We start from the raw sequence: 137,803 nt of genomic DNA on the forward strand, positions 1-137,803 counted from the left end.
GGTTTATTCCCTTCCTTGCAAGGAGCATGCATGGCAATGGCAGTCCCTGCCTGGTAAAGCAGCACACTCGTGACACCTTCTTCCACCCCTCCATACCTCAATGTGGTCTTGACTTTACAGCCCCTGTGGATGGGGAGGGAAGATAACACAGCAGGAATAGATTCAGGAGAATTACATGGCTCAGCAGCCTGTGTAAGGGAAGGAGGAAGGGTTCATGAAATTACAAATGTGCAGAAAACAATGGGAGTCTGTGGTTTCCAGCTGTATTTTCTGCTGGCAACCAAAGCAGCCTGATTGTTTTGTTTTTAAAAAGATGAAAACCTAATGTAGAAACATAGTAGCTGCAGAGTTCTAAATAGATGGAGAAAAGGCTTTTATTTCTAAACTGCTCTCATCCCACTCCGAGCAAAAGTGACTGAGTTGTTACCATTTGAGTTGGTTCAACGCTCTAGAGCATGCTGTTTGCTCAGTCCTTCCCCACTTGCCAGTGGGTAGATGTCCCTGCAGCACGATGCACATGTGAACACCCTAACCAGAGGCCTAACCCCCAGACACCTTTGTCACACTGTCCTGCATCTGTGGGTGAAAGCACAGCCTGCGAGGCAATCGGCTCCTGCCAATTAAACTGCCATATGCAGTCCTTTTTAATCGGGAAGGATACTAGCTCTGTGTTCAGGGCAGGGCAGGAGCACACAGCGGGTCCGGTTCCCACCTGTATACATTGACTACCTCTTGGTTGTATGCTGAGGTAAGACCTGTCTGTGCACCCACCCATTCAGCTTCCCTTTAAAAGGAAACCCACAGCACCAGCAAGAAGGGGAGCAAGGGGCTGCCCATGTGAGCATCCCTAGAGGAAAAGGGTGAACTGAGAAGGAGGAAAGGAGAACTGAGGTATGTTAAAAGACATGTCCACCTAAAGAAAGAAGAATTGAAGCAATGACTACCCATTCATAGTTAACAACATTGTCATGGTCATCATCATCATCGCTTCTTAAGAAAAGGGCCTCTTTTCCACTAGCTGTGAAAGGACTAGAAGGGTGCTGAACAGCATGGTTGAAATGCAACCATTAGCAACATTCCGTCTGCCTTCAAGGCCAGAAGTGAGCTGCTGTTCAAAGAGGGCTAGGTCTCTGCTCTGACCTCCCGTGCTGCAACCCACAGTCCAACTGCACTGTAGCTCCTCATGGAGCACAAGAATTTTAATGAAACATATAGGCATTATAAATCATTTTAAAGACATTTTAGATGGACAAAGCCCGACACACTTCCAAACATTAGTAGGTTGCTCCAATTTCAGTCTCTTCTAGTTGTAAGCATATTTTCTAGCCAAAACTAGACCAATTTAAGCTTATAAGCAATGGCAGAACATTTTCATGCACATCTGTCAAAAGCATACTATGCTTTTTGAAAGCTCAGTATTTAATCTCTTCTTCCAGAGCAACATCTTCCAAGCTATCTGGACATGTCCTCTAATGAGCAGCAGACTGGAAGCCAATCAGCACCTAGGGTATTTCCACGGGCAACGATTATAATGCACACAAAGCCAACACTGGAGCTGTAAAGTGCTCATCTCCCACGACAGACTGAGAGGCTCATTACTGTTTTCTGAATGCAAGACTCTGCAAGCTGTCATCTGTGTTCCAGGGTGACCTGTGCATCATCTCATTTCTGTACAGAACGGAGCTGAATTAAGACATAGAAGAAAAAATTACCCTTTTTTTTTCTGGTCCAGTACCCAATCTTTCTTATTCTCCAACATCATGCCAAGTTAGACCTCTACCAGTCAGTGGAACACACGAGGCATTGTATTTAGAGGTACTCTCCGAGGAACATCTCAGATAACGCAGTTTAAATTATGGATCATGTAGATGGATTAAGATCTATGAGATCCTGATTCCTCTTTCATTCCTTGTTAGGCGCATTTCGCTTGGCTGCTGCTGCTCAGATGTCTTTTTGGGTTCATCTTTTATTATTTCAGTAAATGGAAAGAAAAGCAGCACGAAACTGGTGCGGCGCTGGCAGTTGGGTCTGGCTGACTCTTTCACACGGTGCATCCGGAGCTGCAGACTCCACCCTTTGTCTGATTTATTTTAAAAGCCTGCTGTGTCCATTAATGGAAACCTGGACTCCGTTCAGGCTGCGATGGTGACCATGGACAGGAAAACGGAAAGTTTCAGATTAAAGCTGCAGGAGGCCAGGAAGCAAAATATCTGGTGAATTTAATTGATGGTGGCAGCACAATTATTACGGACAAATATTAAAGAAATGGCAGTCTATGACCCAAAGCAGAGCCTCGATTAGAAAGATAAAGGAGTAGCATGAAAGCCTGCAAGGCCACAGGGCTGAGAAATTGAAATATTCCTCACCGGCAGGAAGTTCAGACACTTTGTGAAACAGGTCTTTTGAATGTATATGACAGGACATCTATCACTGTGACGTTAAACTTGCTAACCATTCAGGCCATTCTCTCCTTAATTTCTTAAAGCTCTGACACACACGGGCCTCTTCTCCTCACTTTGGTACTCATCACTAGGCTTGAGAAAGTGGTAGGAGCCTTAGGGACATCCATCTGCGGTTTCATTAAGATTAGAAGCTGAGTAGAGAGAAGCAGCCTTTACTGAAGACCTGATCAGACACTGGAGAAGCCCATCAAGACACATGGAAACACATCTACAGCTGGAATGCTGCTGTCCACAGAGCAAAAGCCAGTAAATCAGTGAACAGACTTTTCAAAGAGCAACTGAGCTTAGGTCCTAGCAATGGAATTCTTAAGGGGGGGAAATAGATACATAAAAAGCTAGAAAAACAAGCAGAATTGCTGCTCTAAAACCTGCTGGTTGATTCAATAACATGTCCTCATGACTTTTTTGCAGTAGAGCAATAAAGTAAAAGTAATATTTATTTTTAGTAACTGTAACTATGATTATTTATATAAGACTACTATAGAACATAGGAGGAGAAGAAACCGGTATGATGACACGGAAACTTAATGGTTTCTATACCAAAAACAGCCCCCAAAACTCCAAATCTTTCAAGAATGTTGAAATCCTATGGCATGGTCTTGCTTTGTTGTTTGTTTTTAAACCATTACATGAAAAACAATGATAGAATTCTATAGCAGGAATATATTTTTGGAGTGCTCAAAAATATTTCAGTGTACTTTGTACCTTCCTATTAAGGCAAGATAGCCGAATCTCCAGCCCAGAAAAGAATTTGTCATGAAGTGAGGTCATGGAGTACCTCAGAGAGACCAACATGAAAGATACTGGCTCTTTAAGAGTATGTTCCCTTCCCTCCTTTCCCTAATAAACATAAAAACCCTTCCAGTCTTTACCTTTGGATTATATGATTGAGTGGACTAGGAGCTTGTGCAATATAACACTCCATTATTTTCCTCCTCCCAGTGGAAGTCACAGCCTAAGACATTCCCATTGGCTCAACCATCTGTTTAAGGGAGCTGTATCTAGCCTGAAACCCATACAAAGTGACTATTAGAGTATCATGACTGATTGATAAGGAGATTTAATTTGCATCAGTTTAAAAGAAGATGCGATTTATTAACTCACAGCACAGAGCATGGCAATAGACCCAAGTTTCCTCTAGCCTAGAAAAATGTCCCTGTTTTCCCATGAGCTGCTGAAGTCCCAGATGCTGGCAGCAAGAGGTTACACAATCATCTCGGCTGTTTTCTGCTGCGCTTGCTGCTTTAAAACTGACTTTCCGTGGTTTCGCAGAGGAGTTCGGACCATACTGGTGCCTTTGTGTCACGTTTTCAGAAGGAAGAAGAGTACAAAACATGAAAGACACTTTGAAGAGAAAGGAGAAGTTATTTTCTAGCTTTTAAACCAATTCCTGCAGCAAGAGGTTAAGTGTTTCTATGCCAAAATTTCCAGAGGCGCTGCCTCTGCAATTCACCATTTGCTGTGGTGAACTACAGGTTTTTTCCCAAGGATTTCTGAATCACAGCAGGTTTGTTCTATGGGTTGGTTTGTTTGTTTGTTTGTTTTAACCCAAAGGAAAACAACATAGTTGAGTTTTTTCCATCTGAGAGGCTGTGGTAAGCAACTTACTCATACAACATGGCTATTCACAACATGAGCCATTCAATTCTTTGCTCAGCGATTTTAATATTCCACTTTGAATACAGCTGAGCCACATGAAATTCTGTTGTGTAAGGCTCTCCTTGAAAGTAGAGATTTATTTTCTTTGGTTACAGCCCATCAAGTCTTGGGGCTACAACCATCTGTGTTAATCTCCACACAGCCAGTTCTTATTCATCGTCAGTAATAAGCCCAAGGAGTGCCCACGCTGAAGACAGTATGAACAGACAAGGATAATAAAGAAATAAAAGCTGCCTGGCTGAGGTTTTTAGCTTCTGTGCCTACCCTACATCCTAATTCTTTCACTATAACTGGAGACTCTCATTAAATGAGAGAACAATTAACTTTGCCCTGAAGACGCATTAATATTGAAAGAAAGTTGAACTCCGTTTTCTGAGCGGCCATCGCTGGACTGATTTGCAGATCTCAGTCTTTATCAGTGGGACAGCCAGAAGCAGGATGGCAAAGAGAAGAACTCGGGTGCTGGTTTCTTCTGCCTACTAAAATTTATTGTGTCTCTTACACTACAGCTATTGGGGTGTTCTCCACTAACTGCTGAAGTATGAGGAGTGGCTGACACACCAGAAGGCTGTTTTGCCATTCAGCGAGACCTGGACAGGCTGGAGAGTTGGGCGGGGAGAAACTTGATGAAATTTAACAAGGGCAAGTGTAGAGTCTTGCATCTGGGGAAGAACAACCCCATGTACCAGTACAGGTTGGGGGTTGACCTGCTGGAAAGTAGTGAACGAGAAAGGGACCTGGGGGTCCTGGTGGATAGGAGGATGACCATGAGCCAGCAATGTGCTCTTGTGGCCAAGAAGGCAAATGGCATCTTAGGGTGCATTAGAAAGGGAGTGGTTAGTAGGTCAAGAGAGGTTCTCCTCCCCCTCTACTCAGCCTTGGTGAGGCTGCATCTGGAATATTGCGTCCAGTTCTGGGCCCCTCTGTTCAAGAAGGACAGGGAATTGCTTGAAGGAGTCCAGCGCAGAGCCACAAAGATGATTAAGGGAGTGGAACATCTCCCTTATGAGGAGAGGCTGAGGGAGCTGGGTCTCTTTAGCTTGGAGAAGAGGAGACTGAGGGGTGACCTCATCAATGTTTACAAATATGTAAAGGGTGGGTGTCAGGATGATGGAGCTAGGCTTTTTTCAGTGATATCCAGTGATAGGACAAGGGGCAATGGGTGTAAACTGGAGCATAGGAAGTTCCACGTTAACATCAGGAAGAACTTCTTTACTGTGAGAGTGACAGAGCACTGGAACAGGTTGCCCAGGGGGGTTGTGGAGTCTCCTACATTGGAGATATTCAAGGCCAGCCTGGACAAGATCCTGTGTGATGCTCTTGCAGGGGGGTTGGACTAGATGATCTTTTGAGGTCCCTTCCAACCCTTGGGATTCTGTGATTCTGGGATTCTGTTACACAAGCAGATTGGGTCATTCAGGGCAGTGCAGAGAGTCACATACAGCTTTACCTCCAGCTTGATCTCCAGTGACACCAGAATGGGGCTGGCACTTCTGTCATTCAGCTTAAATGAATAACATTAACTGCAAGGGCTGATCAGGCTGAGCACCCCTGCCAACAGGCTAATAATCTTTTTACTGGCATTGGGCTGCCCACAGGGTTGCAGACGTTTGGGTTTGAGGGTCTCAATCGAGATTTCTTCTGACTGCTCCAATGTGAATGAACTTCACTTGCTAACTTGTGGAGGTAACTGGCATGGAGGCACAGCAACCCCTTCCCTGAGAAGGCAAAGAACAAACTGATTCCTATGCACCAGTAAGGGAGAGGTGACTTGAGAGAAGTTTTCCATGCCTTGTTTGAAGCCAAAGCTCATCCCTTGGTGTCCCAGAAGATGCGTGACAGAGGAACAGCAAAAATCCCTTCTGGTTCCCATCTCTAGCCAGGACCAGAGGGGGCAATTAGCCAGACTGGCTTAGTCTCTACAGCTTTCAAAAGAAGGTCTAAGAAATATTTGCCTTGTGGTGTTTCTCACCCCTGTCAACAAATGCTTCCTGCTTTTGCAATGTGACTGCTAATTACAGCAGCATAATTCTTACAGCGGGCATTCACAAATCTCCAAAACATTTCTGCTTAACAATAACTTCATGCTTGAAACATAGTCCTCTTAGCGGACATTTTAACCCTCTTGTTAATCTGTCTGGTTTTAGTGATATTCCTTCTGCACTTAGGCATGGCAAATGGCATTCCCAGCTCTCCACCTTTCCTTTCCATCTTTGTTGCCTAGGGACTTAAGGAGCATAACACCAAACTACCAGCTTGTCAATCCGAATATCCATTTCCTCCAAATAACATCAACCTTTCTCCTTACCAGTTTTGAAGGGTTGTGCTGGAGGCTTGTTTTATTCAGGCAGCTTCCCTCAGGCAGGAGTTGTTCTTAAACAGTATTGCAAGGCACTGGATGCCTGCAACTCTGACATAACCAAACTTGCTGGTGTACCAGCTTTCCTCATCAGTAAGGGGAACAGAAATCAGAAGATTACATGTAAACATGGATCAGCCTGAAGAATGCTCAGGAGAGAACTTCTAGCAGCCTTCCAGTACCTAAGAAGATGACAAGAAAGCTGGAGAGGGACTTTTTACAAGGTCATGTAGGGATGGGACAAGAGGAAATGGCTTTAAGATGAAAGAGAGGAGATTTAGATTAGGTGTAAAGAATAAATTCTTTCCTGTAAGGGTGCTGAGGCACTGGCACAGGTTGCCCAGAGAAGCTGTGGCTGCCCCATCCCAGGCAGTGTTCAAGGCCAGGCTGGACGGGGCTTTGAGCAATATGGTCTAGTGGAAGGTGTCCCTGGCCATGGCAGCAGGTTAGAACTAGGTCCCTTCCAACACAAACCATTCTGTGATCCTACGGTTCTATGATTCTATGATCAAAATCCTACAGGAAAACGGGCCTTATATCTGCTTCCCAAGGTGTACTGACCTCAACTACTTGAACCAACATAAGTCTTGGGGCAGAACAACCATGTTTTCACCAGCCTCATTTGCAAGTTTGCCTCTCTCTCAAAATAATGTTTGCGGGGAGTCATGAAAGGCCTGAGACTGCTGATGGCAAACTGCAGAAAGAAAAGCTTGAACACTCTCAGTTCCTGATATTATCTACAGTCATGTCTGTGAATGCAGTTATGGGATTTCATCTACTGCCATGTGTTCAGAGTGGCTCACATTCATTTCACTATATTCTTCTGTATATAGACTTCTCTATACAGGCACCATGCTGACAACTGAACAAGTTCTGAGCTATATGTTTTTAAATCTTGATGACAGAGCATAAGACAAAATATACTAAGCATGATCTCAGTGTGTTCCTCAAAGAGATTTTGTATACCATCAATAATTTAACATGTCAACTGGCTACCCCTACCTGTTCCGAAAGCCAAGACATTTATTAAAATGTAGGAGAACACTGTGTGACTGCTTCCTATCCCAGATAGTAAGGAGAAGGTACACTCCTCACCCTGGTGATCAAGAAGAGGTAGCACAACTATTTCACCAGCATTCTTCCAAGACCAAGTCAATTTTCTAGCAGAAATCAAGGTTTACGCAATGTCACATCCAAAGCATAGTTAGAAAAGGATTAAGCTTCTCAAACAAGGCAATTAATATGGAAATGGTTACACAACCTTCATGGGCTCCTCTAATTCTTTGTTGGGACTAACCAGACATGTATTTGTAACATACCCTAACAAAAAAAAGAAACCCTATGGATAAGCAACACATTTTTCAGAAGCAAATCTCTTCCCATTTTATCTCCTGGTACAAAAGTATTTTGGCCTCAGTTTTTTCCAATCATCTCCTTCAATGCCCCCGTCTCCTTCCCCTCCCACATGCCTTTTTTTTCCCAAACAAAATGAGCCTGTCCCTGTGTCTATCCTCTGGAACAGGATTAAAGTTTCACACTGAGCCTGTTGCCTGGTTCACAGCAGCAGACGAACCATTTGAAAGCTGTCCATTCAGCTTCTGCTCTAAGCAAGACAAATTTGAGTTTTCTTCACCCCACCATCTCCTTTAGCTTACAGGTAGAATAAAGCTGGAGGAAACCTTTCCTCAGCACTCCATATAGCTCCCAGCAAGTAACTTTTGTCGAGTACTTAGTAAAAGCATCCTTTTCAAAACATGTCCTATGTTGACATCACATTTCTTGAATTCTTCGGATCTTTTTGTTTGAAAATAGGAAACAAGAACATAAATAAACATATACACACACTCATCCACCACCACTGTTTAAAAGAGCAATAGTAAACTGGAATTCTGTCTCTTACCAAGCATTTTAATAGGTCCACTGCTTTTTAAAAAACAATTTAAAAAGCTTTTCCTATTGCTTTTTGCTATGATCACTTGCTCTGCAGATTTTCAGCTTCAGTATTGAACTGGTACTGAATGACTGGCATAGATTCTCTTCCAACATGAAGCTCAACAGCCACACAGCAATAAGCAAAAGCAGAACCAATTCAGTGATAAGCATCAGGTTCATTTAATTCATTTCATAGCAGTTTCTGCTGGAAGCTATGTTGTGTCACACACACCAGATCCAGAAGATTGTTTCAAAACAGCATCTCTTTTGCCTGCATTTTAGTAACCCACTCAGTAACTCACATCCAGCACCTTTACTGTTTCAGTCTTCTTTTGATAGCACTTGGCTTTAAGCAGAGACGCTTTATCATGGAGGCCCCCACATGCATGAGTTGTGCCTCTGCAGCAGATAACACAAGTCTTGCCCCAGACCAATTACTTTGGGAGAAAAGCCCCAAAAGAAAATAAAAATTTGGAAAATAAAAGTGTGAGCAAGAGAAGATCAAGAACATGTAACATGGTTCACAACCATCTCTGTCCGAGTGGTTTGCTCAAAACCAGTATGTGATGGGAAAGCCTCCAGGAACCTGCTGCCCCTCAGAAAGACCAGCACACACCAGTTTTGCTCTCTAGTCCCACGAGCCAATAGACCAAGAACTGGGGAGCCTGCAGATGTTAGGCTCCTTAAAGGACAGATACTGATAAAACCAGAGGTTCTTCTACCAGCTGAGCTACAGGTCCATTGCTTTGCATTCAGGTATTAAATGGTGTCACTGCATCTTTGCAAGACAAAGAACTCCTCCTTGCTCAAAGATGGGTGCTTGTCACTTTCTATCTTTGACCAACTGGAAAAAAGGTCAATTAGATATAAATAATCACCCTTGCAAATGCCTTCTCTAAAATACTGACCATAGCTGCTCATTAGTCTTGTAAGAGCCACCTTAAGCTTGAATTTCTGAGGTTTCCTGCTTTGAAGATCATTATTAACAGCCCTGGAGCGTTTATTTTGCCATGCAGTATCCTACTTTCTGAGGCCAGGCTGAGTTAAAGATCAGGCCACTGCTTCCTCAGGAACCACAAAATGTGCTCTGCCTCATCCCCTCCAGTTGCCAGCCTTCACAAATGGTCTGTTCATGCCCGTATTCCCCAGGTTTCCCTTATGCTGTCAGCTCCTCTCTGCCTGGGACTATTGCAGACAGAGAGCCCAACTGGTGCCTGTCTCCTCAGCCCTGGGTGCTGCTGGTGGAAAGGCACCCCTTCCCAAAGGCAGGGGTGGGGAGACAGGGTCTTCCTACAGGTGCCCTCCCACAGCTCATCTTTATGTTTGTATGGCAGGTCTGCTCGCAACCGAGATGACATCATCTCAGGGCTTTCCAACTGCTGCAGCTCATCGTGTCCAGGCTGACATACCAATGGTAGCACATACGCACTGCCAAAGGCACCACTTGTTTCAACAGCCAGAAGCCCTCCGAAGGGCTCTTTCTCCACAATCTCTTGCCCTATAGCAGGGCTAGCCCTCCAACAGCTCACTGCCAGCAATCCTTAAGCAACCCTTTACTCACAGGTAACTCCCCCAAGGGTGGCTGCCACACTGGACCCTGGCTCTGCTATCACCTCCACCACAGCCTGAGGAAGAAGGAAGAGAGCCATGCCTTCAGCACCTTGAGACAATATGCAAAGATGGGGTTTAAAGGCCCTCAAGCTCCCCTCCTACCCTACTCTGAGTTTTCAGCAAAACTGACAAGCCTCATGCTAGTCCACGGCAGTCATCCTCACCTGAAGCACGTCAGGTCAGTTCAGAGGGTACTTTTTCTTCCCAGCCACATTTGACAGAAGAGCTCAACTTCACCGTTAACTCCGCTTCCTTGATTTGCTTATGTGGCACTCAATTTAAACCTGCAGTATTTTGCTTACATCAAACAGTCTTAGAAATGCAAACACATTGTGATAAGGCACAAAAATGAAATCAGAAGCAAACAGCTCAGTGTTGTTTAACATGCATGAAGCTAAAGAAAAAGGTAGCAGACTTACTATGCAGGGAGATGCTAACTGAGCAGCTGCAGAGACTGAATTCCCCCAGAGCCCAGACAACACAATTCCTGTTGCATCCAACTAACCTTCCTAAGCATGCCCTCTGCAATTAAAATACTACAGCAACCATGGCTACTGATTTGACCACTGGCTTTCCACTGAGACCACCAGCAAGAAAGCAAACGGGTGTTCTGGGTTTTGGTACATTGCTATTGGTACAGCACAGATAAGAGAGAGGAAAGAGAGTAATTCAGACCGCAGCCTACCCTTGAAAGTTATGCAAGAAGAGAGGTACACAATGAGCTTTTCCCACAGCAAGTGTTCCAGCTATGATTGCAAAACCTCACTCTTCACGAGGTCTCCCAGGGTCACTAGTCACTTCAAAACCAGCAGGAAGATGGCGTGGCAAGGATCCAATGATATCGCCATAGCTCGCTGGCTGGCAGAGCTAGTTGCCTGGGGAAAGCCAGCGTGCTGCAGCCATCACTCCCAGCACTATCTGAACTTACAGACTGGAAGGCCATGAGGGTCCATGGCTGGCTGTATCTTGGATCACTGGTGGGCATCAGTATCGGCTCAACTCCCTGTGTCATGTGGCTCATGCTGGTTTCAGGAGTAGTGCTCAAGCACGTTTCTTTCATGCACATCCCTCTCTCCCCATTTCTTCCCAAACCTGAGTTTTGCCACCAGGCAAAAAAATGGCTCACTTCAGACTCAAGCCAAAGTGTGACCCAACATACATGGACAATATGCCTCTGCTAACTGTAGTCTTCTAAAAGCCATGTGTCTTGTCTCGGCTAGACACCTTATTTCCATCTACATAGAGATAAGCACTTCCAGAGGGTCTTTCAGTCACATTAACACAGCAATCTAGTTGAGAAGAATCATCTCTGTGCAGGCACCCTTCTCCTTCCATTGACTAAGAAGAAAATTCTGTCAACTTAGATTTAGGGACTACACTTCAGATATCTAATGTCATGTGAGACAGGTTCCTCGCCTCACTGAAGATTTGTTATCAAACTCCTTTTACCATGTAGACCTTCCTCACGATATTACCAACTAGCATTTAGTATTACTATTATGCAGATTGCTTTCCCAGGCACTAATATATCAAGACTGATTTCTAGCACTCATTAAGCAATGAGAAATGAAATTATTATAAGAACTCTTGAGATGAATTGCTTATGCTCTTCATGACATTCATTCAAGGTTCATAATCTTTGTTGCCTCTTGCAATAATTTAAGAGACAAAACACTGCTGGGAAGAATATGTATCCCTCCACCCCTTCTGGCTGACAAAAATCTGTAGTGTTCAAAAGAAAACTTGGAGAATGGGAGAGGGGAAAAAATGCACAAAGAGCAATCACTACAGATACTGAGGTTTATTGCTGATTCCCCAGTCTGCAAAGCTGTCAAACTGCCACAGTTCCAGGAAGGGATTATCTCCAGAAGCCCCATGTCAGTCACTTTGCCAGCTCAGACGACATGACTAGAGACCTGTGTGTGGCAGCTTGCTGCTTACAGAACAGTTGGAGACAAAATCCATCTTTCCTGATCCCGAATTCATGGCAGGATCTGGAGTCTGACGGTACAACCTGCTGTCAGCTTCCAACAAAAGAACTGGAGGAATCCAGTGGGGATGCTGCTTTTCATGAATTCAGTTCCCTCTGCAAGAAGCTGCTACTGAGAGGTTCTCACACAGAGCCACCAGCATGAGACAGTGCAGTTTTTCCTTTACCACATCAATCAGAAATAGTGTGTCTTGTGCTTTGAAACAAAGGCTCCTAACCATCCTGCCAACTATGCTGCTGTCTTACCACCACTAATAATAGCATAGCTTTTCTTTCTTAATAATAAAAAAAAAGGCCTTTTTCCTCGTGTTTGGTTGAACTTCTTCATTTTTGCTGCTGCATTTTATTCATGACAGGATCTCCAGGCTGCAAGTCAGCTCTTTTCCAGCTGGTTAGATCTGGTTCCTCTTTATGTGCCTGTCCTTTCAGTGTAAACAAGCAAAGCTTCTCCAACTCCGCTGGTCACAAGGCTGTAAACAGAATATACCACAAATTTAGCATCATGCAAGTCCTTCTACCGGATACAGTGCCAAGCAGCATAACATTAAGAGAAAGGTATTATTTTTCAACCTAGAGACAGTAACCCAGGTGATTGTTTTCATTAATTTAGGTAAGAAAAGGCTGAAACCAGGAATGTCTTACTTAACTGATCTCATCAGAAACTACCTGTCCTATATTTTAGGGCTGGTGGATTTTCACATGAAAATCCACAGACAGAAATCTAGATAGAGAAGGCTGCACCTAGTTACAATAGCTGCACACCCATACACCAGCAAGAATCAGAAAGGAAGGCAAAAGAGTTTGAACTTCATTAAGTTAATCATTTCCCCTTGCAATTCTGTCCTGAGAACTTGCCACTGATAAAGTCAGGAGGAGCTGTAAAACCAGGAAAGCCTGGGTTTCGGGAGACTGATGATACTGGGAGAAAGAATTTTAGTCTGGGGGGATTCCACTAGTGTAGTGAAGCCGGTATAAATTCCCATGTTTGCTCTTTTTTGTGAGGAATGTGGTGAAAGAACCTGCCCCTGCTGAAACGGCGTATGTGCCCAATCGCTTCCTTCCTGTGCTGCTCACAGCGCAGTGGTGGCACTAACACTTCTCTCCAAGACTCAGGCTAGAAGCAGGGCTCCAAATGAGGATGAAGGTTTTTACAAACAAAACCATTCACTGAAATAAACTATCAACCCACTCAATCTGTGTAATAGTTAATAATCCCCAAATCTCCCCTGATATCTATCACAGCTGACAGGACTATGGTAGGATACTGACTCTTCTCCCCTTTTGTAACAGTGAAAAGCTAAGTGTACTGACCTTTCATCTTAGCTCCACGGTTTAGTTAGCTTATGAAACAGAAAAGCTCCTTAATGAACTTTATAAACAAAACGAACTTCTGTTAGCTCAACTGTAAGAGGGCCTCTTTTTTTTTTCTTGGAAAAAAAGAAGGCATGTAAAGCTGAAGGCTCTCTGTTCTGTAATAGCATTACATTCACTTAAATCTTAGCTTTGGTGAGCTGTTTTAAAAATCACATTAGTGCCCTTGTTCCCAAGAGGAACAAACATTGTATAACAACAGTACAACAGCCCTGGAAAGTAGGTGGTGCAGACAGTCTGTAGACAGTCCACCGTGGAGACAGAATACCGCTGGATATGGAATTACCAACAAGGAGCAAAGGGCTGCAAGGCCTGGAAGCTTTTTGAAAAGATCTGAACAGTGTGAATCTGTTCGCCTGTAATCACTAACACCCTCAGAGTACTTTTCTCTGGAGAGGGTTAACCCTCTCCAGCTCCAATTATAAACATACCCTCTGCATTAATTCTTTTGGAAGCTAAGGTTGGATAATGTATTGTTTATCCTAAAGAAAATAACCCACTGCATAAAGACCTAAACTCAACAGAGCCTCAGAAAGGTCTCATTTATTTTTTTGTGTGTGTTATAGATGCGTTGTTTTCTACAACATTTTTAGCAGAGACTTTGAATAAAAAACCCTATCCCTGATGTACCATTCTAAAGATCAGACTGGCAGTTCCATACAAAAGATAGTAAACTACACAGCCCTGTTTTGTAAATGGTGCCTGCATCTACATTGTTCTTTAATATCTTCAGTCTTCCAGCAGAGAGGAAAAATCCCTTTCTGAAAGATCTTAATCTCAGGTATCCACATGCCCATGCAATCCAGATGACTAGGCCAATAGAAGCCATCATTATAACTTCAAGATGAAGGCAGAGCAAAAAACGTGGCTAAATGCCAGCCCCTGATTTACCTTCAATTTACCATCTGGCAAATCCTTCAGCTTCTGTTTATTGTGGGATGACAGCTAACTGCATTTGTCCATCACTCAGAAATTAACATATGATATTGTCCATGACAACACTGGAGCAACACTAAAAAACTCAGTGATTAATGATCTTGTGAGTGCTTTGCAGCTGCTGTCATCTAACAAACTATTTCCAGAGCTTTGCTGATAAGCCAAGGCACTGCTGATGCACAAGCCGAAACAGAACTCAAATAAATAAATAAATAAAGTGGTTATCTTTTTGAATTACGACAATCAAAGTGCAACAGGGGCCCAAGGGCTAAAGCAAAGTTTCTTTTAAAGATACAGATGTGCTCATCATTTATATTACAGTGCATATAGTGCAGGAAGTATGTGTGCAACTATATGGGTCCATGTGCTCACATTAACAGATACATGTGTTTCTTTAGTACATGTGTCAGTGAATATATATATATATTACAAAAGCCTACCTCTAGCACGCACATGATAGACCTGCACAAACACATGCAAAACATAGTGAAAGCAGCAAGTTAATGGCCTAGATTAGGAATGTTATCAGTGTACTAATACTAGTTTAATTTCTTACACACACAGGCCACATAAATGTATTCCTAGAGCTAAAAAAAATACATTACATATTCTAGTACTTGAGATTACATGTGCCTAACATACGTATGAGGATGCATATTCACACATATGTATATGGGGCTAGTTTAAACTGAGATTCACCTTCCTTTAACTTCTTTATCACACCTGGAAAAAGAATATGCTAATTCCATTCAGTGCAGAGCTGAATCTTTTAGGATGGCAATCAAACTGCAAGGGGGAAAAAGGAAGCTTAAAGCTTTTAAAAATTAAGCAGATTTTTATTTCCAATAACAAATCCATCCTCAGAGATATATGCCTAACCCTGTATTTTGTTGTTATTCGTATGGCAGAAGCATTTAGGAGCATCAGCTATGGGCTGGGATTCCCTTTCACTGGGTGTTCTACACAGACTAAATCCATTGTCTTTGACAAAAGAAGTTTGTACACCAGTCTTACCACCTAAAATATTCAGGTTAGGTGATTCATAACATGTGGCCACACATTACCAAGTACAGATACACCTTTGGAAAATGTTGATTATCATTATTTTTATACCAATTTCATTTTACCCATTCACAATACATGCTGTGTTAAGGAAACCTGAGTGTACTCTATTAGTTAAAAAGATGCTGTCACCAAATCAGGACTCCTGTGTTTTATTTCCAACTCCACCACTAATGTATAGCATGACTCTGAATGGGTCATTTATCTGCCTATTGCATCCATTTGTCTAGCTGTAAAACATGCTGAGTGCATTGTGGTGAGGCCTAATGTCCAAATTGTCCATGTTCTCCAACAGAGGCACAAGAAACTCCCTTCAATTTATATTACCACCACTGCACACCTGGTTCTCCTTACATGCAAAATATTACTGGCAATAACAGAACTTGACATTTAAAAAGCATTTCCACATGAAAAGTATTTCCACACAGTGTGTGGAAATACATTTTTACTCTTAAGAAAAAAGCATATGTAGGCACTTACCAAGAAATTGTTAGCACATTGGCAGTCATGACAAAGAAGAATGGTGATAAGCTAGCAGTGATAACCTGTTAAATTAAAAGTAAAAATAAAAAACACTTTGTGAACTTGCGATATCACAAATGAAAACTGAAATAGTTTTGCTGAAATTATATTCCTGGATGTGCAGTCACATTTTCTTTTCTTTTTTCCTTTGTTTTCTTAAGTGTTAGAAGCATTATGCATAGATAGTCAATAGACAGGAGAAATCCAATGAGTCTATACTAAACAGTCCTGTTCAACCTTCCTCCCTGTGTAAGTAGAGACTACACCTAGGTACCTCCTTTCTCCTCTGGCAAGTGGGAGCAGGCCAGAAACAGCAGAAAAAGAACCACCAGACAACACAACTTCAGTAGGCTTATATTACAAATCTCTCATTACACCAAGGTGTCCTGGGCAGAGAAGCTAGGGGCTTTCTATTCTCTAGTACTGATCCCAGAAACAACTAGATCCCAACGTACAATGGTTTGTAACAGATCCCTGCCTTAGAAGCTATGGAGCTACCACATCTGCAGCCTGCGTGCAGTTTTGGACATCCTGTTGCCAGATGGACAATGTAAAATGGAAAGAGTTCAGAGAACAGTGACAGAGTCATTAGAGGAGGGATTGATTTTCAGTCAACAGTTAGAATAAGCAATGCCTGTGGGAAAGGAAGACTCGGTAGTGATTTACAAATACTGAGGAATGAATGGAACTATTTAGGATAATACAAAATTGCCCGAGGAAGAAGATGAAATTAAGAAACAAAACATTTAAACAATTATCAGCTAAGATTTCCTAATCGTTGTTTGTGTAGTCGACTCCCAGGGGAGAAGCAGAAACCCCATTCCATATTCTATTACTTGTTAAAACACTACTACATGTGCAGTAGGGAAGCAAATGCCATTTTAGAGTAGGCTGTCTGAACCAGAGCTTGCACTAAGAGTTTGTTAGTCAATACCCACTACATTTGTTATGGCTGCTTTTTAAAAGGCAGGGTTCTGAACCTGCCTGGAGTGTTATCAGTGCAGGATCATGAGCAGCAGTGGATGAAGAAGAGATGGTTGGATGCCATTTCCTCAGCTCCACTCTGAGAGTTAGCTGGAGAGGGGACAATAACCTAACGCTAGCAGTGAGACCAGGCGATGGCAGTAAACACCACACAGGAGTTGTGGGTGCTCGACAGGGACTATACGGTGAGTGCCTCCTTTGGCTTGTTTGGGGATGTTCTCTACTTTAGGGAGATTCAGGCATGCAGATTTCTTTTCTCTTCACAGACATTACCATAAATCACACCCTGACTGTTCTCCATTTGCCTACAGCACAGGCACCTTGCAGAGGGAATGATGCAAGACATGGGCTTGATCCAGGAAAGATACCATGAGATTGCAGATCCACTCCATTCCTGCACAGCAATCAAATTGCTGGTATCAATAGAACCACAGACACATAATCTGATGCAAACTTCCTCTGACTTCAGTATTCGCACACTGCTTACCACAGCAGTGTACTACATGGACAATGCTGTAAAGCTTGAAGCTAACAGAAAAAGAGAGCTCCCACTCCAGGGGAAAAACAAAGATACGCATCGGCTCTACTACTACAGCCTTGTATGTATACATACAAACAGGCATATGACTAAAGAGATGCACCCAAAAGAGACTGTGAGAGGAAAAAGACAAGTCATAAACTGTGGGTTATTCTTCAGAACTCAAGCAAATGATACTGCAACTGTCCACATTCAGGCCACACCTTGGCTTGTCTCATAGTCAATTGCAGCCGGAGAAAGCTAACGCCCACGCCAAACAGTGGAATTCAGTGATTCAGGAGCTGACTCTTTCATGCGCTGTACCTAAATACAGCTCCTAGGCTGGATATCAATTAGTTTAAACGTAGTGCTTTAAAGTACATACACATCTTGTTCTTGCAGGCTGGATTCTCCCCTTACACATCCTGCAGCAGCTGCACTGACCTACAAGGAACTAGTTCTTACTTACGTCAGTGTGAACGACTGTAGAATTAACTCCGCTGAGCTTATCTTAGGCTAATGTTAATTTATTACATAAAAATATACAATAGTCATTACCAAGCACATAAACAGGAACTAATAAAGGATGGCACATGTGCTATCTATGGAGCATTCTTTTCTTTAAGCTGTTCTCCCAAAAGAAACTGAAGTGCAGTATTTCAGAAGTGACACAAGTTGAAGTTATATCACCCACTCCCTTGCAGAGTCTTGTTTATTAGAAACTTGAGAAGAGGCCAAGGGCAGAGAAACAGGCATTAAGAACCCTCCAAAACCAGGCCTTATCAAAAACAATACACCATTCTACTGCGATCATCCCAAACCTCTGCAAAAATGCAGGCTGCAGCCTTTTGGGCTATTACAGCAGAACACTGCTGTATTTTTGAAAAATTATGTAAGAGGCTCTCAGTGCCAAAGAGAAACAAAATGCGGGTTGGAGGAGCGCATGAAGTGAGTGTGTGTAAGGAAAAAAACCCACCACAAAATGAAACGAAAGAACACTGCTAAAATGCCCACCTTTAATTGCTTATCTAAAAGAGGAATACATCTTAAAATGGGCAGCACGTTTTCCAGGAAGCTAACCACATAATTTGTTCCAGAGGAAGAATCTAAAGTCTAGGGGCATAGTTCAGAAGGTAATTTTCCTTACTTCCCCAAAAGTACATTTCAGCATTTTCTGAAGTGTTTTTTAAGTGTACGTTTCACTTTAAAACAAACCACCTACACTGATGTTCTGGATGTGCTTTAAAAAATCCCCAACAAAATACAACATGCTAAATGCCATAATCTCTCTTTCTTTACTTCAAAGGTCACAGTTGTCCTCCTAGGCATTCAGATGCCTTAGGAAAAGGAATGAACTTTCAAGACAAAAGAAAGCAAGTAAAAGGACAAACTGAAGTTAATGATTTCCAAATATATTTTGGTGCTGAATCTGTAAAAGTAGGACATGGAAAGGAAAATTTTAACTAGCTATAACCAGCATATTTTGTACAAAGGTCCCCAAGATTTTGAAATACGATCATTAACTCTAGCAAAAGATATGGACTGGATGGTTGGAGCACAACACTTTTAGAAACAGGAACAGCTCCATAGACTCTGCCTATCCACTTGCTTAATGGAACTGTGACCAGCCAGTACTGCAAAAGCTATTTTTAAAGACATTCCTACTGTGAGCATGTCTACAAAACTGATGCAGCTTTTAGTGACCAGGAAATAAAATCCAAGTGTAGCACCATTTAACAAAACCTTTTCATGCGAGCTGAAATGATTCCTGAGATACCATTTCAAACCCTTCCTTGCATGAAAAAAACAAAGGGTAAAAAGATTGTTTCCTAAAACAAATCACTCTGAATGTATTGTGTCACTCCACTGGACAGTGCAAACAAGACCCATTTAAAGGAACACTTTATTAACACCTATTTGCCTCAACTATTCCTGTAGTTCAGATCACTGAGTTATTTACAAGTAATTTTATAAACGAAAATCGTGGCATTTCAGACTGTGCTTGTTATATCAGTCAAATAGTTCTAGCTCTTTACAATGTGTATCAGCATCAAAGGAAGTAAGTGCATCCTTGTGATGGATACTTATCTGGGACAAATAAGTACATAAAGTACAATCTGTCCATAAGAGGAGAGTGGCCTCATCTCCTCCACCCCTAGAGGACACAACTTGTGGAAGTTCTTTAGTCTGGCATGACTTACTCTAGACGAAACGGCTCTATGGTAATGCAAATAGCCTGCCTAAGCTTGGAGCTTCACCAGGAAGGAGAACAAAGATTAGTGCAGCATCACTTCAACCACAGGGAAAACGCTGCAGGACTGCCAGAACAAAGATTGGGCCTGAATAGTTAGATAATGAAATAGAACAGATGGGACTTCTTTACATAAATAGTCTAGGTCAGGGAGTGAACAAGAGCCAGGAGAGAAAACAGAGGGCAAACCAGCCCTGTGGCTGGATTGTGTCACAGAGAAGAGTCTTAAAACAGCAGCCCTTTTACAAGTTTGTACCAGAAGTGGGGTTGGATCCACCTAGAAAGGGTGGGACAGCAAAGAAATAGACTCATTCATCACCTTACAACATGGTCCCTAAAGAGGGAAACAAAGACTGTGAGATTCCCGCTCCAGTTTCTAAATAGGAGCGACATACCAACATATCTGAAGGAGATTCAGTGATAGGAAAGACACGCTGGAACACTGAAACAGAAACAGATGAGGCTGAACTCATTGTGCCTCGTGACCACGGACATGTCAAAGCTCTAGGGTTTGTACATCAGAGAATTCATGACCACCAAAGATAACTAACCAGAGGTAAAAACTTCTGGCATTTCCATCATCTGGGAACCAAAGACGGGCCTGGATGCCATACAACATCCTGAACACTACTTACATTGTCATTTACATTTAACAAACTGCTCTGAAGGATTACACAGTGCCCTATTTCAGTATCCAAAGAGAAGAAGGGAGTACACGTCCAGAGTTTGTTTCTCTACAGGCTGAATTGTCAGCAACAAGAAAAAAAAAAGCCAGTGTTGAAGGGCTGAGTAACAGACTGAGATTCATAAAGAAGAAATATCCTAATACATGGAAGAACTTGTTGGACAGTAGGGACAAATCCAGCATATAAAATCACCCTTGTACAGGCAAATGGGAGGCATAGGAAAGTATATGTTCTCATGCATCTGCATTTTTAAATCTGCTTTAGTGATTCATGAGTGGAGGAAGGCACTGTTACCACTAGCTTTAAAGAGCTCCTGAGGAACTGTGACAGACAGACCACTACACAGCTCCTGACATGAATGATCTCCTTCCTCCTAATCACATTATGGTCAGACAAGAAAAAAACATACATAAGAGAAAGCAAAATTTGTTTCATAAAAGTTGTAGGGCTTTTTTTTTTTAAAAATCACACAAAAAAAAATAGAATTAGAAATTAATTTAGTTTTATAGATAAACAAATAAAAAATAAAGACTGTTTGGAGAATTCTTTGCTGAATGATTTTAAGAACAGTCAAGACTACTGCTGAGCCAGCTTCCCTATTAGACCCATTTCTTTGCCACATAACATGAGAAATTCTGGTAAATCTGACATGTGGCTTGAACAGAGGAGATGAGATCCTAAGGGTTCCTGGTCCTTGACACAGCAGAAACTTTGATCCTGGGAGACACAGATATGCAGGACTCTGCATTCTTTGCTACCTTGCTTTCTCTACTGATCATATTGTGGTTATCCCATAGCCGATATGGTCTCAATTCTTGATCAATTCAAACCAGCCGGCACTGGCTAGATAAATGTGTTATTCTTGACCAAGTTATCATTGATCCCTTCCATCCCTGACTTTATAATTACCTTAGAGAAAGATTTTCCCTTCCATCCCTAACTTTACAATTATGTAGAGAAAGATTTTCAAGCTGCTGAAGCTGGCTGTAGATTTTGAATCTCTAACATTTCTGAGGTGTTCAGGAACATGTTGTTTATACAGCCAAGAACGCAGATGAGGACATTTTCAAAATTTAGATTCTGATTTAATCTTCCTATCTGGAATGGAAAGATATGGAGGATTTAGTCCAGCCATGACCATGATTTGTTAATGCACAACTATACTTGTACATACCATACAAAAAGTACACTTCCTCGGATTCACTGTTAAACTGCTAGAAAGTTAAATGTCAGCTTTTGCTGTAAGGGAATACAGAATACTTTACAGAAGTTTTCCTTAGTTTGTGTACACAGAGCCAATCCTTGTAACCTCGCTTCCCCAAACTGCCAAAACCTCTGTCCTTACAAAAACGCGTATTTTTTCCAAAGCCAGTGTTTTGAAATGGCTCATCGAGTTCACTCACTGTTCAAAATAGATCATTCTATTTATCATCGGGTCATCTTCTCAAAACATCAGGAAAAAGCTTCTGATGTACGTAACCTTTGTTTTCATTCTACTGGTGGAATTAAAGCAATGTCAAGCTTTTTATAGACATAATATTTGTTTTGTCCCTCTTCTGCATGTTTCAACCAGCTGCTAAGACAATCACCAAAAATTGCCAGGGAAATGGATCACTGTTAGTGCCACTGAAAACAGCTACATCAAGATAATCCAGTAGTACCAAAAAGGCAAAAATTAGAGCAGACAAACATCAGTAACAACACACACTCTTTAATTTCTTGAGGGAGAGCCACTGGAATAATCTCCCAGATTACAGAGTTGCATCTCTCTTGTATGTTTACTTAAGAGTAAGCACTTGCACATATGTGCACGCAAATGTAATACTAGGTATGGAGATCTAGCAAAAATCCTATTTAGAATAGGAAGAAAGGAATAGTTAATCTTTCAATGCCACCTTCAGTATTTGTAAATTCACGTGCATTTTCTAAGCTATTAACACCATTTCTCCTTGTTTACATACATTTTTCATCTCAGCTGAAGCACAGGCCATTTCTATCTAGTTCTCTTCTGCTTTGCTACATCCAAATTTAAGGCACCCAATGATGCCGGAAGGGTAAATTCTCTGCACCTTAATAACAATACTAAGATTCAGAAAGGTCCAGCAACTAGAGAAATAGATGATCAAAGCATTGACTGGAACAGCCAAATACATGGAAGCACACCAAGGACTTGGATCTCCCATGTCTAAACCCTGACTAAAGTGGTTCAGCATATACTGACGAGACTTTCTGAAATATTCCATCCTTAGAATGGTAGAGTAGGTGCTGACTGTGAAGTTTCACAAACTGCAGAAAGTCAGCAATGAACAAGAAGCACCAATGACCACCAGTAACTCACCAGTTGTGGAAGGTTGGTGCAGTCACTGGAAACCTGCCACAAATCACCAGCAAAAATCCCTTTTAAAGATGACAAATGTGGTACACATCCTCCCTCACAAGAAAAGGTGGGATGGGACTAGAACTAAAGTACTAAGTACAACCAGATTGCTTATAAATAGGGCAGGAGAAAATGAATATAAAGAAAAAGTGAAAAAAACCCCTATTTTTCTCCCATGGTCATCAATCAAAATAAAGCACCATTAACAGCTGCAGATACTGTGCCCAGGAGACCTCCTCCATCCTGCACAGTATCTGAATGAATCTTGCATGCAGAACCAGACCAAAGTCAAACTAGCATTAAGTGTTTAACTTCAAGTCAGCTTTGGGGATGATCTGCTATGGAAATAAAAACTTCCCTGGAAGCTTTAGCACATACTGCCCATTGCAATGAGAAGGTTTTCTGTGTAATCTGGGTCATTTCTAGAAGCTTAAAGTGCCAAAGCCAATCTCTGGTTAAAAGAAATACAGGAAATACAGGCAAAATTTCTCTACCCAACTCTTCTGTAAAACCTCGTTCCCCTAGATATTGATTCAGCTGTATCAATCAACACATTGAAATGACTTGTGGAAGCTTTCAACTTTGTTCTGAGTATCTGATGTTACCAATCAAAAGGCAAGACAAAATATGCTGTTTAACCTAATGCCTTCAGGTGATAATGCAGTCCTCTGAAGGAGCACTACTCAAAAATCTACCAACAAGGAAGGATTTTAAGCAGAGACACAGATTTTTACAAGTTAAAAATAAAGCTTTAGCCTTGAACCACCAAAATAATGGCTCTTCACAAAGGAAACAGCAATGCCATGATCCTGCCTGAAAAGCTGAGCCTAAACAGGAGAAACAATCCAAAGTGAAATACATTGGAGGAAGGGGAAAACAAAACAGGTTTCGCTCTCAATTCTGCTCATTAGTTTAAAGCTAACTTGAGCACGTCTACTTCATTGCACTAACAGCCTAACCAAAGTGCAGACGTGCCCTAAGGGTTTTCATTCCCTGACAGACTTACTGGAGACTTGTCAGTCTACAAAATCAGTAGACAGTGCAATGAGTTTGCTCATGTGAGCATACTTACATGCACATTGCTCATAGGTGGACTCTGCTCAAGTCTCCTGAAGGAAGAAAACCCTTTAACCCTCTGAGAGATAAACATGTTGTTATGTAAAGGACAGCCTGGCGATGCTGGCACCATGGCAACGGTGGCACCATGGCAACAGTGCCAGAGTCAGCAACTTCATGATCCGCACAGCTCATATCCAGCCACACAGGAGTTTTACCAGCTGCTGTAAATTTCTTTGAGATCCTTCATTTTGTATTTGCCTAAATGTCTGCACAGATCTCCAGCTTCCTTAAAGCACATTTTTCTCAGATGTTGTTTTGGTCACTCTCTTCTGCTCTTATATTTTATTCCTCTTTATTTTTCTGAGCATTATTCAAACAAGGACGGTAAATTCCAGGGGGTCTTTAAGAACACAATTAGCTCCCTGTATTGACTCAAAAGCAGCCAGTGTTTAAACATGCCTGAGCAGTCAAATGCCTAATGATAATGATAAAAAATAGTGTAAATCAATCTACTTATTTTTCATAACAATTAACTTCTGACCCACCTTAAAATCATCTACATGTTGCATTTAAAACATACTAAACAAAAAGGGAGGGGGCAGATCAAATGACAGACATAATCAGCAACTTGCCCTCTAAAATGCTTTCAGGATAGAAGCAGTATGAATGCTTATCTTTAGCAAAATCATCAGGTATTTTAAAGTGGTGTTTTGTTTTGGTTTTTTATCTTATCAATACCTAAACCAATAATTTCTGTATCACAGAGGAGTGTTTCTCTATTCATCTTTTCAATTGCTGTAAGAAAATAGATTTGTTAGTTATCCCAAGTATGCATTTAGAGGGCAGATAATCCTCTGCATTTCTATGGCTAGATATTTGTATGCTGTTCCAGTATTTACAGAATTAGATATTCATACTCTACTTTCTGTTGCATTTATGAAGACTTTTCTCAGGGCTGTTTTTCTTCTTGTTTTCAGGATCTGAAGACTGATACAACCAAGACACCGATCCTGCAAGTGCAAGGCTGAAGCAGTGTTGTATCATTCACTGAGCATCTTGTCTTATCAGACTAATACGCTGTTAAGGATTAACATATAATCCTTTCAGATTAATATGATACAGTAACTATTTTTTAACCCCGAACATCATGTGAATGCCAAAAGATCTGTTGAATTGTTGTCCAACTTCTGAATTGTTGAATTCTTTTATTCCTTATAAGACAAATGTGGCCAAGTCATTGTTCTTGCACTGTATGCATCTCGTTAGCAGTTTGGCTGTGGGAGAATAAACTGTGGTTACTAGGTCATTCTGGAACGCAGCTGCGTGCTCAGCCCCATCCTACTATGCAGAAAGGGCTCAGAAAAGCCCATCTCTCTCTTGCCTCTGAATGACTTCTACAGAATCCTCTGCCTACACCTTTTTAAGGTATGTGGCACCTGTCTTACAGCTCTCAGACATACAAAGGTTTCATGTATAGCTAATGAATAGCCTTCCTGATTCTTGGCAGTACCTTAATTTCCTTGGTTCTGCACTGTCTCTTTCTTAATTTAAACCTTACAAGAGCCACTACTGAGGAAGATACGGCAATTATTTCATGTTGCAGAGACACCTTATAATAGTTAAGTACAGAAACTAAAGAAGGATATGTGGGTTACTGAGTGCAATTGATAGAATTAGCGTAAGAAAATGCTCTTATGAGAAACAGAGTATTATGGTTATATTTAAAATGATCAGACACGAACAAGACAAGACTCTTCAAAAACGCCTACACCTATCAATGTATAAACATATATCTATATACGCATTCATATATAAACACATACTATATATAGCGTAGAAATATATAAACATACATCACTGATGAGATAGGACCTAACTATTATGAACACATTATAACTTATTTTGCTTTCCTACAAAAAGTAAAAGATACCCTGAGACTTTTCAAGAAAACCAAAACTCTTTGCCTCTTGTAAAATACTAGACTGGGTTGAAAATTATGGTAGGTATTTCTTTTTCGACTATCAAGTAGCCACTCCACCCTACCTTCACTCAAACACAAACAGACTTTCTGTCATAACAAAGAGAAAGCCAAAACAAGAAGCATTTGCCCTCTGCTACTGGAGATAATGGCCAAAACATACATTTCCCCTTCCTATGACTAATGAGATAGCTGGTGAAGTGCCACCGGTCTTCAGCCTATAAACTGTAGAGTGGTTATACTACAGAGCTCAATTTTAACAGTACCTCTGTTCTTATTCAAGTATTTCTCTTAAATGTGACCACTGAAAATGTAATCCAGATACTGTTATTATTCTCAATGTTCTGGTTCTGTATTAAGGAGACAAAGTGAAAACTTTCCACAATTCATTTACATTTTCCCTGAGGCATGCTTTGCTGATATGGAAATACTATCAATCATGATTCAAACAGGTGTGTGTACATACATACAGCAGATTAATAGCATCTGTTCAAGTCAGTTCTGCAAATGAGAGGCACCATCCATGCAGCTGAAGCTCTGTCAAGCAAGGACAACAAAAGTCATTTAACAAGGGATATGAGAAGGCTTCTTTAAGCCAAATACCTTTGGTTTTCTTTGACTTTGCCAAGCAGGGCTTTGTCCACTCTCGCTGTTACAAGATTGACTGTTGATGCTTATATCATGATGTATATTTGTCCAAAAGCTGAAATTATTTGTAATTCCAAGTTATGCCAAACTTAAAACCCAGCGCCTCCTGCTTCCTGTAAATGCTTCATGCATTACAATGCTTAACTTTTCCTCTGTTGTTGCAGACTGTCGAGGAACTTCCTTTCCTTATATACTGCCCTATAACTGCAAAGACCTTAAACTGCTCCTGCCATTTAGTCTCTCTCCTGAAATCTCTGAGCTCATAAGCTGAGAGGGCAACATGATTCATCATCTTGTTCTTATTTTATGAATTATTAAGTATTTGTATAATGGACTAAGTATTGCAACAGCAACGGTGTTCTACCTATTAGGATCACAGACTCCAACTGGAGTGGACTGAGGGTTTGTTTAATCAAGTATTAGTTGGCGGTAGAGAATTCAGACGAATATATGATCCCCCTCTAATGCAGCATGTCTGCAGTTGATATGCTCATCAGAGAAAAGGACGGATTTTCATCTTGACCTTAGTTGATATAAAACTTACATCCCATGGCATGAAGTTTATTAATCTTTGCACATCTGTCCTAGAAGGATAATACCTGCTTTTGCTGAAATTACTAGTGACCCAGACTAAAATCTTTTGAGCAGATCTGGCCCTGTAAAAAATACACACTTCTCTTTACTTTCACTCGGACAATTGTCTCAGTATTACCTTCTGTTTGATGCCCTGCATTTTACTGGTCAGTAATATGGCATACAGTGTTAAAGAATTATTTTTTCTATCTGATTTGAGAAGTATTGTTTTTCAATTCTGGGGAGCAGTCAGCTGTTCTAAAACTCTGCCGCTGTAAAATACCACGATAAAATACACTTCATCTTACGTTAAGCTCAGCAAGAGCTAGCCTTCCGGTATTCCAAGTTATTCTTCAGCTCATGGGATCATGAAATAGAAGTTACTGTAAAGAGACAGAGAAGACACATAATTCCTATAAGATGACCCTGCTTTTTATTGTCACACTTCAGTGGTGAATTTAACAGGCCAAACTGACAGTTTGCTACATGGATCTGGCACAAAAGGAGCTGGCTCCTTGGGACGGACCGAGCTCAGCCATCTGCCTATGTCTATCTTCCTCCCAAGTGCTAGATGCCATTGGGTGGGCCAGTAGCCAGATCAGGCAGGAACTGTTACTATAACTGCCTTGCAGTATCAGAACCTCTGACTAAGGGCAGAAGAGGATGCAATTCCAAACTCTTCACAGGTGGACCATGACCTCCCACAGCAGTGGCTCAGTGATGGCTCCACTGGCATCCACGAGAATAAAAAAGCTGGTTCCAGCAGGCAAAGTGTAAAATTCCTGGCAGCTGGGGCCCATGAACACAAGGAAAATGGACTTGAGTTTCCTAGACGCAGAATACATTGGCAGTGCAGTAGAAAACAATGTTTTTAAGAATAGACCACTTTGTGGCTGTGATAGCTTTCTTCAGCGACTAGCTACTTTATGTGCACCGTTTCATAATTATTACCAAAGTCCAAATTAACCACACTGGTGCTTTCAGCCCCGGTCACTTTGTTCTCTCTCAAATGGCAAAAGAACATTGTTCATGGGAACATGACTTCTGAAAGAGAACATCAACAGTGAGGCAACTAAGGCAAAAAATGGAACCAAAGGCAGATACGTTACAGGCTACATCAATGTGTTTCCATGTGTCACAAGAACTGAATGTCTTTTTGAAAGTCAGTTGGACACTCAGTCCCAAGCCAGGAGCTTAGGTGCTTAGCTGTTGCCCTATAATACCTTCCCAAAGCAGACCAGAAGATTGACAGCAGAAATAGGGACTGTAGTGATAGGACAAGAAGTAATGGGTTTAAACTGTTACAGGGGAGATTTAGGTTGGATATAAGGAAAAAGTTCCTTACTGTGAGAGTGGTTAAGCATGGGAAGAGGCTGCTTAAGGAAGCTGTGGCTGACCCATCCCTGGTGGTGTTCAAGGCCAGGTTGGGTGGGGCATTGAGCAACATGGTCTAGTGTGAGGTGTCCCTGCCCATGGCAGGGGGGCTGGAACTGGATGAGCTTAAGGTCCTTTCAACCCAAACCATTCTGTGATTCTATATCCCCTCAGCAACCTGAGAAGCCAACAGTGAACTTTTCCTTTCCACACAGACATCAGGCAGGTGAACACCCAGCTACCTGTGTACTCTTGAGGCCATCTCTACAAGTGGCACAAATGACCCAGATGGGGACTGGCCCACTGTGCCAAGACTGACTGTATCTGGAGTACCTTGCTGCAGAGGTGTGGTGCTGAACAGGATAGTGCACACATTCTCAGTGACTCTTCTTTCCATGCGAGATTACCCAAAGTTCTCAGGTTGAACACTGCAGATTGAGGCCATTGTCAGTCAAGAACTGTGTGGTTTTTTGAGCGTGTCTTCAAACCTCTTTTTGCACTGAGTATAACTACTATAAGAGAACAAATCCTACACATACATGCTGCTTTACTTATACATGAAAAGCACAAATGTTGCTGAAAGGGTTCAAGACATTGTGAGAACTAATGAGTATGCCTAGTTTAAGGGGAATATTTTAGTGAAAAGCAGTAAGATGCATTTTCCCATTGTTAAAATCTATAGAAACACCTGAAGTGCTTATGTTCCTTGTCAGCATTATCAGATTAAAACATTTTTCTGCCATGACTAACTCAGAACTCTGTGGAGGATATTACTAGTATCACAATGGCATAGGAAACTTCAGGATGCATAATCAAGTATTTTTTAAAAATCTGTTAACAAAAATAGCAAGTTTCCATCAACCTCTCTCCCCAGTGACACAGTTTTGGTATTTCTGTGCATGTATAAAGTCCATTTCCTATTGTATTTCCCATCTCAGGACTCCTTTGGGAAAACTTAATTCATAAACAAACAATTCCCAGCCCAGATAACTAAATCTCCCTGCTGACCCCTTTCCATACAACCCGACAATAATAACAGAGACACAGTCCTTGCATTGCCATTCTTGTGTGTTTATGCTGTTTTAGCAATGATGTAATGGAAAGAAACTGACATGCTATTATTATGCTAAGGACTGCAAGGAAGAATTGGTATTCTTTAAGGTTTTATTTTTCCATTCAAAAACAAAAGTCTTTCCAGGGCTGTCTAACCATTCACTGTTACAAAAGGTCAAAATATTCCATCAGAAATCTTACAAAACATGATACTTGAAAAAAATCTGTTTTAAAGCATTAACACAACTAATCCATTTTGAATGATGGCTTTTATGAGCAATGTCATGAGGTTACACACTGTGGGCCTCAGTGGCCCCTGCACTGGAAGACAGTGACAGAGTGACTACAGCTGACTAGTCTTTGGCATCCCATTTTCTCAGATAGCGTGGGGAAGCCTCTGCAAGAAGACTCATTCCCTTCTGTGCCCTTAGGACAATCACCCGTAGAAACATGCATGGAGAGAAAAGCTGGACTCTGCCCTCTTCCTCTCTGTGCTGGCCATGGATAGGACAAAAACAGCTCACAGTCATCTCCTGAGGTTGTTGGAAGCCTAAGTGATTTCCCCGAGCACCACGTATTTCAGGGACAGGCCATTAGCCACCCAGTTTGCCTCCCCCAGAGCACTAAGGCTGTTTGCTGACTTTTGTTGAAAGTCAAATCTAATCCTTGAACGGGTGTACAGAGTGGGGTTAAGAAATGAGAGCTCTTGAGATTTTGTAAAGATCGGTTCCGAGTTGGGGAGAGAAAGGAAAAGAAAGACAGGGAGACCCATTTCAGACATCAGCAGTTCACTAACATGAGAAAGAAAGTAACGTGGAGTGTGACACCAAGCGCCTATCAGAGAGGTAAATGACGAAGCTCAAGATTTGTGAGGCAGTCTGGAGAAATTTCACCCATGGAGGATTTTAAGAATCAAAAGGCAGCTAGCGATCCCAAACCTGAGAGGAAAAGGGAACCAGTATGGGAGAAGAATGTGGCTATTTCTGCTCATTTTTGGAAGCCTAGCACTAGCTAGCTTTGAAACCTTCTACATTAGTGTGTTATATAGTGCACTATTCTTCCATATAATTCTGGCATTTACACCTGTATGTTAGCGATGCGATTTCCAAAACAGTTCTCGTTCTTTTGTCTTCTCTTTGTCATACTTAAGATTCACCTCCCAGCCCCTCCACCATATGTAAGCAACCCCATGAGACCAAATAAAAACATAGGAGACTAGGAATTCATTTTGCAGAGGAACCAATGAACCTGCATCTTCTGCAATTCAAAATTCTGTTAGACTTGACAGACTTGTTAGATTTTTAAACTCATTTTTCTATTGTCAAGTATATAGAGACTGTTTGCCAAGGGTAAGGGAGAAAAAGTACCTTCCAAATTCCAAAGGTTAGTGAAGTTAGCTTTATGTTCAAGAGAACGACAATATCAAATGTACATGATAGACTTCATGTGGATATCATGATGGAAAAAAGGAAACAAACTAATTCAGAGCATCTTAGGGCTCAATCTATCAATATCTGTTAGACATTGCCGAGACTGGATTTACTGTATCAAGCACAGATGAAAACTGTGCTGTTACACTACCCCCAAAGTCACAACACATAACTTTATGTACTTACTTGTGTAACCATGTCATGCTCAAAAGCTGTGTAGCTGCCATTTTCAATGGATACACAACTGCAACTCTATATAATGCCTCTTAATGCACGTATTAATTTTTTCCATTACCTGGAGATTCAAAATCTCCAACAAGTCTCAGCTATTCTTACAAAATAGCTTCCTCAAATTGCATTAGTGGCTCGGGGAGCCTGTGCCACTTAAGCTCAGTGGTCATGTTGCCCATAATGGAGTTGTTATGGAGACTGATGTCTTCCCAACAATTATATGGTATAATTAGTGTTGGATGCTACAAAGTAACTATCTAGCTGTCTCCATGGAAACTACCCAAATACCTATACTTTAAAGGTTTCAGCAGCTGGTCTTTTTTCTAGACCCTTAAGATGCAGTTAAGGGCACACTGATTGCCTTATCTGCTTGTCAAGCTGAGCTAAGAAACACATTTTATTTTCCAAGTTATCAATATATTGTCCCCATGGTGACTCCCAGGAATCAAGACTAAACGTACATATTTCATACAGTGATGACCAACCACAAATTGATAAGGATTTTTTACCATTTTTAATTGTCTTTATGCATATGTGTGTACCCATTACATGCATAAGAGTACACAAGGTGTGTAGATGGAAGAAGCTCACTTCTACTCTTATGAACTCCCCCTTCTTGGCATAATTGGAAGCTTTAGGGTCATGGAAACACCCTCTCTCAGATGCACTTCAAACCACAGTAGTGCCACAGAGAGCACCTACCAGCAGAGTCCACCCAGGTCTAGCATGCAGTTTTCCCTCTCCCGCAGGGGCTGAGCTTGCAGCTGCAGCTTAGCCGGGTCGGGTGAGCAGTCCTGAGACAGCCTTGCACACAGTGCAGGATCTTTGCCGAATGAAAACACACTGTGTTTATGGAACTCCAGTGGGAGTTTATGACATTTCTGCATAAAGCTTTATGAGGTTCAAGCCAAGAAAGCAATGTCATTTTCAGCCAAGAATCTCACTGTTACTTTTGCCTGAGCACAGCATAGCAGCATGCAAAGATGACGCTACTTCAGTCTACAATATAACCAAGTGAGCAAATGCCAGATAACCAAACACATTCTTTTTCTGGTTATGATATACCAATTTTAAACAGATTTTTTAAAACCCAGAACCCTTTCCCATCAGGGCAGATGTGAACAAGGAGAGCCATTTGCTTCAGAAGATACCAATGGGAGGACTCTTTTTAGAGTAGCACTTATTTCTGCAAGTAAATAACCCTCAGCAGAAATAATGAACTGACATTCTGGACTAAAACATTTTATAGTACTTACATGCTAAGCAGCAGTGACAGAGGAATTAAGAGGTATACAAATGGGAGCACATGCTCTAGCAGAAGCTTTAAGACTGCAAAAATGTGTAAAAGCATACATTTCTCCTGCTTGGTTTGCCCCTGGAATTAAAGCAGATAAAATTCTCATGTGAACTGCTATCTGTGAAGAGAGATGCAGTGAGCATAACCAGGCTAGGAGCCCCAGAAGACTCGTAGTTGTGGCCTCTCCATTTTATGAGAAGCAGGAAAAAGATAATTTCCGCTTTAATAAAAAACATCAGTACTTTTCCAGTCTTTAAGAAGGGTATCATCCATTTTCTGTGCTGACATGAAGATGGATCTAGTCTATCCATACTTTTCAAGACACCATGGGGACTAAAGAAGCAGATACACAGACACAAAATACAAAATCAAAGACTACTGGAGGCATTCTGAATAGCCATTATATATTTTGGGAAAAGACTAAAACCGCTGGGGTGTACGTGCAGTGGGCTACAGTTAGGTACACCGGACTTCTTATTTATTCTTTCTTTTCATAACAAGCTATCTCAATAGGTTCGTATTGAAAACAAGCTGAATTCCCTATGACAAAGTTTATTGGGGTAACACTAAACATGATACAGGAAAATTAATTCATAAGTAACTAGTACGTTGCTGAGGAAAAGTTACGAAATACCATTTTTCCCTCCTATTCATGATTTAAATTATTTCTGCTGCTTAACTTCTAGAGACCCTAGCAAGTTTCATCACCGGATACAGATTGGCAGCCTTAATCTAAACAAATTCCCTGACAGCACTGTTAGAACTCATTAGCATTCTCACCAGATGCTTCTATCTGTATATATGAGCATCTCCAGTTTTTCTTTCCAGTACATGACCCATGATACTAGCATAGCGTTCAAATTAAAACAAGAAATCTCAGCACAGCTTCAAATCCTTGCTCTTCTGGGGATTAAGTATGTGCTATGACAAAATATTCCATATTTCTTGGGCTTCTTAAAAGCATTTTTGTTGTTGTTGTTTTAGAGATTACTTTACTGATTTTTTGGCAATTCTCATGAATCTATACAGTTATGACTACCACACACAATATTTGCTTTCACAGCAAAAGTGCAGAGAGCATTTGTCACTATAAATATCACACAGGACTATATACACAGATGAAACCTGTGTTTTGTCTGTCTCTGCACAAAGCAAAGCTTTGACATGAAAGCTGTCAGAAATCATTACAGGGAAGAATTAAATACCTCATACATTGATTAAGTTGCCACAGCCAAAGTATCATAAAAACAAGTTACGACCCAGCTCCAGTTTTTAAATGAATGAAAAATTAGAGGGCAAGAAGGCCAAATACGTGGGCTTCAGAAAGAATGTCTTTCTGAATCTGCAAAGCAGGCCCGATCAGATCTCATGCTTAGTTTATTGGTCTGTTGGCACTTAACAAGAATGAAGTGGTGGCAACAATCTCAACCCCAGCTCATCAGTCACATAGGTACAAAGCATCCAAATGGAAAATAGATTTTCTAATTCTCTGCACCTCCCCAGAGGCCTAGCACTGCTGTCTGAGGACTACAGCATTCTCCTTTCTTGGCTCATTTGCAAGATAAACATATTCTGGCCTCAAATGCTGCTCCTTTCCAACTGCTGGTGAAAACTCCAGTCAGTCTGAGATATTAAGAGAATGATCTAGGGCACTACTCAATCCAAGAAAAATGCTCATGTGGGAACGCAAAGCCATTGTTGTGACCGGAGGTTTTTTTTTTTCCACTGGATCTCATTCTGCAAGTCCAGATTCAAATACTTTCTATCTTTATTCTTTATCCACATTAACTTCCTTCCTTTTTTTTAAAGGGAGTCACAGACTTGGATTCAAACAGACTGTTAAAGTGCTAGTTAAATACTGCTTTTCTGCACGTATGTTGATTTAAGATGTGACTGAGACAGCCCTCATACTCTGGCAACGTTGAGCTGGATTAGTATGTAGTTTTAACACTTACGAACACCAGCGGGAAGCAGCATTACTGATGAGATAGATAGGACTCTTCTTAACTACTCCATACCAAGATTTATAGCTCCCTACAGTTACAAGATAGCTTGTGACAATTTTGCAGGAGCTGGTAAATCAGCACCACACCCTTGGAGGCAAGCTCCAGTTCAGCTCCTTCTCTCTGCCTCTCCATGTCTGTCTCTGCAGTCTCTTTTGATTCCTCTTCTAAAACCAATCTACAGTGTTTCAGATTTTTGCAAGAATTTGCTGACTTCTAACCCCAAATCAGCTGCATTTCAGCACTCACAGCAGCAGTTCCTCTGTGCTCCTCATGCTGTCTCAGATGGGTGTGAGTGAGCCCTAAAATCACTCTTATAGCAAGCTTTAAAACTCTGGTGAAAGACATCAGGGAAACTGCTAGTTCTGCTAAAATTGTAAGGGCTACAGACAGATCCCATGTCCTTATTACTTATTCCCCTCTTTGAACTCAAGACAAGACATATAATTTGAGCACTGGGTTAGAAGCAACAACAGGAAAAGGCCTAATTTGTCCTGTTAAGAAAAACCTTCCCAAGCAAGATAATTAAACCACACTCATTAACAAACACAGACTTTCAAGGCTGAAGAGCAGATTAAATTATCACAGTGGCACAGGGACAAATTTTTAGTTGCTATAAAGGCACGTAATTTCATTGATAGCAGTGGCTAGAACAAACTTTGTCTAACTTACGTCTAGAGTTGGCTAAAACCGTACAAATCTAGAAACTTTGGGAAAGCTTTGATCCAGTCCAGACTTTGTGGCTCTGATCCACTTCACCTGGGAAGGACCAAATCTGCTTAAAATATATTTCACAACACATCTTTGACGGCATTTTTTTCATACAGGTTATGAATACCACATGTAGAACAATTTCTCCTCATGCACAACACCTACCAGCAGAGCCAGCTATTCCCATCTCCAACCCAGAATGCTAAAAAGGAAAAACAAAATAAATGCAAAAGCAAGCTCTAGATCAGTTGACTTGCTACCAAGGAGCAAGAAGAAAGCCATGGAACTAAAATCTGCACAGTCAGAATGCTTGGAAGAAATTCAAAGTGGTAAGAAAATCTATGAGACTCGTACAGTGTGGAACAGCTTGCAAAGTCCCATCATTCTCTTCTTGTTATCCCCAGGAAAACCAAACATTCATTTGATTCCAGTTTCTAAACAAGCATATTGTTATGCAATCCTACTTTCTTTTTTTTTCCTGGTAAGGTAAGAGCTTCACTGCAGTAAAAAAGCTATGATCACGAACTACATAGGAAGGTTGTGGCTTTCAGATGACCTAGCTGAGAGTGGTGAAACTGGGTAAAATTTAACCAGAGAAAAGGAGTAAATCTAACCAGGCAAAAGAAGTCTGACAAGCTCTTCTAACTGCCTTTACCACTGATAATTTAACAAATCATCTATTAATAACTGAAACCAAATCAGCTATTAATAACTGAAACCAAAGTACAGCCAGACCCCAAATCCACAGATCACAGGATAATTCCTGGTTGGCTGAGGGTTTTGTCCAGTTGGGTCTTGAAAACTTTTGAAGACAGAAGCCTCCCTGGGAAACCTCTGCCCTCCCTGACTTGTCGTCAGGTTGAAGAAGCTTTTCCTTATGCCCAGGTTTGAGCCTCTCTTGTTATAACTTATGCTTGTTATCTTACACACCCCATCCCACAAGGCACTGTGAATAGCCTGGATCTGTCTTGGTAATTTCTCCGTAGCTACTGGGTGGCTGTTGTTTGTTAGGTGCTCCCAAAACTGTCTCTCTTCCAGACCGAACAAGCCTAGTCTGGCAGCCACTCCTCATAAGGCAAATGCTTCAGCCCCCTGACTTTCTTGGCAGCCCTCTGCCTTTCTTGGCAGCCCTCTGCTGAATTTGCTTCAGTTTATTCATCTCTTCCCTGTATCGACGTGCCTAAAACAAGGCTCCCTACTCCAGATGTGGTCTAACAAGTGCTGAGTAGAGCAGCATGATTACTTCCATGAATTTACTGCCTATGTACTGCCTATGCAGTACAACTAAGCAAACTTAGTATAACCCAGGATACTTTTGGCCTTCTTAGCTGCCAGGGCACACTGCTGGCTCATGTTTGGGTTGCTGTCTACCAAAATCCCCAATCTTTTCTGCACAACTCTTTCTCAGCCATCCAATCCCCAGCCTGCATTATTGCCAGGCGCTCTTCCTAGCCTGTATTATTGCTCTTCCTTCCCATGTACAGGGCTTCGCATCCGTCCATTTTGATTTTGGTAAGGTTTCTGTTGGTCCATTCCTCCAGCCTGTCCAGGTCCCTCTGAAACGCAGCCCTCTCCTTCAGCACTATTGACTGGTCCTCCCAGTTTGGTGTCCCTTCCAAACGTGAGCACACTCTATCACCTCTGATTCTTCAATGAAGATGTTAAACAAGACAGGTTGCAGGACAGATCCCTGTGCTACTCTAATTGTCACAAGCCTCCAATTAGAGTAAGAATCATTAACCTCCACCTCCTAAGCCTGATCATCCAACCACATTTTTTACCCATCTAACTGTTTGTAACAGTCAAATTTGGATATAAGATCATTGTGAGAGATACTGCCAAAAGCCTTGTTAATGTCATGGCAAATGACAGCCACCACTCTCCTCTGCAATGGTAACAGTGAGAGTTCTGGTACTGAACTTCTGGGAACTAGTTTTAATTCTTGGCTCTGGGAAGACACACTGGAAGCAATGGCTGGTGCACACACTCTTAGAAGGAGTATTCTTCTCCAAAACACTTTTGGAAAGTATAGATTTGTATTACTGCAATTCAGTAGGCCAGAACATTAGCTGCAGTAACCAGCCCAGTTCCATTAAACCTCAGCCTATGTACAGTAGTTCATTTCAGCTAACAATCCTGGCTTACGTTTGTTACCTCAAGTCTACTTGTAAGTTGCACAGACAGGCACTAGGAGTGTCAAACAGGAATAGCAACAGAGATGCAGAAATTCCTCAGCTCTCCTGGGAGAAGCACAGATCCACTGTGCTCCTGTGACAGTCTTTCTCTTACCTTTGCAAGGAAACTCCATGCTGCATATTGCCCTGAGGTTGTGCTGCTTTTTAGCTTCACTGTGTGCAACATCAGAAAGAATCCCAACAGACCACTGCAAGGGACGGGGAAAGCTTGTTAATAATGTCTCTTAATTTCAACTAAGCAACCTTTTACAGGCATCTTGGCTTTCCTAATGCAGAACTGCAGTGTTAAATCCATTTGGAGAAAGCAAGCTGGTGGACAAAGAGCTTACTTGATGTCCAGTACACACCAGGTTTTGTTCAGTCAGTGACTAGAATCTGAGTAAAGCAAGTCTGATGCTCTTATGGCTGGTCTCTAACGCACTTGCATAATCAGAAAAGTAGAGATTATTGGAAACATGAGGTGAAATATTAACTTCAGGCATTGAAATAGCTCTGAATAAACGCAATGCTAATTTCAACAGGAGCCACACATTTGGCAACTAACTCACTTCAGCCTCCACAGAGCCTTGAACTGAAAAAAACATAACCACTGGAAAGTTTCTGCCTGAAGCTTTCAAGCTGTTTAAACTTCATGAAGCCTAACTCCAATTAGGAAGTCAAATACATCTCTACTGTATAACAAATAGATAGATGACTCAGTAGTGCTGGGAAAAGAATACCCCAAAGCTCTCTGCTGACGATTAAGGGAATTTTGATTCTCAAGCCATGTAGGACAGTAGTCCCCAGTGCTCCTGAAGCCAAGACTACTCTCAAGGAAAAGGTTCCACATCTCACTGAACCTTATAAAGATTACAAGATTTGGCTCTGGATTTCGTTTCACTTGTGATATACAATCCACTGGTTGTGAACCAGTGAAAAAGTGTAAACCAGCAAGCAGGGAACAAAAAAGGACTTCAAATATGTAAGGCACAAAATACTGTGTGGCTGGTTGAGAGGAATGGGATTACAAAGTATTGTGGGAAGCTGCATGAGGAAGGAGATAGGATCAATCCAGCATACCAGTTGTGGGATAAAAAGTGCCTTGGTATTCGAAGAGGCTACACTGTTCTGGATAGTTACTCAATGCAGTTGGTCCCCTCTCTGCAACAGCAGGAAGGGTGGAAGATGGTGGCTCGTCATGTCAGAAGTTCCATGCTGGGCTCCAGCACCTCAGCCAAGTGCTATTCCCTGCTCAGTACCTGTGGCAGAGTTGCGTCTCAACCATGTCAGTAGAGTAGGGTAAGGTAACTGCCCTGAAGTAGGAGGTACTAGGGTTTCTTACACCAAGACATAATGTGAACCCCCAAAGGACTACCTACTGTGCCTGAAGCCCAGAAAGCAAATGCTGCTTTGATGATAAAAGACAGTCTCAAACTCAAACCCTCCTAGTTGCAGAGGATGAAGTAGTGAGCCGTAGAGCATTCTACTCAAAAATCCGTGCATTTAATGAAGCAGCATTGCCCAAACTTCTGAAAGTCCAGTAGCTGGCTGAAGTTTGTTCCACATCTTCTGCCCTGCTGAGAAGGGTTTTTAATCAAGAGTGATGTGAAGCTGTTTTGTGTAATTCCAAAATAAAAAGTGAAACAGCTAATTGTAATACCTCAAATACTGATGTCACACTTAAAACCAGTTTATTTCATTAAATAAATGGAGCACTTTGCACCTTACTACTGCTTCAGACATCCTGCACAGGTAGCAGATTTAGCTACATCAGTTACACTTACTGATGTGTAAGTTTTCCTCCAAATCCTTTATGTCTGTGAAGACACTACATTGCAAGATGTAGGAGAGCAACCGAGGTGTTTGTTTCTCCATCTAACTATTCCTTTCTACTTGCTGTAGTGTACAGTGCTATCTACTATACATGTACCGAAGCCAGGGCAATGGAAACAGAAGTGGGAGGCTACAACAGTGGTAAAATTCTAATGAACTGAAAAAGAAAAACATCTGGGCTAGACAGATGCCCATTAGTGCCTGCAGTTAGACCTTACCCTCAAGAGGAAATACATTTCACCTACCTACCATGGAACTATTTTATTCATTAATAACTAACTGCAAGTTACTTGTAGTGTGGATAGTCCACCCTTGAAAAAAGCCACTTTCATACAAAAAAATATATGTACATAGGGAAATTACTTAACAATCATTTTTAATATCCACTGCTAATGAAAAATCCAGAGACTAAGAAAGAAAATCCCTAACAACCAGGAAATATTTTTGCCATGAGTTTGCATGAAAATATTTTTCCCTTCTAAAAAGAAAATACTTTCATTTGGCAAAAGACTGGAATAATTTTTTTCTTTTCATAATTAAGACCTACAGGAATCATATTTACATTGTCCTGTGAGAATTACACTACTGGTCAGTGAACTTTTGCTACTCAAAATAAAGGAACACTTGTTAAAGCTTTTCCCTTTTACCCCAAAAAAGCATTCTGCCAAATAACAAGATGTACAGGCAAAGAAATCCATGTACACCCATATACTACTAAAGACTAATACTTTGTAATCTCTGCAAACAGCAAGTTTTACAAGGGCTAATCTGACTTGAGAAGCATTTAAGAGAAGCTCTGCTACATTAGGTAAAAATTATTTCATTGATGACTGGAAATTTCCTTGATCAGAACGTAGTCACTCAAATAAACACATATACTTCCAGCACATTTGCATCTCAGGCCTTCAAATGCATATCCACTGATATGCACAGATACATGTTCTCTGCAGTTTCACTGGCTTATGCCAGCAGAAGCTAGTATAACTAAGGTTTTGCATGCTCTGAAATTTTTAACTGAGAGTCAAGGCTGGAAGTCAATAGGATCTCTTATTCTGAAAACATTCACGTCCTGTTACAGAGAATTTACCTGGCACAGCAGCTGCTATGAAACCTGTAGAAGTACAAGAATGGGAAGTCCAAGGCACTGAAGAGATCACCTGAGGGACAAAGCAATATACTCAGTGGAACACAGGGGGGAAAAATTACTCACTGTTACAAGCAGGGGAACAGCAATTACATGAGCATTACTAGTTTAACATTCCTTTAAGCCTTTACAGCTGGCTGGCTTTTCATTTAGGATACTTTCCACATTTCTAGTGTGTTTAATGATTTCTCTCTGACCTTGATTCTGGTCAGTTCCTGCCTTTGGTTGAAAAAGGGAAAGGGATACGTTAGAGTATTCTTTGCTCATATACAGAGGATCCTGCTTATCCAACAGTTGCCAGTGGATAGACATGCATCATAACCACTTCTTTTATTACAGAGCTCATGATAGTCAGGAAACAGAGACATATGCTGGCTGCTTCCCCTTCTGGCATTTGAACTCTGTCACACAGAGCTAGTTGGGAGGTTTAAAAAAGTTCTCCCAGATCCAAGTAGAACTCTCGAGTACTTGTATTTCCAGGAACCTGGGCCCTGGTTGCTCTTAGTAGCAACGATTCCCAGGAATTTTCCAGCCTTCAGGCTCTACAGATTTGGAGGAAGCTCCATCTTTCCTTTTTTGAAATGCAGGACATTTTTGCTTAATGTGTCTGTCTACCCTGGTGGGGAAGTGCCTACATGCACCACCACCAAGCAAAAGGGCGAACTTTTATTTAAATGCTTCTTTGTTTGTTTTTCTGACTGAGCAAATGTCTAGTGAAAGCAACAAATTATCATCTTTAACCTTCTAACTCTTAAACCACCAGTATGATAGGAATATTAGCCACCATCAAATATTCAGTTTCTCCATTGCTACCCTTTTGATCTTTTGCTACTTCAAATCCTGCCATGGGCTCAAGTGATGTGATTGATGGCTTGGCTTCGCAAATGAAGATTTGGGAAGGGTTTACCCATGCTTACTACAAGCATGATGAGGACTAAAAAGGGCCATGTGGGATAGGCAAATCTGGCTGGAAAAAAGGCTGCTTGGTCATTCAGGATGTTACAACTTCTGAAAACAATGAAGTTAAATCTCTGCATAGCATTGAGGGCAGTACAGAGAAGGAAACTATGGACTGCTGAGACACTGCTCTGAAAAGGACATGTTCACCTAGGGAATCCTTGTTCCATGCACCACCTCAAAACCCATTCTTTGTTGTCAGTCCCATGTTGCTTCTTTGCAAATGGCAGCTAAGGTATTAGTAAATATGCAAATTACAGAGTGTTATATACCCTCCGCTTCCTACAGGATATCCTATTATTGGTCATATTCCTGTTGAATTGCAGGGCTCTAGAGTCTGGCCTCTAAAAACATGCAGGGAAAGGAAAGGCAATATGGAAACCTAAAAAAGGAACAACTCTATGCACTTTACCTGCTGGATGGGATGCAGAGGCCAACAGCACCACACTAAAAAAATAGAATAAAATAAAATAAAAATTAATTGGCTACTACAGAATTTATGACATGGCCTGAACATTATAAACAGAAGTTTTGTGCATGTTTGTTGATCGTGAAACTTATTCCAGGTAAGTAGAATAACTAAGGCATACGTATCAAGTATAAAAGAAAAAATTGGTTGGGAAAGAATCTCTGGAGTCACCCCATACAATCTCTCACCTGAGGAAGGACTACTACCAATATTTAGTCAAATCCTCTGTGGCTCTGTCTCAAAAATACAGGTCTCCGAAACCTCTAGCATGGAGGCTCCACACCTCTCTAGGTAACTTGTCCCAGGGCCACTCTACTCTTCTAGCAAAGAAGTTTTTCCTGGTGTCCCATTTTTAAACCACCAAAGCTGCAATTTATGGTTCGTGCAATTTATGTTCCATACCATCTGCTACTTAGAAAAGGTTGGTTCTGTCATCATTGTAACTCCCTTTCAAGAAGGTGCAGACAGTGCTTAGGTTGTACCCTGGCCTCCACTTTGCCAGTCTCAACAAGACCAGCTCCTTCAAACTCTCTTTGGAGCACACCATGTACTCTCGCTCCCTAACAATGTCACTAGGCCTCTGCAAGATTTTCAGTTTCTCAGCATCTTTCTCCAACTGGGAGGCCCAAAACTGAATAGAGTATTCCAGCTACAGCTTCAGCAGTGCTCGTAATAACTTCTCTCGATCTGATGGCCAAGAACCTTCTAACATAGCCAAATACATAGTTTGTCTGAATTTGCTACGATCATATACTACTGCCCTATATAGACCTCAGTACTGACACCCAAGTCCTTTTCAACAGACCTGCTGTTAAGCCAGACAGTGGCACCACTAAGACAGAATCTATAGAGAACTGCCCCAAATCCTCTCTGTGCAAAGATTCACAACAAACAGTTCCAACTCCTCAGTTTCCTTGTAAAGAGAGAAAAAGAAGGTCTATTGCTTTTGACTGAACAAAAAAAAAAGGGAGGAAAAAGGAGACTGGCAGGGCAAGTGGAACTGTATCAACAGTGATGAGAGTTATGACTAAGACGTGTTTCTCCACTTTTGCTTTTTGCATTATTAGTTTTTAAACAACAACAACAAAACCCCAGAACAGTGAGATTGGGAAATGCTCAGAGAGAAACTTCCTTCTTTAGCCAAGAGGAACTGATAACCCTTCCAGACATCCCAGGCTTCAATCCAAAAATAACACAGGACGAGAACAAAACCTTCTTTGTGAAGTATAGAGCAGGTTAAAGCGAATAGGTTAGACGGCATTAAAGTTGTACTCCAGCTCTGCTCCAAACAGAACATAAGTAGAAAAGACACAATGATGTTGTAAAACCATGTTAGAGATTTAGAGGTTTCCAGCAGGACAGTCTGGAAAACAGGCTGCAGCAAAACCAGTATCCCTGTGCTTGATTTCTCTGCTCCTGTTTTTTCCCCTGTACTCAATACTGAAGGCTGGGTCACCTGTGGTTTTCTTTCTGGCTAAAAAGAGATTTTGTCAGCAAGAACAGCAATTTATGCCTGCAAAGCTGCCCTTCCCTATTGCAGGAAATCTACTGCAGCTTTTTAATTTACAAAAGTGACAGATTAAAAGCATTTCCAGAAGCCACATGGAGTTTAGCTGCATAGAACAGAGCCTTCACCTCACATCTTCGTCAGTGCCATTAATTCACGCTTTGAAACTCTCCTGCTATACATTTTTCTTTTCTCCTCACCATGCCTTTCTGAACAAGTATCAGACAGTGACAGATAGGGGGACGTAGAATCATAGAATAGTTAGGATTGGAAAGGACCTTAAGACCATCTAGTTCCAACCCCCCTGCCATGGGCAGGGACACCTCACACTAAACCATCTCACTTAAGGCTCTGTCCAACCTGGCCTTGAACACTGCCAGGGATGGAGCATTCACAACTTCCTTGGGCAACCCATTCCAGTGCCTCACCACACTTACAGTAAAGAACTTCTTCCTTACATCCAATCTAAACTTCCCCTGTTTAAGTTTTACCCTGTTACCCCTTGTCCTATCACTATAGTCCCTAATGAAGAGTCCCTCCCCAGCATCCCTATAGGCCCCCTTCAGGTACTGGAAGGCTGCTATGAGGTCTCCACGCAGCCTTCTCTTCTCCAGGCTGAACAGCCCCAACTTTCTCAGCCTGTCCTGAAATTTTCTTCTAGGTTTCTACAAGAAGTAACATATCTCTACCTGCCTTAGGACAGGAAAAAGCCCAAGATGAGTTGTGACCCACTTCTAAGACACATTATGTATCCCTCAACATGCCAGGTAAAATTACTATTCCTTCCCCTCATGCTTCCCTTGCCAGCTAGCTAGGGGGAAGAAATCTGGTTTCCTTGATAAAAGTGGGGATCTTCAAAGGAATAAAAGAAAATGCAAGATTACTGGAAAACCCACTAGGAAGCAGAACACTAATGCAGAAGGTGGAGTACAGGGAAATGCAATACTGCAGTAAAAAAAAGGTGGTGGGAATAAGACCAGAGGATTATAGAGAGGCTCTTGAAGTACATTTGACCTCTTCCTCACCCTCCCTGCCCCACGTGTTTAAACAGATGAACAGCATGGGGTTGGGCACTGAGAAGCAACATCATCACCCCTCCCTTCCCTGTATAGCACAGCTCTGCTTTCCCTCCTATACTTGCTCCTGGTCTGGCTTCCTTTTTAAAAGCTATTGAATAATCATGCTATAGGTGATGAAGTGAGAAGAACGCCACACTTTCAACATAAGCAAATACTTCTTCAGATCTGTTTGGTTCTGGAAAGTTCCTATTCATGTACATTGCTTATAACACTCTACCCTCCCAAACTGTTCCAGATGTGAAAACAAGAAACAGTATATGGCATGTAGGGACAGCAAATGTTAGGAGACTTACCTATTTTCAGCTGCATTGGCTCCAACAGAGGCAATACAGTTAATGTTTCTTTTCAATCTGAATATATATTTTTTTTAACTAACATATTGGTACATTCTAACATCCAGTAGCTTGGGGCAGAACTTTTAATCTGCTCTAGCCAGGCAGTCTCTACACACAGAGTGTAACTGTGCTTTCATACCGAACAGAAACGCTTTGAACAGATGCTATTATAACAAACCTATATATTTTCCTGTATTCTCCTCTTTATTAGGAAAAACTTTGTTCACCAAAAGGGCTGTCAAGCATGGGAACAGGCTGCTCAGAGCAGTGGTTGAGTCACCACCCCTGGACGTATTTAAAAGACATGGAGATGTGGTGCTTAGGGACATGGTTTAGTGGTGGACTTGGCAGTGCTGGGTTAATGGTTAGACTTGATCTTAAGGGTCTTTTCCAATCTAACTGATTCTATAATTCTACAATTCTAAACACTATCTGGCTTCTTTCTTTCCCCTGTACATTTCAGCTGTCTGATCTAGGTTAGAAATAAGGAGATATAAAGGCCATTGGTAATAGTATCAAGGGGACAAAGTTGCAGAAACCACACTATCAAGTTCCTTCATAAATCATAGTATCATGCTTGTACAGACAAGGCCATCAGTACACACTAGACTGTCCTGTTCTGGAGGTGGAACTGGGATCCTCTCATGGCCAATACAGCCCTTGAAAAGCCCCGAGTAGAGGAAGCAGCACATACCTGCCTGCTAAGTCACAAAATTTAGTGCTGGGCACCCTCCAATGGATAAGCACATGTTTACAGTAATTCTGACCCAGAACTGCCCACAAGGAGTTAGCACTCATTCAGAGAACGTTCAGGGTAAAATACCCTCTATTCAGTGTGATTTAAAAATACTTTTGACTGTTTTTCACAGAAATTAAGCTTGTGCAATAAAGCTGGGTATACACATACATTCATAGCTCTGCATAGCTCCCAAACACGCTGACCAGCTTCATCCAAATTTGGGAAGCGGCAGTATTTCCAAGCTAACCACATGCCCAGAGGTCTCACAAAGGGACAAACCCTGCCAGTGCTTTCTGCAGCAGAAAGATTTCAGGCCCGTTAGACACTGGAGGACCTTCACAGCAGTGGCACATCGTGGAGGTTGCAAACAACAGAGACAACTTCTGCCAAATTTCACACCCTCTCAAACATCATCAGCTATTACAACAAAACAAAACTCTAAAAGAAATCAGATGTCACTTATTCCATTGACCGTGGCACTGTTTGTTTTCCCTAGACAAGATCCAAATGCTATGGACTATGAGCATTTCTAACACACATAAATACATACATAAATACATATATAAATACATACACATACAGAAATACACTGACCCAAGCCAAACAAATAAATATCCTACCTTCTACTTCCTCTAAGCCATGTTTTCCAGCTATTGCTTTGTACCATCATCTTAGAAGCTACACTGACCTTCAAGCCCTTTAATGATGAAAATCTCTGCAAGCTTTGATTACACATTTTTGCTTTTAAGCAGATGCTAAAAATAGCCACCTTCCAATCTGCACAATTCCACTGTTGTTTTTTTGTTTTTAAAATACATATTCCTGAGCTTCACAGCTCCTTAACGAGAAATTTCTCTCTTTCAAAAGCCTCTAAATCAATAACCTCACTTATGGAACTCCTGCTCTCTGCTGGACACAACTTCACAGGCAAGGGCTACTATCAATTAACAGAGCAGGAACTCAACCCTAACTTTTCTATCAAAGCTGTGAAATTTAGTGAAAAATCTGAATTTAAAGGTTCAGGCCCTCTTTTTATACTAAAATGACCACTGACAGCCATAGCCAGGCAGGTGCCAAACAAAAAAATCAATTTTACTGCTTGTTTCATGACTCAACATGAAACAAATAGCTACAGCTCATTCAAAACTTCAGGAGTTAGTTTTGCACACAGCAATATTTTTGCAAGTTCCCTGACTAATTCTTCAAAACAGTTTCAACAAACGCAACTACCTTCTTTGAGTAATATTTATTTGCTCCCACTTCATAGTAGATGGAAAACAACTGACTTAAACAAGAGTCTACTTCAAGCAAACTGGTATTCAGATATTGTTAATGCATGGGACCCTGCTGAATAGACACTAGAATCATACAAATGCAAAATCAGAGGCCTGCATGACTTATGGAAATACAAGATATGACTGAACTAAGATAAAAGGAAACACACAGTATTATCATGTTGATGCTCACAAGATAAATGGGAACTGAATTAACTGTCCTACATTTGTGTCCCTGCTGTGTTCCTATCAAGGATCTTTAATGGGATAAACAAGAGCATACATCCATCCAATCAAATGGCAAACACAAATTCACCTTTGTTATGCTTATTCCTAACCTCTGTTCTCTCATTCTTTTTGACTATCCTCTCTTACAACTTAGTATCTGTACTCTATAGTATTCCCCCATACAACTTTAGCTACCATTCCAAGAAAATAAGTCAACATATACAAGGTATGATTATGGATGGAGGAGACTCTAATAAAGCCTCACAAAAATCTAGCAGAAGCAAATGCACACCAAATGTTTTGGCTTATATGGCTCTTTGAGGAAAGCCTAACTCTTTTTTATATATAAAAAAACCCACAGGGAAGTCTGGTCAGTGATTCAGGCTCTTTCACTAACTACAAAATAACAAGCCACTTTTATATCTCCAAATCAGAAAAACAACTGAAAGTCTGAATTACTCAATCCCACTAACAGCACTCTGAACAATCACTTACGCTCATGTTCTTTGCACGTCATACTTTTGTAATCACTGCCTCTCCTTCTGGCAATTTTGTTCAGGTTTTATTTTTTGAAGCAGGGTATTGCCAGGGAGTTGCTCTGTAAATATTATTACTGGAAACGACAAATTTTTTGTGCACATGGTGATTTAAAAATTCATAATTAACACCTTACCTGCCCAGGTGTATATTGGCATGTACACCTATAACCTGAGCCAAAAAAATTCAGCTGCTAAACTGTTCAGCTTAGCACTTTCTTTCAGTGAATGTCCTGCTAAATACATACATTTAAGTAGTGGTAGCTACGTGTTTTCTAAACAAGCCATGGCTGAAAATAAAAACACATACCACATAAAGACAGCTATGGTGTATCAAAGACTTATTCATTTTACCTGAATACATAGTTGATGTACTGTTGGTCCAGATCACTGGGAGAGGAGGGAAAGAAAGAAAGGTGTTCTTTTAGTACCAAAGTTCACTTGGTGTGAGAGATCAGTATATTAAATAGTATTAAAACATTTGTAATATTACATAATATTATATATGACACATTATAATCAGGTAATACTAACATTATATTATAATTAGATACATTCTAACAATAAGCTATTTACATTATCAATATATGAATCACACAAATTTACACATATTAATTACATATTAATTAACACATCATTTGCACATTATTTCTGTTGTTCCTATGTCAGTGAGAGTCTCATTTAAAGTGAAGATAAAGTAAGACTGACTAAAATTTACACCTTTTAAGAAGAGCTGGAAAATGGTTTTGAAATAAATTAGCTTAGTCATATTTTATACACGTGTGTATTATGTACATATACATAATATGCAGTGGTAACATATCTATCTCCTTTGACACAGAGAACTGCAGATGACAGACACTGTAAACATGTAATGCCACCTGCTTTCAATACAACTATTGCCTGGCATGTTTATCTAACATGCACATGGGATTACTGTAAGGTTTTTAAGGTACTCAGCCATCCCAGTCCTGTGGGAAGTCACCAGCTGCTAAATGCTTTTGAGACTGTGTCTCAAAGGGAGATACTGACAGATTCAAACCATGCAGCTTTCAAGGATAACACAAACATTTCCTTTTAATGCCTGTGCCAGTAACTAGAGGATCTTCTTTCAGAACTGAGTCATCACCCTTTGATAATACACTGTTTAATTCAGTGTTTGAGTTAGGCATATGACTATCAATAACCACATGCTATTGTTACCAACAATAAATAAGGCTCCTCTTCCAAGAGAAGTCATTAATGATTAACCAGGAATGGCTCAGTTCACACTGATAACACAGAAATACCTACAGTTTACTGGACTGCTACACAGATGTGTCTCTAACCCTCTTTGATAACAATCTCTTTCTTTTTAAAAGAATATGAAAACACATTACCTTAAAGAGTTAGGTTTCCACAACTTGTGAAATACTTTGTAAGCCCCTGTAATTGAAATTACATGTGTAATTGCTGTAACATGCAATCACTCTGACAAACCATGCTTGTTTGGCCGTGATACTGGCACATATGGAACCCCTCTGAATTACAGTCTAGCAACATGGCACAAAGGATAACTAAACCATGAGTAAAATGAACCTATTGCTTTATATTGATGGTTTTCAAAACATTATAATCTCACAGTACTGTCATGCTATGTGCTTCTTCTAGTTCTGAAGAAAACTCTTAGCTCTGTGCGTGTATGTGAATACATACAGAAAAGTGTCACAGAATGGTTTCTTCAACCCACCACAATTTTTTGGTACCTTCTATGATGTGTTTACCTATGTAGACCCCTACAGCTGTTGGCTCTGAGCCATCTTTCCTGTTCAGAGTTCTCTCAGCTCTAGGGTCTCCACGTTCTTTACATACTTGACCTACCCACCTCTTGGCTCCCATTTCTATCCCGGGAAAAGCTTTAAGCACTCAAAAAAGGAACAATACAGCTTCAAGCTCTGTTTTTTTTAGACCCCTTCTTCAAGGCTTTGGTTGTTTTGGTTTTTTTACTCACAAAGAGAAACAGAAAATGAAAGAAAATTCAGTAGAACACTATGTAATAGATGTCCACAATTCTGTCTCCACTACACAAGCCGAAGGGTGGAACACATGTCCTTTCTCTAATGCTGTCTTGATTAACTGTGCAACAAGTTAATTCATCTGTTTGCCCTTCCTTGTAGCATCTTTATTCTGTGTCGGTTGATACGAAATCTAATTACACAACCCCCCCAACGGGTGTATCAACAACATTCTCTCCAAAACAAGAGAAATGGAAATAAGTTATATTTTGAGCATAAACATTATGTTGGCACTTCCTACATGTTTCAAACACACAGAAGGGACCTCCTGAAGACTCTCTAAGTAGTTTTCCACCTCCATGGCCTAGCACTGTTTTACAAATGAGACCTCTTGGCTTTAAGAAAGCAACAACATCACTCGTTACAGCAAACAAGTATGTGAAGTGAAAAATCCTTAGCTTTTTGTTTTCTCTAAGAGCAACTGTTTACTATTGAATGTTTCCTAAAGGAAAAAAAACCAAAACCAAAAAACCTATTTCTTATTTGTATATTAACAACATTTTGGAATGAGATCTCTAGACCTCCCTAGACACAAATACATATAAACATATTACCTCTGCCCTGAAAAATTTACAGTATGGATAGACAGAATAAAGAAGGAATCTTCCCTTATTTGCAGACAAGACTTAACATACGAATGAGTCACTCACTATCAGACGGCTAAGAAACAAACAGAAGCCCCTTATTATCCAGCCTAATGCTCCAAAAGACACAGATCTCCTAGTTAAAAAGTACTACTCTCTCTTTCTTCAGATTTTCGGGGTCTGTTTCTAGCTTTTCAGAGAATAATTGTGATTTATCCAAGTCAATGTTTAGTCTGAAACAGACAAAAGAAAACCTGACAGGTTATGCAACTAATTGTTAAAGTTCTTTTTTAAATGCATATGATTGCATAAAAAATCCCAACATTTCAACATCCTTCCTTTGGGAGCACATTCCATGGTATTTTAGAATATTTCTGTCAGTTTTTAAATAAAATCAGTGTGTGCAATAAAGCTCCAGCTACAAGTTCTTGCTTGGAGTTTGGTTTTTTCCATGTTTCTTTTCCCCTCAGAAAGAAGCATCTCTTAGTAGGCAACCATCAAAAACTCCCAGAAAAGCTTAGTGCTGATTAAAATTGTATGTGCATTTTCTCATTCACTGTTAACTGACTGCAGTATCTAGCTTATTCTGTTGTTGTTTTCAATGTAAGAGATACGAAAGGAATGCATTTCTTATATTTACTGAACTTCTTCATTCTTTCCAAGTGTTTTTTACAGCAAGAACTTTAAATATCAGTCACTTCATAATAAAGCTGATTTCTTCAACACATTCAGTCTTTCTAATTCCGTTTCTGAAAGAAATTACTTACCAACACAGATCAAGTGAATTAGAGCCCAAATATAACCATTTGGATCAAACTGCAATAAAGAACATCTACATAAATAAAAGCACATTCATGTAAACATACTTATTGCTATTTCCCTGCCTCTAGCTTCAAAAAGCAAGTACAGTGAGTAGGAGCTATGCTACAAAGAAAGAGAAGATAATGAAAGAAGACTAGGAAGACCAAAGTTTTTCCTGTCCCAGTTAGAGACTTGGCATATGCCCATAACCCAGGCTCTCAGCTAGTCTTGGCAAGAACAGCTCTATTTCTTTCAGATATGTACACCATCTTAAACAATCTGAGCATATGAGACCTCACCTGGAGTATTGTGTACAGGTCTGGTGTCCTCAACATAAAAAGGACATGGAACTGTTGAAACGAGTCCAGAGGAGGGCCACGAGGATGATCAGGGGACTGGAGCACCTCCCGTATGAAGACAGGCTGAGAAAGTTGAGGCTGTTCAGCCTGGAGAAGAGAAGGCTGCATGGAGACCTCAGAGCAGCCTTCCAGTATCTGAAGGGGAGCTATAGGGATGCTCAGGATGGACTGTTCATTAGGGACTGTAGTGACAGGACAAGGGATAATGGGATAAAACTTAAACAGTGGAAGTTTAGATTGGATATAAGGAGGAAATTCTTTCCTGTTAGGGTGGTGAGGCACTGGAATGGGGTGCCCAGGGAGGTTGTGAGTGCTCCATCCCTGGCAGTGTTCAAGGCCACGTTGGATGAAGCCTTGTGTGGGATGGTTTAGTGTGAGGTGTCCCTGCCCATGGCAGGGGGGTTGGAACTAGATGATCTTAAGGTCCTTTCCAACCTTAACTATTCTGATTCTATATAGACCCCAGTCTGCTTAGTCTTGTCTTGGCAGTCAAGGAGGGGCAAGAAGCTCAGAGGACATCACTAAGGTTTTTCTTCCCTTTGTCTCCTTTTCCCTCTCAGCCCCTGCACCAGCTTAACAGGATCTCTCCCCAATGCTCCAGCTAACCACAGAGTATCCAAAAGAGTGCTTTACACAGACATCTGTCTCTGAGCAAGGTAGGCTCTCTTCATCAATGGGGAAAAATAAACATTTTTTAAAGGAATTCACCTGACATATTTTAGGTGTCTGCTTTCTGAGGAGATGAATGGTACACCAGAAACTCCTGCTCTGCACCACAGACTACAAGGGGAGCTAGTGCAGGTGCAACAATTCTGATGACTACATTTGATCAGATGCATCCAGACAAGTTCCCAGATTCATCCTACCTGACTTCACACATTACCTAAAGTATCTAAAACAAGGAATCAGCCTTCCTAAGACTCCAGAAGAGAAAAGCACCTCCAAGGAATAGATCTTTGCTGGACTAAGTGCTCTCTGGAGGTACCTCCTTTCTTTCTCCAGTAGCTACAGAGTTATTATAAAGCTAATTCAGGTACCTCCTGAAAGTATGTGCAATTAATCCAAACCTAAGTCATTAGCTCTAAGCCCTATAAGAAGTTAAACGATGGTTTCCCCAGCAATCATCTTCACTGATGAGCTGTATGTCTGTTCAGTGGTTTCATCATGATACAAACACATTAACATCAGCAAGACTACAACACAGCAATAGACAACATTTTTGGTTCCTTCACAGGAATCCCACCCTAGCTTACAAGTAAAAGCTACATCCCTCATATACTGACAAGATGTCAAACATCAAGATCTAACTTGAGCTACTTTACAAAGCAGAGCTCACCTGTGTGTCACATAAAGGAAGGCACACTGCTGCTACCAGGAGGCACAGCACACTGTGGAGAAGAGAAAAACCAAACAGGACTAAACCCTTATAACCTGGATTTGTACTCTCAGCAAAGTATAGGCAATTCCACTCAATTTTACACTGACATTTAATTTGTTTAATTTTTATTCCATATTTAAGAAGTAATTTTTGCCACCAAAGTTTTTACATCATGTACTCTTCTAACTCATACACAGCAAATTTATATAAAAAGCAGCACAAAACACCTCAGCAGTGATGAAAACAAGCTTTTTGGTAAGGAATATTATTCTTCACTTGCCATCTGGCTTCCCTAGGTTGCTTCAGAAAGCCAAAATCAACACATTTCTGGCCGTGAATGGCTACCAAAGTTCTTTCATTAAGATGAATTGCCTATTACAACAATTCCAGCAAAGGCGACTCCATTGAAAGTTATGATTCAACTCCAGAACACAGAGCAAAGTGGTAGTGAGTGGTATTACTTAGGAAGATGGTGCCTCTAATCACACTGAATAATAACCAAACTATCTACTCTAAGTACTGCTAAAAGATTACAGAACGTGAAGGACAGCAAATATGCATTCTTCAAGGGGATGGTGAGAGGGTAGAATAAAACTTTTAACACATGACTGGCTGACTTCTCTTTTTCCCTTTCTATCTCCTTTTTGGAACCAAACTAAGTAGGGCCAGCCAGGGCTGGTAGGTTGTGTAGCTTAATACGACTGATTCTAGCAGAACAGGGTATCACTTACTCTTCGTTTTTTTCTTAGGAAAGGCACTTTTAGCTATTTTATATCACATTAATTATCTTTCTCTTACTGTTTAAGATTACATTTAAGATTAATGGAACATCAAACCTGGCTTCCATCTCGTTTCCGAAAACATTCCTACAAGCACTGCTTTGTTATTCAGGAAGACCGGCCTTTTTTATTTTTATAAGGAGAAAAAAAGGTATCTATTTAAGCAGTGGTTTGAAAAAAAAAGAAAAAGGAAAATACGTTTTAAAACTATTTCATTATTCCAATGTTGCAATTTAGGCTCACCGCCCACGGGAATGTGCCTTTCATTCTTCATTGTTTTGGTGTGCCATTATCTGAAGCAAATACAGAAGCTGGAGCCAAAACAAGTCTGAATCTGAATGTGAGCACTTTTAAGAGCTTACCTACAGACTTTCAGATGAGAGGTCTGCTGTAAAAATGAAAGTATGAACAAAACATTAAAATTTAAGAATAAAAAGGGTGAAATAGTGCTTTCTCCTTCCAAAACCAGGAAAATGATGACAGCTGACCTTACTGTACCAAACACATTAAAAATCCTATGAGCAGCACTCAACAGTGCATTATGTTTGAGCACTGCTTAGCAAATTTAATTTGAAAAGAAGAACCAGGATTACAGATTAGCCTACTTCAACTTGATTTATATTTTCAGATTTCTTACCAGCATATATACCTAAAACTAGACATGACTTTACACTTGGTCCTTAAACTTAAGTTGAACTATACCAAAACTGTGTATTTTATGTACTCAAATAGAGTATCCTCAATTTATTAGGTACAACCAGAGGTCTAAATTCCTGAGAGTTTCCCAATCCTTTCGTCCAAAATTATTCCCCAGAAGCTTCCTAGCAAGACCTGTGTTTGCATTATCCTTGTCCATAGTGCTTTTGTTTTTAAAAAGAGGAGTCATAACCAGGAATATATGAAACACTTTGTCGGGGACAATAAGCAGAGGACAACGACATTGCAACATGCCACGGTACACACTGCTATGTCCCTTAGGCATAGCCTTAGTGACCTCTTCAGTTTGTTAGGAGTAGCAAACTTGGGCCATTTATTTGTCTTCTACATACACAAGAGATGTAACAATTGGAAAATCCCTTCCACAGCAAGCCACAGGCACTGTAGAAATGACTTTGTGATAAATGATTTCTCAGAGCTACCTCACAGCAGCTCTCTGGTCAATTAGAAAAGCATTTCATAGCCTAAAAAAAGAGAAGGATTCCCAATGAGTCTGTGAGAAAGAAACCCATCTCTTACTACAGGGTGCAGGAATTATCCTCTTAACTTTAAGACAGATTTAAGACTTGGGACAGATTCTGAAGCATTCAAAACAAATCCAGAAATGCACTGTTATTCCTGCATTTCATGTAGAGGTGTGATCTATCTATAATCATACAATACACTTAGATATACTGGTTAGATCTAGAGACCCAGGCCTCCTCCCTCTCAGCTCAATGATAATCTTACATGGGGCATGAGAGAGGGTGGATATTCATTTTCAAAAGGGAAAAACAAGCAGGACCAAGCCAGTCTTAAAAATGCAGATCAAACTGGTGATACACATTTGCAAAGTTTCATCAACAGAAGGGGAAAACAAAATGCCAACAGAAACACTTGTTAAGAGAAAAGCTCTCTCGGTCTCATTAATGACTAGCTGTCACTGCAAGATCAGAAAAGCACATGGCACTAATGCCCATATTAAAAGAAATCAGGTGGTTTGTTATGGGGCAGTTATATCACAGGGGATACCTTGAATATGTCAATTAATAGATCAGTTACCTCTTTCTGCACAAACTTCTGGAACCCACAGGTTATAACTTCTGACGCGTTGTGCACGGTGAGGAACACTGGGATTGGCTGCCATTGGGAGAGAAGAAAAATGCCCAAATCAAACCACAACAGTCACACACACGGGAAGAGGCACTCCTCTAAGGGACAGCTGTCCCACATGCTTGTGGTTTTGGGGTTTGTTTCAGTTTTTTGAGCTGTAAACCCACACCACATCTCCTAAAAGTGACTTAGACCCATTCCAATCACTATTACATGGCACAGGCATCTTTAAACACAGACCCTGCTTGCTTCTTCTCCCACTTCTGAGTGCTCAGTCAGTTTGCTTATATGCAGCTACCTCACAGTGAGATTTGCTGCAGGTTTCTGCCTCTAGTTTTGCCTCTCTGTTCAAACATCTGCAGCCTCCACAGTAAACGGTTCTCATTAGTTTTCCCATCTCTGTCTACTGCTCCTAAGAATACAGTCTGACTCCTAGCAACAGAATTGTGGGCAAGATGATTTTAGGTGATTGTTTTCAGTTACTGCTAGGAAGAGCTGCCCAAAATTAGAGTAGAAATATAATAGTTCATACAAAAGTGATGGCAAAATTCTACCCACTGAGGTCTCTGGACACCATCCCAACATGAAATCATTAAGAAACAAACCTCAGTGATAACAATAATGAATCAACCACCCCATTGCCCTAGGCAAACCCAACCAGAATTACTGGTTCATACTACTTCCTCCAAATCAGACCCATGGTCTCTCAAACAGTTGAAACAAGCAATTCTCTGCTCCGATTAAGATAATCTAAAGACTATGGCAGTTTTAGGAAGCACTATTTCCCCGCTTCTGTACAGTATTTAAATTATGTGAGTAGAGAATGAGTTAATTTCTCAGTAATGTCCATGCCTTTTCAGGTGGAACAAACAGCAAATACCTCTTAAATTTGGCTATGCATTCTGAAATCTGTATTTTCTGGATATTTCCTTTCTTTCCCATAGAGCCAGATAAGCATCACTAATTAAACATTTCAAGTTTAATGACAACTGGGGTGGATCCATAAACACAACAGTTGCACCAAGATAACTTTTAACACCTCTAAATTAGCAAGGAAATCACACAAATACAGCTGGCATGAAGCTGTCAGCCCCAGCTTCACTGGTTCTGAAAACCAATTCCCAGCCCTGTTGCTGGATGACTAAGAACATAAACCCAGAAGTATCTAACATAAGCATCCTGTGCCTGATACAATAATAGGAAATACAAGAAATAACCATACCCAAGGAAAGTTGACAGCACAATTTACATTCTTCCTTTTGTGAAGCCAATCTGTTGGGTTTTATTTTCCTCCCCCTTGCTTTTGGCTCATCCAAATGTGTTTCGGAGCCAACAATGGCTCCAGTTTGCGCAGCCCAGTTAACCTTCTCCATATGTCTGTTGCCTTTGATGTGAGTATTTCTTAAATTTGCGAGTGGGCTTAATGCTTACAAAAAGAAAGGTTTACTGGCTGGGCAGGTAGGGAGAATAGACTCTGTACAAACCTCCCACCACAGCTCTGCATACTTTTGCTAGTGCATCAGAGTCCGGAGCTAAGCACTCCTCCTCCAGTTCCAGCCCTGAACTCCTGGGCAGGGGAGACTGCCAGCACCTCTAGGGAGAGGCACAAACAGAGATTAAGATTGTAACCCTGCCAGTGTACAGGAATGTCTGAAGGTGGGCCTCCCTGGATTTGATCAAAAAAGTATACATAATTTCTGCTTTAGCAATAAACCCACTTAATTCAAAAATATGCTGCTGAGGTGAACCTATTCAGCTGCAAAATTGGGAGAGTCCATTTTCCTTCTCACTCTGTCACAAAATTGTTGTACACAAAGTTACTGTAATTAAAGCTTATCTGCAAAATTGAATTTAGCCCCAGCACAAGGCATTACTTAACTATGGCCTAAGATGACTTGTGTTTTTGTCTTTCCTCCTAAAATGGCCACAGAATTAGGCCTCTAAATCCCTATTTACATATAACAAAAAGCCAGTCAGAAATGGGAGATGCTCCTTAAAAAAGGTTTGGGATATAACCTCCTTAAGAAAGGTTTGGGATATAAGTCAAAACCATTCACAGCCCCTCTGCCACTTCAGTACATCTCACTCTTGAATGACCTGAGCAGGGACAGGAGGGAGACAGGTAACTTAAGGGATGACTAGGAAATAAGAAGAAATAACAGAGAAGATGTGATTCATCCCTCCCCCACCTCCCAGGTAAGCAGGCAGAAAAGACGCTGCTGCCAAGGCTTTACTGCTGTTTCCCGGCAGGGCTCTCTTTAGGGATCTTTGCTCAGTTTACACCAGAGAAGCCCAATAGAACTTGCTTTGACAAAGAACCAAGAGGAAGTACATGCAATCACCCTGAAGCACAGCTCATCTGGAGGCACGGGGCTTCTGAGCATATGCCTCTGATTTCTGAAGATCACTTGGGTCCAAGATGAGGCCCCCAGACTTGTTTGTGAGGACAAAGACCTCCTGTCCTTTTCTGCCCTATATCTCCACTGGGAAGTTCAAGGAATCACTACAAGCAAAATATTGGCAAAAATTCCCTTTTGATCCTCCTTCAGGTTTAGGAGCTGGTAAGAGCAAGCTAGCTCTGGTTAGATTAAGATGCACTGACAGAACGCAGAAGGGAACTAGTGCAGAATCTGGCCTTGCAGACTGCGTAACAGCAGTAAAAAAATTGCTCGTTTTCAAAAATTCATGTCACCATTTTTTTTTCCCCACAGAAGACGATATAATTTAAGTAAAAAGCATTCAACTTCAATGAAAGCAGATCTGATATCCATTGAACACTTAGTAGGTTACTGTGATTCAAATGGATCATAAACTTGATTAATCTGTTTCCATAATACCTTTTGAACTTTCAATTTATTTTTTCAAATCCTGTAAAGCATCAAGATCACTGAAACGGTCTTCATCCTTCTGGAAGGATTTCCTATAGATCCCACAGCCCCAGTCCCTCTCTTGAAAACTTACAGCTAGTAACTTCTTCAGCTTCTTCCCCACTTGCACAATTCATACGACTGATGATCTACTCTGCAAAACACCAAGCACTCTGGAGAGATGCTGAGTGCTATGGACCATCACAGAGGTGTTTTTTGATACTGCTCTGCACTTTGTAGGATGGGATCACTGCTCTAGCACCGTTAACAATGTATGTATTACTTAAACCCCTCCTTCCTTCTTTCCCCCCAACAGAGGAACAGCATTAAACACCTTGTATGAAGGGAATATTCTTTGCTCATAAATTAGATGTAGTAAAGAACTGACTTTTACTTGTGTGCTTCTTACCAATCTAGACAGTGCCCTAGAGCCAGCATAAATAATGCCCACAAAAAGTACTGAAGCAGGAAGCCACGACAGGATTTCAGACCTGTGGAAACAATTAAAATCCCATTACTTCACCACATTCTGTTTACATACAGCCAGCAACAGTTGTTTGCAAGGAATATAATAATACATACATATGTACATGAATTTAAAAGATGTGCATATTAAATTCGTCTGAGTGTTCAGTATTCCTCCCATTTACTAAAGAATCCTGAGACAGAAATGAATCGCTTCATCTAACACTGGATAAGAGCTATTTACAGATATATTTTCTTTTACTCTTTCCCTGGCTTCTCTCCCTGTGAAATTGTTTGTTTCATAGCAATTATTCCTACTGGTTTTAAGGGACACAAATTTCAACTAATGTCCTTGATGTGCTGTAAAAGGAAGAAAAACTGACAAATGAAGGCATAAAATGGTGCACTCGCACAGACAGCACACATTTTCACTATGTAGAAATACACTTGCCCACCCACACGTTCATTTTTCAGCCAGATTTAAAAAGAGATTCTTCCTAAAGATCAGATTGTCTCTGTGGAAGCATATCTCTTGAGATTTCTTAATGATGCTCCCTCAACTAAGCCAAACTCCTAGAGGCAGTTTGACAGCTAATGGAGGGATGAAGTCATCAGATTGATCTGATTATTATTGTTATTTTTTTAATCCATGGTTACTGCAGCAGGGCCAGCTTTCCGTTCTGAGAAGGAGCTTCAGAATTTGCACTTTTTGGTTTTTGATCTTGTTACTTAAGGGGAAAAAGGGATCAGGTAGGTGGTAAATTTCAGACAGAATAATGTAAGATTTTGAGCAAGGGAGGAAAGGAGTAGCAATGATCTAAAGGCCTGATCCAAACGCTTCTCAGGACTGAAGACAATGCTACCCCTATTCAGTCTTCCCAAGCTTTAAACTAAAGTCAAGAAAACATTAGTGAATAATACTGGTTCTCAGAATGAAACCAAACTGCTTTGTAATTCCTTAATTTGGATTATACTTCAAACTAGTGTAAGACTTAAAATGTAAATATAGGTACTGCTACACTACCACACTTCATGAATACAAGAAAAATAGATGACTAAACAATGAAATCAGAACAGTCTGGATGAAGATAAAATATGCCCAAAAATGAATGTAAACACAGACAAGAAAAAAAACTAAATACCACATTTCTTTTTTTCTTTTTAATAAATAATTTTCTAAGATACTTGATAAAAATACCCAGGGTCACAAAAATAGAGTAATCTTTAGATACTTTTACTGGCATAGATATTGGTTCTGGGGTTTTTTTTGGGTAGCCACCGTAATTTTTTATAAAAACACTGTTCATTTAAGGTTATTGACTTCAACTGGAATTTCACTAAAACCAGGATCTAAAACTGTCATACCTCATTACCAGCAAGTTCACATAAGACACCAACAGAATACTCACACCTTATTGGAACTTCCACAAATGGAAGAAAGGAGAATAGAAGAAAAGAAAGAAGGGCTGGGAAGATGAAAGGAACACACACTGAAAACCGAATTTTCATTAAGAACATAAAAATATCACTCTTTCATGTTCCCAACCACTAAATTCTAGGAATCCCAAACATGTCTTCATTTCCAATGCAATACTGTGAAGAGTCATGGAAAAAGATTTCAGATGTTTTTTTCCATGACGTAAGGGTAGAATTTTATGCTGCCAAGTGGGAATTTAGGGACTGACAAAGAATGCATGGATGTTTGATGTAATGTGTCAGCACCAACAATCTGTCTTTGTATGTAAACCAATTAGTAGCTTTTTATGTTGGCAATACAGCAATGTACATGTAAAACAAAAAAGCTCAGTGACATAAAAGAACTGATGAGCTGTGGTTGTAGGGTTAGATTCAAATGCCACTAAAGTCAGTGGATAGGTTCCCCTAAAACACACTTTAGAGCTTTGGTTCAAGCAAGGCTCTGAGCTGCTGCTTAGCCAGGGGGGAAATTCAGCACTACAAGAAATGCCAACCAGAACACATAAGACTAACGTGCCTTACAAGGATGAGTGCAGCAGATTGTGGCACTGGGAGCATTATGCAGATGCTACACGTACTCCTCTAAGCTCCACAGAGCCCTTGTTTTGGATACAAGTTTTGCAGATGGTCACCATTCAGCCTTTAGAAGCAACAATGATGGTGACAGTCCCTTACAGCTGGGAGGACCAGGGGAAAACAGATGAAAACCAGGATATCCACAAGACCTAAGAGAAATTACTCTAAGCAGTATGTTTTAATTTTTTAATTTAATTCCAGACTTCAGAAAAAAGGGTGATGATCTCTAGGTGATAAAATAATTCTGCCGAGACACTGACATAACCTGAACTGGCTCAAAAAGCATGAGATCAGTCCACATGACAAAAATGCTGACACTTCGTGGAAATTAATAAATGGGTGACAGACTGGGGACCAGATGTCATTAAGTATCCTTCACATACACAAAAACCCCCTACAAAACCCAAATGAACAGAGATTCAGAGACCAATATTCACTAAGGGGGGAATGTCCTTATCCCAGTGGTAGTACTAAGAAAAATCACCTTTGGAAGGGGAAGGAGTTGAGAGGGAGTGATAAACAGAAGCTTTGAGACATTATGTTTGCTTGTTTGTTGGGAATGTTACTGTTTAGTTGTTTTTTAGGGGGTTTGGTTGTTGAGTTTTGGTGGTTGTTTTTTTCTTTTTAAACCACATATACATGCTACAAGTCCAGCTCAGCAAATCATTAACACATGATCCTAATTCTTCTGAATAAAGACGGGTTTAAACTCATGCTTAAGTATTTGGCTGAATTATAGCCAAAACATGTCAATTAATTCTGGTAATTTCATTCACTCTGTTCTAGAACAAGAATTCTGTATTGGCTAAACTAATAAAGCGGTTTCTCAAGATGTACTTAAATCACTTTTCCTACAGTGTGCTGACATCTAGTGGCCTGAAATCGCCACTGTCAAAACACGAACTAATTTTTCACAAAAGCTTTTCTTAAATAAAAACATCCTCCTCAAGAGTAAAAAAATTTTTCTTGTCCACTGTTTTCTTCAATGTCCTCCAAGTTTTGAAAAAAAAAAATAAAAATCTTCTGAATCTGAAAAAAGATTTAACTTCTAACTTTTTTAATTTCATAGTTTAAAGCAAAAATAGTGATGAAAAGTTGAACTAGAAAAGACATTACTGACGGCTGTATTCTTTTAGACTGTTATGACAACGCCACAATCTGCATAAATAATATGCATTTGATAACAATATGTATCGCAGTAACTGCCACTAAAGCAAGGGTTGGACCCTAATCCTGAACTCTACCAATACCACTGGCAGCTTTTACACCAACATCCTCATTTTATCTGCACTAAAGGTAAGATAAGAAGCAAAATTCTGTTTCTATTTACAACTTCACTTAAGTTTCAGTAGTGATGTAGTCACTTGCATGGACATGAAAACAGAACATAGCCTGGTTCTTCTGAAATACATGTAGATTTCATCACAAATCAGGAGACTGAGGTTTGCAAGCCAACCATCTGAATCCCAAACAGAAAATCCATCAGCTGCTAACACAGAATCACTGAAAAAAGTTACTCAGAAGGCAACTCTGGCAGCCATCTAGTCCAATCACCACCCCAGCTTCAGAATCAAGTCACATTACTCAGGTCATTGTCTAGTAAAGTTCTTAGTATCCCCAGAGATGGCGATTCAAAATCTGCTGTGGGTATACATCTTCTAAATTATACTATTTCTGCAAAACTAAAAAGATACACCACATTCTGTACCACGGAATGGATCCACCCAAGCAGATTACAGTATGCTGGAACACTCTTCTGAGTTGTCATCACAGTCCAAGCAGACGATCTTTGCTATAAAGCACCTTTTAATTTGGAGTTTGATTATTATATCAATCCTGTACTGCAGCAGCTGCTTTTGATGAGCGGTAATAAATGCTAGAGTTAGGCAAGAGTGAATGATACCCATTTATGGGACACAGCTCTTACAGAAAAAGGCAGACCACATTTATGGACCTCACTGCACTGAAGTTTTGGGAAAGGGTATGCTCTCAACCAAGGTTTCTTTTAAAATACTATAAATAATCCAGGGGAGACATGTGGACAGATGGTTGGATAAGCTACCTTTATAGTTTTCACTAATGTCTGTGATTTTTTGACCAAGGCTTTGTCTTACCAAGGCTAAACTGAATCCACTTTACAGTAGTAATCAGCTGAGGTGTGTGTCATTGAACATTTACTAGACTAAAACACAAGATCTCTCCTATGCCTGTGAAGCAGAACACATACACACCTCCCAACTTATATTTTACCAAGTTAGTAACTTCCACAACCAACTTAACTATGTCATAACCCAGCTACAGAAAATAAGTATTTAGCAGATACTGAAAACCCCACAGTACCTTGAACACAAGTTTATCTCCACCCAGCCCAGCTTCCAGGAGACATGAAGCAAAAGTCCACCCACTAATGTCTGCCACCTGAAATAAAAACAACACAGCACTTCTGAATTATTTGCTTTTTTAATCCACATAGAGCATGAGTTTAGAATCCACAGAATTTCCCACAGCACACCATGACCCCAGTTATTTTGTGTTTCTCTAGGTTGCCAGGGATGTCAAAATTCCCCTTTGAATCTTCCATTTTTGTGGGCCTTCATTTCCTCCAAATTTTATAATACTCAGGTGCTTCCACTTCCTGTTTCAAATGTTTTGTAAATTTACCACAATTACCTTAGTCATGTTACTGAATTTATCATCTCTTCCCACACACGGTTTACAATAATAATAGTGATGTTAGAGCCATGATCTTGATCTGAAGATGTGTGACAAAAGATGACTATCTTTTAGACATAAACTCTTATTGTCAGAGCAAATAAACATGATTTCAGGATTCAAAGACTCGCTTCAGCTGAAATAATAAGCCTCAAGGATGACAGGTATAGTCCTAGTAGTTTCAAACATTAGCTCTATGACTTCACATGGTCTTAGAGTACAAAATCCCTCCAACTCGGCCTGCTTTCCCTCCACAGACACATCTTGTGTAGCAAGCACCAAGTCAAGTGTCATCAACAATAACATCACTATGCTGCATGAGCCTCTGATTCAGAACCTCTAGAGAAAACTTCGCAGCCAGAAAACCTTGCATGTAAACCACAATACTGAGGTGTTATCACTGGGAAGGTATAAAACAATTGCGTACATTCTGCATTGACTTATCTATATGATTTATCCTACCATAAAGGTGTTCCTTAGTCTATTACGGAAATATTTGAGGCCTTAGAAATGCTTGCAGACAACGTAAAATGACTCATGATGAATACTGATTATTTTTTTTTTTTAATCTTTAAAATAAGTTATTAGCTTGCTTCCCTTAAGCCAGTGGTTTTCAGAGAGGTGTTTCAAGCTTCTCAGGTAAAAATCCTTAAACATCTAGCATCGTTCAAACACAGATACTGTATTACGCTATTAAATCACATCAATATTTGTGATAGGTGTAGAAGTGGGTTTATTTATTATTCCCATTCATTGCAATGTACTTAAGCAATTATTCAAAATCTCACACATATGCAAATAAACAAACATTCACTCTATGTTGTATTGCATACAGTTGGACAGTGTCACAGAAGAGCGAGCTCACTGTCCACATGGGTATGATGAATACTCAATGCTACTATCACAGCTCACCTCACCTTTTTAGATGAGGAGCATACAAGAGCTTAAAAGTCAGGTGTCTTTGAAGTTTGCTGCAGGCTTGACTATGCTCTAAACAAAGCCAGTGATGAATTCCCATCCACTCTACTGTGAAGGATTTCCTCTTGTCTCAAGTTTTAAGGACAGAAGTTGAAGTTCCAGATGCTTAGCACTATGCAATATACTCTTAGATCACACAGGGAACAAAAACAATGGCAATGAACAGTAACAGCATGAACTAAGAAAAACATCCTTTTCCTCCTTTGTTCATCTGTCATAGCTCTAAATGAAAGTGCAGCTGAGACAATTATTAAGGAAAAATCACTTTTAAAAGCCAGAACGCGTGGAAAAATACTAAGATGATGAGAAGCATTTCCAAATAACAGAAAAAGGAAGTAACTGTGGCAACACAGATACCATAAAGAAGTTGCTTGCCACTGAAGTATGCTTTTTTGCTGTTGATTTACAACATGTGTAGTTTACACACATTACTCAAAACCCTCTCCCCATATGATAAAAGCCTTGTCCAAGAGACAGTCTCTGTGTGGGTGTGTCAAAGCATTCATTGACACACAGCTCTATATTTAATAGAGCTGAGTACATTCAAAGAATATGGAGATTCCTCAGGCAATTATTCCTAGAGCTGACTGAAGTCCTGATGCTGCAAGTCAGACAAAAATATAAGCCATGTTAAGCATCAGTAAAGGAATTAAAGATATCCAGTGTCTGCAGATTTGTACCGTTATCTCAAAAGAACAAATGGGGGAAGTCTTAAATCTAAGAGGCCAGACTTTCAGTAAATGTCTCACAAATTATTAACAGCACTGATGGATACTTAGCAAACTGTTACATTTCTCACTATGAACATTAAGATACGACAGCAAATTGTAATGCAGAGTTACAAAGGCTAAGTGTGAAAATAAGCAACATGGTATGTGTATGCCTAAATATGGGTTTAAGCCTGGTTTTCATTAACATAGCAAACTGCATGTTATCCATGAGTACCATCTCCAAAGAAGACAGGCAGTACTATAATTGTGACTGTTCTACGCCGAAACATAAGACTTTCAGAAAAACGGGAAATGAGAAAGTCTATCTTAATTACATCACCATTGTGGTGTTTAAAAACTAACCAGGACACATTAATGAATGCTTTACTAAGGCTTCATGAAGTATGTTCTCTAGACAGCAAAAGCCAGTAATGACAAGAGGTAATAAAGTTAGCTTCAGCACGGAACAGCAAGATCTTTACTAATTGAAGTAATTTTCCAAACAACTGTATTCTTAAAACAATACTTACCCTTGAAAAAGGGTAGGGTAGGTAAACTGCAGGACAGACAGGACATACTGGAAAACAAATACTAAATTAATGGACATCAAACACCTCCAGCTTCTAACATCAACAATCAGAAGAGCAACAAAACAAACAGTTTTTACTAAAATAAAAAGACAAAACAAAAAATCAGTTATTTGTCTTCCAAAGCCAGAACTGCTCCATGCTGCCCCAGTCACTGTGGAAAGCAGCAGACACCAAAGAACATGGGGTATAGAGTAGACACACTGAATGACAGAGAGAAGGCTATCTTCTGAAATGCTCTTTCTGAGCACACTCCATGCATCACACTGAATGGGAAAACGATTAACAAGAACAAAAAGACACAAGCAGTTTCCAACTAAAATCGTATCATACCACAGAGGCAACCTTTGGCAGAATTAATCTTAACATATTTGTCTCCTTCTGATTAATTTATCTTACAAACCTGACACTCTGTTCACACACTATTTTGTGTAAAATACTAAGAGTCCAAAAAGTCCTTTGGAGACGTAATATATGGGAGGAAAGAAGTAAAGCCTCTCTGTCATTGCTTTAGCATGCTTTCTCAGGGTCTGTGCATATGGGTACTAGTGTATTTTCCCACAACATATGTATATATGCAAATATGAGGCAGAAATACATATGCCTTTCAATATGTGTATCAGGATCTAACAACTTCTCATAATGAAGTATATACTTTTTTTTTGCAAAGGAGAAGAATGACTCAAGCTTCTTCAGAGGAAAGGAAAGGTACCTGCCATCCCTTCCAGGAGCCAGCACAAGCTGTCAACAGTGAAAGGAAAAGCTGAAAGCTTTCAACAGAGAAGAAACTGTGCTGAGCACCTTGCAAGATCCAGCTTTTAGGTGTGGGGAGTGTCACTAAAAAGCTAGCATCAATATAAAGAGATAAGGGTTGCTGGTTCACCATAGACCATACTACACATACATTTGGCAGAACTGCCACCTGGGTTTTAAATCAGGACAATACATCTGCGCATGTTCATACTCGTTCTTGTGTTTACAAACCACCTGCAACAACTGCACGGTCTACATTCTGGCTATTTTTAACTTTATTACAGTACAACCTCCATTCAGGTTTGAAAATGGAGGCCCTATGTCAAAGTCCTTCCAATTTCAAGTGTAGTTAAACCTTCTCCAATGTACAATGCACTCTGGCAGCTTTTCTAGCCTCCCTCTGTTTAACTAATCACTGCTCCTAACAGTCTGACAAGTCAAGTGTGCGACGTCTCCCTAGAAACTCTGCTTCATGTCTGGACTTCAGCCTACCTCTGGGTGTCCTTAATGGCAAGCATACCTTGGTACAGAAACCAGTGGCCAGTGCTCATGTAATATTTTATTTTCACCTCTGAAACACTACTGTTTTCTAACTCTCCCTCAGAAAATCCATACCCTGCTTCAAAAACATCTTTTCTTTCAGAAATCTGTACCAGAAACACAGGCACACTCTCTGATAAATAGGACAGCAAGCAGTGGTTATTACTTTATCTCTTCCTCCCAGAGTGAAAAAACTACTTCACTCTATGGGTACCTTTAAACCATGCAACTTTATCCACAATGTGGCCATCTTCAGCCTACTTCTCCTACTTGGATGTTTCATCAATACCAGTGGGCAAGTAAATGGCACGGTGGAAAACAAAATTTCTTGTCCTTAATTTGCAGGTTAATTAAACTGCAAAAGAGTCTGTCGAAGTTAACATTTGTTTCACTGCTGCTATAACACTTCGAGTATTTCACATTTTTCCTTTGTATACTTGGTATTACTGTTAATAGATCTCTTGGGGAATGGCTGTGCTTTCAGTAGCTGCAGAAACTATACAGCCTCAACAGCGCTTTCAAAGCAGAGTAATTTCAGGCTCTACAGCCAACATTTCATTCGCTTGAATGATATATTACCCCCTTTTCTCCCCTAAACATGCTACTTCTTAACTTGGAGCGCACACTGGGGTGCGCATTTGGTCTAAGGTGCCAGGGGGAAGGCTTCACTAGGGGGTAGCCCTCCCCCGCCGGCTCTCCCTGAGGAGGGCAGGGCAAGAAGAGAATACTGTCCCTCCTCCTCCTCCTGTGTGCCAGCACCGACCTCAGACGCAGCCCCCTACTACCGCTACAGCGGAGAGACTGCCCAGCGCCCTGCATCCCCTCCGCCTCGCCCTGCCCTGGTCCCTCCGATGCTGGAGAAGAAGGGGGCAGCTCCCCGCCCTCCCTCACCTTGTTGGTGAAGCAGGACGCCAGGTAGAAGAGGCAGAAGGCGAGGCCACCCGCCGGCCTCTTCAGATACATCTGTCACCGCCCGCCCCGCCGCGAACGCCCGGGTACACAGGCCCGGCTGGCGGCAACCATCGCAGCGACACGTAGCACCAACGGGAATCGGGACCCCGCCGGCCGGCACCGCCTCCTTAAAGGGCCGGCGCTGCCGCCTGGCAGCGGCCCCTCGGGGAAGGACTTGGGATACTGGGCATGGAAAGTTGGACATGAGCCGGCAGTGTGCGGTAGCAGCCCAGAAACCAGCCGTGTCCTGGGCTGCATCAAAAGGAGCGTGACCAGCAGGTCGGAGGAGGTGATTCTCCCAATCTGCTCCACTCACATGAGACCCCACCTGCAGTACTGCCTCCAGCGCTGCGATCCCCAAGATCCACAAGATGGGTGTGGAGCAAGTCCAGGGCGGGGCCAACAAGAGGATCAGAGGGCCGGAGCACCTTTGCTATGAAAACTGTCTGGGAGAATTGGGCTTATTCGGCTTGGAGAAGAGAAGGCTCCAAATGACACTTCAGAGAAGCTCCCAGTATCTAAAGAGGGGCTACAGGAAATCTGGAGAAGGACTTCTTAAAAGGTAATGTAGGAACAGGACAAGGAGGAATGGCTTTAAACTGAAAGGGGGGTGATTTAGAGTAGATATAAGGAAGAAATTCTTCCCTGTGAGGGTGCTGAGTCCCTGGCACAGGTTGCCCAGAGAAGCTGTGGCTGCCCCATCCCTGGCAGCGTTCAAGGCCAGGTTGGATGGGGCTTGGAGCAACCTAGTCTAGTGGAAGGTGTCTCTGCCCATGGTAGGGGTTGGAACTGGATGAGTTTTAAGGTCCCTTCCAACCCAAACCATTTTGTGATTCATCAGTGATGAGTAAGCAATAAATATCCCAGGGAAGTGGAGAAGCAGTGAAAGATGTGCCCTACCTAGGGACGGTTACTGGGTGTTCTTTTATTATGGCTTAGGTAAGCCTCATTCTTCCCAGATCTGGTATTAGCCAGGCCCTATCTCTGCTGTTCTCACCTTGGCTTTGCTCAGGTAATGAAAAGCACAGGGCTCTCTCTGTACAGATACACCCCATTTTTAGAGGATGGAGCAAAGCAGCATGAACAAGTAGCTGAACAATGCCTAAACTGGGGAGTCAGAGGGGCCCTAACTAGTAGACCAGAGGCCAAATCCAGTCCATAAAGTGAGCCTGTCTAACCTGCTACATTAGAGCATTGACAGCTCAGTGGTCTCTGCTGTACCAAAACAAATTCCAAGTGTTTTGGTCCATCACAGAATCGAAAAAATCATACAATAATTGAGGTTGAAAAAGACCCTTAACACTACCAAAAACAACAGTTAACATAGCACTGCCAAGTCCACCACTGAACCATGTCCCTGAGAACCATACTTACATGTCTTTTAGATACGTCCAGGGGTGGTGACTCCACCATTTCCCTAGGTACATTGTTCCAATGCTTGACAACCCTTTCCGTGAATAAATTTTTCCTAATATCCAATCTAGATTTCCCCAGGCACAGATACAATCCCATATGGACTGGAAGGAGATGGCCCAAAACAGACATCAGATTTCCAGTGCTGAGAAGTTTGGTCCATTGAGGTCTACAGAGATCAGTGGCACTGATGTGCCACTGTAATGGACAAAGATGGTGTGGTGGATGATACAGAATTTCCACTTTGCAGAGCATGTGTTTATGTAAGCATGTCGAGAGTGTTTTTTGCAAACAAGGGAATACTTTGCATTGTGCCAAACATTCAGCCTGTAAAGCTTTATAAAAGAATAAGAAAACTTTACAGATATCTACAGAGTATCTACAAAGTAAGCATGTGATAAGAATACGTTAAGACTTTTTATTTTAGTGACATGTCATTTTAATTGAAAATATTACAGTGATTTCTCTCTTTGTGCTTCTTCCAGCATTTCTTGTTAAAATTGTGAGACTCGGGCAAAGATGATGGATCTTCCTACAGCAAACTGCAGAGGCAGGTTTGCATTTTTGTAAGCAACTTACAGTTAGAGATTATAAATTTCTGCCAATATTGTTTATCATGACTAATTTGAATTACATATTAAGTAATTGCTATACAGCTTTGGAATTATTTTGAGTAATATGAATTTAAGTTTCTCCTCTATCTAGATTTTTAACTATTTTTATTAGGAGATGAATTATTAGGTGAATGTGTGGCAAATTACTTTGTTTAGCTGTAATTTTACAGAACATTTCATTGGGCTGATGCCAACGTTATGAAGTTCAACCATGCCAAGTGCAAGGTCCTACACATGGGTTGGAGCAATCCCAGGCACAGCTGCAGGTTGAGCAGAGAAGAGATTCAGAGCGGCCCTGCGGAGAAGGACTTGGGGGTGCTGGTCAATGAGAAAATGAACATGAGCCGGCTGCAGTGTGCACTGGCAGCCCAGAAAGCCAACTGTATCCTGGGTTGCATCAAAAGAAGTTTGACCAGCAGGTCGAAGGAGGTGATCCTGCCCCTCTACTCTGCTCTCGTGAGACCTCACCTGGAGTATTGTGTGCAGTTCTGGTGTCCTCAACATAAAAAGGACATGGAACTGTTGGAACAAGTCCAGAGGAGGGCCACGAGGATGATCAGGGGACTGGAGCACCTCGCGTATGAAGACAGGCTGAGGAAGCTGGGGCTGTTCAGCCTGGAGGAGAGAAGGCTGCGTGGAGACCTCATAGCAGCCTTCCCGTACCTGAAGGGGGCCTATAGGGATGCTGGGGAGGGACTCTTCGTCAGGGACTGTAGTGACAGGACAAGGGGTAACGGGTTAAAACTTAAACAGGGGAAGTTTAGATTGGATCTAAGGAAGAAGTTCTTTACTGTAAGGGTGGTGTGGCACTGGAATAGGTTGCCCAGGGAGGTTGTGAGTGCTCCATCCCTGGCGGTGTTCAAGGCCAGGTTGGACAGAGCCCTCTGTGGGATGGTTTAGTGTGGGGGTTGGAACTAGATGATCTTGAGGTCCTTTCCAACCCTAACTATTCTGTGATTGTAAACGCGAACGTCACGCTGTAACTTGGCGCTGTGTGCCCTGCCGTCAGCACCGCTCCGCGGGCAGATGCCGTTGCACTCCGACCCATGTTCCCGCTCCAAGGTGCCAGGTCTACCCCCGTTCCGCCCCCCGCCGGCAGAGGCCAGCTCCAGCGCCCACCGGTAAACCTCCGGGCTGCCCCCCTGACATCACCGGAAAGGTGGGTGAGGCGTCGAGCCGCCGGCCAATGGGCAGCCTGACGGCAGGTGACGTGAGAGGCAACCGGGGAGAACCCAGAAGGTCTGGCATTCGGAGTGTCGTTGAGCACGGAGAGCTCCCTGCTGTTCCCCCAGCCCACCCTTGTTTGTGCAGATGGACTCGGTCGGAGTTGCCGCCGATGCCGGGCCGGGCTCTGCTTGGCGGAGCAAGGTGAGGGCCGGCCTTGGCCGGACTATAGGGAGGGGAGAGGAGGGCGCAGGCCCGACCGGGCCTTAATGGTGGCGGCGGTGGCGGCTGCCCGCGTGGCTGCGTCCGGCACCTCGCCTCCGGCACCTCACATCCGCCCCGTGGCACCTCGACTCTTCGGGGCCGTGGAGGTGCCGTCGCCGCTGGCCCGGTTCCTGGGAGGCGGGTCGGGAGAACAAAGGCAAGCTGCGGCACGGGGCGTCGTCTCTGGCCCGCGCAGGGAGACGGCATGCAGGTCGCTCTGGTTCGCGGCCGCACTTCTGCCTCCCGCCTCCCTTGGAGCGGCTGAGGCCGCGGAGAGGACGCGCAGCGGTGTCAGTGAAGACAGGGCTGTAGTTATTTGGGAAAGTGAAGGTTTGGCTCCGCTGTCCAAGAGAGTAATGAGCCGCGCTGGGCAAGATATGGCGTGGTTCGCTGCGGCTAGCGATTATGTCCTTGGTGGAGAGAGCTGCTGTTAAAACCCGATAAATGTGCGTCTTGCCAAACTCTGATGGTAAACCAGGGAACTGGATCCCAGTGAATGTGGTTATCAAGGCGGTAGGCAGTGAGTCACAACTTGGAGTCCTTATTCCTCAACCCTGCCTCTCCAAGCAAAGTTGTGTGCATGCTCCTGTGATTTTGAGGGGATGTTAATGATGGCTGTCCTTTCACGGCAGAGGAAGCTGTGCATGAGCCATTATGGTTGTGGTATTCCAAGAGAAGTTCTGTATAGAGTCTGTAAGCAGATTTTATGGAAAGGCTTTGCCACTGTCTTCAAAGGGTACTGATGTACTGACTTCCTCCCCCACCCCTCATTAGTAAGTGACCATGAACATGCTTTCAATCACAGTTCTCCCTCTTGACTTTATGAAACTACTCTTTCAGGTATTTTGTGTAGTTTAGTTCATTATACTTCCCTAAGTACCTGAGGCAGGCACGCCTTTATAAGATAACATGAGCTTATTTTAGACCCAGAGATAGCTAATTATCCTGATTACTGTATTTCTTGCTTACTTGAGGAAAATGTTTGTTCATTCACAGTGTCCATGGGGAGCCCCTAACACAACATCAATATCATGTTCATTTGCTGATGTAATGAGTGAACAGCTGGCAAAAGAGCTGCAACTGGAAGAAGAAAATGCTGCTTTTCCTGAAGTGGTTGCGTAAGTTTTAAGTCCTGGATTAGTGATTTCTGTAGTTATGAAGCCGTCTTCTATCTCTTGTGCTTTTTCCTACCACGTGTTTAATGTGTTGTGATACAGTAAATTCTTTGCCTGTTAACTCTACTTCTTCAGGTCGTCTTCAGGGAAGTTGGCTTCCCCAGTTAAAACTCTTCCTTAGATTCTCTTCTCTGTCACACTTCCTTCTTTCCGGATGTTTTCTTTGTATTGTTTTGGGTGCTTTACACCAGTCTCTATAAGCTTATTTTGAGAAATGTTGTCAGGAATGTTGTTGCTTGAAGGTTTTTTTCTTCCATTTCAGAGACTTGTTAACAGTGTACAAAACTGCTTTGGGGAACTGTCAGGTGCATCACCTATATCCCCCTAATACCTGGATGTTCTAAACATACAGGCCAAGCTCTTACTAATTTTAAACACATATGTGTTTTGTTTATGGTCTTTTCCGTGAAACTAAGCAAAGCAACAGTTTGTTTATTTTTAAATTTGCTTTTATATGTTTGTTAATGAAATATGCACACACACATATATATACCTGTATGCCTTCTTTCAATTTCATGGAGGGCATCTTAAAATAGAGCCTAAGGCTTCATATAGAATGGTAAACAACTAGAAGTTTAAGTTCTATTTGCATTGTAAGGGAGTAGCAAAGTGAAATTAAGTCATGCTATGTTACCATTTAGTGTTGGCTTGGAGGGGGAGCAGACAGTTGAGATCTATTAATTTCTGTGCAGCTCTGCATGAAGTCTTTGGTATGAAAATGGTATAAAATGGTCTTTGAAAGGGTATAAAGCAGTGTGTCTGTTTAGATTATTGTGTCTAACTTTTAAAATTTCCGCTTAATTTTACATAGTGTTGCTGAAGGACCATTTATTACAGGAGAAAATACTGACACTTCTAGCGACCTAATGCTAGCTCAGATGCTGCAGATGGAATTTGACAGGGAATATGATGCACAGCTTCGGCGTGAAGAGAAGAAGATCAATGGAGATAGCAAAGGTACCCTCATTAGAAGAAATATTTTTGCTTTGGAGATATTCTTGGCATTCTGCTTAAGTTGACAGAGCTGTGAGGAAGTAGCAGACCCCTGATAACCATGGACATGGTTATTTCTTTTGTTTCTCAAGTCTCCATATCCTTTGAAAACTATCGAAAGGTGCATCCCTATGACAGTGACAGCTCAGAGGATGAGGTTGATTGGCAGGATACTCGTCATGATCCTTACAGAGCAGGTATGTGGTGGCTTTTAAGACCATGCTTTCTTCAGTTAATAGACCTAAGAATATGACATAATTAAATACTTTTTTTTTTTTTTGAATGTAAGGAGACATTCCAGTTTCATGTAAAATCGGGTCACCTAATTGGGAAGTGTTATGCAGGAAGTTAGGCAGGTAACTTCAGGTTTCTGTCTGCCAGTATACTGGCTTCGGTGGCTGAATCTGGCAAAACAACTATTGCATGTGGCAAATGCTACTGGATACGCATATCTGTCATGTACGTTTGGCTGGGGTTTCTGCACATATTGAGTATTGCTGTCTTTAACACGTGTGTCTGACACCCCAGAGAAGACAGAAGTAAGTCATTACATAGCAAAAGCAGCTGTCATGCTTAGGATAAGAGAAGTCTGCATTAAAATCATACAATTGAAGTCTTTTATTCCATCTAATAAATAAAACTGTTACCTTTGTGGGCATTGTGGAACCTTTATGAGCATTGATTAATGTTTTTTTTATATGTAAAGTTTGATTTATTTTTCTTCCTGCTGCCAGATAAACCTACTACTACACCTAGAAGGGGCTTCATAGGAAAAGGAAAAGACATTACTACTAAACATGATGAAGTGGTATGTGGAAGAAAGAACACTGCTCGCATGGAAAATGTAAGCAAAAACTTGGGGAAACTTACTCTATGTGTGAGAATGCTGTAATTCAACCAAAGAACTAATGCTTGGATTAGTTATTCAAATATGCAGTTCGAGTTGTGCAGGAGATGTCATAGACTCATAGAATAGTTAGGGTTGGAAAGGACCTCAAGATCATCTAGTTCCAACCCCCCTGCCATGGGCAGGGACACCTCACACTAAACCATCCCACACAAGGCTTCATGCAACCTGGCCTTAAACACCACCAGGGATGGAGCACTCACAGCCTCCCTGGGCAACCCATTCCAGTGTTTCACCACCCTAACAGGAAAGAACTTCTTCCTTATATCCAATCTAAACTTCCCCTGTTTAAGTTTTAACCCGTTACCCCTTTGTCCTGTCACTACAGTCCCTGATGAAGAGCCGCTTTGTTTAATAATAGTTTGTAAATGACCGTGATTCAAGAACTTGCACAGAACTGTTTTGGCAAAACAACTATCAGCAATTTTGGTATTGGCAAATAAAACACCAAGGCTATTTTTGAAAAGTATAACTGTTGCAAGTTTTACACCTTTTAAAATTCATTTTGCCTGATGAGCCAAGGAACTAATTTTCAGTCAGTTGTTCAGCTTGCAGCTTTTCATAGTGTAAACATTTCGTTTTCTTTAATGTAACTGGTGCAACTTCTGCAAATAAGGAAATACCGCAAGTGCTATTTTTACAGGATGTTAGGTCATCTTGTATCAATTTAGGCAGAACTTCAGGTTCTGAGTTCAGAGCAGTATGGTTTTTAATGGAGTGACAGCATTACACAAAGTGGGTTTCGTAGGGTCCTAATCTACCGTAGGTTTTTTTCCAAATTAGAATAAGAAATTTATCCTTGTGGCAGCTTTTGGTGTCTGCTAGTAACAGTGCTTAAATTTCTATTATTTCTACTTGTAGTTTGCACCTGAATTCCAAGTCGGGGATGGAATTGGGATGGACTTAAAGCTGTCAAATCAAGTCTTCAATGCCTTAAAGCAACATGCATACTCTGAGGAGCGTCGAAGTGCAAGACTCCATGAAAAGAAGGAGCATTCCACTGCTGTATGTTTTTAATCAAGTCTTTTTCTATACTTTTTATGTGGTGTAATAGCTGAACACAGTTTGAGTAATTTCTTGAAACATTCAATTTTTAGTAAACAGTTAAACATTACTGGAGGAATTGTATTAGCCAGCTCCTACCAGTAAAAGGCTGTCTTTATTTAAGCTGCATTACTGTGAGAACCAGCTCAAAGTAAGATTAAGCCGCTTCCATTTTTTTTCTTTGTTTTTCTAAACTTGTCTCTTAATAGCTACAATGAATAAACTGCCTAGAAATTACTTATAGAAACCATCCAGAGGGTTAATCCTCTGCAGCTGAACCATGTGGATCCAAATATGTCTTCATAGCAAATCTCAAGAAGATGAGGTGTCCAAATAAACTCTGACTTAATAATTTAGAAAGTCAGTTGATATGCTTTATGGGTGAGTTTAGAGCAGGGCCTCTGGTAATGCCTGCTGTGGACTTTGAATCTGGGTGTTTTTGCTTTATAGTTTTTGATATATGAAGAATATAATATTTGGGATATTTTGATTTATGATTTCTAAAGACTTCTTGAAAACACTGTAGAAAGAGCTCTTGAGCTACAATCTGTACTTTATGTTGAATTGCTAAAATACTGTATATGAAACACAACTGATAAGGTACCTGAGAGTACTGAATCTTAAGATAACAGTGCTGGAGCAGTTTTGCTTTGTTTCATCTGCTTGGTTTGGTTTTGTTGTTGTGGTTTGGTTGGTTGGTTGGTTTTTTTCCCCTCTCTGTCAATTGAAAGAATGCTCTTAATACATTATTCTTTCCACCTAGTTGAACACTCGCAGTGTATAAATACTCTAAATCCACTGTAAAGCAAAGAATTATGTTAATGAATATATATTTCTTTGTCTGTAGGAGAAAGCAGTGGATCCTAAAACACGTTTACTTATGTACAAGATGATCAATTCTGGAATGCTGGAGACCATCACAGGCTGCATCAGCACAGGAAAAGAATCTGTTGTTTTTCATGCATATGGAGGAGAGTAAGTATATTATTTGTTACTAACAGTAGCTTTAAATACCAGAGATGGTTTTAAAAGAAGAAACCACAAAAATATTTAAAAGTTTGTATTAATGTACTTGCAAATAATAATATAAGAATCTGAAAACCAAATGGTACCAACAGTAAAGTAAAAAAAATCCCACTTTAGAGGCTGGAGACCATTTAATGAGCAGGGACAAATCCACTGTAACTTTCTGTGGAAAAATACACACTTCTTTTGTAAGAAAGAAGTCTTGAAATTCTGAGGAACTCTTTCACTGACCTGCCCCAGACTACAGAGCTGTCATTATCATCTTAGGCTGCCTGAAGATTGTCTTTCCACACAAACTGCTGAATTACCAGCTCCATCTGTGCAGTTCAGTGGTGGTGCTGTTTTTACTTTTGGGTTACCTTGAGAACAGTGTTGGGATGCTGTTCACTTTGCAAGTCATGCAAGAGTCCTGTTTTAAAGACTACCATGCTGGAAGGACTGTGGTATGTTGGTAGTGATGGCACTGCATTTAAGTCACTTCAAAATAGTGGTGCTTCAGAAATAACTAATAAAATACAGGTAATCAAGGGATGTCAAGATGGGGGTAAGTTGGGGGTGGGGGGAAAATATGCACCATGTTTTTGTGGTGCTTAACAAACATTGTGGTACTTCCATTATTTTTCTTAATACAAAATTTTTTTTTTCACTCATAATTTCTTGAAGCAAGTACATCCATTAATAGAGCTCTTCTTACCTATGACATTTAAATAAAATATTAACAGATTAGGAGATGCAACCTATTTGATAAGCAACATATAATCAAAATGCTAAAACCCAAATGGGTATATAAGCTTAATTATAGAACTCTTAGAAACTTCAGTAGAATTGGCTTCCAAATTTGATAGGAAAGCAGATTTTGTATTAAATATTGCTTTATCTTGAAATCTTTAAAAAATAAGAAACCCTTGCATTAGCTTGTGAAGATGTAAATAGTTAACTTTGTTGTATATTGGACTTTTTCCACAAGAAGTGCAACTGAAGATAAAGTTATACCTCCAGAATGTGCTATCAAAGTGTTTAAAACAACTCTTAATGAATTCAAGAACCGTGACAAGTACATTAAGGATGACTACAGATTTAAAGACCGCTTTGGTAGATTGAATCCACGAAAGATTATTCGTATGTGGGCTGAGAAAGAAATGCATAACTTAACAAGGTAAGGAAAAAAATGGCGTAGCTGTCAAATACCTGTTGGTTTCCCATTTTCTGTTTTAAGGAAAATATGTCTGGGTAGAAGGTTTGATTTGATTTTAGGCTAAATAATGTACAACCTGGCACAGATTGAATAAACTGTTGGTTTCTTACAGTTTAATGAATTGGCAGCATTTCCAGTGATTTAGTAGCAGAATGTACAAGCCCATGAAGTTAGGCTGTAGCTATAGAAATGACTTGTTTTTTTAGACCTACTTGGGACTTTAAGATTCAAAATTTCCTATGTGAAATACTGTGAAATATATATATATTTATTCGGGTTTCAATTGGCCTGTCTCAGTGGCTTTTTGAGTCTGGATCAAGTTTCTCACTTGTGTCTCTTAATGACTGATAATAAGCAGGAACTAGAACTGTAGGGTTTGGGGGGTTTCGTATTGTTTTTCTTAATCAGTATCAATTTTCTGATCCACAGAATGCAAAATGCAGGAATTCCTTGTCCTAAAGTGGTTCTCCTTAAGAAACACGTCTTGGTTATGTCTTTCATTGGCCAGGATCAAGTCCCAGCTCCTAAACTAAAGGATGTAACACTTAGTAGTGAAGATATGAAAAAGGCCTACCATCAGACTCTTAATGTAAGACAATGCTGATTTCTTTTCCAGTTCTGGGTTGTGTTTTCTTTTAGGGGAATAACTTTAAAGGACAAATCAGCATTTATTTATTTTTCAGGATGCTTGCACCACTTCCAAGATACGGAGTCCAAAGGCTTATTTTGCTGCTGTTTAATGTGTGACTCAAAATAAATAAGAAATTATGCCCTTAAACCAAATAAATTTAATCTTAATCCCAGTGGAAGATGGGCTGGAACTTGATGACAAACAAATACTTAGCAGCAGAGGAATTATGAGCAAGTAGTCCTCCTTTTATAGAAGCAATATGTGGTTTACAAGGTTCTCTGAAGTCTGTCAGGGCATACCAAACACTTAATTTACAATGTTTAAGCACTCTCCAGTGGATAGCCCCTCCCCAGCCTGCTTTCTAGCAAATCTAGAAATCAGAGAATGAATCAGAACATTGTATGGTAGATACTTTAATTTCCTATTACCTGCTGTAATTGTTTCAGACATGTACTTGCTCACTGTCCACTTGCTATTACTTTATAGACCAAATCAAACTGACTAAACAAACCAGCCATCCATCCCAGCAGCTTGATAATACAGATGGTCTGTGCCTCAAATCTTTGGACCCGTAATGCAACATGGCCATGTTCTAAGTGAATATGCATACTAGTTAGGATTCAGTATCTAAAACTGTGATACTCCTTTCCTGTGTGATAGGGGTGAGAAGGACAGGTATATTTTGAAAACGTGTTTATCTGTCTCATGCATATGCACTGGTTGGCAGAGCTGACTTGAGTTTAGCAGACTGATTCTTCTGACTTGCCAAAGCTAAGCTTGGTGATAAAAGCTTAAAAAGTTTGCTGGCAGTTTGCCAAATCTATGGTTCCCTGTATGGAACTTTACTGAAGACTTAGAGGAAAAAAAATCCAAGATATAAATTGGGTGGTGATTGGGGAAATAGTCATGCACAATATATTTGTTTGGAGTGTAGCATACTTCATTCATTAATTTGATTCCTTGCAGATGATGCAGCAGTTGTATAAGGAGTGCAACCTGGTCCATGCCGATCTGAGTGAATACAACATGCTTTGGCATGATGGGAAGGTGAGCTTATCCTCAATGTGGGAAGGAAAGGTTTCATGTAATGTGAAATGTTAATACCAAGTGAATTGCTATCTCTCTGTGACTACAGGTGTGGCTAATTGATGTCAGCCAGTCTGTGGAGCCAACCCATCCTCATGGACTTGAGTTTCTGTTCAGAGACTGTAGGAATGTTTCACAGGTAGGATCTCTTCAACTGACTGTCTTCTCTTACGCAGAATGGTTTCCAAGATAAAATCAATTCTGAGCTAACTAACAAACAACTAATACAACTCCATTAAAAAATGGTCACCATATATATTTATATATATATATATATATATATATGAGATAATATGACCATATGTATATATATATGGTCACGGTGACCATATATATATATATATGTGGTGACCATATATATGGTATAATCATATGTATATATGATTACTCATGTATTTTTTGTATTGATTGTTCTCCGAAAGGAGAAAAAAGTGTGCAAGAATGAAATGGTACCACTAGAACTTAAAACTTTCAGTTATTTCTGTCTTCAGTTCAACCAAAGCAGAAGTGTCATTTTGACTACATAGTGTAATTGTGATGTCAGGAAGGAAATTAATGTTTTGTTTAGTGTAGTAAAGTGTTTAATGTGTCTTTTTATATTGCCTAGTTCTTCCAGAGAGGAGGTGTGGCAGAAGCACTTAATGAACGTGAACTCTTCAATGCTGTCTCAGGTTTAAATATTACAGCTGACAACGAAGTAGACTTCCAAGAAGAGGTATGTCTTTCTGCATCTTAACATTTCAGTTTGGTTAGCTCATAGCAGCTGTTCTGATACCTTAACTTTCCACATGTAGTTTGTATGATTAGTGTGTGTGAGTATAATTTCAGCAATCATTCTGCATCTCTTTTTCAAAGTTTCTTTCAACCTAGCTCAAATCTTTTCAGAAGATCAGACAGACCTCTCCACCCCCTTTCCTGTTTCCCCTGCTCCCAAGTATAAAAGGCTTTATGTTGCATACAACTGTTGCTTTCAGTGTTAAGAAAAATTTAGTGATCTGTTTTAGTTGAAAAGCTAGCTTTGCTGTCTTCCCTTACGTATGTTAAAGGCTGTGCAGAGAAAGGAAAGCTGGGTTAAAATAATAATTCTACTGCTTAGTTTTCATAGTTTAGATTTTGACTGACTTGCATTCAAATTTTTCCATAAGAAGTTTTCTGTAATGTAACTGGTTTTCAATATTTTCATTGAAAACACTGCTAACGTTTTCAATTTTTAAGCCTGGAATCATGCTAACATAAATATGGGCTAGGAATCTTTGGTCACCTTTGGCTTTTAACTTTCAGATTTTGGCTGTAGCTCAACAAGGCATGTTTCCGACTATCAGACATTTAAAAAATAAGTGATCAAACATTCTATATTTATTCATTAAAGTAAGGGCAACATGGCAGTTCTGCTCAGTTCCTAATGACAGTGTAGGTTCCAGCATGTAGTAGGTGGGAGTGTGGAACTAGTTAACTCCTGCGGTGGATCCCCAAAGTGAGGAAAAGATAAAGGGAACACAGTGTCACTGTTGGGCAGAGAAGAGATTCAGAGTGGCCCTGCAGAGAAGGACTTGGGGGTGCTGGTCGATGAGAAACTGAACATGAGCCAGCAGTGTGCGCTTGCAGCCCAGAAAGCCAGCCGTATCCTGGGCCACATCAAAAGGAGCGTGACCAGCAGGCCGAAGGAGGTGATCCTGCCCCTCTGCTCTTGTGAGACCTCACCTGGAGTATTGTGTGCAGTTCTGGTGTCCTCAACATCAAAAGGACATGGAACTGCTGGAACAAGTCCAGAGGAAGGCCACAAGGATGATCAGGGGACTGGAGCACCTCGCGTATGAAGACAGGCTGAGGAAGCTGGGGCTGTTCAGCCTGGAGAAGAGAAGGCTGCGTGGGGACCTAATAGCAGCCTTCCAGTATCTGAAGGGGACCTGTAGGGATGCTAGGGAGGGACTCTTCGTCAGGGACTGTAGTGACAGGACAAGGGGTAACAGGTTAAAACTTAAACAGGGGAAATTTAGATTGGATATAAGGAGGAAATTCTTTCCTGTGAGGGTGGTGAGGCACTGGAATGGGTTGCCCAGGGAGGTTGTGAGTGCTCCATCCCTGGCGGTGTTCAAGGCCAGGTTGGACAGAGCCCTGTGTGGGATGGTTTAGTGTGAGGTGTCCCTGTCCATGGCAGGGGGGTTGGAACTAGATGATCTTTAGGTCCTTTCCAACCCTAACTATTCTATGATTCTGTGATTCCACAGTCCTTATGTATCAGCAAAACCCAGTTCCCTCACTGACTGTGTCATGAGCACTTGGGTGTGGGGTGTGGTTTTTTTGTTGTTGTTTTGTGTCATCTTTTGTACATGTAAGTTTTATGGGAAAGACTTATGCTGGTGTTTACATAAAGGTGAATTTGAGCTGCCCAGCCTTAAACTTCAGACTTTGACTTTAGCTGTGAGTAACTAAAATTATCTCCCCTGGAGTATGAGGAAGTAATCCAAACATAACAAGATCAAAATAAGCTACTGTACTGTGTTACTTTGACTGTACAAAACATAGGAGTATAACTCCCTTCAGCTTTCACCACTAAAAATGACTGCAGTGGATCTGTAACATTGGTATTACTTCAAATTTCTCCAGTGCTGATGGATTGGCTGAGTTACAGTAGAAGTGTTCAGAGTTGAAAAAACTGTGGGGAATACAGCTGAAGTAAGAATCATTCAGTCCTCCTTGCAACTGGCAGTGTTCAAGGCTGGATGTGGCTTTGAGCAATGGGTCTAGTGGTTACCCATGGCAGGGGTTGGAACTGGATGATCTTTAAGGTCCCTTCCAACCCAAACCATTCTATGATTCTAATTTCAGTTACATAGCATGAGAAACTATAAAGGAGTGCTACTGGTTTTAGGAACTTGTTGAAAACAGATGTTTCCAGCTGTACTTCCAAATCATGTTGCTTCCTCCACGTGACTAAGTTTTTGACATAGCAGTACTGTCTATACCTGATCAGTCACCTCAAGCTACGCTTTAACATAATTTAGAACGATTCTGGTGCAGGCATGGCTCTATGATTTCAGCATGGATTTATTTTTGTCTCTCTAGATTGAAGCCTTGGAGAAGAGGAATGAAGATCATGTGCAAAATCATGGAAAGAAACTGTCGAGGTTTTCAAACAGTGGAGACCCACCTATATATGATGAATAGCACTGACTGTATAGCTGCTACTGTAACAAAACACAAGTTTACTGCTTCTGTGTTGGTGCACTGGTAAATGCCAACTACCCATGTCAAGAGAGAGTGTGGTTGACTGCGAATGCCAAAACGGAAAACACAGCGAGTGTATGGTGATGCCTCTGGTTTTATGTTTTAACTTAGCCCACATGTCAGGCTGGCACTGTGAGAATGGATTCTCACTACCTCTTCAGACGGTCTGACAACTTCACCAACTGCCCAGTTTCATTAGGTGAATGTAGCCAAGGTGGTCATATTTTGCATGATTGAGAGTTTATATCTTTTAGTTTAAAAAAAGAAAACAAACCCACAAAAAAACTCCTTTAAAAATCATCTAGGTAGTCTAAAATACTTAGTGGGAAGGCATACTAGGGCAGTCCCTCTTTCTATTGCTACTTGTAAAACTAAAAATTGTGTATGGACACAATGTGGGTGAATCTTCCATCCTTCTCCATCAAATGCAAAATGAAAACTATGCACTGCAGTTATATGAAAATGTTCATTTAACAAACCACTTTCTTTATAAATGCAAAAGTATGGACCCTTTTAATTTGAAGTACATGGAATGTGGCTCTGATCGTATCTGTAAATACAACTGGGTGTTACAAGAGAAATAGTTCTGAATTCAACCAGCAGAGGACTTCCTTGGTGATGGAATGCTGAGGGCTGCATCCAAGTTGCATAGCCCAGTGAGATCAGTTAGATTCATCCTTGATATACAGATGCTTCCAAGTAGTCAATTCTTGATAATATTCCTGTCTCTAAACTGAAATGCTGGGTAGATCATCAACCATTCTTACCACAAAGATAATCACAGATTATGAAAACTAAATGTTGATCATTGTTATTTTTAAACTTAAGCTTTTTGCTTACAAGTACAAAAGAAATACTCAATTTTGTCTTTTTCATGCTTTTATTCTTAATGTCAGTGTTTTGTGTTTGTTTTTTTTTTTTTTTTTTTTAGCAGGTTCTAAAAACCTAGCAGTGTTTCTTTCCAGTGCACTTAAAGATGAACTGATGTAGTGGGATGGTTTGAAACTAAGAAATTCTGATCAGCTTCTTTTTAACTGATGACTGTTTCTGCTGCTGTTCTTTATCAACAGCAGAATATTGTGTGGCTACAGTGGCATTCTCACAGTGTGCTGTGAAAATGATATTTTTTTTTTCTTCTTTTTGGTTGGAAAACTGATGGTAAAGTAAAAACTTAACATTTTGTGGTGGTATTCTTCATGGTTCTTGGCATGGTACAGGCCTTCAAGGATTCCTCAGTGTGTTAGGGTAGGACTGCACTAATGCATCCTAACAACTACTACATAAACAGTAAACAGCCTTGATGGTTATGCCAGTTTCATCCCAGTACTTGGATAATCTTCCCCTTTCTAGATGAGAAAGTTGTCTTGCACTTACCCTTCACTTCTGAAATAAAGGAACTTGGGTCTTTTGGAGACTTAAGTCCATTCCAGGCTGCTCAGTGACACAGTTGCCCAAAGTAAAGGTATTGGGGAAGGAACAGAATAGGTACTGAGAGGAAGATGCTACAGTTATCAAAGCCCTTCCAGGAGACTAAAAGCTGCTGCTGCCAAATACAATAAATTCTTCTCCTTCAGAGGTGGTTTTTAAAGTGAAAAGGATAGCCCTATCCTAGGCTTATTACAAGTTTAATTTCTTAGAGAAAAAAATAAAAAGCAGTTGCTAGTACCTTACAACATGCTTGTCTAGGAAGGATGTTCGTTGCATCAAGGTAGAAGAGAGGACAGAAGTGAGGGGAAGGTGTTTTTTGAGCTGTCAGTTCAAACTGAGGCACCCCCTCCCCTTCACCCTGTATACCTCAATTTCAATCTTAATATTCCTGTTGCAATTTCAGAAAGTGCTTGCTGTACTGTTGGGAAGTAGGAGAAGGTTAAAGGTCAGTAGAATTCCTTAAATTTTGGCCTTGGATTAACTAACTTTTGGCTAAAATGCAAAAGATATTTTTTTTCAATTATGATTATCATTATTTTGTAAAGATTGATAAACTTTAAGGTACTTTAAATGCTGCAGAAATACTTGTCCTCTCTAGTTAGCATAGAACTGTTCAATGACGCAGAAGGGCCCTGCAGAACAAATGACTTGTGGTAAGTCCTTATCCTGACTTTAGTTTCTCTTGTCTGATGTCCCTGTTGGACTAACTGGGTTACAAGTTAGCAAGGGGTTGTTCACATTATACCATGCTAGTATCTGATACTTCAGTTTCTCCTGGACTAAGTGGTGTCGCCCTGGTGTAATGTGAAAACTTCTAAATTGGTATGATAATCTCAGGCTTTTTTCATTTTCCCCTTTAGTTTTTATTTCCCCTTCTAAACTAATAAGCATATATAACTTATGTTCTCACATGATTTCTAAATTGTACTGTAGGTTTTGCAACTAGTGAACTAAGGCATTAGCCAGAGCATCAACCAGTAAACCCTATTGCTGGTTTATTGTCCAGCTAAAATACAAGAAGTGCAAATGCTGAGAAACAACCCAGACTTTAACTTAAGGTTTTCACAGAATCACAGAATGGTTTAGGTGGGAAGAGACCTTAAAGATCATCCACGGGCAGGGATGCCTTCTATTACACCAGGTTGCTCCAAGCCCCATCCAACCCGGCCTTGAACACTGCCAGGGAGGGAGCAGCCGCAACTTCTCTGGGCAGCCTGTGCCAGTGTCTCTGTGCCAGGAAAGAACTTTTTTTTTCTCTAGTATCTAATCTGAATCTTCCCTTTTTCAGTTTAAACCTATTGCTACAGCCTGTGAAGAAGAGTCCCTCTCCATATTTCCTGTAGGCCCTCTTCAGGTACTGGAAGGCTGCTGTAAGGTCTCCCCTGAGCTTTCTCCAGGCTGAATAGCTCAAACATTTTACCGACATCCCCGCTGTTCTATTAATACTGTTCCTGACACAAGGGCTATTTCAGGATATCCTTTCCAGGTAGGCAGTCTAATAGCGGCTTCATGTGCCAAAGCGGTACCCATAGCGCCCGTTCCCGGCGGTGGAGCCGGGACTCGCCGAGGCAGAGCTCCGAAGCAGCGCAGCGGGTGGCGTATCACGAGGCCCGCGGGGGAGGTGCCCGGCCCTCCCCGCGCCGCTCTGCCTCTCGCCGCCCGCCCGCCGGCGCCTGGGTGCGCGGCGCCTTTAAGCGGGCTGTCCTCGTCACGGGCGAGGGGAGTGTAAACAGGAAGCGGCCGAGCCGGGAGGGCTCGCCGCGGGTGCTGGGTGCCTCGGGCCGCCGCCATGAGCCGGGAGCCGCCGCCGCCGGGCGAGGAAGAGGCGGCGGGAGGAGGAGGAGGGGAAGGAGCAGACGGGCGGACGAGGGCCGCGGAGGGCGGTTGCTACCTGGCGCTGTGCGCGCGGCCCGTGCACTTCGAGAAGGCCAACCCCGTCAACTGCGTCTTCTTCGATGAGGCCAACAAGCAGGTGGGGACGGCGGCGGCGGCGGGAGGCCGCGCTCGCCCCTGCCGGCAGACCGGCGGGCGCCCGCGGGGCCGTGCCGGCGGAGCCGCAGCTGCAGGCCTGTCGCCTCAGCCGCTCCCGCGGCTGCTCTGCTGCCCCTCTGACAGAGCCGTGTGGAGGTTCTCATGCCGGGCTTGCTTCTGTCCTCTTCCCTGGGCTGCTGAGCGGGGGCCTGGTTAGGTTGGACATTAGGGAAAAGTTCCTTGCGATGAGGGTGGTGAGGCGCTGGCACAGGTTGCGCAGGGAAGCTGTGTGTGCCCCATTCCTGGCAGTGCTCAAGCCTGGGCTGGACGGGGCTTGGAGCACCCTGGTCTAGTGGAAGGTGTCCCTGCCCTTGACAGATGAGTTTTAAGGTCCCTTCCAACCCAAACCATCTATGATTTTGTGAGGCTGCTGTGGTGTGAGGTCTTGCTGCTGAGGGCCTGGTTCAGGACCTGGCATCTGGAGTAGAGACAGCAGTATTGTTCTGAAGTGCCCCAACGTAGGTATGCTACGTTGAGTTTCACCTGCTTTTACTTTTGCTGCTGTAAGGCTGCCTGGGATTTTTCAGTCAGCACTTTTTGTTTCAATTTCGAATGTCCCAGCATTACTGCCAAGCTTTGTCGCTTCACTGTTGGCTTTGTTTCCCTGTATGCTTATAAAAACTAGTATTTGTGGCTTCACTTGTGGCTCAGACCTGAATGGGCACTTTGCTTTTAATTTCTTGGCTTCGGTTCTTTCAAATGCATTTGTCTTTAATATTCCTATGGGCTTCTGAGTATTAAGTTCATTATAGCTAAAAGATCCATAGTCTGTCATGAGGCTTATATAGATGTGGATGTATTCCACAGTCTTCATTCCCATAACCAGTTTGTGATCTCACCGTTCACAGAATTGACATGATCAGGTTTTCTTCCCTGTATAAATGTCATGATTTGCCATGTGTGGCGTGGACACCGTTGGTGGCATGTTTGGAGATGGGAGGGTATTTTTGGGATGCGTTTCTTGCTATTGCGCTCTGTTCAGAATTATTGGTATCCTGTCTCTTTATAAACCATAGTGCTTTGCTTATGTTTTGAGGGTCTATTAAAATAAGATTTCTTACATGTGTCTGTCAGGAGACACTATATCTCAGCGTAGGTGTGATGTAACTATACAGAAACTCATTGTTAAGAGCTCACTTGAAAGAAACTGTAATCTAAATTCTCCGTGGTTTTTTGCTACTCTAAAAGTGCTTAATTTCCAGTGTATCTTTAAATCACTAGTAGCCAGCATTTCAATGCCAATTTCCATGTGAATGGCCCCCGCAGAGATCTGCACTTGCTGTCTTCTCATCTCAGAAAGATTAAGAGTGTTGCCTTCATTTTCTATCTATACTAAAAGTCACTAAGTATTTACGATTCTAGTAAGACTGTAGACTTGCTTACAGTTTAGTCTTGTCACATGAGCCTACTGCGCCAGGAGTGTGGCTAATATTACAAAACAATATAGAAGCATAGAATCAGCTAGGTTGGAAAAGACCTTCAGGACCATGAAGTCCAACCATTATGTCAGGATTGCCAAAACCATTACTAAACTGTCAATAAGGGCCTCATCTGCATGATTTTTGAACACTTCCAGGGACAGTGATTCCACCATGTTTCCTGGGAAGCCTCTTCCAATAACCAATCATAATATGTGTGTGTGTATATGTACATATATATATACATACATATCTGTTATTCTGAGACCTGATCGGTGTGTCTGGTGATTCCACGCATACAGTAAGCCCAAATAAGGCAGTCCCTGACTTTCTAAAATAGTTAAACTTTGTAACAGCATGGATTTTTTAATTATTATTTTTTTTAATGTTATCTTATTCTGGCTCAATAAGCAGTATAGCTATAACAGGTTTTATACATGCATAGGTGCAGTTGTGCTAAAGGAATTCTTTAAGTTGTTAGTGCAAGGTGGCTGAAACTTCTTAGGTACATGCCAAACCACAGATTACCATTAAACTCTGTCTAATAACATGTTCAGACAAGATCAAGCTTCTGGGTCATTGAGTTGCCTCTCTTCCCAATCATCAAGCTGATTTCCTTTTTGTTTTAAAGTGTCCTCATATCTCAGATGCTTTTGCTAGTACCTAACTTAGGAAAATATTCATATACTAAAAAATGCAAGAGAAAAGCTTACACAGATTTGTACTGTTTTAACATGCCCAGTTGTTCAGAATATGCGTACAAGACTGTTACATTACCATTGGAAACCCATCAACTCTAAGTAAACTTGGAGCTCCAGAGAAAGGAATTATTATTTACTGAATCTCAGTGTGAACTGACAGATCTGTGTAAGAACAGAAATGGTGTCTAGTAAAAAAAAAATAAAAGTATGGCTTACAGAAAAGACAGCATGTTAAGGTTATGAATTGGAATAAGATACAAATATGTTCACAACTTTTTCATAGGTTTTTGCGGTTAGATCCGGTGGAGCTACAGGAGTTGTTGTTAAAGGTTTGGAGGATAGAAACCCTATTTCCTTCAGGTAAGACCTCTTCATCTTTGCTGCCTTGGGATGGAATTCTGCAGTCTTAAAATTGTGTGGTACTTAGGCCTGATCTACTGTAATTCAGGCATAAAACTAACTGTTAGTTGTGGTCATCTTTTAATTTTTGTTCTTGAACATAATCTTGCAGTTAAGATGGCATGCTCTACCTTCATGAATTTATAGTTTTCTGTATGTTTGGGTTGGGGTAGAAGACCAGAGATTATTAGGCTGTGGCTTCCTTTTTTAAACAGCAGTATTTTAATAAGACATGCTATATATCTGAGAGAGTGTGTGGATTCCTACAACAGCAGTGACTTATCCAAGGATGCAAATTAAACAAAATGAAATAAACTCAAATGTGTAGAGAACCATAATCTCTGAATTTCATGCCTGTGATTCTTGCATCCTTTTTCTTGTTTAACCTAAATTGGCTTTTTTAATGTCTTTCATTTCTTGTGGAAGCATTTTATTTTGCAGAATCTGACCAACAGTACTTTCAGTGAAACTTTTGCCTGTAGAAGACCGTTTTATGTATGCCTTTAAGAGCAATAGCTCTTTGATCTCTGTCCATGTGTGAGGAATTATTCTTTTACTTGCAAGTTACTTTAGTTCAGATATGGATGAAGCAATTTTTAGTCAAGGTCTACTGTGATCTGTCAGGAATTACATGGGGACTGTCCTGAGAGTTGCTATTTTTATTTGACTTTTTTATTTGACTGTCACAAATCCTGAGAGCTGAAAATACTCGGTGAACTTCAGGAGGTTCCACAGTTTTCCTGCTTCACTAGCTCTCTGTCTGGACTTAATAACACATACTGGAAGTAGAACTACCTTATTCATGCCAATTGTACTGATGCATGTTTGGTAAGAATACATTATTTTTTTTTAATGGTATGAAAACAGCTTCACTCTCCCTCTAACATCAGAAATTCTTCTAGAGGATGTGTCCTAATGGGGAGGCACATAGGCTTGCGTCAGTTAGTGGTAGCTCTGGAAGTAAAGTTGCTGACTGCAGGATGTTGGTGAGTGTCACAGGACTCCAGACTTACTGGGACAGAACTGAGAACTCAGGTTTGAATGGTCCCACAGTTGTCCAGCTCTGCATTGTAGGCCAACAGAGCTGAACATTTATGGTAACTTCAGGTGCTAATTCAGGACTTCTGAAGAGTGGACTGCTGTTACCCTTCAGTCTGAATTTTGAATCCTGTACCTGTCAGGCAATGCTCATAAGTTGTATTCAAAAGCATTTATATTGCACTTTTTTTCCTCTCCCTTTTTGAGGGTATATTACAGAGATCTGTAAGAAGCTATTTTAGACAGTATTTCCATAACTTCTTTCTCTGTAGGATGGAAGACAAAGGAGAAGTGAAGTGCATCAAGTTTTCCTTGGGGAACAAGATACTGGCTGTGCAGAGAACTTTGAAGAGTGTGGTAAGAAACCTGCACCGTACAGATAGGGAATTGGAGCTGAAAGTCTACTTGCAGTACCCAAGTAGAAGCTCAGACAAGTGTTCAAGAGGTCTCGTGGCTAACAACAGCTGCAGTGAAAATTCCTCTATCATCCTGAGAGGCTGAGCAGGCAACATTGTTGTCTTGCTAGTGTCATCATTTAAGAAAAGATGTGGGGGGAGCCAACTTCTATAAGGACTTTGGTATCAGGGGTGAAGTGGAATATAGTAGGTCATGTTTATCTTCAGTATATCCAAAAGAATTTGAAAAACGAATAACTATTCTCTTGTACCTGTGTATGTATCTCCTCTGTGCTTTGTAATTGCTAATACACTTCATGGGTGTTTTTGCAGGATTTTTTGAATTTTATTCCAGATAGCCCTCAGCTAGAGTATACACAGGAATGTAAGGTAAGTTAAAGGTGCAAAGTTTATATGCCTAGGTAAATCTCTACTATATTGGTGGCCTCTACTCTACCAGAGAACTATTTGAGATACCTCCCAAACACTAACATTAAATAAATATGTAGCCACTACTGCCTATCTGAATTGAAGTAAACAAACAGGTATTAACAATACCAGAAAAACCTTCCTCGTCCAGTCACTGTAATTCATTCCTAGAAGAGACTAGAAATGCTATGACAACAAATGCTGAGGCAACAAATGTCAGGGTTTGGGAAAGAAAGGAGACGAAGTGCTGATGATAGAGAAACATCAGACAGTAATTATACTAGTGCCAGATAGGTTACTGTGGCTGCTTTACCCTAATTTCACTGATCAGTGTTGGTAAGCTTTTACCAGTTTGTGTGCTGTTTGGTATTTTTAAACAACCCTCTTTATTTTTTTTTAATTACTATTTTACCAGAAACATTGCTTGGCACTTTTCAGTTTTTAAGTAAGATAAGTTACGTTTTGGGGTATTCTAAAGTGAATTTTTAAACACTTGATTTGCACAGATCCCTTTATTCCTGTAGACGTCAAAGCTGAAGCAGTCTGATTCATTATTTAGAATTACGTGTTTGAGTAAATCATTCTAGCAAAGTATTTATGGTAGTGTTCTGAGTGAAGTCATGGCAGATACTTCCACTTAGCTCTTAATTTCTGTTAACATAAGGAACCTGCTTTTCATGGCAGGAATTGGTTGACTTTTCAGTATGGTTTGAACCAGCAGAACTTGGTTGTATTTAGGGCGAAAAGAAAATTTGACTGTGTAATAAACTTGTAAATCTCACATGCTGCCAAAAATTCAGGTCATAGAGCAGTTGTGTTCAATCATTATTTTGGAAATTTTTACATAAGTACTTATGATGATGATGAGTACGTAAGTACATACATGATGAAGGGTCTCCAGTTGACCAAAAGTATTAACTCCAGTGATTTGGTAACTAAATTGCCTTTGGTCTTGTGTTCTTCATTAGTAATATTAACATATCTGAATAGTTAATTATTCCAAGTAAAGAGTGTCTATTTGCTTTTTTGTTAAAAGACAAAGAACGCCAATATTCTAGGATTCTGCTGGACAAGCTCAACAGAAATTGTCTTCATCACAGATCAAGGAATTGAATTCTACCAGGTAATACAAATAACTCCTGCAGGACATACCTAGAGAATTGAAAATGTAAATTTGTGATGGTTTCTTTGAATTCCTTTCTTCTAGCTCTCTCATTGAGAAAGCAAACTACTAAAACAATACAATTCTGCCATTTTGTTTGCAGACTATGATTACTTTTCTTTGCGAGGAATACATTTTTGAGGCAGAAGGAATTTATTATCAACAGGTTATTTAGCACAGCTAACAAAGGCCTTGTATAAAGGAGTACTTAGTTAAGCCTTGAGAACTCTAGATTAATAATAGATGCTCTTGGCTTGCATGTAGTATTCATGTATACATATATGTATATTTAAATCTAATGTGAAATACCACTTCATGAAAAACAAGTCAGCACTAGGGAGGATGTATGCATGCTTAAAATGCAGCAAATAACAAATAATTGACTAGATACTGATACCCATCTGCAAAGGGGCAGTTTTCTCCTGCGTTGATCTCATTGTCTGAGTTCTTCTGTGTTGTGTGTATTTGCCTTTGCATACGTTTTTGAAGAAATCTAATGAATAAATTGCCCTTTCTGACATTCATGATGAGGAATGTTATGAACATCCACCGAAGTTGTGCACTTCCAATAGTTCCAGTCCTGGAGCTAAGACATGGTGTCTCACATAATTACGAATAACTAACAGTAAAGACAGTAACAGAAAAAGCAGCAGCATTTGCTGCTGATTGAGGGGGAAAATATGTTTGACACCTAAGAGGTAATGAATGTCAACCCTGCAAATAAAAGGGCTGAATCAAGTAAGTGTGTTTTTAAGGAAAAGTTATTTATGCCCTTAAAATGAAAAGAATTAATTTATATACTGTCTTAGTTCTTAAACGATTAAGGAAGTTGAGGGGTGGAGGTAGCAAAGATACTGTAATAACTTTTTAATAAAACTTCACTAGTTGTGTCAAGCTAGGTGTTTTCTCCATTATGGACAGAACTTATATCCAGACCTGGATAAGGGAAAAACACAGCACCTTTCAGCTTGTTAGGATCTGAGGAGGATTTGATGTGTATTTCCTTAGCTACAGTAAACTGGGGCCTAATCTGTGATTGTCAGGTTTCTGAGGTTTAATTCTAGCACCGTGAATGCCCTTACACTTAACAGTTTCTCACTTAACATTCCTAGCAATTCTGTAGTGCCACTTATGTTGTTGGAATACTGACAGTAATACAACGCTAATATCCTGGTTTTTCAGGTATTACCAGAGAAACGAAGTTTAAAACTGCTGAAGAATCAGAGTATTAATGTCAATTGGTACATGTATTGTCCAGAGAGCTCTGTTATTCTTCTTTCAACCACTGTCCTTGGCAATGTCCTGCAGCCATTCTATTTCAAGGTAAAGGGATGTATTCCAAACTTTTCATTTCGTGTGTTGCGTTGCTTTTTAGACTGCTTCTTCACTCAAATATTCTATTGTTGTTCCTGTGCTTCTTACAAGAGGTGCACGTGTTCACATTTTTGTAGGACTATAAGCAAAGGACAAAGCGAAAATCCATGAGGTAGTTCCAAGGTGATGGCTTAGAATTAAGTAATTTGCTCTTTCTTATGTTGTCTTCGGAAAAGAGGTCTGTCCAGCTTGTTGTACCTTAAAAATGGGGGAAAAATTATAGTGACACAATATTTGACAACTTAAATATATTTCAAGAGATTACTTACTTTTGATATGAGCTTTGGCACTCTAGTATGGTAATGACAAATAAGGGCCTTTCACTTGTGACTATAATTACAACTTTCCAAATGTGAGGGGATGATTTTGATAAAGAAAGACAAAATGTAGCGCATAAGAAACAATTATTGTCCCAAGTATGAGATGGTTGGTTTACAGTATTTATTTCTCTTGGTGTTCTTCCCTGCGGGCAATGCTTAAGCTTGCTAGGAAAATATTTTTCTTATTGTCTTGAAAAGGTGTTTAGTGAAAACTAGAATCTGTTTTAAGTTAATCATACCGTAATTATAACGTGAAGAATTACAGCATTTGTCTTGCTTCTGTCAAAGGATTAGTAAGATTTCTGTAGTCGTCTAAGGAAAGAGATTAAAAAGCAGTTTATTCAAATGGTTTCCTGGTTTGTGTTGATCGTGTGTACTGTATCCTGAAATGACATTCTCCTAGGTGGCTGGTAGAACTTACTAGCCTCTCACAGTTTTCTTTTTAAGGGCTTAGGTCATGCTTTCCCCTCCTTGACATTTTGTGTTGAGTTGCAGCTTGAAGCTAAATAGTTCTTATTTTATGTTCAGAAGGTAATCTTTAAAGGTCTCCTGAGAAAGGTACTGTGCTGAAATAATCTTTGAAAATAGAGCTCTACCAAAAGAGATATTGCTGTAGCATTCACACTTCACACTCAAGAATGAATGAATGAGAATGGGAAGTGAATTTCAGTTGAAGCTTTGAAAACTCTGACAAGTTGTTTAAATATAAATTCCATAGTAAAGAGGAAGAGGGGAGAGGAAACATTATGCAGGAGCAGGGATAGGCTCTAAGGCAGGTTGTGCATTTAGCAGGAACTAAAGGAAACTGTGACTGGTAGGAGGTACTGGTATTTCCCCTTTCCCATAAGCGCAGTTATTCATGACTTGGAGCATATACTTTGCTGGAAGAGAGAAAGGAAGGAAGAGAGCTGCTATTTGAGATACCTAGGTCAATTGTAAATGGGATTTGTATAGACATTTGTCTTGACTTACTGAAATTGAATGGTTTTTGTAGCTGAAGTTGACATTACAAAATCAAGATGATAAAGCTGCTAAAATTATAACAGTAGAAGCACGTGTTGAGTCACGCACTTTGCGTCAGTGCCTTTCTTCTTTTCGGCTATTGCCACTCTTGGCCTCCTGGGAGTGCTGTTGATACAGCATTTGATTAATGGTTGCTTGAGACCTCTGGTTTATGTCTTAATAATTATTTATTTTTTCCTGCTTAACAGAGCGGAACAATGTCAAAGCTATCAAAATTTGAAATTGAGTTACCTGCAGCACCCAAGTCGTCCAAGCTCAGCCTTTCTGAAAGAGATATTGCTATGGCTACAATGTATGTATCTAACTAATTAAGCCTTCCTTGGAAAAGCGTGACAGTTCAGGGGATGCTGAGAGAAGATAAGAATATTAAATTGGTTGCATTTGTTTCTTGTTGTAGCAGTACAGCTGCATTAAAGTACTTCAGTTACTGCCATGAACAAAGCCTCTAAACAGTATCCTAGAGCTGATTTACATGAAATTGTTTTTTATTTGTACAGAAACTTTGAAAATGTTTATTTCTCTAACTGGTGTGTTGATAGAGTTGGTCACAGATGCCCAACTTGCATGAGTCTAGGCTATGCCATGTGACTTATCAAGTGCTGGTTTAGTCTTGATTAATAGATTACCTGACTTGGGTAATCTCACATCTTTTAGGATAAAATGTATGGCTCTAGTAGACTGGTTAGAGCTCTTATTTGAAAATAATGCTGTAATCCCATTGTCTTGTTAGATATGGACAGCTTTATGTTCTCTATTTGAGGCATCACTCAAGGACTTCCAATAGTACAGGAGCAGAAGTAGTCCTCTATCACTTACCCAGGTAAGAACAGAATGAAGAACACTCATGGTGATTCACATGTAAGAGACATATTGTTTTCCAGTTTAAACAGGCTTACTGACCAGCTCTCATGCCTGTTTGTTTCCATAGAGAGGGCTCCTGTAAGAAGACACACATTTTAAAGCTGAACAGAACTGGGAAGTTTGCGCTGAATGTTGTGGATAATTTGGTGGTAGTCCATCATCAGGATACTGAGGTGTGATTTATTTATATTATGTTCATAGAATCATAGAATAGTTAGAGTTGGAAAAGACCTTAAGATCATCAACTTCCAACCCCTCTGCCATGGGGTTGCCATGTTGTGCCTTAACTTCTGAAAGTCACAGGCAGACTTTAATACCAGTGCCTGTTAGCCCTAGAAATGCTTTTGCATGTGCTTAGCTTTGCGAAAAGCCAGAGTATTTGCAGGAACAAACCCGTAAGGGTAGAAGAGATTCAAAGTTACCCTTTTAGCTTGCTGGGCTAACATTTAATCAGGGCTGTTGTTAATTCCTGGGGTTTATACTTTCTTTTTAATTCCTGTTAGTCTCCTATAATACTCTCATGCTGTACTGTGTAGGCTTTTAAGGCAGCATATGAAGAAGTAGAGTTAAATTGGATACTAAATTATGAAACCTGGGTACTTCTCATATTGCAAACATTTGAATGTTACATGACACAAACATATGCTGCTTGAGTTTGAAGGCCCAGATCTGCAAAAACTTACATGAACTCAAGTGATCTTATGCATATGGTAGTGTGGGTAGAACTTGTTTGTCTGTAGTCTCAGGAGCGAGGCTTGATCAGTGGTGAAGCTAGAGTGGTATTTTGCTCTTAACTTGTGGAAAGGGTTTGGCTTCTTGTCCCTGTTCCTGAAGCTGCCCAAGAGAAAATAACACATCTTATCTCATTAGGATGGTTAGTTGATGTTTCAGCTATAATTCATGTTAATTCTACACATTCAACCTAGAGTGCTTTTTCTCCAGCATTTTGGTTGAGCTATGACTATATAAACATACAAAACAAAACCAGGGTAGGTTTATATTTTATCCTACATCTACAACTAAGGTAGATGGTAGTAGCGGAAGTCATGTGTCATTAGCACTGACAGTAAAGCTAATTTTCACTGTGCAAGGCTGAGAATGTGGTACATACTGGGTGGAAGTGTTAGTGACCTGAGTTGAACAAGACTGAATGGTAGATGTATGAGGATATCCTAGGAAGATGCAGAATTTTCCTCAGTTTCTAGTGTCCATAACTAAGCAGGGAATTTGACAGGAATCTCTTGCAAGGGGGATCTACAAGACAGAGAGGAGGACATATACTAGGGTGACAGTTTAAGGGGGAATGATTTCAAACTGAAGGGTAGGTTTAGACTGGGTACAAGCAAAACATTTTTTACAGTGAGGGCAGTGACACTCTGGAACAGGTTCTCCAGGGAAGCTGTGGATGCCCCATCCCCAGAAGTGTTGCTTTGAGCAACGTGGTCTAATGGAACGTGTCCCTGCCGCAGCACATCTCTTCCAACCTAAACCATTCTCTAATGGAGAACACAAGATGAAAATATGAAAAATCAGCCTGAATGCATGTGAATGGGGAGTAATTCACACTTGTGAATGCTAATTTTTTCTTCTCAATTGCAGACTTCAGTTATATTTGACATCAAGCTAAAAGGAGAATTTGACGGGTCTACTACTATCCATCAATTTGTACTTCCGCCTCGATCAATACAACCCTATCAAATACCTGTAGCAGGTATTACTCATGTTACTATATAATAAGTACCTAACACTGTTATCAAGATTATCTAAATGTAATAGCTGGCACAACAGTGCTTCAGCTTTTAGAATGTTGGTTACTAATATTCCTATGATGCATATTTAGGAGAGGGTGAGAGAGGAAAGAAGAAGGAATTGAGCATAAACCTGTGTTCCAGGCTTATGCCTACTACAGAAAAGTAGTCAACGTTAAGACTTCAACACTTAGATTCTTCTTTGATTACCTTTCTGTTCTCCTGTCCTAGAAGTGTAGCAGATAATTACCGTCAAGCTGGAAGTAGCTAGAAATAGTCTGAGCATAGTTCCAGTAGCACAGGGCAAAGCAGGATAGTTTTTTTTATATAAGAGAAAGATGCTTTTAAAGAGCTTCTAGAGGATCGACATCTGAGTTTAAGTCACTTATAGCAAGCATGACTGACAAATCTGCAGGTGGAGGTTTGTATTAAACAAAGGTTAGGATGAGACTAGTCTTCCTTTTTACAATTCTTACATAAATACAGCAGATGGCATCTATGTATGTGGAATTACAGAGATAGGATACTTGTGCATGCATGGTGTCACTTGTCTGTTTTGAAGAATTTGTTTCCCGTCTCAATATCAGACTTTTAGATGATCTGGCAAACATGAATGGGAATATCTTTTTTTGTCGGTGTGCTGTAGGACTGCTATATGTGTTATAATCTGTGTGTGCTTTTCAGTGTAAGATTATAGTTTATATTTTGTTAGTGTAGGAGAGCTGTCAGAGAACTATTGTTCTTCACCTGATGTTGTTTTTTACTGCAGGTCCAGCCTCTGTGACTAGTCAGTCTCCTGTTCCATGTAAACTCTGTATCCTTTACCTAACTACTCTACAATTGTAAGCGGCTTTCTGAAGCCTTATTCTATGTACGATTGACCCATTAAGTCCAGCTTTAGCTGATTATACTTCAAGACAAAGTATGCTTTGTAAGAGACTAATGCTTTCATAGAACTAATTACAGAGATCTAGTATACTACTATATTTGCTCATTTGAGATACATGCATTAAATTACCGATTGGTACACTATGAAATTGTAGATATAATTCTAAGAATAGGGTTCAAGACTTCCAAGATAAGATGACAGTAAATGGAAGTACATTAATGGGATCTGCGTCAGTACAGTAATGTGAATAGTAGCAATAGTGTAGAATCAAATGTTAACTATTGATGTTAGAACTTTAACATTCAGATTCTTCTTCCTGGATTGTCTTTCAACCTGATATTATCATCAGTGCAAGTGAAGGTAAGCAGGGAGCTGTCTTACTCTGCTGGACTCAGTGTCAAAGGGTGGCTGGTTTATACCTTCAGTGCACAAAGCAGCTTGAAACAGAACAGCTAAGCAGATGTACCTAGTAAGATGAGTACTCTTGGTAGTAATAACTGAGATTACCCCTGAGAAGGTGTAGTAAAAATGTGGTTATGCTGCTCTAAAACAAACTTGGGAAGGTAAACAAGTTATAATCCAGATGTGTTCTCATTTAAAGATTGAAAGGTTGGACGCCTGGGCTATACTATACAAGGCAACTAACTTTTTGTTCCTTCAAATCAAGGTTACCTCTGGAGTCTTCAAGTGAAACTTGAACCTGTAGTTAACCTCTTGCTAGATAAAGGAAAACTAATGGATTTCCTTCTCCAAAGGAAAGAATGCAAAATGGTTATCCTGTCTGTATGCTCTCAAAGTAAGTTCAAGCGTTTTGTCTATATCTTCAAAGTACAGTTCTGCTTGTTCATAAATACTGACACAAGTTAGCTGGGCTGTTCTTAGATATGAGGTCATCTCTGAAGCTAGCTTGGTCCTGGAAGATGTCATTTGCCTAGACTACCCGCAGTAGGTTAGTTAATTTAAATTAGCGGCATGGAAGAATTCAACCTACTCCCGAGTTAGTTAAAATCTAACATGTCGGAAAGTGCTTCTTAAGTTTAGAATCAAGCGTAGAGCAGAGATCACCTTTTGAAAATGGCAACATTAAAGCCCCTGATTATTTCTCCTCATAGTTCTTTTTTTCTTTTTATCTTTCCAGTGCTCAGTGAGCCAGAAAGGGGATCACTGTCTGTGATTGCAACTGTTTTTGACAAACTGAATCATGAATATAAGAAGTACTTGGAAGCTGAGCAAAGCTATACTATGGTAAACCATGTTAGGTACAGCAGCTTACAAAGATAGGACAATGCTATTTGCATTTCAGTTTGCATCATGGTAAAGGCATGCTCTTTTCAACTTAGGAAATTCAGGTCTACCCTAAGGTCCTGGCTGCCCAGGCTTACAGGAGAAGGTCTACCGTGCAAGGTGCACTACCCCACTTACCACTCCCTTGTGGCAGGTGATGCACAGCTCATCTCCAGCATGACAAGTAACACACCCCAGTGTTTGAAAGCAAAAGAGGGTAGAAGCTTAAAAAGCAGCTTGGAATACATAGCTTCTGAAGTAGTTTCCAAACCAGTGATTTCATGGCACACTATACCATTGCCCAACAGGTGCAGCCCTGATGCTTATGTTAAAACACCCAAGTTCAAGCACTAACTCACACAGTACAGCCACATACTAAAAATCCTTTTAAAAGCCCAGGGCATGTGTCACAGTAAGTTTGATTCATCTCTTTGCTTTGAGGCAAACGACTGCAGTTAAGTTTATATTACTTTTAAAAGCAGTTATAAATTGAATAGAGAAGCCCATCCTGAACAGAATGCATTCTGTATAATGTGACCACAGATGTTTTGTTACTGAGCAAGTTCACATGTTTATAGTTATGTTCCCAGTGGAGAATGATCTCTGTACAGATAAGACTGACTAAAACTGTGCAACACTGCAGTCTTCTTCTAAAAGGGCTTTCTTCTTGCAGGTGGTAGAAGCAGGTCTGAGTAGAAGTAATCCACTCCTGAAACGTCCAGTTCGCACTCAAGCAGTTATTGACCAGTCTGACATGTACACACATGTTTTATCTGTATTTACAGAGAAGAAGGTAAGTTAAAAGTGTTAGCCTGCAGAAGGCTTTATTGTCAGGATTAGGTATTTTGATGCCCATCCTTCTAGGGTGTCATTAAAAGGGGAAGCTATACAAGTTCTACCTAACACTTCTTTTCTTGTTCAGGAAGAACCTCATAAGTTCACTATAGCAGTCCTGATGGAATACATTCGCTCTCTTAACCAGTTCCAGATTGCAGTTCAGGTAAAGTACTTACACATGCCATGTGTATCACCTTACTTCATGAAATGACATAGAGTTTCTGACCAGTCCTGGTCATATGTCCAAGTCCTATAGAATGCTAACTTCTAGACGGTAAAAACTGGTACTGAGACATACCTTTGATGGTGGTCTTCCTGTATTTACAGCACTACTTGTACGAGCTGGTCATCAAAACCCTTGTTCAACACAACTTGTTCTACATGCTCCATCAGTTTCTGCAGTACCATGTGCTCAGTGACTCAAAGCCTTTGGTATGTAAGACAAGTTATTTCAACAAGCTAGTGATAGAGATGGGAGGTCTTCAGCATCTTAAGGTTATTTCTGCTTTTGACCTAGGCTTGTCTGTTACTGTCCCTGGAAAGCATTTACCCTCCTGCACACCAGCTCTCTCTGGACATGTTAAAAGTAAGCATTTCAGACTATAGTAACTCCATGTCACATGTGGGTTAACTTATCAAGCAACTTACCTGACCAAGCTTGAAGTGACTAGCTAGCATCTCAGTCACATATTAGAAGCATAGTCTTACAGCTATGATTGACTTCACAGAGACTTTCCACAGCAAATGACGAAATAGTGGAAGTTCTGTTGTCCAAACACCAAGTTTTGGCTGCCTTGAGATTCATCAGGGGCATTGGAGGACATGACAGCATTTCAGCCCGCAAATTCCTTGATGCAGCAAAACAAGCAGAAGATGACATGCTTTTCTACACTATATTCCGATTCTTTGAACAAAGAAATCAGCGGTTACGAGGAAACCCTAGTTTTACACCAGGTAAGCAATAAGCAATCAGATGCTCAATTGTTAAAGTAGAACTAAAGACTTGTTTCACTTCCAGTCGAGTCTCTTTGTCAGGGACTGTAGTGACAGGACAAAGGGTAACGGGTTAAAACTTAAACAGGGGAAGTTTAGATTGGATATAAGGAGGAAATTCTTTCCTGTTAGGGTGGTGAGACACTGGAATCGGTTGCCCAGGGAGGTTGTGAGTGCTCCATCCCTGGCAGTGTTCAAGGCCAGGTTGGATGAGGCCTTGTGTGGGATGGCAGGTGTCCCTGCCCATGGCAGGGGCGTTGGAACTAGATGATCTTGAGGTCCTTTCCAACCCTAACTACTCTACGATTCTATGAATTACAAGATAAAACTCTTGGTGCATTTTAGCCTGTATTTTAGCCTTGCCTTCAAGCATAGTTCCAAAGTTAACTTGTCATATCCCATTCTATACTGCACCCAGGAGTAAAGAGACTGAGCCAAACAGGAATTTGCAGATTAAGCTAGCCTGTTTGGCCTGCAATTGCTTGCACTTGTAAGCTTAGCTGAGTCATTATCTCTGATTAGTGCCTTCTCCTGGAGCCAGAAACTGGGTCAAGAAACCTTAGAGTTCAGTTGTTTGTTTCCACAGATGACAAAATTCAAGGCTTGTTTTGTACTACATTTCTCCTCTTACTTCAAAAACCAAGTTATACTGGCTTGCACCAGCAACACAGTATCACCAGAGAGCCTGTAGGTGCAGAATCCTGCTTGAGGATCTTGTATGTTGGCAGTAAAGAACTTGCCGATACGAATCTGCTGGTTAAATACTGGAACTAGATCAAACATCTGCTTTACCGCAAGAATCCTTGTCACAGAACAGGAAGTAGCTCAGTATTCTACTGCTTCAAAATCATTAAACTCCTTTACTTAAAGGCATTAAAGATAAAAAGTAATACCTATGAACTGAGGTAAGTAAAACTACAGTCTTGTTTCTAAGTTTTAAAGTTAATGTCTATTTCCCCTCCCGTTCTTAGGCGAGCACTGCGAAGAACATGTCACCTTCTTCAAGCAAGTTTTTGGAGAACAAGCTCTCATGAAGCCCACAACACTCTGAAAGACTCTTCCACTGAAATGTATAAACTTAATTTATTGCATTTAAGTAGATTTTTGAACTACAAAATTGCTATTTTATAATAAAGTATATACAAGACATTTTGGCAAATGGTACTAAAAATATTACAACTTGTGATGGCTTCCCCCTAAAAATAGAGACAAAAATTGCATTGACCTGCATTTAAAATCAGTGTCAGTGGTTTAGCAGTCCATTCTCCTACACATCACCTCCATTTCGTTGACAAAATAAGCTATTCAAATCTCAATACAGCTGGTTCAGGTTTCTAGAGGAAAAAGATGCAACCTCTTGACAACAGAAGTGTTTTAGTAATCTTAATACATCTAGTTTTAGTAATACTGTTACATGAGCCACACGTAGCATTTCCTGAGTTTAAAGCTATGTCCAAAGCTGCAGCTGATCTTTAGTTGAATCTGTGCAGGAGTCAAGTCAGTGGTGGTTACAGTGTGATAGTCATAGAACATTGCTGCGCTTCAGTTCTTAAGAGCTGGGCCTAAGCCACAGTTCATGTAGTCCACTGAACACTGTTTAAAAACTAGAAGTAGAGGAGTCGCTCCCGCTCTGTACCTCTGTCCCTCTCTTGTGCAGCACGAGTTTTAGCTTTATTTACTGATGGGCCTGAGAGAGAGAAAACACAGTTAATTCCAAAGTCTCAGCATTGCAGCAGATCAAGAAGCATGCATGAGCTAACTGTCTAGGTCTAGCTTAACATGGAGAAACATTTCTGCTCAGCTGTTAACAGCTGGCAACAGCAGCAAGGGCAGTGGGTGAATCTCCATCAGCCTTAACCCCCTTAAGTAGGTCTGAATTAGTCTACTTTGAAGAGCTGCACTAAATGCATGAATTCCCAAATTCAGGAGGACAGTATTTGGACCATCCAGCATCCCACAGCAGGTTTGTTGCTTCCCCCTACCATCCTGTCCCCAGGCTGACATACAAATAAATCGTGCTACTCTCTGCTGGGCCACATGGGCCTAGAAGCCATCTCCACAAAAACCAGCACAGGGCAAGGCTGCATTTGCTTCACCTAAGCATGCCCCAACAGTGAGCCTACACTGCCACTAGTCAGCCCTTGCTTTCCAAAGCAAGCCTACTTCAATGAGTGAGGCACATTCAAGTACTGCTTTTGTATCTTCAAAAACCTTTCTGTTTCATGGGGAGGAAAAGTGTACAGAGGCAGCTGTTTCTGGTTGAAACATGTTTTGGAGCCAACTGTCAATCTTACCTATGTAACTAAGCAGAACTGGAAGAAATATTAGTCCATGTGTTGCTCCCAGCAGAACCATAGCTAGATACATCTTGAAGTAGAATATCTTGAAGATTTGAGATTTGGAAAAAGCCAGTACTACAATTCCTCCAAATTTGGTCAGTGTGATACCACTGAAAACCTGTCAATAAAAAAAAAAAGTATTAAAGTGCTAAGTAGGGCTCTATATAATCCATTTGCTGAAGGCATTTAACATTTGCTAAAATACTTTATGTAATTTGAGGCTCCTACATGCAGCATACCTGACTCCCTGTTTAGTCCTCAAAACCAAATCCAAAACCTAACTCAAGAGGAAAGTTCCAGTTCTTTGTCCCACTAGAAACTGACACCATAGGACAGGCTCGGTATGGTTAAAAACCCAGTATCTGTACAGCCACCTAGTTTATTTTTTTTACTTTGGGCAGCTACAGATGAAAACTATCACTAGAAAGAACTTACTCATGTGAAGGCCCAGTGCCTGTATTACCAGAGCAGTGTTCCAGCCCCAACCATGTCACTTAGACTGATATGACAGTACTGCCTAAATACTGAGCCCTGCTTGCATTCCAAAAGCATCCCATATTCAGAACAATCTTTCCTAGTCACCTCTGAGTATCTGGAAGAGGGAAGAACTTAATCCTAATGGGGCAATTCAAGGTTAACCCAGCCTACTAGTTCAGCTAAAACTTTTAGCTGAGGTAGTAGTTCCACTATGAGGTAGTAGTAACAGACTAGAAATGGGAGTCTGCATCACTACTGTTAGTAGTAGAAGCCTAAGAAGAGTTTTAAGCATTCCAAAAGAAAAGGCAAAGGCCATCCTTATGACCTGATATTGGCATAGTTTGTGCCTTGGTTACCCCTTTCCCCCCCATACAGTAGATACTTACCGAGCTGCCCATGTGAGACAGAGCTTCTTCTGCACGCTCTACTCTACTGCCCTTAGTACTAACAGTGAACGCTCTTGTTACATGGCTGCAGAATTCCACAGCAATACCACAACTCTAGGGAGTGAAAAGAAACATATGAAAACATCATTTTAGATGAGCATTTTGATGATAGTGTCTCTACTCAGAACTCTAGACAGGCTGGAAAAGTTCTGGCAGCTGTGATCAGTTCCCAGTGTTAATGTCTTTGAACATTACAAGCTCATTACTTGCTTTCTAGGGGCTGTTCTAAGTATTGTACAGCATTTTAGCACCAGGTATTACTAATGAACAATCAATCTGATTAAACAGGAATCAGAACATGAGATAGTTTTGGAGAACAAAAGTCTCAATACTGTAGAAAGCTGGCTTCAACAAGGTGCACACAGTGAACTCTGGGTTTACAGATATTACCTGCAATAACATTGCTTTAGAATAACACTGGGTATTCATGCTGATTTGATACTATAGAAGTTCAGCTGATTAGTCATTTAACAATACTGAACTGCTGGTAAATCTTAGATTTATCTGGCAGGTGGACTTGCATGAACATATGCCTAGTTGTAACATGGGGCAACCATTTACTACCATACCTTCCTCAGATTTGCCACAAATCTCTAGAAAGCAAGGTAAGCAGAACTCCAGCACTCAGCTATTAGTTACCAAGTTCTGGAATGCTTCACCAAAGCAGTCTCTGCCTAAGTGGTTTCATCCATTTATGCAGGAACAATACTGGTGCTAGCATATCACAGATCTACTCTGGAGAAGATAAACATGGCAGAAGCCCTAACACTAAGCTATATATCCTTACCTTAGGCATGAACAGCTTTTCTTGATGAGCAACAGCACCTACACCTATATAGTAGCAATACAACTTGCTACAGAACAGACTAGACCATCAGCTGCAGTACAGCTTACAGTTCAATGGCTTTATATGCTCAGTACTAAGACGAGTTGTTAGAATAAGCCTGTTTTCTAAGCCATCTAGATGTATTAAGATAGTTCCACTACTGTTCAAATGCCTGTCAAAATTTAGTAGAAAATAGATATATATTCACAATACTGAGCAGTAAGACACAGAATTGTTTAAGACTTGGCAGCAGAAGCAGAGAGATGTCTTGCTAACTTACCATGACAAGGTTTACTAGTGAAACTGCATTCAAGCTGATGCCCCAGAGCCACATCACCCCAAACATGTTGATGATGATCATAGCAATAGTTATTGAAACTACAACAGCAGCCCATACTTCAAAACCAAGCAGCACAGTTGTCACCAAAAATATCGATCCCAAGGAGATGCATAGGTTAAAGATAGCATCGTGCACAATTGTCAAGTACTGTTCATAGAAGACATAAAACACACTGTGGAAACAAGAGAAGGTGTAGTTAGCCATCTTCCTTGTTACATGCTAATATTAGATTAGCTTCTGTATTACAGATAAAGTACTTCCCTCCTAACAGGGGTCACCAACAGAAACTGGCTTTCTAGCATCAGTGAAGGAACTCCTGTGGAAATGCTGGCTGTTACATGACAGCTCCTCACTAACACTTCAAATAAAGGCTGTATCTGGAAGTCAGAGCAATTTCCACAGTCCAGATTGCCAGCTCCAGCAGCTGCCAGAAGGCAGCTCCTCAGATCAACTGAGGTATCTGCAGAAGCTACTGCAGAGAGTCTGAACAGATTCACTGCACAGTGAGACCACAAGGATGGATAGGATTCTCTGACTCAAGGAGATCAGCTGTACAGATACCAATTCCAGCTCAGTTTCATTGTGGTACTCTTGCACAATCTTCAGTATGTTAATCATACAAGTGTTAGATAAGCTATACTTGGCAACACTGCTGCCTTTGCTTTAAAGTTTAAATAACTGAAGTTTGCAACTACCCAGATCAACAGATCTGCTCAAGTTGGAACTATTCAACCCTACCACAAAAGCTGGGAAGAGCCTGAGCTGAAGCCAGAGCTACCTCTGTAGTGACAGACAGGTTATCAGTTATCAGCCACAGTTGATAGAGTTAGTGCTATGGGTATAAGTTATATTTCTGTGGTTTTACTATAAATTCCAGAATCTCTGTATGACCTTCTGTTAAAGAAAACTCAAGACTCAAGTCTCCAAGATGTTATTAGCCGGTACTTTTTCCTAGTTGCTCAAGTTGAGTATTTGTCACCAAGGCAAGAAAGATGTAAGCATACCTGTAAGGAAACACCCGATAGTTCTTCTCTTTGATGCCCATGGTTTCAGTGATGTTATCTGCTATAACCCGAGCTTTCTTCATAGCATCAATAAAATCAGATGATTTTTTCAGTACAGTATGGTAAGACATAAAGTAAGTAGCTCCAACATCAGATTTGTTGTTTATAAAGTTGACAGCAGAGCTGTATGCAGCATGTCCTCTACATAAACATAGTAACATTTTAGATGTCAGTGACCAGCATTCAAATTTACTAGCTTTTATAACTTAAAATCCTGGTTTTAACACTTCCTAAAACTGACAGAAGCTTCGGAGCACAACACATTTGAAGACTGCACAGGATATACTAGGGCAGACTAACTATACAGTTTCTCTTTGTATAGGGAAAAGCAGCTGTCCTTTTAATTGATGATACATTTGTTTTCCCAGTTTTGTTTCAATGCCAAGATGTCAATGTCTGTCTGCCTTTCAGAAGGACATTAAATACCCAGCCTTGCAGACATACACTTCCACAGCAAGTAGTTACACTTGAAGTTACACTTCCACAGCAAGTGATTTCAACACACTGGGCTAAGTAAGATACATCAAATATGGCTCTTACCCTTTGCCACACTTAGGGTTAGGGTTGTCTGATAGGAACATTGGCAAAAATGTCATGAAGTCTTTGCCCTGTGGTCTCTGCTTGCCTTCTTGAGTCAGTGGTCGACAGCGAGTGCAGGATGGATCAGTGACTGAAAAGAATATATGAAGGTGGTCAACTACAGGATCAATTATTTGTCCTAACACTAGTAACTTCTGACTTGCAATACTACAGGATACAGTTCCTTAAAAAGGACTTTCACTGATGAAATAACTCATCAGCCCTGAAATTCTGTACAAAGTTTCTAGTCCTTTATTTTCATTTATTACTACTAAGGCAAGGCTTACCAGGGAACTCAGTTACTTGTGCACTACCTACATTGCACCCAATGAGAACTCTACCAAACTGAAGGATCGGAACAAAACCAGAGCAGTAGGCTTGTGTGCTCTACTGAAACTAGCAGAAGGATCAAGTTATTTTTTTGAACAGTCATTACAATGGCGCTGCAGGTAGGCTGTCTTCAGCCTGCAGCCTTCCAGTAGAATGTTTACATTCACTCAAACAGCAGTTCAAAGAGAGGACAACTCAAGAAGTGCCTGCTCACAGCAAGAAAAGCTATTCACCTGACTCATAATAATGTTTTGGCTGTGAAATTTATAAACCAAACTAATCCCCTAGCAACAAGATGGATGCCAATACCTGAAGCATTGCAAAACTGTCCAGTGGTATTGTAGACTCTGCAACAGGATGACTGTGGCTTCACCCAGTCAAAGTAGTCATCAATCCAGGATGATGGGGCATAACCTATCCTTGTGCTAATAAAATAATCCAACATATCCATCATCAGTAATTCTGTGTTTCATTCCAGAACACATCCCTTGACCTCTTCCAATGCTGACGTACACCACATAGTCTTATTCTGGTCTAAGCTACTTAACCATTCATGTAGTCCCCTGTTCCAGTTCCCTATTCAAGAGTCAGTCTTGCTCATAAGACCACAGTTAACAAGCAAGAGGAGCTTCTTCCCCACATTCAATTTCCACTTGAATGCTCAGCTTTCCATTCCCCTATCCACTCTGTGCCCTATCCTATTCCAGATACTGTTGGCTCAAGTTTTCAAGCGAGGCTCCTCCTTCAGTTAGGCTGAAGTGAAACCACTGAGCTACAGTAGAAGTAATCAGGAAGAGACTTTCTTCAGTTATTAGCTACTGAATTCCAGATACAATTCCTGCTTAGCCTTGCTTGGCTGGACCAGTTCATCCACCAAGTTTAGAAGCCAATCATGCAAGTAATTTTCCAGGAGAGCTTAACCACACCAAGAGGTTTTCATGAGTTCTTCCTGCTATTCTGAGATTCCTTAAAAGATCAAGCTTTTTTTCCTAAACCCAAGTACATCAATATATCCCACCAATCAAGAGAGGTTTTATGCTCATGCTAGGAGATTACCACAGTTTCTTCCCTTCCTCCCTCCCAAACCACAGTATAAAGCAAGTACAATAGTGACAACTATACAAGCTGGCCTGGACTAAATTAAAGGGCACACTGGTCAACTACATCTCTTCAATGTGACTATGCAGAGAAAAGCAAGAGACTTACTAGCTACCAATTTCTGCAGCATTGAAGACTTGCTGGACAAGTGAATCATTATTACATCCCATTCCACCACACACCATGTTCTGCCCTTCCAAAGAGGTGTAGTTGTGCCCTTCTTCTAGGACAAAGTAGACAGGAGGACCTGCATGCAAGTACTTGCTGATGTGGCTGAAGTAATCTATCACATAGGAGTCCTAAAAGGGAAATGCTTGAGTTACTATTACATGATAATGAGGTAGCACAAGATAAAGGTTTCAATTGAGTCACAAACTGCTGAAGAGCAACATAATCTTAAGACTTACATCTGGCATTGAGAGAGACTGATCCAGTCCAATCTCCACATTGTGCATAACTGCTGTACTGAATGACAGAACACCCACAAACACTGCTATCTGCAAAAAAGCAAATTCATGGAAGCAAGAACTATACAGAAACAACAAGCAGCAGAAGTCGTTTATCAAGTTAATAGGAAGCACGCAAAGAGGCTTTAGTTTAAGTATGCTACCTAGGCTTAGTACAACAATAGCTACATTTTACTGCCAACCCAGAGCTCCCTTTGGAGCCATAAAAGAAAATTTATATTTAGAAGGCAGCAGTGAAAGGTATGCCAAACACTTAATAAATACACAGTTATTTCTATCTGAATCACAGATTCAGTGACACTTAAGACTAATGCAGTGCAGGAGCCAACCATGTGTTGACTTTTAACATACACCTAAAGTGATTTCGTTGTCAGTAACACAGCTGTTAAATCTGGGCTTTGGTCAGGTCTCTAATTACTAGAAATACTCTTGCAGTTATAAAAGCTTATTCCATTCCTAATGCTGAAAGCAAAAACACTAGAAAGTTCATTTGTTTTGTTGTGGCGAAGATTTTTCTTCAGTGTTTAGACATTAAGGCTCACTACACTTTTGTTCAAGTTTAGATAACTGCTTACTTTAAACAGAATATACATACTACTATTGGTCTCATCCAATCCTTAAGCAGATATGGAGAATACAGATTTTTGAAGAACAGAAATAAGATGCTATCAGAATGCTGGACTCCACTCATTTCTTCACTGCTCTTGATGCAGCACAGAATATCCAGTCTATTCCTCTAAAAAGGGATTAAATGTCAGATTTAGTACAGTGCTGCAGAAGATGCCATCCCTATTACACTGCAGTTACAGATGCATTTATACTCACCTCTTGACGCCTAATATCCAAGCCCAGGAGACTTACAAAGCAAGTAACTTGAAGAATGAAGTCTATGAGCACAGCCATTCCAGCAAACAGGGAGAATGTGCGAACCGCTGGCATCGTAGACAGTGTCCCTGAAAGTGACCCAGTTTGTTAAAGCAAGTTCCCTTCTCTTAGAAATATATAAGCATTTTTCTAGACAGATATCCAAGTTAACTGCTAGCCTCATAGCAGGACAAAGACCCTTTCTGTTCAGTAATGAGAACAGCTGAGATGAACCTGGCTACAACTGCTGTCTTTGACCTGTTTGGCATCTTTAAGGCTGGGCAAAGAAGTGAGTGGCTTCAAGACATTTCTCAATTCCACAGTTATTAGTCTTGTGCAGACTGCATAAGAGGGTTGTTCAAGAGCACTGGTAAAGCAAGGTCTTACTTCAATATTAAGCCACTCGATGCAAGATGAACCAATGGGAAATTACACTCCAGGTAAACAAATTCATTATGAAAAAGGCAAATTTATACTTGGAGAGTAACAACATAAGATATGCCTCTAAAAAATATTGCAAGAGTGAACCTCAAATGTTATCTCTTGTAGGGGCAATTCTTCAAGCAGCAGCAAGATGACTGAATGCAATATAGGAGTTAGTAATACATCAGATGTCAGGGTGTACTAAGGTCAAACTTAGACTTGTCAGTCACTACAAATCAGTAAAAAGCTCCAGCCCAAAGAGCTCAACATTCAGAATTAGATCTTTTTAAGTGTGCCGGTCTCTTGAAGTACTACAATGCCTATCCCCAGCAGAGCTCAAGTTAAACTTGATTATAGCAATGAACAACTAAGCTTAGCTTCCTCTACAAATTCTTGCTTTGTTTTCATATTTAAGTTTTTTACTGGTTTTTGCAACATGCAGGTATAAGGCCCTTATCTTCAAGGGTTAAAGAAGTCTTACCAAGAAAGAATGCCACAGTCTCCGAAAAAGATGAGAGAAACATACTGGGTGCCACATCTCCCAAGACTCTGCCAATCTGTTTATCCAGGGTTTCACCCTGAAGGCGCTCATCTCTCTGTTTCAAGAGAATTTATTATAATTAGGAGTCATGCAATTTAGAAAGTGATTTCATATGGCTTTAAAAAAAACCTTCTAAACACACCAAGTTCTTTTATGGTTTCTACTGCATTAACACAAGTTAAATAAAAAAGAGATTCTCCAATATAAAAGCAGCATGAACATCCTCTGTTGCCTTGCTTAAAACTTAGTAAGTACTGTATTTTAAGTTTAGTAATTCAGCCAAAACAACACACTTGCCAGAGGCAGCGCCAGTTGCAGTAGGTTACTGAGTCTGTCAAGTTAGAAAGCTGATTGCCCACTAAGACTTGGTGTCAGAAGTCTCTGGTCTGAAGCGTGTAGTTTAGTCCATGATTACTTCTCACAATACACTAAAGTTACAAGTGATCAAAATAGGAGCCAAGTTCTACATCTACCAGAGAAGGATGTTAAGGATATTATTCTTTTGTACATCACCAGTATGTGGACCAGAAGTTAAGTAAGCTGATCAGCCAGCAGTAAGAAAAAGCAGAGATTATGGTGGGGAGGCAAAACATACATATGGCTCTCCAAGACCACTCCTGGGAGACAGAGCTGCTCAGACTGGACTGAGCGCTGGAATGCAGAAGACACTGCTCCAAGTTAACAGCCTTCAAAAGAAAACAGGCATGTTTATAAGAGTGTGTATGAGAATAAATACCTGAAGTGTCTGTACCATGATGAAAATGTTGTCCACCCCAATAGCCAGCACCAAGAAGGGAATTACTTCTATCACAATCAGTGTCAGTGGGATTCCAAAGTAGCTGAAAATGCCTATAGAACATGCCACTGAGCTCAGTACAATCAGGATGCCTGCAATGCCCAGGGATATCTTTGAATCCACCTAAAAAAGTCATAATGATTGTCAGCCAAATCAGCATCACACAGGACAGAGTCTACCAACTGTAAAAGCGATGTTCTGCTTTAAATGTACGTACTAGAAAGCTGCTTTTCTGGTTCTTGTGAAGATCCAGAAATTAAAAAACAAAAAAAAAGACCCCAAAAAAACATCCCCCCCCCCCCCCCCCAAAAAAAACAAAACGCAAAGAACCTTCAAGCTAAAAGCCTTAAAGCTGAAGTTAAATGCACATCAAGTGAAAATACTTACTTAAGGCTAAGAAGCATACAAGTATCATCAAGTATGATAAGGGTAATGCTACCCCCCCCAGTTCCTGCCCAAGGCAGACTCAATGTTTTAAGACAATCTTGAGTATGAGCATTCTGCAAGAATATTTAAGTCACTTAAAGCCAAGTAAAGTTAGTCCGCAAGGTGTAGCTTCAGTGTTTACAGCAGTGAGAACTACATACATACCAGCAGTCTTCTGCAGCTCTGGATACGTCCCAAAGCCATAGAGATATACACAAACATTACAGTATAGCTTATCAACACAATGCCAATATCACTGTTGCTTTCACGATCGATTTCATCTTCAATACTCCGTTCAGCAGAAAATGATATGGTTAAGTTTGGATTATCATAGTTCTTCAAAAAGTTAATAAACCTAAAGAAAAAAAAAAGTCACACTTTAAAGACTAAAACATCTTGTACTAGGAATACAAGTTGGTTGAAGGCAAATTTGAATCATCTGTGTGGTACAAGACTGCACTGTGGCCAGACAGTACTTTGAAGGACCTTCCTCATTTTTAAGAGGGATGCTGGGTACACATCTCTAGAACTCTACTCCAAGCACCAGAAGTACACTATGTTGAAATACTTTCCATGTTCTCTCCAGAGTCTGAAAACAATCACACATCTTGCATAAGCTATTTCAAAGTATAAGTGCAACTTTCCTCAAAGTTAGACCTGGAAATACACAGATTGTTTACAGTACTTACGGGCTAATAGTTTTATTTCAGTTCCCCTAACTGAAGGGAGGTGCTTGTGACACAGGTAGATGCTGGTTGTACTAGCATGTACTTAGACTTCCTAGTACAGTAGTTTATCTAGTTTTTCTAGTACAGTAGTTTAACAGAGCAGTTGGCCTGTGCAAGCTAACATCAGCTCTTCAAGACAGTGAAGGGGAGGAAAGCCTCATGTGGAAGAGGTTTTGTTTTTTTTAAAACTGGAGTTCAAGAATTACAGGATAATCCAGACCTCTCCACTGGTAGTTAACACTCCAGCTGACTGAAGAGAATACCTGTGGGACTCCAGCCAAAGTAAAGTATATCAAATCCTTTCTGAAGGTACTTATCAACAAGTACTACTGTACTAGATGGTTGCTAACAAGATCAGATCCTATCTCCTCAAACCAAGTGAAGCATGTCACATAAAATGAAAGTTTTATAACCAGCACAGTTTGTCCTTAACTGGTTCCGTTGCCTCTCAAAACACTTCTGTAGTTACACAGAGAAGCAGTACAGTACCAGTGTTTTTCACATTTCTACAGTAGGAGCTGCTCTAAGTAATGTATGCATTCCAGAATATAGGAATGCCTACTTACTCTTTTTCCCATGCCAAGGCTTTCATCAGCTTTCTTGAGTCATTGTAGTAGTTATTGACAGGAAAAGTAATAACAAGAGCTGTAGCATTATTATAGTTATCGTCTAGAGTAGGGGAAAAAAAAAAAAAGTCAGGCACTATAAAGTGGAGCTCACATTACAGAATAGGCTGGTACAGTTAAGTTTAAAATTAGTATCATTCAAAGCAATCCTGTACAGTTAAGTTTAAAATTAGTGTTGTTCAAAGCAATCCCATCCTTACAACTCCATTTAAAACAATCTAACACCACCAAGTTCTCAAACACACTCCTGAAATGACAACAGAAGCAGATAAGCATTCCAGGTTGTATTCAAAAGTAACTATGCATTATTTACTATGTTCATGGCACCCCAGCATTAAGTTGTTGCATGATTAGACGAGGGGCTACTATATAACTAATGTTTATGACATTCCATCTAGGAAATAGGATGTGGTTTCCTAAATACTGTGCCTCTTGTATACTTAGATATTATTCAAAGCAAGTACAAACCCCCTACAGTTTCATCAAGAAGGGGATGCCTTCAGAGGCTGTTTTAGTATATTTGTTTGGTGTATCTATCAAGTATGTTTAATTGGATAAACTGCTTGAACAAAATTCTAGCTTCAGAATAATTATGGGAGGATTCCTTTTGCAAACACCTCAATTTATTCTTAATTGCTTTGTCAGAGCAGTGACAAAACTTTAACTTAAAAGACAAAATACATGCACATCCCAGTAAGTCAACCTGAGATACTTCATGTCTTTATCTAGTCTCCAGAAACCAGAGATCCTTTAGCAGGCCCAAAGCAGACTGAACATTTGTATACTTGTCAAAAAGACAAGTATGTTCCAGCAATAGCCTGTTTACATTTTGCATTTCCAGAGTAGTCTGCCTACAATCTCAGCATGGATCTACTGGAAAACTAAATACCCTTGCTTACTGAAAGTTCAACAAAATTCCAATTTCTCTGGAGTATACTTAAACATCTGTGTTAAATGAGAATACACCGTTAAGTGCCAAAGACAGCACACAAATATGTGCTGTCAAGAGTTAAACTGCAATACTGTTTTGCCAACCTACCATCATATCCTCCCAACACCAGCCATGGAAATACAGGTCCACCAAATGTTCCTAAGCAGGGATCGTGAAGCAAGCTTGTGTCATTCAGTGATGCTGGAGCCCTAAAGAAATCACCAGCAGTAAGTGTTATCTTCTGCTTGACAACTGAAGCACAGCACCACAGGACAAAAAAAAAAAAAAAAAGGTAGACAGCGGAGAGCTGTTGTGTTATAACTGATGATAAAATCAGGAGAGAAATTAATTAAGACTGCTAGTGATACATTGCCCTTGTGCTATGTTTACTTTGAATTTAAATACAATTTTAAAGGTGTCTTCCTTGTAGCTGAGGAGTAGCTTCTACCCAACTGAACTGAAGTGAAAGCTGAAGAGAAGACAGGTTCTATAGAACCTTATTTCTCCAAAGTAATTGAAATATGTTTAAGGTAAACCAAAACCCGCATCTAGGCTTGGTAAAATAAACCAAGCTTAACTAGAAACCTGATTAAAATGTAGCTCCTGCTTAAGTGCTAAGACACAGAAACACAAGCAACCGATACTAATCTGCAGTTCCACATAGAATTGAGTTTATAAAGAGGTAAGAAAAGGTTCAAGAGGGCAGTGAAAACTAGCTAGTCTTGTTTGCCAGCAAGACTAAGACCTAGCTGGCCTACAGTTTGAAAAAGCCATGTAACCATACTGCTTACCGAACACAGTATAAGAAGTGAGTGTGGTAGTCAGCATAGACAAAGAACTCGTCCCCAACAGAGTGATCTAGAACAGAGTGACTGTTCTGAAAATAGTTGAGTACACTCAGGATAGTGCAGTTGTTGTTGTAGGGAGCAAGAGGAGCCAGGCAAATGTCCTTCAGCATTACAGTCTCATTGTCAAAAGAAGCAGTTATGTTGACAATAGCATCCTGCAAATCCAGTACCTTGAAAAAAAACAAACCAAACCATAGTTTAACAGCAGCACAAAAAAACATTTCCCTTGCAAGACAGGACTGAAGTGCATGCTGCATTCCTGTAAGTTTCCAGAGATAGTGGCACACCAATAGCAGCACATTACTAAACCTATTATTCCCATGTTCACACTAAGAATACTTAGTTGGACTTAGCTTGCAAGCCTACTTCTAACAAAAGTTTTTCACCAAAGAGTTTATAGCAAGACTAGGACTTTCAATATGAATATCTACCAATTGTTTTGATGGATACATAGCACTACAGATGGAAGCCAACTCCATAGGATTATACCCATTAGGTATGTTTAGGTCTTTCCTCTTGGAAAATTCTAGTTACCTGATGAAGAATCTCTTTGGTAAGAGGAGGCCCAAAAGATACATCTGCTCCCGATGGGTAAGGTGAATAGGTGTGTGGATGGCTGTTTGGCGCTTGAATAATAATTTGTTCAGTACGAAAGAAAGGCCCGAAGTGTGTGTCAAAGTACTCCTTCTCCCTGCGAGCTTGGCTGCTTGGGGCTGACCAGAGATCCACAGGGTTTGTAGTTGCTTTAATATATACAAAGCCCGAGCAGCACATTGCAATGAAGACCACAGAGAACAGGATAACAGGACGTGGATTTCTGACACAAAATGCCCCCCATGATGTGAATGTCATCCTTAGGCCATTCTCAAACCTTTCACCAAGCCTTTCACCACAAGTAATTTTCCCTGTAAGAGCAAGAATTAAAGAGTAAATGTTTGAGAAGTCAGTTAAGCAGCATTTTCTTAAAGTCCATTAGGATAGATGAAATTTTGTTCTAGCTCTGTTCGTAGTAGACACCAGAAGCCATGTCTACATTGATGGTAAGACCCAGGGACCAATCCTTGACTGAGGTCAAGGGGGGCAGAAATCAGGTTGTACCTAACACTGCCCCTTCTAATGTAAGATTGTCTTTGGCAGAGGAAGGCACAGCAAATAAGGGTAGGAAGCAGTTAAGAGATACATAAGCGTTAAAATGAGCTACCTCAGCTGCTACACAAACTACAGTTCTCTCATGACATGCTTTGAATGGATACACAGATGGGTCAGAACATGATCAGACTGTACTAGCATCATGTTGCCCACACCCCCACCCCAGCTACAGAACACTCCAGAACTTCCTATTAGCATAGCTAAATTCAGAAACTGTGCACCCAGGGCTTTCAGCATAAAGCAAAACAGGGTTAAGTTCTACCCTAAAAACAAAATACTGTCCAGAAAACCCAAAATAAAGCCCTGTAAGAATGGGTTATATGGCCTAACAAAGCTAAAATTCCAGAACCCATCCACAGGAAGGGGATGCATTTACAGTGAGTTTTAATAAATCTATTACTTTTATCCAGGACATACCATTGTCATGATGAGAGTTCACAGGAAAGGCTATATTGCTGTCAATTGGTGTGTACTCCGAGACAAAGTGCCGTCTCCTGCAAGACAAAAGGCTATGTTACCCTACTCCTTCAAAAAGATATCTTTTGGGGTTTGTACAGTAAAAATAGCCTAGTGCTAGTAATAAATTTGATATTTGACTCCTCCAGAATTTACAGGCATCTCATGTTCCCTCTACACCCATTCATTCAAGAATATCAGCCTCCAGCTTCATGTTCCTTTAGAACAACCTACAGCCACATCAGCCATCTTAATAAACTTTTCCAGCTTGGATCAAGCACACATTCCTTATGCATATTTAGAAGGCCAGGAGCATTAACAACACAGAGAATATCTTTAAATTGATTACAATTTAGAGTGAGAACATTTGCAAGAGCTCTCTATGTTAGAAATATATTACTTTATTAGTCAAACTGCTTAAGTTACACCTACTTAGCCTGAAGAAATGGGGAAGGAAAAAGGAAAGGAATCCACTTTCTTCCTGTCCTGCAGATTGGCAAGTTATAGCATTGAACACTTACAATAGACCTATATTGCTTATACTCATTCCCAACACCCAGAGCAGAAGCCAAGTTCAGTAGCCTCCTCATAGTAAGGTAATTAAACCTCCAGTTATGGCAGAATGTTTTGGTCTATAAATCAGACATTTCACCCTTATTCCATGGAGTTTATTCTGCATGTTGCCTACTAAAGTAAGGCTGCTGAACATGTCCTAAGCTTGTTCTACCCACTATCCTTTTCCACACAGATTTAATTCATATTATACAGCAATTTCAGGTTCCTGGTCATAGCTGAACAATATTAAAGCTAAACTGAAAAGTACCACCATAGCCCAAGGTATTAGATAGTAGAAGCCTCTGGAAAATTCTATTAAGAAGTATTAATAAAAGTTGCCACTGCTCTGGATTGCTAGCACACCCACAAAGCATTTATAGCTACAACTACTTGTGCACTTTACTAGCAAGTATCACATAGCACAAAAGCTGGCTTGCTGCCCCTTACTTTACAAAATGCTATAATTACTGGAAGGTCAGCTTTTGTTTAGTTGTTTCAAGAGACTAAGTATGCAAGACTTAATCTGCAGCAGGGCATGGACTGTTTTGTTACAAGTATCAGTCTGCAAGAAAACAATGTTACAATTGCATCTGGCTGCCAATGATCCTGAACTGAGTTACAATAATCTGGTTACCTTTAAATCAAACTTATAGTGATTCTTTCCCCCTTAACCACATCTCCTGACAAGGTTAAACACTTTCTTGAACATGTAACAACAACCAAAAGTAATGGAGGTTTTAAAGAAACACTGCATGTGGCAAACAGTTTTTTCCATCACTGTAATTTTTCAGCTCATTCCAATTACAGGAATGTTCCAATTTAAAGGAATAAGTGAGTGGAGGAAGAGAACAGGACTGCATTTTTAGTCATGTGGGTTCTCCAACATATTTTTCATGTACTGATCTTAAGCATTGTAAAACCTCACAGCTTCCAAAGTTTGACATTGAGTACAAAGACAGCTCACTGCTCCTGGAAGGCAGTGCTTGGGTATCTTAATACATATCATCCAAGAACAGACAAAGTTCAAAAGAAACTTTACTGTTTACTACAGAGGCTTAATGTCAGTTAAATGAAGCAGATATATGCATTTCCCTAGACTTCTGCACACTCTTGCTTATAAAAGCTGTAGATTTGTGTATTTGATCCCATTTCTAGGGATTCTATGAGAGTTGTGCATCAACTAAACCAACTTTCAAACTCTCTACCATGTGAATTTTAGGTGTTAGAACACTCCCTGTAAGTATAAGTATCTGCCACAGAACAGGACTTCTGGTTGGGTAAAGAAACAGAGGCATAAGGAAGCTTTTGGGGAAAAGGCAAGTGACTGTCAGAGCTGAGCATTCTGAATGCTTTACCTGTAACACCAGACTCCAAAAACTAGTGCAAAAAATATGAGTAGAAATCCCATGTAGGAGATCCACATGATGACATACACAGCATCCAAACCAAATAAAAGCCAAGGAGCAGGCAATGGAGGGGGTTGAGGTTTTGGACCACAAACAATGGAACAGTCCTGACAGCTGCATGGTGCTGTCGAATCATCCACAGACTCATTACAGCCTTTGGTTGCATTGTTCATAGGATTCATTCCATGGACAGGAACATCTGCCAAATCACAAGGTGCAGAGACAATTCACTACCGCATAAAAATTCAGACCTTCATAACAAAAGCTGCTCAGTTAAATTAGTTAAACCATTATACAAAAGGCCCTACCCTCTATGCAGGGTAGCTTTTCTTGGTCTTACAGCTGAATAAGCCACTACTGTTTCCATACCAGGTACCAATTATTTACAGTTGCCTACTAACTAAATGTCTGGTCATGTTTCAGAACATTTCATTCTGTAAACCTAGTAAGGACATACTGCTATCATCCCAGCAATATCTCCCCCTTTATCTGTTCAGACTGAAAAATGGATAACAATTTCTTTGCAAAGAAATCCTGAAGGATTAGGGTACCACCCTGATTTCCCCAAAGAATGCAAGCTATCCAGTTGTCTATGCTCAGTCCATCGCTTAATGAGTTTGAGATCTATACAGCAAGAAGCTGCATACAAAGCGAGTGCAAAGCGTGACTTCCAAGCAGATATCAGAAAAGATAATCAGTTTCTTACATTGCTTTGAAAGCCTTCAACTCATTGCTGGGCAGCTGTTTAACTAAATCAGTATACTAGCTATAGTATACTGATTTTTTAGCCTTTGACAGAAGCTTCAAAGGCAAGGACTAATCAGTTTCTCACCTGAAAAGATAGGAATAATGCTGAAAGGAGTTTGTCCATTGTCTTTACTAAACATGTACTCAATCCAGTTGGTTGCATTGCAGTCCTTGACATCTTTCCCACATAGCAGCCCCAGTGCTTTAACATTACTTGATGGAGCCTCCACATCTTTGCAGGCATTATACATTGCTAGGAAGAATGCATGAAGACAGAAGACTTATTAGACCAATGTTATTCTTTGAGTGAGTACTTCCAATAATTATAGACTTTATTTCAAGAAGAAACATATTAAGACTGTTATATAAGGCTTTCAGTTTTATTTACAGTATTCAAGGTTGTGATGCTTTGTTACAGCTATCTTCCCCCAAACAGGCCATCTGAATCTGCTTCATGCTAGAACCTACTTTACTGTTTGAGATGCAACAGGGCTTAATATTAAGTTCCTTTCAGAGACAGTTATGACAAACATTTAAGGTAGTTTTGACCTCTAGGCCACATATGACTTTCAAGTGTCTCAACTTGACTAAAGGTTACAGCACAAAGGGTACAAAGATTGAATTAATGCTTCAAGCTTGCTATAAATTTGGGTTGTATTTTGAATTTGTTGTTAGAAAAAAATTTGAAGACTTAAAGGACTAGAACAGTCCATTTCAAGAGGAATGAGTGCTTCTCATTCTTCCAGTGCACTGTGTACCAACCCGACCATTATACCTGCCAGATAGTTTCAGTATCGGGTAGGCTTTGGACATCCAATATTTGTCAACAACTTTGTTTTTCTGAAGTTAAAGTCATCAGGGTTATCAGCTTTTAACCGTTTGTATGGATGTTCAGTCTCAGCTGAGTCTTATAAGCAGTGGTATTAACAGTGTCACTGCAATGTCTCCTACACAGGCAGAAGTTAGCATTCCAGCAGTTTCAAGGGGGACGACCATTACCAATTTGATATCTCCAACTTCAAAAGATAGTCAAAGAGATGGTTTGCCCCTCCCAGTTCTTCTCAAGAAAGCACTGGTCTTTTTACCTTAACAAAAGCCAAGACAAATTAACATGCTGTTTACTCACCATTTGCAAAGCTGTCTCCAATAAAGTACTGCAGCTCTGTAACACTACTTTTGTTCTCTTTTAAAATTGGATCATAATAGGGTATGGTGCTTGTAACATTCAAAAAGTCAGACTGATTTGGACTGCAAGTCAGTTCACAGAAGAGGTTTATCAAGTTGTAAAAACAGGATGGACATCTGGGTAGGAAAGTCAATGAACAGCGATCAGATTAAAAGGTAAAGATGCAACACACCCAATTTAACCTACAGAGCAAGCGTAAACATTCTGCTAACAATGAGAGAACAAAATGTTTAAATTCTGCAAGTTCTTAATCAGCAATACAACATTAGCTGGTGCTTAAAATTGTGCAATACTTATCAGTACCATCAACACCATCCACTAACAAAATTTCCCACCTCAAATAGTAGATACAAGCAGAATTTGAAGGAAAAACTTAACTGCTGCTAGCAGGATGGTTTCTGTTAGAACAAGAAGACTGAAAAGTACTTTATGTCACCCTCTTCTGAAGGTTTCATTATAAATACAGTAGCCTGAGGCAAACTAAAGTAATGTTTATTCTACCAACTAACTCTATCCAGACGGCAAGTAGTTTAATGAAACTAAAACCTCCTGATACAGATTAGGAAGTCACTCCAAGAGCCTGCTCCCATAAGCCTCAGAATGAAGTTACCACCTTTTCTACACTCTACTTAAGAAAGCACATTAAGACATGCTCATGTTAAAAAGCTCTAGTTGCTTTGCCATTTGTTAGCATACCTGGAGAGAAACTGCAGAGGCAGCTGCAAGTTGTTTTTCAAAGTCTGAAGTTGATGAACATCACAGCAAGTGCTTACATTGCCAAAGAATAAACCTGGACAGAGTTCCTTAAATAAAAACAGCATTGAGATCAGAGGAAAGAAGCAAAAGCATGTTTAAGACCTTAGAACTCATGAGAATTATTGGTTCTACTTCAGCATATTTTAGAAGACAGTAGCTGCTGCTGTGGGAAGTGTATAGGGAAAATAAATAAATAATAAATCAGTCTAGCCAATAAGAATTTTTAGAGAATAGGGAGAAGAATCACTTCTTTCATTCAGTTTCATACATCACTTCCTTTTAGAAAGCTCCTTCAGATGATCTTTAGTCACCAGGGTCCATATATAGAATGATAATGGTATTTGAAAGTCTATTAGTAATACAACAAAGTATGTTTATCCGAGTTCAAAGTATTCCTGCAGCTTATCCTCTAGGATACCTTCTGGATAGTATCACATTCTAGAGTCTCAGAAGGCAAGCCACTAACCATTGAAATCATTCATTACCTGGCAGAGTTCTTTCATGTTCAGTTCATAGAAGAGATACATGCATTTAATGCAAGTATAACTTATAATAACATACAACACCTGTACACTAGGTCTTCAGAAACACCACAAAACAGTAGTTAGCTCAGCTGCATAGTTAAGTCGCTCCTGCCATCAGCCAAACCACTGTTTATAGCTATTTCACATTTTAAAGCTTTGAACTATCATCTGTCAGAAGGCAAGTCTGGCAGTATCATCCTACACGGTGCTTCAAATACACAAGCTCTATTTTGACTGTGATTTTGTTCACTTAGACAGCTAAAGCCCAGATAAGGAAATATGGTCTCACACTAAGTACAGCTAAGTTCAGCTAAAGTGAACTTTGTCCAAGTTTGCTCCATTTGAATGGGTGTCAGCTACTGCATTCTTATTTAAAGAAGAGTTCAGGAACAATCATCTGATGGAAAACATAGCTTACTCTTGTCCTTTAGAGACTGGAAGGGTGTAACTGCAGAATATTGTAGTTTGGAAGAGTCCTAAAAACACAGTGCTTATGCCACTGAGGAAAATAACGCAGGCAAGCGAAACAATCCCATCTTTACTGTTAGGTTTGTGAAAGCCTGTAATCACATGTTTTGGAGACTTCTATCTCTGAACAGGAACTGTTTGAGCTATGAGCTATTCCTGAGAAATCACAAATAATCTGCTCATTTTCTTACCAGGTTAGGTTAAAAAGCACCACAGTGCAGGTCCAACAGAATCCAATACAGAATTCCAAAGTGTAGGAGAATCATTTTTTAGCAGCAGATCTCCACAAGAATCTCACCTGCATTAAGTCATAGCCATCTTCTGGTAGTGCTATTGGTGGTCCATCATAAGCACAGTTGTATCTCTTGTCCCCAGAAGCAACTCCACATTCTCCATACCAGACACAAGATTGTGGAAGTACCTAATCAATACAACATAACTGATTAACTGCAAGGAATAGTGCCAAATTCCTCATTTATTGTAGAGTTTACGTGCCAACATTCCAAAACTCATTTAGAATCCAGATTAACTTTCTACTAATTTAAACATCAGCTTGTACCAAATAAAACACCCATTAACAATAGTATGGGGTTTTGACATGTGCACACCACTACCAACCTCCACCTCAGCTCCTCACCTGTCCCCACCCAGTCTAGTAACAGGAAGTGCTATAGACTTCCAGTCTATAGTTAAGACCAAGTATAAGAACTAAGAAAAGCCTACAACAATACTTCAAAAGCATCTCCAAATATAAGGTCATGTAGAAAACAATTTGTTCATGCAAGTGGATTAAACTGTCACTTTAAAGCACGAGTCAGTGTACATGTAGAGAAGCATACTGCTTACATGCAGTATTTCAGTTCCTCCTGACACTTTCTAATCCTTCTTGCAAACTCAAGTCACTTACAGTGACAGATTGAGGAAGTAGAAGCATAAAGAGGACTCCAAGACAGAACTCCATGGCTCTGCACTCGCCATGGAGTGCCATATATTGTCACAATCTCAAAGGATGCTCTTCATCACCGCTTTCAAGCCTAAGCATGCAACATCTAAGTGACACATAGAAAACTTCAAGTCTCATTTTAGAGACGTTTCCAGCTAAAGGACTAGCAAAACTGATAAACAAGTCCTTCCTTATGCACATAAGGGAAATGGAAAAAGGATAATGGCACCTTGGAAGCCTTGTATTTTTTTGTTCAGTGGTACTGATACCGAGACATCTGAAATGCTAAACCAAAATATTCTGAAAAATATTTAATGCAATAACAAGTTCTTTACAGAAAATTCTTTAAGACAGCTCCAAGACTGCCCTATATACCTGGGCTGCAAACAAAAAGCAGACTGCACAAACACTTGCTGCACTTCTGCCAGCTCTGATCAGAAGTTTGAATGGCACACTCTGAGACATAACTGACCTACTTTTATCTCCTGAACAACCTTGAACTAGCATTTGCAGAAACAGCATATGCTTACACTGCAAGGACAGACTGCTGTGCTTTGCGCTTGACCATGAATAATATTGTTTACTGACTAGAGAGGCCCCTGAAAGGCTGTATTCATAATACCCAAGAGCTACCCAGAATTACAATGCCTCTCAAACACCCATTTTTGTGCCAGCACCACTGACAGTTCCTCAAAGAGTATGTACGTAATTATTAGGTTTTAAATCAATAGCTATCACCAGTTTATCTAACCCTGTTAGAATTGTTTTCTTTTACCTTAACTTAGGTAACACAGCCCAATTCAAATTACTCACTAAAAGCCAGGTCCAAGAATCAGTTTAAGTACCACCCATTCAAATCACTATTTCATTTGTCTACTGTAGCATTTCTTCTAGCTAAACCTGTCACCAGCTGCTAAGTATCACCATATTCTTACACACAAATTGAAAGCCACCCATTAAGACTGCATTTGTAAACACTAAATATTAATACCAGCATGAGCCAAAAATTTCCATAAATTGGAGTCTATTTATAGAAACTATATTGTAAATGTGCTCAAATTAAGAAGTCAATGTCTCTTTGATGCAAATTTAGAAGTCAGTCTTCACCTCTGCTTCCTCACACTTGTACACTCCAGTTTTAATAGCAAACAATCTGTTAATGAGGAAAGATGGTTTAGTGTCTGTATGTACCAGTGTCCAAAGCAACAATCTCTTCAAGAAGCAGCACAGATTCAATGCTATTTTTGTAAAAGGGCAAAGATTTTTTAGCTGCTTACTACTGCCTGTGAAAATAGAATTAGGTATTTCTTCAGTATCAGGCTGGCTTCCATGTTTAGCCTAGAATGGTTTGTAATCATACTTTTACAAAACTTCCTATGTTTTCCTTAGGTCTTGTCATCTAACTCTTTCTAATTTTAGAACTCACAAAATTATCAACCTACTCTTTTCAAAAAGACAAGCTTCTTCCAGAGTGGAAGGTGTGGGAAAAGTGGTAATGCAGTTACCAGTTACAAAAACAAACCTTATCAGGGCACTTCCTACATAGAAAAACTTCTGTGTTGTAAACTTCAGTTATCACATCAGGCTGACTGGTAGCTCTGTCATTTTTAAAATGTTATCTGCATTTCAAGGTAACACTTCCTTGATTATAAATATATAAATACAAAATAAAATACAAGCTGTGTTATGTCTAAATTTACCCACTAGGAGTTTTGCTATAAGTTTCAGGACAAAGCAGTTTACTCACACATTACACTTGGTCATGCACCAAAAAGTATTCGGCTAAACACACAAAAAAAATAAAGCAAGATGAGGTGCTTGGCCCCGTGTTTGTTTACACTTGTAATTTGAATAAAGAATTTGGAACCACATTCCTGAAGTTCCATATTGACAACACCTACAATGTGGAAAAAAAGTCTACCACTCAATTTCAGCTTGTTTAGAAAAAGCTGACCAGATCAGTTACTTTTAAGTACTAGAGCACTTAGACCTAGAACTTTAATACTCTATTGCAGTATTAACACCAAGAATACAATTTCAGAAGCAATCCAAGATTAGATATTTATGCCATGACCGAGCAAGATCTCAATAATAAAAATGTGAATTTATCCCCTGAACAGCTAAGCTTTGGTGATCTTTGGTTTACAGGGGTTGAACTAAAGCCTAAAACCCACTAAACCAAAGTCAGCAGCAAGTCACCAGTACAGCTCTCAGACATTAACAACTCAATAGAATGCTCCTCACTGACTCAGTCACAAAATATGGGAGACTGCTGGTCTCCTAGGGTTCAGACAGTATTCAGGGATACTAAAAGTTACTAAGTAACTACTCTGTTACCACCGATAAGATATAGCTGGAAGTTCTTCCCCCAAGAAACCTTCCAAGTAACGGATAGATTAAGTTACAGAATATGACAGGTACTTCGCTCTTTCTACTCTTTCAGAACACTCCTACACCACTTGGAAGAGATGGAGATGAGTAAGTGTGGTTGTTAACAAACTACAGTTTAACAAAGCTACTGCTTGCAGAGTGAGACTTTCAGGTCATCTTGGATTTGGGTGAACAATCATCTTAAACAGGTGAGAGCCCTCCTAGCCCCCAGAGTGACAGAGAAATGCAGTGTTGAAGCCAACTGCCTTCTAAACAAGGCAAAGTACTCCACAGGACTAACACCAACAGATTTTTTTGTTTTCTTGGGGGTTTTCTGTTGTTGTTTCTTCATCACACTAATGAGTGCTCCATATTTTAAAATGGGAGTAAGTACTTTATAAAGCAATAGCAACATAACCTCAGATTAAGGCTGCTCTCTGCTGCCCCCAGCACAGTCTAGAAACCATCTGGCAGTACACTAACACTACACTACATCCTCAGGAGCTCAGAAAAAAGTGTATCCTTACTTCTGGTCAACTGAACCTGTTTGAAGAGAAGTTTCACCTCAGATCAGAGTTCCAGGAGCCCTAATAAAGAACTTGCACACAAGCAAGTATGGGCATGTCATGACTATTAACATTCTACAAAGGTTCTGCTGCAGCTTTCTGGTTTGCAGGCATTATCATTTGCAATAAAACTGGTGTTCCAAATTTCTTCAACTGCATGTTGAAACAAATCAATCTTAAATGTTTCCAGCAACATTAGCCATCACCAACAATGAATATGTAGCTGTTAAGCAAAGAACAATGATAGGTTTTATACAGAAACAGCAACTATTTGTAGCCTTGCAAATACCAGATCACAAATGGACATTGTTTGGCTCTCCAGATTACTAATGTATGGAAAAGGCAACAACTTTAGATACAGTTATTTCCCCTTGCTTCATCTACAATGGCAGATCTATGATCTTGCAGAGTAAAAAGAAAGATTCCAAGAAAAGGCATACTCACTCCCTGTGTCATCCCCTCCCCTTCCATGATATCTATTCCACATCACAATTAATACCTGATACTGCCCACTAGCTTGAGAAATTGAGTTCTAGCGAAATACATTATCATAGTACCCTTAACAAATGGCAAGGCTGGTTTATGGAAGCAGGTGGCCAGGTCAAGCTTGCGGATCTGCCCCAGCATTTGCACATTACCTCAGAGCCCTCCCTATGAGAGGGGGGGGAAAAGGCCCATGGACTAAAAGAAACTTTACATGTTTAATTCTTAGTCTTATTTTGTCTCTTTCAGTAACTTGTTCAGAGGCAGCCAATTCAGGGACAAGCTTTGTCTGCCAAGCTCCTCTTGTCCTTTTGCTCATACTAAGGAACTGTTCCCTTTCAGACAGAAAGATCATCAGCTACTTCTAGTACAGCAAAGCAAGCCACAGTTCTGGAATTATCCAAGCACACTTCAGATGTCACAAGCAAGTCAAAGTCAAGCAGGAAAAGAAAGTTCTAATACTGGGAGTAGCTCAGTATCTGTGGGAGCAAGCTCATGTTGGCCAACAATGATTTGTTAAGAAAATACACAATACATGCATGATCAGAAAGCACAGGGCCCCTAACTAGCAGCTGCCTGCAACTGAGGCCACCTGTACCAAAATACCTTCCATACCCTGCAGGGGAATAGTAATAACACTGCACAACACAGGTTGTTTTGTCTAGTGCCCAGCAAAGTACTACTCAGTTCTACCAGTCATTCCCTTCAGTCACCTCTCCTCTTTTAGGGGGACTTCTTCACTTTTCACCCAGAAAGACTGTGAATAAGTCATTCCTGATTTTCCAGGAACTAACTTAAGAGGTTACTGTCTCAATCCTGAAGCTACATCCCCATCCCTGCCAAGCAAGCTGCTCCACACAGACATTTCAGAGGTCAGGTAACACCACACTGCAAGCCACCCGGCAAGTGTGAGACAGAGCAGCACCTGTTGTTAACATCTTCCCACAGGATTTCAGAAACACAGAATATATCCTACAGCTTGGGCTTCCAGTTGCTCATATGACACCTGTGTCTCACCTTGCCCCAAGTACCAATCTGACAACTTCTGTTTTGGTATAATTATACAAGGATCAACTGAAACAGGTTTCTTAAAGAACACAAGATGCCATCCAGCACATTAGGGTGTTCAGAAAAGAGCAAGCACATATTCAAGACTTGAGTGTTAGGCTATAAATAAGTTAATAGTAAAAAGATTCAAATTCATTAGGAAACTGAAACCTGTATGGTTAAAATAATTTTGCAATGTTTACTACTTATGGACCACAAAGCCACATCCTCTACAAGGATCCCCTAAATCTTAAGGAACTTGTTTCAAGCAGTATTTTTCTGTCACCTAAATGACAGCATAATGCAACTTGCCAACTTAGAACACACCTCACTGCGACAAGATGGCACCTTCCTCTCCAAAAACTTACGTAAAGAAGTGTTGGTAAGGTGTGAGGTCCATTACCTACCCACCTGGAGATCATGACTCAGTACTAAACAATCAGCTTCTCCAGTGGTAATAGAAGAATGAATTCTTAGTTTTCTGTTCAAGTGCTTCAGAGGTTGTTTGAAGAGGATATGAGAACAGAGGAACCTCAGCCCACACACACGATGACAAACTTGTGAGTTTGAAAACAGTTAAGCATAAAACTTGACATAGAAAGTATGCTCCCAAGTCGGTTAGAGAAAAAAACCCCACAAACAAAACACTCCTTGTTTCCCCAGAGTAAGTCAGAGCACCTTGCTCCTATCTTGGACTACAGCATAAACAAAACATAACAGAGAAGAAACAAGTGAAGGCGGTACAGTATTTTTTCCTAAAGCGTCATAAAGTCCAACTTATTCTAGTCCTTAGTTTTAAGGAAGCATGTCGTCTTGATACTGGCACATCGGTAAACAGCAAGATCTTACTACACACAATTACTTCCAGGAAGCTGTCTCGTAGCATAAGAGACACTCTAGGCAAGCCGAAGCAGACACTGAGGACGTATGCAAACCCCTACACGAGCATGTGACTGCGTGGCTACTCACATGCACGGGGCATTGCATAACCAGGGCACACACCACAGGACCGCGGCACCCCGGGCACTGCTGCTGGGCGCAATACCAGGGGACCGGGCACAGGTTGAATTCGGCCAAGCCTAAGCACGCCCGCTGTCCCGCCGCCGGTGATCCCAGGCGGGCCTGCCGTGTGTCACCGGGCTGTCCCACCCTCCCTCGCCTCCGTCCCGCCGGCAGCGAGCTGAAGTGAGGGAAAGCGGAGGGAGAGCCTGGCCGGGGATAAGGAGGAGACACCCCGGTACCACGCTGCAATTTCGCACTGCCCGAGTACAGCGGCCTAACCCCCACACCAGGCGGGACGGCCGCCCCGCTCAGCCGGTCCCCCCGCCCGGGACACCCTCGGCTTCAGGCTGCGCTGGGAACCACCGCGGCCCCCCGCAGCCCTGAGGCAATCCCCGCGGTGAGGGGGGCACCGCCACCCCCTCCTTCCCCTCCGGACGGTGCCAGGAGGCCCAGCCCGCAGACCCCCCACCCCAGCAGGCACGGCCGCCCCACGGCGCCCACCCCGGGAAGGACTCACCTGCGCAGGCGACAGAAGCAAGAGAAGGAAGAGAACGAGCAGGCCGAGGCCGCCCCGCCCGGGGCTGCCTTGCGGGCTCCCCATGGCTACACGGGCAGGGGTGAGGGGAGCCGGCAGGGTTCTCGACCGCCGCAGCACCGAGAGACGGTGAGGTGAAAACAGGAGGCGGAGAAGGAAGGAGGGCGGGAGTACAGGCAGGCAGCCGCGCCGGCGCAAGCGCAGGTCCGGAAGGGCCGCTCTCGCCAGGCCGAGCGCTGCTGCCAGCCCCTTCGAGGAGCGGCGGGGGCACCGCCGCCAACCGCTGCCGCCGCCCCACCCCCGAGCACCGCCTCCCCCGGCGGCGGGGCGGGGCCGCGCCTCACGCCACGGCCGCACGGGCCGGGCCTCTCAGTGCCTCAGCGGCGGCAAGGGGGCCCGGTGCCGGGGGGAGCTGCGCCTGTCCGGCCGGGCGCCATGGGCAGTGACAAGCCGCGTGGTCTGCAAATGTCAAAGGCGCTGTAGAAATCCTGGCTTTAACGAAAGCATCTTAATTTTACCTCAAAGTTACTAACCCACGATTTCCGAGCATTAGTCTCGCAATCCCGCGTAGTATTACTGTGCAGCTGCAATAAATCGTATAAATAAGTGTGACCTGCAGGTCAAGGGAGGTGGTTGCCCCCCTTTACTCCGCTCTCATGAGATCCCACCTGCAGTACTGCATCCAGCGTAGGGCCACCAGCACAAGAGGGATGGGGACCTGCTTTAGTGAGTCTAGAGGAGGCCGCAGAGATGATCAGAGGACTGGAGCACCTCTGCTATGGAGACCGGCTGGGAGAGCTGGGCTTGTTCAGCCTGGAGAAAAGAAGGCTCCAGGGAGACCTTAGAGCAGCTTCCAGTACCTAAAGGGGGTTACAGGAAATCTGGAGAGGGGCATTTTACAAGGGAAGGTAGTGGTAAGATGGTGGGGAATGGCTGCAAGCTGCAAGAGGGGAGATTTAGGTTAGGTAATGGGAAGAAATTCTTCCCTGAGAGGATGGTGAGACCCTGGCACAGGTTGCCCAGAGAAGCTGTGGCTGCCCCATCCCTGGCAGTGTTCAAGGCCAGGTTGGACCAGGCTTTGAACAGCCTGGTCCACTGGAAGATGTTTCTGCCTGTGGCAGGGGATTTGGAATAAGATGATCTTTAAGGTCCCTTCCAACCCAAACCATTCTGTGATTCTGTTATTCTATTAAATATAAGTGATGTAAATAAATACTCCCATGCAAGGCTGATCAGGCTATCAGGTAGAAGAACACTGCTGGGGTTTTGGCTGCTGGCAGAGCTGTGGGCTGATATCAGGTGGCCTGACTGGTGTTGCAATCAGTTTTGGGAGTACTGATGGCACTCTGCTGCTGTGCTTGGGATCTGTTTGGGATCAGTTTGTTTGGGATCTGGCTGGGAAGAGGCACACTAAAAGTGGGGTGGGACACATTCCCATGCAGCCTCTCTGATTTCCCAGCCGCCTTATTGCTTTCATGGCAGGGTAATGCACAATGCGCTGCTGGAATAACATATGTAATTTAGCTGATATTGCCATCTGCTGACAAAAATGCAGACTAGTTTTGGTGTCGTAATCTCACAGGCAAATTCGTTGGGCAGGGACCTGTGGAAAGTCATGTAGTCCAACATTCTGCTAAAAGCAGAATCCAATTAGACCAGGTGGCTCAGGGAATTGTCTGGTTGTGTTATGAATAGCTTCAGAGATGGAGATTGCACGACCTCTTTGGACATACTGTTCCACTCTTTGACCACAGTTAGAGTAAAATATTTTTGGTTTGGTTGTTTTGTTTTGTTTTTCTTGTATCTAAAGAGCTGTTTCCATGTTCTATCTTTAATCTGTGCCTCTTTGCCTGAGAAGAGTGTAGCTCCCTTCCTCCACATCCTCCTATTTGGTAGCTGCAAGGAACAGTAAGAGCAGGTAAGGATGCAGAGCTAAGTCTAGCAGCTCCCAGGCATGTAAGTGTAGTTGCATGAATGTTATCAATGACAAAGTTGACATCTTTGATTGTGTCATCTTAAAGATATCTCTTTCCTTCCGGGCAGGGAAAAAGTAGCCCTGAATAGTTAACCCAGATCAATGCTGCCAGCAGCTCATTGCCTTTTCTGTGGTAAACATGGCCCAAAAAAGACCATCCCCATTTGTAGCTGCTCTAGTTAAAACGATTTAACCCTGGGATTAAACCCAGGATTATGCATAGCTGTTAGGGACTGTCCACTTGGAAGACTAATGGGAAATATTTACTCTGGTTCTCAGCAGCATATACAAAACTAAATTTTGCTGCCTCGAAGAAAAGACCAATATTTTCATCATTCATTCATCACTCAGGGTGTAGCTTGATGACTCCATGGCACCAAACATAGTCCTTTAATTGTCTGTTACGATTAAATCAGCTCTTTTCCTCACTGGATACTGTGAATGGTGTAAAGGTGCCTGCCAGGAAGCTTGTGTAAAATAGCTGCTTGCTTTGTTCTGTTCTACACCTTTGATGGAAAGTCCTCAGCATTGCCTTCAGGGGTGTGTAGGCCTTACTGTACATCCATCGTTTTACTCATTGCAGAAATGAAACTGGTGTTGCTGCTTCTACTAGAAACTCAAGCACTCAGTAGTAATGACCTTGCAATGTCTAGATGGCAACCTGTCTAAAGAATTACTGCTGCACGCAAATGGAAGCACAGTCTGTGACTGCTTTGCTGCAAAATCAATTAAACTGTCCATCGCTGTTTATTCTTCATAATTTATTGCTAGCCTTTATTATTTCTATTGAGATAGCACCCAGAGGCACTTCCAAGAAGTGGGAGCTATGTTAAGCAACACCATATACAAGCACATGGGAAAGTGGGATATTCTCCTTGGATGTCTTGCAATGTGTGTGAAGACAAGCTGCAACAGGTGAGTGAGAAGTTTCACCCAGGTTCTCACACCTCCATTTTTTTTCGTAGAGCCAGTCCAAACCACTCTAGCTTGTTCCAAGCCTATTTTTCCAGCTAAACCAGAATAATACTTGTACAAAGCAAAACTGGTATTTCCTATTTGGTGTTGTAAGGAGCTCTCATTTGTCAGCCTTCCTCACCTGTGGAGGCCTGCTTGCCTTTTAATTATATACGCCACAATATCTGTTACTTCGGTCAGATGCTCTTGGCTTCAGACTTTCCATGTGTGATCAAACCAGGCTGAGGGGACTGCCTGCAATCTGCTTGATGCTGCCCGTACTTACTTAAATATACATGTGGTATGTCAAGTGATGCTGAATCAAGTCTTTTTATCTTTTCATCTTTGTATCTGCCCTAATGTATTTTGATGGCTCCTCTACCAAACTGTGCCAGTGTGTCCCTACCTAACCTTAGAAAATCATATAATTACTTTTTAAGATCACATCCTTTCTGTATTTATCATTGAAGTCATTGAAGCTTGTTCGTTTTTATTACAATTAGGCAAAGTTATTTATTGCCTAGTAGCAAAACCTTGGGACTTGAATTCAAATTGTTCAAAGTTTGTTCCAATTTTGCTACAGATTTGTTGGACAATCTGGGCAAGTCCCAACCTCTCCAGTGCAATTTTCTCTTTTGTAAAGCGATGCCAATTGCATGGCAACATGTGGCCCAAGAGCTCCAAACCCAGGTGTCAGCCAGTGAGCTGTTGAAGGAAAACACTTTAGAAATGTAGTTTATTATTGCAGTAGAGTCTGGAGACATGCTGCACTTGTTATTGTGAGCAAAGAGGTGCAGGGTGTACTTGAGCCAGGTACTGTGTATAAGCACTGATATGATAACAAATTCAAGGTTTGACCTATTAATGACTGTATATAATGAATGCCCTGGGTTTCATTAATGTCAGTTTACTAAGCCCCTGTGAGCACCATGCTGCTCACATGGTGAGTAACTCAGGATTGCTGTTGAAGTAGAGAATATGGGCAGAACTGTCACAGGGAAGTCCCTGAGGGCACTACCAAAATCTGACTTGGCAGGAGAGACAGGAGACAGGTTTATGAGCCACAGCTGACCTGAGGAACACCCTGTTTATGGCTGGACTTGAAGACCTTTTGTCAGTTTTATAATAGTTTGTCCCAGTTAGTACGGTCTGATGCAGTAGTATGGCCAAAGGAGTGCTTGCAGGGACTGTTCTGGAAGTCTTCGGAAAGTGATATAGTTCTTCTGCCTCTTCATGTGATCTAGTCTGGACAGGCAGACCACAAGGTTCTGGTATCACTTTTCCAAGGGAATTAAACCCATATGCTGGATACAAAGTGTGTATACATACATGTAACATATATACCATGTAAGAACACATCTGTGCAGTACATACAAAATTGCAGTCTGCTTCAAATCTGTGTTGTAGGTTAATGTTGTGCTCCACCTGTGCATCCAAGCCAGTGAAACATTTGCCATAGCAAAAAGTTCCATCCCTTTTCCCTTCCTGGCTTAGCTGTGTTCCCCACTGTCACATCCCAGATTGCTCTGCTCATCCCTGCTTTCTGGCAAGGTGCAGCACTACGCAGCCCTCATGCCAGCTCTGAGAGAACTTACTCAACATTAAAAGCAGGACATTAAAACATTAGCCCAGTTAAAATGCCTTGTCAACATCGTGAGAGTGAAATGGATTTAGAGACAACTTAGATATGTGTCTCAGATTTCATTTTGCCATGCCGTTCAGCTACAGCCACAGTTGCTAGGCATATGGTCTTGTTATTGACCTCATGAGAGTTAGCATCTCTTTAAATCACTGAGGAGATTAAGCAAAAAATGTATTGATTCATATATTTTCAGAACAAGGAGACTATTATGATTACATGATGTTAGTTTCTGCATCAACCACAAAATGTTTCAGGTGAAATGACTCTTTCAGAATGAAAAGTAATTATTTAAAAAAAAAAAAAACCAACAAAACTCAAACGATGAAGGCATCATCTCAGCAATTTTATCTTCATTCTTGAAAATCCACAGCTTGAAGCATGAATTTGTCTAGTTTCAGCTTCTTGACACTTTTGTTATGCTTTCATGTGCAAATCTAAGGAGTTTTCTGGTACCAGAAATCATCCTTCATAGTGATTTAAGCCATGAAAAGGTCACAGCACTTTCTCTTTACATTCTCTGAATAGATGGAGGTGCTTTACTGAGTTGCGACTTGTAGGAATTTTTGACAATGATTCAAAATGTAGCTCATCACAATAGAAAATTGTAGGAATAAGGCAAAAAGCCTGGGATGTCAAACATAAGATCAAAAATGTGGCTTTTGGTGTAGACTCTTTTCCCCCTTTATAACACACATAATCCACAGCATACCATAATAAGGATATCAGGAGGCTATTGACTTCTTTTTTTAACTGAAATAGGTCAGATCAGTGTAAGGGCCAGTTTTAGATTTAGGAATAGTAACAGAACCACCAAGACATGTTTGACAAAATAAATGGAAATACAGTCTTGGTTCCTAAGTTGCTTTTTATAATCTTCCCTTCAGATCTGACCTAATGGATGTTAATGTCAAGGGGAGTCTGTCAGTGATGTCTGGGTCTTTGAAACAAACCTCATTATATCATGCTAAATTAAGTTTTCCTGTTTCTCAAGCCAGGACGTTGGCTTTATTTGTTCTGTGAATGCTATCTCATCTGTAAAGACCTGGAAAATAATAGAAGTCTAGTCAATCAAGTGGGATAGAACAAAGTGGTCTTTACTTAAACAGGAAATTAATTCTGGTATTCTATAAAGAGAAAGAGTAGAATGCAGAAGAAAGGAAAGAAATATTGAAGTATGCAGACAGGATAATCCAAGTAGTATATTAAGTTTTATTGAAATTATGGTATGGAAAAAAGTGTTTTAGCAAAGCAACATCTCTGTTGTTAGTCTTATATGGAGTTACACAAATTTATGTAAGTTTCATCAAATGCATAAAATGGCATGTCAAAACAAACTGTGGAATTCAGAAAACTGTGAAACTACTGTGATATTCCCAAGGACCAAGTGCAGAGCCACTGTAAGAAGGCACAACTCCATTTAGTCCTGTGTATGCACCACAATATTCTGGTTCTGAAAAACAGAGCCTTGTGTATAATCTTTGGTTGGACTCGTAGTAAGCATTAACATTTTAACACTGCTGACTCAAGGGGTCCAGACAAAGGTAGTATTTTGTCTGTTCAGTGTTCAATTTAAATGAAGTACAAATGGGCTGGGGTTTGTGCTACCTCATTTTCTGTACACCAATTTTGACATTTCTGAGACAACATGAGATTTGGTTTACTTGCAGATTTCCCACTAGTCACCATGACTGTCTGAATAAAGAAACATTAATTATTCTTGCAATTAGGCACCGACTCTGAGGCAAATAACTCTCGTTGTTACAAGTGCATTAAATATGACCTGCAGCTGTTTGATGTGGTGCGCTAATCCTCTTAGCTCTTCTAAACTAAAGAAAGGTGGGTGGATCAATAGTGACATGGTTTTGCTCCAAGGGAACAGCATGTGTAAGTCAGGAGGTACAACACTCCTTTTGTATCATTACTAAATAGATGTCCCTGCACAATGCACTGCAGTGATCATCTTAAATGAAGAGGTCCCTGTATTTAGGACATCTGAGGCTACGCCGTGACCTGTTGGGATGCTACTTCTGTCTATACAACATGGGCCTTTCCTTGTACTCATCCCCATTCTGCAATGGATTAATACTAGTGAAATTAAAGAAAGATGCCCTATAGCTTTCCTTGATTCATTTGTGTAGTCTGTTCTTGGTTGCAAATCCTTTGTGCTCACTTGCAGCTGATGGGAAGTCACCAGGCTGTAGCATCTGCATAAATCCCAGCACACTGGGCCCCTGGATCCTAATGTGCAGAGAGGCAATCCTAAAAGCAGTATGCTAGTGGAGCTGATTTTTTGGGGGTGTAAGATGGATATATATATATGGCACTTTTGGGGGGAGCGAAACCCCAAAACCCAACTCAAAAAAACAATTTGGGCTGGTCCCAGTTCTATTTCATATCATTATGTGGTACCAGGCTTCATCCTGCCATCTGTGAAATGGGTTTAATGGTCCTTAATTTCTAGTCTAAATTTACTCTTGTCTATTGACATGAACTGATAAACAGCTGCTGCATTTCACTGATGTGTGAATGAAATAATCTGTTTTGCTGCCTCCCCCAGCAGTGCATTTTTGAGCTTACAAAGGTAATAGTGTCTGCAGAGCACTTTGAAAGCCTTGCACAAAAGGCACAACAACTATGCAAAGAGCTACTGTCAATATTAGTGAATCACTTCAGCCACAAAGAGAAAGTAGGTTTCCGTTTTAGAACAACAAACAAACCACAGCAATATTTACTGAGCACTTTAAAGATAACAGCAGCTGCATGAACATTAAGAATTATTAAGGTTTCTTTGTGAGAAGTTCAATTGCATGGTGAGAAACAGTATTGCATCTCTCAGGCCCATCTACAGGCAGAATAAGCACCTTTTTGTTACAGGGAACCCAAAACTTTTAGCAGCCTACTATCTGAAAGGTCAGAGATGAAACATGCTCCCAGTGGGAAGGTTTCCATGCCTGAAGGTCCCGTGTTGGCTGAGTAGTATCTTTGCTGAAGTTAGATTCAACTTCAGCCTGGATGGGGCAGAGAAAGACTTTGCTGCCATTTCTCCACCATGGAGCTCGCTACACAGAGCTCATATGCATATCAGCCAACACTAGTGAGAGCAAGGAGGTTGCTGCAAGCCTATCCCTTCAACCTGTGCTAGCCCCACATGTCAAATTCTGTTTAGAAATAAGAAAAGTCAGTTATAGCCCCATATTACTTATAAGAAGAGGACCTGGTAACTGCACCCTCTCAGAAGGTGGTCAGAAGATGCTCTGTGCCGGGCATAGCACCCCATTCTTCTCATGTTGCATGACAGCCCTGGCTGTGGTGGCAAGTCACAGAGGCAGCTGGACACACAACTTGAAAAGTCCGACTCTAAATGGTGGGGAGCAGACACACATCTTCCCATGGACAGGCATAACTCCAGAAGAAGCTCTTTCCTGAGTAGCTGCCCCCTTTGGGGTGAGACCACTCTCACAAGGAAATACATCTGGCAGAAAGGAGAGGCTACCTGCAGATACTGAACACCTGTATGTTGTTGTCTCAGCTTGCTTACTCCAGCTGTCACAGGACCACTGTTGGCTTGCCCTGTCCTCACTTCTGTGCTCTGCTATCAGGAAAAAGTAGGAGGCCCTCACCAACAGTGGATGCTTCCACATTTTGTAGCAAGACTGCTTGATCATTACAGCCTGTCTGATATTTAGAGCATATATTGCTCACCCAGTATGACTACTGAAGACCACCTGATGATCATCCTCCTCCTTTACAACTGTGAAAGGGCTTTTCACCATAAGCGTGTGGTTGTCCCCAGGTGTTGATCTGAGGAAAGTTTAGGGAGAAAGGTCGATATTGAGGCTGGGCTGCCTAGAGTCCCTCTAGCATTCCCCAAAACAGTATGTTCATCTTCAGCCCAATGGGGGCTGTGAATAAAACTATCCTCTCCAGTGTTGCTTATTAAAGAAGTTGGAGTCCAGTCCCATGTAATGTTTGTGGAATTTAAGTTCCCAATAAGGCTCTTGGGATTGCTGCATATACAGTATTTTTTAGTCTTTTGCAGAACTTATCCCTGGATACAGTCATGCTTAAAGCATCTTGCATAATTCTTTGG

The 137,803-nt window shown here is 40.9% G+C and overlaps 4 protein-coding genes across 13 annotated transcripts; 2 read left to right on the plus strand and 2 right to left on the minus strand.

The window, feature by feature from the left end:
- Positions 1-11,809: 11,809 nt before the first annotated feature.
- Positions 11,810-67,845, minus strand: TMEM241 (transmembrane protein 241). Of its 8 annotated transcripts, none has more exons than XM_065668126.1 (17): positions 67,671-67,701; positions 65,430-65,476; positions 64,129-64,315; positions 62,840-62,917; positions 58,392-58,473; positions 55,065-55,142; positions 53,669-53,694; positions 52,486-52,537; positions 50,757-50,805; positions 48,731-48,776; positions 47,706-47,741; positions 41,597-41,631; positions 40,171-40,240; positions 37,366-37,459; positions 15,863-15,927; positions 14,761-14,782; positions 11,810-12,483 (listed from the first exon to the last, which is right to left on the minus strand). In XM_065668126.1, the coding sequence occupies exons 3-17, from the start codon at positions 64,227-64,229 to the stop codon at positions 12,439-12,441; spliced, it is 879 nt and encodes a 292-aa protein (XP_065524198.1). In that variant the 5' UTR covers positions 64,230-64,315; positions 65,430-65,476; positions 67,671-67,701; the 3' UTR covers positions 11,810-12,438. The 8 variants fall into 8 exon arrangements, 7 of the variants coding, with proteins under 7 accessions (XP_065524198.1, XP_065524195.1, XP_065524194.1 ...); XR_010610164.1 differs by lacking the exons at positions 14,761-14,782; positions 64,129-64,315 and adding exons at positions 26,227-26,293; positions 27,286-27,360 and having other exon boundaries at positions 12,466-12,483; positions 67,671-67,845; XM_065668123.1 differs by lacking the exon at positions 64,129-64,315 and having other exon boundaries at positions 53,669-53,691; positions 67,671-67,845.
- On the plus strand, positions 67,604-83,660 carry RIOK3 (RIO kinase 3). Of its 3 annotated transcripts, XM_065668121.1 has the most exons (14): positions 67,604-68,292; positions 69,629-69,693; positions 72,182-72,303; positions 73,172-73,317; positions 73,446-73,550; positions 74,088-74,197; positions 75,122-75,265; positions 76,152-76,279; positions 77,298-77,486; positions 77,955-78,114; positions 79,123-79,203; positions 79,292-79,381; positions 79,850-79,957; positions 82,309-83,660. In XM_065668121.1, exons 3-14 carry the CDS (start codon positions 72,236-72,238, stop codon positions 82,408-82,410), a joined length of 1,431 nt encoding a protein of 476 aa, XP_065524193.1. In that variant the 5' UTR covers positions 67,604-68,292; positions 69,629-69,693; positions 72,182-72,235; the 3' UTR covers positions 82,411-83,660. The 3 variants fall into 3 exon arrangements, with proteins under 3 accessions (XP_065524193.1, XP_065524192.1, XP_065524191.1); XM_065668120.1 differs by lacking the exons at positions 67,604-68,292; positions 69,629-69,693 and adding an exon at positions 70,954-71,125; XM_065668119.1 differs by lacking the exons at positions 67,604-68,292; positions 69,629-69,693 and adding an exon at positions 71,054-71,125 and having other exon boundaries at positions 77,301-77,486.
- Positions 83,661-85,574: 1,914 nt separating this feature from the next.
- RMC1 (regulator of MON1-CCZ1) lies at positions 85,575-101,949 on the plus strand. Its single transcript, XM_065668131.1, has 20 exons — positions 85,575-85,870; positions 88,332-88,408; positions 89,758-89,842; positions 90,214-90,270; positions 91,346-91,432; positions 92,654-92,794; positions 94,377-94,480; positions 94,919-95,008; positions 95,117-95,222; positions 96,649-96,760; positions 97,567-97,611; positions 97,993-98,046; positions 98,354-98,482; positions 98,825-98,931; positions 99,644-99,763; positions 99,893-99,970; positions 100,135-100,239; positions 100,325-100,393; positions 100,536-100,761; positions 101,772-101,949. The coding sequence occupies exons 1-20, from the start codon at positions 85,688-85,690 to the stop codon at positions 101,849-101,851; spliced, it is 2,055 nt and encodes a 684-aa protein (XP_065524203.1). The 5' UTR covers positions 85,575-85,687; the 3' UTR covers positions 101,852-101,949.
- Positions 101,859-129,328, minus strand: NPC1 (NPC intracellular cholesterol transporter 1). The gene is made up of 25 exons (XM_065668130.1): positions 129,125-129,328; positions 122,495-122,617; positions 121,145-121,251; positions 120,389-120,564; positions 119,348-119,515; positions 118,465-118,714; positions 116,516-116,592; positions 115,484-115,854; positions 114,893-115,119; positions 114,210-114,310; positions 113,111-113,213; positions 111,982-112,171; positions 111,331-111,513; positions 110,535-110,649; positions 109,592-109,719; positions 109,362-109,502; positions 108,707-108,796; positions 108,408-108,598; positions 107,511-107,626; positions 106,833-106,962; positions 106,233-106,433; positions 105,169-105,400; positions 104,003-104,116; positions 103,095-103,257; positions 101,859-102,487 (listed from the first exon to the last, which is right to left on the minus strand). The coding sequence occupies exons 1-25, from the start codon at positions 129,206-129,208 to the stop codon at positions 102,405-102,407; spliced, it is 3,864 nt and encodes a 1,287-aa protein (XP_065524202.1). The 5' UTR covers positions 129,209-129,328; the 3' UTR covers positions 101,859-102,404.
- Positions 129,329-137,803: the final 8,475 nt, after the last annotated feature.

The sequence above is a fragment of the Lathamus discolor genome, chromosome 2 (assembly GCF_037157495.1).
Source record: "Lathamus discolor isolate bLatDis1 chromosome 2, bLatDis1.hap1, whole genome shotgun sequence".
Taxonomy (NCBI): Eukaryota; Metazoa; Chordata; class Aves; order Psittaciformes; family Psittacidae; genus Lathamus; species Lathamus discolor.

Bases quoted from the DNA above. Each gene is read 5' to 3' on its own strand.
- RMC1 (XM_065668131.1), top strand. From the start codon at position 85,688: ATGAGCCGGGAGCCGCCGCCGCCGGGCGAGGAAGAGGCGGCGGGAGGA. The intron at 94,481-94,918 runs GTATGTATCTAA...TTGTCTTGTTAG, and splicing joins GATATTGCTATGGCTACAAT to ATATGGACAGCTTTATGTTC. The intron at 98,047-98,353 runs GTAAGCAGGGAG...CTTCAAATCAAG, and splicing joins TATCATCAGTGCAAGTGAAG to GTTACCTCTGGAGTCTTCAA.
- TMEM241 (XM_065668122.1), bottom strand. From the start codon at position 67,742: ATGTATCTGAAGAGGCCGGCGGGTGGCCTCGCCTTCTGCCTCTTCTAC. The intron at 53,695-55,064 runs GTAACTGATCTA...TCATTTTTACAG, and splicing joins AGAAGTTTGTGCAGAAAGAG to CAGACCTCTCATCTGAAAGT. The intron at 47,742-48,730 runs GTAATGTGTTTT...CTCCTCTCCCAG, and splicing joins TGGAAACCTAACTCTTTAAG to TGATCTGGACCAACAGTACA.
- RIOK3 (XM_065668120.1), top strand. From the start codon at position 71,069: ATGGACTCGGTCGGAGTTGCCGCCGATGCCGGGCCGGGCTCTGCTTGG. The intron at 73,318-73,445 runs GTACCCTCATTA...TTGTTTCTCAAG, and splicing joins GATCAATGGAGATAGCAAAG to TCTCCATATCCTTTGAAAAC. The intron at 76,280-77,297 runs GTAAGTATATTA...TTTTTCCACAAG, and splicing joins TTTCATGCATATGGAGGAGA to AAGTGCAACTGAAGATAAAG.
- NPC1 (XM_065668130.1), bottom strand. From the start codon at position 129,208: ATGGGGAGCCCGCAAGGCAGCCCCGGGCGGGGCGGCCTCGGCCTGCTC. The intron at 114,311-114,892 runs GTAAGCAGTATG...TGATTTCTTTAG, and splicing joins CACTTCTTATACTGTGTTCG to GGCTCCAGCATCACTGAATG. The intron at 106,434-106,832 runs GTAAGAGCCATA...ATGTTTATGTAG, and splicing joins AACCCTAAGTGTGGCAAAGG to AGGACATGCTGCATACAGCT.